The 144179-nt window shown below is 42.0% G+C and overlaps 3 protein-coding genes, 2 long non-coding RNA genes and 1 other non-coding gene across 15 annotated transcripts in view; 2 read left to right on the top strand and 4 right to left on the bottom strand.

The window, feature by feature from the left end:
- vezf1b (vascular endothelial zinc finger 1b) overlaps positions 1–2356 on the top strand; it is a 21561-nt gene extending 19205 nt beyond the window's left edge. The window contains exons 5-7 of one of the 3 annotated variants that reach the window (XM_037268783.1): positions 198–239; positions 845–910; positions 1102–2356. In XM_037268783.1, coding sequence (XP_037124678.1) covers positions 198–239; positions 845–910; positions 1102–1469 — 476 coding nt within the window. In that variant the 3' untranslated portion in view covers positions 1470–2356. The remainder of the gene's footprint in view (positions 1–197; positions 240–844; positions 911–1101) is intronic. The other 2 variants (XM_037268784.1, XM_037268785.1) reach the window with 2 other exon arrangements.
- Positions 2357–13134: 10778 nt separating this feature from the next.
- On the bottom strand, positions 13135–13253 carry LOC119133134. The gene has a single exon (XR_005100067.1). It is a non-coding gene; the product is annotated as a 5S ribosomal RNA (ribosomal RNA).
- Positions 13254–19951: 6698 nt separating this feature from the next.
- Positions 19952–72830, bottom strand: LOC119133101 (melatonin receptor type 1B-like). Its single transcript, XM_037268786.1, has 3 exons — positions 72283–72830; positions 24045–24163; positions 19952–22270 (listed from the first exon to the last, which is right to left on the bottom strand). Exons 1-3 carry the CDS (start codon positions 72476–72478, stop codon positions 21521–21523), a joined length of 1065 nt encoding a protein of 354 aa, XP_037124681.1. The 5' UTR covers positions 72479–72830; the 3' UTR covers positions 19952–21520.
- LOC119133102 lies at positions 24163–27715 on the top strand. The gene is made up of 3 exons (XR_005100050.1): positions 24163–24261; positions 27371–27418; positions 27494–27715. It is a non-coding gene; the product is annotated as an uncharacterized LOC119133102 (long non-coding RNA).
- Positions 72831–89999: 17169 nt separating the features above from the next.
- Positions 90000–105704, bottom strand: LOC119132928. Its single transcript, XR_005100010.1, has 3 exons — positions 105688–105704; positions 104914–104921; positions 90000–90096 (listed from the first exon to the last, which is right to left on the bottom strand). It is a non-coding gene; the product is annotated as an uncharacterized LOC119132928 (long non-coding RNA).
- A 7821-nt stretch (positions 105705–113525) lies between these two features.
- fat3a (FAT atypical cadherin 3a) overlaps positions 113526–144179 on the bottom strand; it is a 173107-nt gene continuing 142453 nt past the window's right edge. For 5 of the 8 annotated variants that reach the window (XM_037268356.1, XM_037268359.1, XM_037268357.1 and 2 more), the window contains 14 exons: positions 143507–143644; positions 139239–139382; positions 137003–137200; positions 134820–135621; positions 131166–131300; positions 130870–131024; positions 130451–130693; positions 127517–127763; positions 125186–125339; positions 121382–122094; positions 120785–120898; positions 119284–119343; positions 118238–118273; positions 113526–115977 (listed from right to left, as the gene is read on the bottom strand). In XM_037268356.1, coding sequence (XP_037124251.1) covers positions 115346–115977; positions 118238–118273; positions 119284–119343; positions 120785–120898; positions 121382–122094; positions 125186–125339; positions 127517–127763; positions 130451–130693; positions 130870–131024; positions 131166–131300; positions 134820–135621; positions 137003–137200; positions 139239–139382; positions 143507–143644 — 3771 coding nt within the window. In that variant the 3' untranslated portion in view covers positions 113526–115345. The remainder of the gene's footprint in view (positions 115978–118237; positions 118274–119283; positions 119344–120784; positions 120899–121381; positions 122095–125185; positions 125340–127516; positions 127764–130450; positions 130694–130869; positions 131025–131165; positions 131301–134819; positions 135622–137002; positions 137201–139238; positions 139383–143506; positions 143645–144179) is intronic. The other 3 variants (XM_037268362.1, XM_037268361.1, XM_037268358.1) reach the window with 2 other exon arrangements.

Below are 144179 nucleotides of genomic sequence, written 5' to 3' on the forward strand. Positions count from 1 at the left end.
TGGCTATTCATTTCCGACCCAAATTATCTTACAAACTGAATAAAAGGATATAAAAGATTGTTTTACAAAAGTAGGGAAAAAATCTGATTTTTAGGCAAATAAAAATATACCTCTAACCACGCCATCCAAAACCCCCAGATGATGGCAATGTTGCCCTGTGTCTTTGTAACCCCATATGTGTCTGTATTTTTGAATAGGCATAAGTGACTGGCAGTGGAACCACTCAGGGCCACGAAAAGGTAATCCAGTCCCGTAGTTGGTAGCAGAAACTCTTAGACATGCCATGATATAGTCACATGTGGCCAGTTTTTAGTCATGTTGCACCATTTCCCCATGAAGACATGTGTTTTCTCTGAGAGCTGGTAAATTTCAGGTTTCTCTGTTTTTGTAGTATGTACAGTATAATTGTGCCAGTGTTAGGTTAAAGTTCATGAAGCAGGATCAGTAGATTATTTGAATTAACAAAAAACTGGACCATTGCGCAGGCTAGATGCACACTACCTGGCTGTTATCCTGATTGATTAAATAGGTTCCTGCAAACCTTACATATAAAAATGAACTCATAGATGTTACACATAGATGTAACTGGGACACAAATGCCCCAATAGCTAACACTTTTTTTTTTAGACAGTTTGTTGCTACTTGAGCCAGACTTGCTGACATTGACAATGTCCTTGCCCTAAAGTAATCAGATTAACCGTCATGCACTGTCGTGTTCATCTAGTCTGCTGCACATAGATCTGAGGATGTTTTATATCATGTATTAATGTTCAAAATTACAGCTTTTTAAACAATCAGTTAGCCGTTTAGTCTATTGATCCTGCTTTTTGAATTTACCCCTTAGGTGATTTGACGGTAGGAGAGATTTTAAATAACTCCTTCCAAGTCCTAATTGACAACTTTCACAAAGGTAGGTTTCTCCACCAATATTACTACAGTTGACATAATGTTGAAATGATGTCTTTACATTTTCAGCGACCCAGGTAAAGAACGACGGTGCCGATTGGACTGTTGGTTTTACTGTACTTAAGTAGACACTCAAATTCCTACCAAGGTGACTGGGCTTGTTTCTTTTCTTTTTTTTTTTTATATTGACTGTAGATGCCAACAACGTGCACAACAATTCCGCCACGACAACGCCGGTCACCAACTCGGCAGCCATCACTTCGGCCATGAACCGTGGCGGCAATGCCAGCAACCCAGTCACCATTGCCGCTCAGATGAACATCACCACCAGCACGGTCAACATTACAAACCCCGTCAACCTGCAGCATCCCGTCACCATCACAGGCCCTGTGAACCTAGCCTCTGTCAACATCCCCACGACCGCCCACATGAATATTGCCCACCCCGTGGCCATCACCACCCCAATGCCCATGAATATCACCGGCCCACTTAACATTGCCATGAGGCCCATGGAGAGCATGCCTTTTCTATCCCAGGTTCTGCCATCCTCACCTCCTTGGTAGAGTTTGTTTTCTAGCCGCTGAGTAACTGTTGAGAATGTAACTGCCTAATAATAGATGAACCTGTCAAAATCTGACTATAATTGCGTTCTCAGTGGATGGGCAATATGCCTAACACTGAAGTTGGCATACCGTCCTCAATAATGCAATGACACCCTACAACCCGCATGGATTACGAATAGCAAAAATCAATGCTAATATCAATTCGTTAATTGTTTATTTGTTTGTATTTATGAGAGGGAAATGCTTGGGAAAAGTCTTCGTCATTATAGTAATTTGTAAACAATGATCTACATACTGTATCTGACAAATTAATTCATCACATTGATGCAAAATGATGTAAATGAAATATTACCTCCAAAGCTGTCCCTACAAATTTTTACAACAGAACAACTCCTTTCCTCATTCGGAAAATCCGAAAGGAGTTTAAGGACTTTCTCGGTGCATCCCCGTCTTGCAAAATAGAGAGGCGAGAGGACCTTTGTCTTTTAATGGGACAAACAGTAGAAGATCAACTGTTTGGGTGGTGTCTAATTTAAATGAAACCACTATATAGTTTTAATCCAAACATGAAAGCAATCGTTTATGCCAAAGATTTTCCAAGCAACATGTTTCCCTTTTGAATTCTATATTTGAAAAGATTGGGAAACCCAAATACATTTAATTAGCGTACTACCTGACTGAGGCCTCACATTAGAAGCTGCTACAGGCAGTTAACTTTAAGTTTGCACCATGTCGTATTTTAACCTATGCCGACATCATGGCATCTATCACAAAAATCTCATTTTGATGAAATTGGGATGTTGTATAAAACTTAAACGGATTATTTGATTTGAAAATAATTTCCTACCTATAGGCCATTGAATACACTACAAAGATATTTATTATCTAAAAAAAAAAAAATCTGCAATAATACACATTTTGCAACATGTTCCAAAAAAGCTGGGGCAGGCGTATGTTACTTCACCTTTTCCTTTCCTTTCCTTTCCTTTCACCTTTCCTTTCCGCACAAGGTAGTCTGTGGAATTGTTCCTAATCTTGCTTCATGTACAACTTCAATTGTTCAGTAGTATTTTCAATAAGACACAGGTCTGGACTGCTGCCAGGCAAGTATAGTGCTCATATTCATATTAAAAGGCCTCACTGTTGTAACATGTGCAGAATGTGCCTTTGAATTGACTTGCTGAAATACTCTGGGATGTTCCTTGAAAAACACGTTGCTTGGATGGCAGCATATGTTGCTCCAAAACCTGTATATACTGTTTTGGCATTAACAATGTCCTCACAGATGTGCAACTAACCCTAACCACACTCCCATACCAGCACTGATATTGGTTTTTGATTGTCACGCTGATAAGAGTCCAGTTTTTTTCTCTTTAGCCCGGAGTAAACGATGTCCATGACTGCCCAAAAACATTTTGAAATGTGGACTCATCAGACCATAGCACTCTTTTCCACTCTGCGTCACTCCATCTTAGTTAAGCTTGGGCCCATAGAAACTAGCAACTTTTCTGGGTTTTTATTGATAGACTTGGCTTTCGTTTACCTGGTAGACTTTTATTTCAACTCGTATTTGAACATAGATGTATACAGTCAAACCTCAGTTTTTGACCACAATCCGTTCCAGAAGGCGGTTCGAGAAGTGGATCGTTCGAATTCCGAATCTATTTTTCCCATTACAAATAATGGAAAAAAATGTAATCTGTTCCAAGACTAAAAAAGGCCTTTTTAAGCATTTTTTCATTTGCGCATTTTTGTCCGATCACGCAACTGCAGCGCACCGTCGAACACGCAACCGTAGCGCACCGCCGACAGCGCAACTGCACCGCTCTGGTCGCATTATTGTGACAGAGCCGTCGCTGAAATTTAGCAAATATCTTTCAAGTCCTGATGTACTTTCCAAAATTTTTGTGGACCTCAGTGCGCAGGGAGCTTAATTTGGTCCGATCGCGCAACTGCAGCGCGCCAGGCGCTCACTGTCACATTGCTTTAAGAGCGTCTTTGTGTTTTAGGATGGCTTTACTGCTCCCACTTGCTTTCTTTGGAGGCATGATTAGGTGTTAATACAATCCTCAAAGTAACGAAAATACAATAACAACGAACGGAGTCAGTCGGCATCCGGGTCGCGCGGTCGGGTTTTCTCGGGTCCTCTCGGGTCCTCTCGGCTCATCTTGCGAGGTTTGACCTCCGAATTTTTGTTTGACAACCGAAGCAAAAAAATCTCGAATTTTTCATTCGAATTCCAATTTGTTCGAGAACCGGGACGTTCGAAAACCGAGGTTTGACTGTATTTGAATTTAAACTGTACTCTGCGTCCCTCTCTCGATAAATTGTTTCGGACAAATCTCTTCTCAGAATTTTTGGTCTATGAGATGAAGATAGCAGGCAGACGGATTGCTTATATGTCACACGTGCTTCTCGACTCAAAATGTTTCTTTTTGCTCTTGTCCGTAACACCCCCACATCCTTTCACACAGACAAGTCTCAGGCTCTTCCATTGTAACAGTGGAAAAAGTTAACTAGCATTTTTGCCCGCTTTTTGAAGCCTTTAAAATGTCATAATTTCCTTTATTCTTAACGTTTTGTTTCCTACATATATATGGGGCACTTGAGCAATGCTAACATTGCAAGCAGCTAATGCTGGCAACAGGCGCCATACGCTACAGTGTCAGTGGATTCATTGTTGGTTTTTGCCCTGTACGATATGATGAGATTTCTTCAGATTCTCTGAATCTTTATAGACGTTGTGGATCCTAGATAATTAAATTCCTAAATTTCTTGCAATTGTACATTGAGAAACGTTTAGCAAAAAAAAAACAACAGTTAACGCGCTTACCTGTGAAATGTTCCAAACAGGGTTTTCTTTTCTTCGTTTTTAAGCATTGCTAACTTTACTACTTTTGTTTCCCCTGTCCCAGCCTTTTTGCTAACACGTTACAGACATCAAATCTAAAGTACTTGTAAATAATAATATTAAAAAACAAGACATTATCAGTTTGATCTTTAAATTTTTTGTCATTGTAGTGTATTCAGTAGAACATGGGTTGAAAGGGATTTCCAAATCATTGAGTCTGATTTTACATTTTACTCGACATCCCAGGTTCAGTGGAATTGAGATTTGCAGAAAATATCTTGACTCAAACTTTTATATTGTTACATTTTAATACAGGTTGTATTTTCAAACAGATATTCACTAGTATTTCGAATATTTAAGGTTTTTTCACCAATTATTACATTGTCAGCAGTTACACTCCAAACCATAATTTTATTTTTTGTTTGTTATACTTTAGTTATTATTTTTAACATAATAGATACTGTAAGTGGTTGTTAGCCGGCTCATCGCTGCTGCTTTGCTAACAAACACAAAAGATTTGTTATGCGCTGGGCATTTGATGTCAATAAATGTGACACCTTACTACAACAAATCATACGCCCAGGTGTATTGCCGGAGGGTGAAAAATGCTTCCTACTAAAATTGTTTAATGTTTTTAGTTTTAAAAGATTTTATAGGACTAATCAGTATTTAATAGTTTCTGTATTTTAAAGGTTAGAGTGGAGGGTGAGCGGTGTTGAGCAATATTTTGGATTGCGTTGTTTCTGAGACTGGCTAGAATAATTGTTTCAAATCAACTCCTCCCATATATTTAAATGGCTGGAAACTGGTCACTTGTCATCACTACTGGATACTCTTCACACTTTAGCGATCTCATCAATTTTGGATGGATGGATAGATACATGAGGACATGATAGTTAATGGTACTGAAAAACGTTTTTTGTTTGTTTTTCAACTGAAAGCAAGTCTCCTGAGGCGTTGCCCTTAAAATACAGTATTATCTAAGGTCAAATGGAAAAAATCTGTTTTTTTTGTTTTCTGTCTTTTTCTTTGAACTGTAGAGGTCAATAGATTTGCTTAGTTGCACATGGACAGTGCAAGCCCAAAGTTGTTTGGTATATTAGAATGTTTACTTGAGCAGGTATAGGATCCCAATTCTGTAAGTAAAACTCAGATATCTGACTGAGATTAGTCTTTTATAATATATTAATGACTGGTCTTTGTGTGTGTAAATATGAAACACTATTTTGTTGCCTTTTACCTGTGGAAGCGCCAGTTTGACTTTGCACCACCAGCTACAATGCAAGACTTGTCTAAGCATTGTTATGGCCGTCCAATAGCAGGAGTGCCAAAAACAGTACCAAATTCCTTTGTGATGAATTTAAAGTCATAGTGGCTTTTTTTTGGCAGAGGAACAATCCCATTGGACAAAAAAAGTTTGCATGTCACACATGATTGAGGTGGTGTTGATATCCTATTCTGACATAAAAAACACAAGTTGTGGCTGTCAAAAAACATACGCAACGTTTTGCCAGTACACTCTTCAAAGCCTTACTGACGAGGAAACACGGGAAAATAATCACCAGCATTCTTTTTAAAATATTTTTCAAGTAATTTTTTCATAGCAATATGTTCTTTGTAATCTCACTAGTCTAAACAGGATTTTGATTAATATTGTGTTGGTGGAATTAAATAATGTAAATTAATCCCAGCTGTCATTCTATTGCCCCATTGTCGTCGAATAAAATTGTCAACATTGCAAACGTCATGTGCCCAAACCCAAAACAGGTGGAGCGTAACGATTGCAATGCGAGGATACTTTGACATCAATTTCAGTCAACCGCAAATGGCGGTAGAAAGTTAAAATGACTGCACCCTGAAATGGATGAAAATGGGATAATTAAGATGCTTAATTCTTATTCCACCAATGCTGGATTAATCAAAATACTGTGTCTAGACTAGTGGCACATGAAATATTGTTGCATAGAAAATGTTTGACTGATTTTGAATCCTCGATTTTCCAATTTGTTTTTTTAATGCTGATTAACCATGTCTATGACAGAATTTCATCAATATTAATTGGTATTGAAGGGTGTTAGAGATAGCTGAGCTTAAAACTAATTCAACACAAGTTTTGAGCTCTTGCCCACAACCATTTCAGGAATTATTTTTTCTTGTGGGGAAAAAAACACCAGTCTAAGTTTGTTTCACTGAGGAAGCAAAGGTTCAGTGAAATTTCACTTTTTCAGTTTTCTTGTCAAAGGTTTTAGGTATGGTTTATTGAATCAAAGCAACATCTTTATAAGTGAAGTTCTCAACATTAACGCAACATGAAAGCATAAGCAGATTTATTTCTCATGTTTTTTAAGCAAAGCAATAGTAGCCTACCGCATTGGTTTGAAATTTTTAATTGTCATTCATCAATGGTACGCCCAGCCTGCATGGACTTATAAAACAACAAACAATCAAGTTAACATTTGCAATGACTCATGACTGTGCAAGACAAACTTTTTTATTTTTTTTTAACATTTGCTGGTTTGTGCTTTTTTGCAGTCTCATGTCACAAAATGTTAGTGTTGACACATTGATCTTTTTCAGTGATACCCAAACATGAATATGTTCCTTATTTGTTAACTATACAAGTTTTTTTATATATATATATATATATATATATATATATATCCATTTTGTTTTCCCATGCAAAAATAATTCTGTGGCTTTATGAAATGAATGTTCAATCCAGACAAATTTGACTGTGTGAAGCCTGTTTGAAGTTGAGGATTTTGTTCAGTGTAAACTCCGAAGCACTTGCAGCAAACCAGGATATGCACACTACAACAGAGTGGTACTTAAAGCGGCATTTTAGTTTGTGGTAATAAGATAAGAATTTCTGTTTGTTGTTCTCCACGCTTCGTTTTTGGTAATCCAGGTGTTCTCATTTCATTGTGTGCATGTCAACACTGTCCTCCAAGTGAAATGCTCTTATGTGGAATGGCATTGTGATCTTGGAAATGTGTAATTCATTTGATAGACTTTTTTTATTTACAATGTTGCATGTGGACTGAGCTTGTCCTTGATAGGTTTAAGTTGAACAACATTTTTTTTTAGAAGGATAGTGACATAGAAAAGCAAAACACTAAAAAAACTGGTTAAAATCAAGCATGTGCTGTCATATTACCTTTTCTAGTGGCCGCAAACAAATGTGCCTGAATTACTAAGCAAGATTTTTCCACATGCTGATGCTTCCTCCCTGTCTTGTTTGATGTAATATACTGTGAAGGAAGCCAGATATCAAACAACCAAACTATGGCATAAGCAATTTATTTGATGAAACATTATGGTGGTGTTTGTCCAGTTAAAGTTAAACCTTGAAATGAGATATGAGTCATGACTGTGCAAGAAACTGACTTTTTTTTTTTTTTAAATCAATAACTTTGGGTGGGAGGAGAATTTGGGGAAAAAAATATTTGGCCAAATCATCTGTTTTTGAGGAATGGGAGTGAGACGGGGTTAATATGGAAAATGTTGTGAAGGCAAATGAATGTATATCTTTGTACAAACCGTTTAGAACAGAGGACTTAGTTATAGTTATGACAGACATGCAAGGAAAAAACTTTTTATAAAACATTTTGTATTAGATTATTAACAGTGATAAGTTTTGTACATACGTATGAAGGCTAGGCTTTCTGGTTAGCAGAAAGGTAAAACATTCCTACATTTTTTTTAAATGTATGTTCATGGAAAATAATTATGTAAACATGCGCAAGGTTTTATGTACCTTTTATTTGGGTTTGTCTAAATAAAAGAAAACAGTAAAACATGATTGTCAACTGGCCATGTTCAACCTACGTATGTCTGACGCTTTTTGGGTGGCTAAGGTGGTTTGATGCCGAGAGCTAAGAAAACCCCACAATATCCATGGATGTAAACAGTGTGTTTACGAGCTAACCGTGTGTTTACGAGCAAGGTGGCGCACAGTTGGCCTGTTTGCTGTAAACCGCCGCTGTGAAGATGGTTATTGACAGATTGAGAGCGCGTGCCAAAAAACGAGCAAAAGTTCTTTTTCCATTCTTTAACTATTAAACTTGGAAATGTTGACGTGTGTCTGTGCTTTTTCTGACGTCAGTAACTACATATTGTTGGATACTTAGTATATAATTAAAACGGTTTTTTTTTCTTTCAAAAATTGAAGCTCTGTTCCGCTACACAGAGTGAAATAATAGTCAAGATGTGTTCCTTGATTTGTAGTGAATATTCTTGTCAATATAGTGCTGGTAAATTTGTCTAGAACAGGGGTGCCCAAACTTTTTCAGCTCGCGAGCTACTTTTGAAATGACCAAGTCACAAAGATCTACCCACTAAAAAAAATAATAATTATATATATACAGTGCCTTGCGAAAGTATTCGGCCCCCTTGAACCTTTCAACATTTCGCGACATTTCAGGCTTCAAACATAAAGATATAAAAGTTAAATTTTTCGTCAAGAATCAACAAGTGGGACACAATCGTGAAGTGGAACAAAATTTATTGGATAATTTAAACTTTTTTAACAAATAAAAAACTGAAAAGTGGGGCGTGCAATATTATTCGGCCCCCTTGCGCTAATACTTTGTAGCGCCACCTTTTGCTGCAATTACAGCTGCAAGTCGCTTGGGGTATGTCTCTATCAGTTTTGCACATCGAGAGACTGGAGTTCTTGCCCATTCTTCCTTGCAAAACAGCTCAAGCTCAGTGAGGTTGGATGGAGAGCGTTTGTGAACAGCAGTCTTCAGCTCTTTCCACAGATTCTCGATTGGATTCAGGTCTGGACTTTGACTTGGCCATTCTAACACCTGGATACGTCTATTTGTGAACCATTCCATTGTAGATTTGGCTTTATGTTTTGGATCATTGTCCTGTTGGAAGATAAATCTCCGTCCCAGTCTCAGGTCTTTTGCAGACTCCAACAGGTTTTCTTCCAGAATGGTCCTGTATTTGGCTCCATCCATCTTCCCATCAATTTTAGCCATCTTCCCTGTCCCTGCTGAAGAAAAGCAGGCCCAAACCATGATGCTGCCACCACCATGTTTGACAGTGGGGATGGTGTGTTCAGGGTGATGAGCTGTGTTGCTTTTACGCCAAACATATCATTTTGCATTGTGGCCAAAAAGTTCGATTTTGGTTTCATCTGACCAGAGCACCTTCTTCCACATGTTTGGTGTGTCTCCCAGGTGGCTTGTGGCAAACTTTAAACGAGACTTTTTATGGATATCTTTGAGAAATGGCTTTCTTCTTGCCACTCTTCCATAAAGGCCAGATTTGTGCAGTGCACGACTGATTGTTGTCCTATGGACAGACTCTCCCACCTCAGCTGTAGTTATCTGCAGTTCATCCAGAGTGATCATGGGCCTCTTGGCTGCATCTCTGATCAGTCTTCTCCTTGTTTGAGATGAAAGTTTGGAGGGACGGCCGGGTCTTGGTAGATTTGCAGTGGTCTGATACTCCTTCCATTTCAATATAATTGCTTGCACAGTGCTCCTTGAGATGTTTAAAGCTTGGGAAATCTTTTTGTATCCAAATCCGGCTTTAAACTTCTCCACAACAGTATCTCGGACCTGCCTGATGTGTTCCTTTGTCTTCATGGTTCTCTCTGCGCTTTAAACAGAACCCTGAGACTATCAAAGAGCAGGTGCATTTATACGAAGACTTGATTACACACAGGTGCATTCTATTTATCATCATCAGTCATTTAGGACAACATTGGATCATTCAAAGATCCTCACTGAACTTCTGGAGTGAGTTTGCTGCACTGAAAGTAAAGGGGCCGAATAATATTGCACGCCCCACTTTTCAGTTTTTTATTTGTTAAAAAAGTTTAAATTATCCAATAAATTTCGTTCCACTTCACGATTGTGTCCCACTTGTTGTTGATTCTTGACAAAAAATTTAAATTTTATATCTTTATGTTTGAAGCCTGAAATGTGGCGAAATGTTGAAAGGTTCAAGGGGGCCGAATACTTTCGCAAGGCACTGTATATATATATATATATATATATATATACGTCATCGTGAAAAAAAAGTCCTACTCCCATTCCCTATGAAAGTGATACTTCTTACTATGGCCAGCTGCCCCACTCATTTTTATACCCTTTCTTAAGTTTAAGAGAAAAAACAGGGTTCTGACAATTGGAGGGAACTCGCGAGCTAGCGTGTTTGTGTTGTGTTGTTAGCGCCGTTGTTTGTACACGCGTCAAGTGCGAAAAAAAACCAACAAAAAAAACATTTTAATATCACGCGATCGGCCAATAGTGGCTTGGCGATCGACCGGTCGATCGCGATCGACGTATTGAGCACCCCTGGTCTAGAATGTCTCCTATTTCTCCAAAATGACGTATAAAGTATCTGATGGAAATTTGAGTTGTAGTAGCTAAAGGCCTCCCTTTACCATCTAGAGCAAGTATGGGCAAACTACGGCCCGCGGGCCACGTCCGGCCCACGGGACCGTTTAATCCGGCCCGCCAACCCTGAATAAATTGTATTATTACATTTTTTTTGGGTCATTTTGCCTGCAATGACTGAGTTTCCCCAGTAGATGGGGAACCGCTCGCCTGCGCATTTACTACCGGAAGCCGTGTCAGAAAGCTCGGTGCACACTCACAAGTGCGTGTACGTACTCAGTAGTACGGACATGGCGCACTCGCGCTCTATTTGTATCAGTGCCGAATTTAGAGCGTGGGCTGTGACGACAGCATTCTTGTAATTCGCGCGCTGAGCTTTCAGATACAGTTTTACGCTAATGCCACCCACAAACCTTCCCCTGGAATCCTTCCATTAAAATGAGTCGCCCAAGGAAAAGCAAGGTGGACACTGAGTGCCGAGTGTTTAAAAAAAGAGTGGCCAATTTGGCTCGACGTACGCGATGTGACGTTCAGCCACATGAACATCAACATCAACCCGTCACAGATCTAGGTAAACAGACCAACACCTCGGATCTCTCCTAAGAATTGCCACAACAAATTTTACTCCAGACTATGACGCACAGGCAAAAAAGGGAGACCAACAACACTGTTCCCACTGAAAATGAAGGGGAGGCTCTCAAGTTTGTTGTAAAAAAATGCATTTGAATATGATTTGTACAAATAGCAGGGATTGACACTAGCGACCATTCTCATTTTCAAACAATGCAGGATGCTCAAGGACATTGATGCACCACCTGTTTGCGACTAATCTTAACCTGTAAAGTTCTTAAGGCTTACTTTAAGGAAGTGTTTCCCGTTTCCTCACCTCTGTTACCAGGTGTTTGTGAGTTAAAACTCTGCTCTGATTTTCAGATACCCCTCACCGTGTTGCCGTTTTGATTACTTTATTTGGATGTATGCTTTCACCGATTCTCCAAGATGATATATTTGGTCAGAATGTTTGCCGTTTGATGTGATCTCATAAGATAAACATCTTTCATTAATCTGACCTGCAGGCACTGAAGTGATGGAGACTGTTATTCATAATAACAGTGTCGTATTTTATGAGAATCACTGATAGCAGTTTTTTAGTGAATTTTCTTTTTTTATGCTGTTAATAAATGCATTTGTTTTCAAAAAACTTTCTTTGAATATCCATGCTTTACTACCTACTAAAGGCCAAAACCTTTTATGCAATGACCTTTACAGGTCGTTTATATTACTTCACACAAACACTACATCCATCTGTTCCTGGTTCGGCCCTCCGGTCCAAATTTAGAACCCAGTTCGGCCCGCAAGTCAAAAAGTTTGCCCAACCCTGATCTAGAGTGAGAACAAGAAGGGTGTTCTACTAGATTTTGTATCTTTTGTTTTTGCCAATATTCATCATTAAAATGGCTCCAAAAATCACATTATGAAACTTTGAGAGGGAGAGACATTAGATTTGATTGGTGGAAACTGGTCCTGTGAAAATTTCCCTGTGTTTTAAGACTATACTGTCAAAGTATAACTTGCTGCTGAAACGAATGAGCTTTTCTCGGATATTCACACTGGAACTTGTATGAGGGGTAAAAAAATCAAGCATTTTGAATGGTAGTCCGGTAACGTTTTAGCAGTCCACCAGGTGTCATCAGTGTTCTCGTGAAACGATCTGCTCTATGGTTGCATCGTGAGAGTTGGGTATAGTATATTGAGCACATAATTACTGTTTAAAAGTTAGAATGTTCTTTATTTCTGTAGTCTTAACTATAGTTATATGTATTCTCAGACATGACAAACGGAATCTCTCAAAAGGTCCTTAAAGTCAAGTCAAAAATGGACCGAACCTCTAAATTGGGTCAATTTGAAAATAATAATGATAAATCCCCCATCACTGTCAAAATCGGAATGCAGTAGTCATCACAAAGAATAATGGGCTCTGGTCTTTTAAAAAAAAAAATCAAAACTATTTACAAAAGCCTCATTTCAAGTAAGAAGTCCTTAATGTCCATCACTGACCAAACCCTAAGGAAGAAAATGCATGCAAGCGGGGCCGATTTTAGCATCCTCAGGAGATATCCAGCCATCCATTTTCTGTACCGCTTGTCCCCACGGGGGTCGCGGGAGCCTATCCCAGCAGTAGGCGGGGGACACCCTGAACCGGTTGTCAGCCAATTGCACGGCACACAGAGACGAACAACCATCCACACTCGCACCTACGTGAAATTTGGAGTGCTCAATCAGCCGATCATGCATGTTTTTATGATGTGGGAGGAAACCGGAGTGCCCGGAGAAAACCCACGCAGGCACGGGGAAAACATGCAAACTCCACACAGGGAGGGCCGGCAATGGGTTTGAGCCCGCACCCTCTGAACTGTGAGGCAGACGTGCTAACCAGTTTTTCCACTGTGCCGCTCAAAGCTTATAGCATCTGGTATTCCTAGGCGGTCTCCCATCCAAGTACTAACCAGGCCCGGCCCTGTTTAGCTTCAGAGATCTGACGAGATCAGGCGTTCTCAGGGTAGTATGGCCATAAGCCTAGGGAGATAATGCAAAAAAATGTCAAAACTATGACAGGCCATTATCATAAAAGGGTGACTATATGCTCCTAATAGTCTTACATTTCAGTTTTGAATTTATTGGGCTTCTGTTCCAAACTAGTCAATAATCTACTAATACATTATTCAAATTCAGTTTCTCAATGCAATGACTAAAACTAAACAATACAAATACAATATACGTAAATACATTTAAACGTTAATGCAATTCTTAATGTTTAAGTAATTTAAATTTCTAAATATGATTCATATCCAAAATCTTCAACACCTATTGTCTTTTTGTTTGGATGTCTGACAAATTCTTTCTACCGCTGCCAGTGACAAAAAGCCTCGATGAAACAGTTGTCTTACCCAGAATGAACTGCCATTGTCCAAATATTGTTGGATGCTGATATTGAAATATTCAGGGAGAGGTTAGTCAGGTTGATGAGTCACAAAGATCTACCCACAAAAAAAAAAATCATTTTATATATACCGTTTTTTTCCGTGTATAATACGCAAAATTTAACTAATTTATTGTCCTAAAATCTGGGGTGCGCATTATACATGGGTACAATTTTTTTTTAATTTTTTTTTTTTTAATTTAATTTTTTTTTTTTTTTTTTTTTAAGAAAATCATGGTACTGGTACGAGTATTGATTTATGTATTGTTCTCTTCTTGTCATGTTGTGAAAGAATGTGGGTTGAATAAATACCGAAAGAACAATAGTGTGTTTGTACTGTGCTCTGGTCATTTCGTCAAAGAAGGGATAATAGTCCTCTTCTCTTCTTGACTGACAATGAATGTGATAGTTTAATACAATCAGCAAATAACAAAATGCGTATTACAGGTAATATTTTATTTCACAACACTTTGCCTTGTTCCTTCCGTCTCTGCTGTTCACTTCAAACACGCTCCATACGAACGCAATGCTCTCGTATCAGACGCTTGCTCGATCACCTGCTCGTTTGCTGTCACAATGTACCCTACATAAATCCGAAACATTTGTTGCGGCTCCGAGTCACGACGAGGGGCAAGTTTTGGTTTCCAAGGGTGTTTTTATTCCTCTTCAACGTCTCTCCCATACAGAGCCGCCTTTTTCACATGTCCGCACGTCACTTTCCTCTCTTTTCATCTGATCGCGGTGGTGCCTTTACGGGCAGTCAGAGAAATCATCGCCAACAAAACAAATACATCCAGCCTAGTTAAGACCATACCAAAGACTATAAAAATGGGACCCATTGCCTCCCTGCGTGTGTGACGATCATTGGGACTTAAAAAAAATAAAAAATAAATAAAAAAAATAAAAAATAAAAAAATTGGGTGCGTATTATACATGGGTACAGGCTTTTTTCCAGCATCAACATGCCATTGTTAGGGTGCGTATTATACATGGGGGCGTATTATACACGGAAAAAAACGGTATATACATATATATATATATATATATATGTCATCATGAAAAAAAAGTCCTACTCCCATTCCCTATGAAAGTGATACTTCTTACTATGGCCAGCTGCCCCACTCATTTTTATACCCTTTCTTAAGTTTAAGAGAAAAAACAGGGTTCTGACAATTGGAGGGAACTCGCGAGCTAGCGTGTTTGTGTTGTGTTGTTAGCGCCGTTGTTTGTACACGCGTCAAGTGCGAAAGAAAAAAATATATATATCACGCGATCGACCAATAGTGGCTTGGCAATCGACCGGTCGATCGCGATCGACGTATTGCGCACCCCTGCCTTAAAGCCATGACCTGTCAAGTTATTGATAAAAGAATAACTTGATAAAAAATAATGTCTACAGCCTGCATGAATTTAGTTGTAATACCTTGACTGTTTGTATAGGAGTCTAAATGAGTAATTTCCGTCAGTGTTTTGATTCATATTGATAACTAGCGAACCTCAGCCAGGCTGTTTTTAACATGGCCATCAGTGCCTCTAGTTCCACAATCTCATTGCTTACTTGGTCATTGATTTCTCATTGATGGCCGTAGTTTCCATAGTTGTTGTATTTTATAATTTGTGAATGAAATATTTCACCCTTTTGAGTGGTCTGTTTCCGTTCCCATTTATTCTAGACCAGTGGTTCTTAACCCTAGGGGTTTGGTGAGTCGGTCTCAGGGGTTCGACAGAGCCTCCACTGAGGAGGTCCGAACAAACCTGATTTATCGTGTAAATTCTGATTTGCCAGTATGTAATTTGTTGTGAGTTCATGCATTGTGTTGGTTTTGTTATTTGAACAAGGTGATGTTCATGCACGGCTCATTTTGCGCACCAGTAAAAAATATCTGTCTTCGGTGAATGCGCATATGAAACTGGTGGGGTTCAGTACCTCCAACAAGGTTAAGGACCACTGTTCTTCATTTTACTGTGTGGTGAACGTGACCAGAGAGTAAAGTGCTATATAAACCTATTGCTCCATCCATACAATCTATTTTCTGCATCACTCATCCTCAGTCGGCGGGCCAGGGAGCCTATTTTCCATGCTTTTAAAACACTACAGTAATAAGAGAAAAATGAACACAGCCTCTTAAAGAGAATCACACATTTTAATTGACATAGTATAGTAATCTTTAACAATGGCAAAGTTCTGAGTGCTGCTCTCATATGTCACAGTAATAAATGCATTATATTTTGTACTTTTTTCACAAAAGAATCAAAACAATTTCTTAAATATCTTTTGTGGGCTGAAAAACATTCCAACAAACTTGCAGTTAGAAAGTCTGAGCTGCTATGATCTCAGCAGCCACTTATTTGCTTGTTGTAGTTGACAAGTTTTCAATTTCAAATGACTGCAATTTTGGGGATTGAAAAACTAATTTATTTTATTGGCAGCCTGAAATTATTGGCTGAACCCTCTCTACCTCAAATTAAGCGTGATACAATTACCTTGTAGAAATTCTTCTCGTCTTAATGTCCTCACAGTCAGTACAACACCATGAAGTTATTTTTCACAGTGATTGTTGCAAAATATTCTTTGATGAAAGAAAAAAAAAGTATTTTAATATAACACAATAATGCTTTGTTGTTGTTTTCACCCCCCCACAAATTAATACCAAGTCATAACCAAGAGAAGGACAGTGTTGTCATATCTGATGCAACTGCTACAACTTGGCTCATATTGTCTACTTTATGTAAAGACAAAAACTACTGTAGTAGCAGAAGAGTTAAAAAAATCAACAATTCTCTCTGATAAAGGTTTTATAAGACAATTGTCGGTTGTGAATCCATTTGGTTGACACAGTAAAATCGGCAAAGCCACCTGTTTTCATGAACAATTCATGAGGTAACCAATGAAATGTCAAGCACTGTAAGTCACAGACACATATTTGGATTCCTTGGAAAAAATAATTTTATAATTATTAATTTCATAATTACTTAAATAAAATGTAGGAATTGTATCAAAATGCTTAAGCTTTTTTTTCCCCATCACAAATGCTTACAGAGTACCTGTAGTAGCACTGAAGACAGAAAAAACTATTCAGGATTGTTTTCAGAATTGTAGTTTGTAATTCTTCTTTGAGGGCGGACAAGCAGGTCCGCCTCACAGTTCAGAGGTGTTGGCTTCAATTCTGGCTCCGGCCTTCCTCTGTGGAGTTTGCATGTTCTCACCGTGCCTGCGTGGGTTAGCCGTGAGTGCAACCTGGGCACTGTGAGCCGGATGTGCTAACCAGTCGACCACTGTGCTGCCCCATATTATACTATATGTCATGAATGGTGACATAGTATGTATTCTGTATGTATACTGAATGATTGGTTTAGAATTTTGCTCTCCGTTTCCTTGAAATCAGTGAACTAATTGAGAAGATGTTAAGCTAATGATGCATCCATCCAGCTGTTTAGGGTCACATATGGCAGTGGTCCCCAACCTTTTTTGCACCACGGACCGGTTACGTGTCAGAAATATTTTCGCGGACCGGCCTTTATATAAATAAATATATTTATATAATTATTATTTAAATATTTATATATATAAATAGGATGAAATAAAATGATACGACTGGCATAAAAACAAATATAAACCACATAAAAATAAAACGTTGAATTAGTGGGAGCACCGAGCTCTTTTCTCAGAAATGAGCCGTTCCCATCTAGGCGTAATCGGAGACAATGACACCCGAAGTGGTTAAGGTTTGTCTTTAAATGCAGGATGCTTGGTCTCCATGTGCCGAAGCAGGTTTGAAGGCTTCATTGCCTCGTTAGCTAGCCTTTCGCCACATATGCGGAGTGCACTTGGCGCGTCAGAGTCACCTGTGGCGATAAATCCATATTTTAAGTAGGACTCCAGAAATGTTCTTTTAAATGCAGCTTTCCTTTTCTGAGAAGTCGTAGCCTCTTCTTCTTCAGTGTCCTCATTGGACGTTTTTCCCTTTCCGAAGAAGCTTTCCAAACTTCTCTGTTTCTTGCTCATTTTTGCTTGCCTCGCGGGCTTGACTGTGGTGACATGTCACGTGACCGAGACGAGCGCCCTGTGTCAAGAGTCCTTATTTTTCAGATGCACCGACAGATGTAATTGGGAGAGATTCGCCAAATTTTTTATATTTTTCAAAATAAATTCTTACTCATTTTTGCTAGCTTTGCGGGCTCGACTGGGGAAACATGTCACGTGACCGGGACGAGCGTCTTAACATGAATGAATTGATCGTCAATGAAAAAAAAAAAAAAAATCTTTTTTTTTTTTCCTGTGCGGCTCCGCGGCCCGGTACCAAGTGACCCACGGACCGGTACCGGTCCGCGGCCCGGTGGTTGGGGACCACTGTCATATGGGGTCGACCCTGTCCCAACTGATTTTGCGACTGCTTGCCATTCAAACACTTGGAGACAATCAGTCACTCTCACATTCACAACTTTAGGCAATTGAGAGTCATGAATCAACCTCCTCATGTAAATGTAAACCTTGAGAGATATGCAAGTACAGGGAGAACATGGGAACTTTAAAGAGAAAAGTCACGAAAATACAATTATTAGTGTTAGAGTGGTGCTCACTCTAACTTATTTGCAAGAACCACACGGGAGACAGTATGCCCTTTTAGCACTTGCAAGTGGAGAAAATGTTCGTCACTGTGCATGCAGCGATGTTCGAACGAAGTCTGACTTAGGCCTCTTGCAAGGGCATACGTATTTATTGAGGGAAAACAGGGTAGGGGTGAGAGTTTATTAGTGTCAATTTTGTTGATGTTAGCATTCCAACAACATGCTACGTATGCACTTTTTAATGTCATAGTACATGTTCTGTGCCACCAACTGATTATAATAATTATTATAATAATATCTAATCAAATAAATTATCTGGGATGGAATATCATAGTACACGGTACATATTTATGTAAGTGGACTACTGATTTCTATGTATCATAGAAATTGGGGTGAAAACGATGACAATGAAAAGTAACAGCAGATTGAATTTCTTTTGGACTGTTGTATAGCATCTGTGACAACATTTTGGATGAACATGAAGACAATTTAAAAAAACAACTGAAAACACTGATAAGTGCAACTTTAAATCAATGCAATTACTACAGTCATTAAATATGTTTGGATTTATCAACATTAATAGCACAGTTGTCAATAAACCAAAAGCTGTGCTCATTTGACATACTATAGCAAAAAAAATCAAATGATTGTATGTAACAATCCACAAGGAAAACAGAAACGTCTTAAAAAACATGCACATGGTCATAGAAAGTCTGAAGTTCAGCATGAATCAGCTGAGCGTTTGTTTTTACTAAGATACAATCATTAAAAAAAAGCACTATTCACAAACATGAGTGGCCTTCCGTTTGCTTTTAATGCTCTTTTGGAATCAGATGAAGAATAAAATGCATAGAGAAAGTATTGATTCTCATCATTACTAAGATTACAATGTTACTAAGATTCCAAACTGTAAACTGCATAAGTACACTGTGATCCGGTTTCATGAAATAATTGTGCTTTTAGAGACCTTTAGGAATTGTTTTACATCCCTAAATGGTCTAATTACTTGTAAAAAAAAACATTGGAGGACTGTTCAAGCTATAGTCAGCTTCTGTATGGCCTATATTGGTGACGAGTATGTGGTTTATTTAAGTTGTGATGTTTTTTTTTTGCTGGTGAACATTTATTTATTTAATTTGTTTGTTTGTTTTTAGACTGAGTTCTGTTCTTCTTTGTGATTATTCTTGACAGCTACTGTTTCAAATACCTAAATGGCAACTAAACTCCATATCATTTCTTGTTTCCATGAGCCAGCACTTTCAAGGACAAGTCAAGTCAGCTAGCATTGCATTAGCAGTCAACAACTCAACAACTAATAGACCCACCCAAATGGACAAAAATCTACTGGCATGATTGTTTTTTTCTGGAAGCAGCTGTTATTGCTGCAAAAGGGATAAATAATGTCTTTAAGACAAGTATCTCATTTGGATAAATAACCCAGGTAAAACCAAGTGAGCCAAAAATTGGACGACAAAAGGTGTTGGGTACCTCAAAAGTCTTATTCGTAGTCACTGAGGGGCTTATCTTCTATTTATAAGTTATTACTTCAATATAATTGTGCTAGCAGTTTGACAGAGAAAATCTTTTTCAATCCAAACAAACTGAGGCTCGTCCAGTTATCTGAATGGATCGTGTGCCGTTTTGGAGGTACTACTGTTACAAAGTTCCTTTATGTTTTCATCAAAATTAATTTAGAGAAATGTGCACCTTTAAAGTGCTTGGGGGGGGTTGTCATGGCAACTTTGTCTATCCCAGTATGTGCCATAAAATAGATGAAAATAGAATCTCTAAATCAGGAAAATGCTGCATACTATATATAAAACATCAATGTTGAGTTGTGTTTTCCAGTAGTTCTTGTGTAGTACTTATATGACTTGCATCAAAACGTTTTTCAGATATGACCCAAAAATTCTGTTACATTCCTCACTAGTTCATGATTTACAACATGAAAACTATATTGACAGAGATTAATCATTGACGGATAAATGCTCTGCTTGTGCTGCCTACTGTAGTTCCATTCAGCCTTGATAAACATTGACATCAAAGTGAAAATCTTACAGCAGGCAGGATGTTCATCTATGATCCGTTAAAAGAAGTTATTTTTGGTCAAGTGAAAAAGAAGATGAGCAGGACAGGCACATTTTCTGATAATTAACAAGTTGAGGTATTGACTACCAGCTAAGCAAATTAAATTGTATTTCACATTTTAGTCATGGTAGTCATAAATGTGACACAAGGTAAAATGTGATCATATAATTTGATATACAATTATATACCATGAGAAACCGTTGGTGCTGCCAAACACCTTGCACAGTATGTTACTAATATGAATAAGAGGATAATTAAGCTGCTGTCTGTTATATTCTCACCAAATTTTGTAAATGTTTACAACTGCATTTTGGTGCCAAATACATATTTCCAAAACAACACGGGCACCTTGGGTCTGCACAGGAACATTTAAACATACACCACATTGAGAGCTCATCAATTTAGTTTTGGTGATTTCCACATATTGAAAATCATTTTGTCAAATCGTCAAAAATCATCAAATTTTGCTTCACAACTGATGAAAAAAGTGAAAAAAAAGTATAAAGCTTTCATTTTTTTCTACATAAATATTCTGTTTGTTTTCTATAGAGTTTATGCCACTCAGGGATGCTGGATATTTTTGTCATAGAAAATTCAGGAGAGCACATCAGCTGCAGAACAAATTTGAATTGATAGAAATGTTAGCGAAAGACGCAAAAGAATATTTTGACTTGCAGTAAATAAATATGTGATAGATTTGAGAAAAGCCAGCAACAACATTCATACTATGTTTTGTTTCATTTACTACACCCTGATGCTTAGCAATTTGCTAGCTTTGCCCACCTTGCATTGACAGCACACCTAAAAACAGGAACAGCGACAATTGTCACTGTGTGCTGAAATGACCCAGATGCAAGGAAAAGCAAAGTTGAAAGGAAATTTGTGAAAAGTGATGCTGCACAAATCCCTAATGACTGGCTCTAAGTCATCCCTTGAGTTCATTCAGAAGTTCCAAAATTGAATTGGTTGAATAGACTAATGATGCAATAAACATGTTTACACGCTGGCCCATTCAGGCCCCAAGCCTGCTGTAAAAAAAAACAAAAAAAACTAAATTGATGAGCTTTAAACATTAAGAATGGTGCTCAAAAATGTGAACATTATTTTGTATATTGGGCAGTTTTTGTCTTTTCATTTTACTGTAGCCCATTTGGCTATTGTGTTTCAAGTGCTTGTTGAGGCTTTGGCACGGTAGTGACAAACTGAGTCACAGAGTTTCTCCTTTTGCTTGGTCATTATTATTGAGTCCTGGTGATGGTTTGCTCCTCATGCCTTCAGTCCCTCCTCGTGATGTTTCCTGGAAGAAGAGCTGTGGCCACCACACAGACATGACAATTCGTTTGTACTCCCTGCGGAAGTTCTGGTTCAGCAGGCCATAGATGACGGCATTAAGGCAACTGTTGAAGTAAGCCATGAAATAGCTGACAACAAAGAGCCACTCCGGGACGTGAGGTGCGACTTCTTCTGGGTTAATGGCAACAGCAAGCCCAATGAAGTTGAGTGGTGCCCAACAAATTGCAAAAAGCACAAACACTACAAACATAGTGATGAAGTTCCTCAAGTCACTGGGCTTGATGCGAGGACGTACCTCAGATTTCACTTTGCGCCTTACCTGAATGACCAAGATCCATATCCTCATGTAGCAGAAAGTAACCACGGAAATGGGCACAAAGAAGTGGATTATCACCACTGTGATGGTATAGGAAGTGCTTACAGTCTGTGCAAATGTGCAGGAATAGACGCGGGGATCGTACTGCAGCGAGCCAAAAAATAGATTTGGCACAATGGCCATGATTGTTAAGAACCAGATGAGTGTGACCAGCACCAGTGTGTTGCGGTTGCTGTACAACTTGTCATAGCTGAAGTTGTGGCAGATGTAACAATAGCGGTTGATGGCAATGCCTGTGATGTTGAAGATGGAGCCAATGACGCTCAAACCCATCAGGAAGCCACTTATCTGAAAGAAGTGGACATTTAGACAGATAAATGACAGGAGCCACTTATCTGAAAGAGGTGGACATTTAGACAGATAAATGACAGGAGAAGAGTTTCTCTGTGGGATTTTGTTCCCATAAAAAGGTGTTTAAAATAGACAAGATGATTAATTCTGCATTTTACTTTATTCCAAATGTATTTGGTTAGTATAAAGGCCTCAAATCTGTGCTGGAATGGAAAATGCCTTTTGGAAAGTTTTACTCTGTTGGAACCAGAGAATCATTTGCAATGTAAGATATTAATGACCATAAACCACATTTTTTCCACACCATTTGAATATGACGGCGATTTTCTTAATGTAATTTACATCACGAGCCTTAATCCTTAATAGATTTACACATAATTGACATGCGGCTGTTCTGATTTTGGTGCATCAAATATGTATATTATCAAATGTTTCCATTACCTTCTGCATTGTGCTCAAGTACTAGTCACTGGTGTTTGATGAGCTTTTTTCTATGTGATTTTGGGATGTCCTATTGTGTGAGTGGGCATGACCGCACCTCGAGCCGACCTGCGCGAAATTGTGCGAGTACAGCGGAGGCGGGTATTAGTAAACTAGGCGACTTACTTCCGGGTTAGAAAAATAGTCACCAAAATAACTCACATTACATGAAAAATTGGATCACCAATTAACTGTGGAAAATAGTATAATACAGCTCCTTTAATTTAAATCAAAATAAGAAAAACAGCAACAGCATAATTACAGGAAAGGACAAGTTCACATCTGGAGTTGGATTTTATCTACAGCAGATTAAACAGTCTATAGACCCCTGTTCAAATCTCAGATTATTATAGTAATAATAATAATAATAATAAAATAAAAATGGACCGAAATGAATTATTTCATTTTTTCCACAAGCAAGGGTATTTAAAAATAAACACATGATGAAATGTGGCTGCTAAAATGTACCGTAATTTCTGAACTATATGACGCACCTGAATATAGGACGCACCAGCTAAAATTAGAGGAACATCCTTTTCATATATAAGCCACAGGTATTTTAAGTGAATTGTCCTCATTTCTATTACCTGTATTACCAAAACAAATACTCTTACAATATCATAAAAATCATGAAAAATCCATAGCTACGCCAAGCCACAGGGTTCAAAGCATGTGCAAAAAGTTGCGGCTTATAGGCCGGAAATTACGGTACACACCCTCATAGTATAGCTTGGGATTCGGTTGTGTTCAGAAGTAATTATTTTTATTAGTGAAAGTTATATTGATGGATTTAGCACAAACCTGCAACCATTTAAGTCCCTCTTATTATCTCATAATAAATTTCAGATGTTCTTGAAGGCTCTTCCTGGCAGTTCTTACAGTTCAAGGCATGGTCCATAGAGAGCTTCCACAACATCAGAGGGATCTCTTTGTTTCGACATGTCATTCAGGAGAATTTTTGCTCCAAATTTCAAAGGAAATCACAGGAAAAATAGTGGAGTCATCATTAAGTGGACAAAATACAGCAAAACAGTGAACTTTGGACATGCTTCCAAAATTGATGAAAAGACAAAAAAGAAGCTGCTCAGGAAGGCAGCCAAGAGGCTGACAGCAACTATAAAAGAGCTGCAGGAGTGTCTGAAAATTATTTGTTGTTTTGTGCATGTGGCAACAATCACCCTTCTTCATAAGTCTTACAAATTTTTTTTTTTAAATGTTTTTGTTGACATGCGCATAGTTGACTTTTTAAAAAGCTGCCACTGAAACCAAGATTTAGGTCTTAATTGCGTACCTTGCACTGGGTCTCTCCCAATGACCAGCCGTCATGGAAGATGGCATACAACACCAGAGGATAAGGATAGAATGCTACCATCAAGTCAGCGAAGGCAAGACTCACCACAAAGGCATTTCCTGTTCAAAGTAAGAGATAGCAAAATATTGGTGAGTCTTGAAACATGGACATCGGTGTGGTTCACCAACTGTATGTTTGGGCGAATGCTGGGACAGTGGTAAGTAATAACATCAGTAACAAAAACAAGAACAGAATATAGAACTTTGAATTTACTAGTCTAACATTAATTTTGGATTGCAGTGGCACACTTCATCCACAACATCATCCGAACCACTTACACTACAACTTATAAGTCGCTCCGGAGTACAAATCGTACCAGCCATAAAATGCATCAAAAGAAGAAATACTTATATAAGTCGCACTGGAATATTAGTCGCATTTTTCTGGGAATTTTATTTGATAAATTCCAACACCAAGAACAGACATGTCATCTTGAAAGGCAATTTAAAATAAAGATAGAAGGCAACAACAGGCTGAACGGTATGGTATGCTAACGTTACATAAACACATAAACAAGGAACTGAGAATGTGCCTGACTTAACAAATTAAGAGTTATTCAGATAACTATAGCATAAATAACATGCTAACAAGTTTACCAAACCGTCTGTGTCACTCCAAACCACTAAGTCCAATGAAATCTTCACTCTCTGTGTCACTTTTAAACAACTCCGCTAACTTCGGAGGGAGACGATGCGGCACTTCCTCTTCTACGTCCCTTACGCCAGACTCATCGTCAGCTGCAGTTCCAATTATTCCACAGGTCTAGAGCGCCCTCTTGCGGTTTCGTGTGAAAATAACATGTGAAATTATATAATGATGTGTTAATAACTTCACATATACAGGACTGTCTCAGAAAATTAGAATATTGTGATAAAGTTCTTTAGTTTCTGTAATGCAATTAAAAAAACAAAAATGTCACACATTCTGGATTCATTACAAATCAACTGAAATGTTGCAAGCCTTTTATTATTTTGATATTGCTGATTATGGCATACAGCTAAAGAAAACTCAAATATCCTATCTCAAAATATTAGAATATCATGAAAAAGTATACTAGGGCAGGCATGTCCAAAGTCCGGCCCGCGGGCCAAATACGGCCCCCAGTCAGATTTCATACGGCCCACAGCTTCGGTCTTATAATATATTATTTATGGCCCGCCTGCACTGTCAAACTGAATAAAAAAACATGAAACTTGAAACTGTAATTCCTCCTATTACCAAAGGGTGGCAGCACCACCACTCTCCGCTCATTTCTGCCATGGCGACTGCAAAAAATACAAGGAAAGATGACATTGATGGCCGTCGCTTTCAAGAGAAATGGGAATTACGATACTTCTTCACTGAAAATAAAGGCAATTGTGTTAATTTGCAATTTGTAAGAAAATTGTCTTGTTTAAGGATTTCAACCTAAAGAGACACTATCAGACTAAACATGCTAACACATACGACAAGCTAACAGGGAGTGACCGCGCTGATAAAATGAAGCAGATCCAAGCTGAAGTGACATCACAACAGCGATTCTTGACGCGGGGCTGCGAGTCAAAAGTAAATATTACTAAAGCAACCTATGAAGTGGCCATGTTAATACTGTTGATGTTATGAACCTGTAGACATGACACAAACTATTACTTTCTGAAAGATGTTGTAAATGACAAGATCAAAATTCACTTGTTTTAAGTTTTAATAATAACAGACAACTTTGCATTACTTATAACTCCCGTTTAAAATTTTCATGAGGCAAACATTTTTTTTAAATTCATGTAAATTTAAGGTATTTCATACAGTTTCTCCAATAATATCTGACTCTTCGGACGAAGGAAAGGCAGAATTTGTGTTTTTAGAGTTGTTCACATCTGCCTGGGTGGCTTATATTTGGTTATTTTGTCATTAAAAAAATAAAGACAATTGGGACAATGACATTTTTGTAGTTAAGAAATGTCCTGAAAAAACTATTGGCCCCCAGGCCCCTTCAAATCTGGCCCACCTTGCAAAACGTTTGGACACCCCTGTAGTAGGGTATTCAACTAATCACTTGAATTGTCTAATTAACTCAAAACACCTGCAAGGGTTTCCTGAGCCTTGAAAACCACTCAGCTTGGTTCAGTAAACTAAATCACAAGTATGGGGAAGACTGCTGATCTGACTGCTTTCATCAAGTCCAGAGTAAATGCAGCTGTGTACCAAGAGATTTTAGAGCACTTCCGTCTGCTGAAAAGCTCTATGGAGATGATTTCATTTTCCAGCATGATCTGGCACCTGCCCACAGTGGCAAAACCACCAGTAAATGGTGTACTGACCATGGCATTACTGTCCTCAATTGGCCTGCCAATTCCCCATATTCCCAATTCCTGAACCCCATAGAGAATTTGTGGGGTATTGTGAAGAAGCAGCTGAAAGACACCAGACCCAACAATGCAAATGAGCTAAAGGCCACTATTGAAGCATCCTGGGCATCCATAACACCTCAGCAATGCCACAGGCTGATTGCCTCCATGCTACGCCGCATTGGTTGCAGTAATCCGTGCAAAAGGATTCCCAACAAAGTACTGAGTGCATTAATGGACATTTTCAAATGTTTGATTTCGTTTTGCTGTTATAAATCTTTTTTTTTACTTGGTCTAAGGAAATATTATAATATTTTGAGATAGGATATTTGAGTTTTCTTAAGCTGTATGCCATAATCAGCAATATTAAAATAATAAAAGGCTTGCAATACTTCAGTTGATTTGTAATAAATCCAGAATGTATCACATTTTTGTTTTTTTAATTGCATTACAGAAAATAAAGAATCACAATATTCTAATTTTCTGACACAGTCCTGTAAGTCGCTCCTGAGTATCCCGAGTATAAGTCGCACCCCCGGCCAAACTATGAAATAAACTGCGCCTTATAGTCCGGAAAACACGGTACTTATATCGATTTGGAAATACCTAATTACAAGTAAGGTTTTTAGCAGACCCAAACTTTGTGGTTTAGGCTAAAGTTACAATTATCCTAAAACATTTAAACAATCATCCTTTGCATTTTACACGACTGCATAGAACTGTACAACTAAAGACTTGCCACCAAAGAATCACTGACGAACTTGTTTTAATTTGCTATTCAGGGTCACATTGAGAGACCACATCACTTCAACACATTCATGTATCCCAGCAGCTTGTGTCTATTTCAAATCACGCCTTCTTTGGCCTTTGTGGCATTGCCTCCAATTTCGCTTTTTTTACAGGTATATTTTTACGAGGGATACCTTGTTTTTTGATTTCCAGGACTGTACTCCTAAGGGAAAACTCTTCATCATCAGGAAAACCTTAAACGTAAGTCAACGCAGAAAAGTAAAACAAAGCCGAGGTAATCACTCATCTCTAATTTGTTTTCATTTAACTGCAAAGTTACCGACTCAGCAATCGAGTCGGAGATTGTTTAAAGGGGAGACAGAAGACAACTTGGAAAGTGACAGAAGGCAAAAATAGAAGAACACTCCCTATGGTGCATACTTATGCCAAGATCATTGCTATAACAATTGTAAAGGCCCATTCTCATGAAACAGTATCTACTCAATCTACCCTCCCTGCCTGCCTGCCTGCCTGCCTGCCTGCCTGCCTGCCTGCCTGCCTGCCTTGCCAACCAGCCAACCAACCTAACCACACCATCCATCCATCCATCCATCCATCCATCCATCCATCCATCCATCCATCCATCCATCCATCCATCCATCCATAACATCTGAAATGTGAGGTGATGTGCTAACCAGTTCTCCACCATGCATTCCTCTCTCTCTCTCTCTCTCTCTCTCTCTCTCTCTCTCTCTCTCTCTCTCTCTCTCTCTTTGATAGATTAAACTGGCCCTATGATTTTATTGGGTTCGGGTTAGGGATGATTTTAATAGTAGAGTTAGGGCAAGTCTAGACCTGTTTATACTGTATAAAAAAATAACTAAAATCCCTTGGAAAACTGATGTGGTCAAGAAATTGAAAAAAAAACATCAAGGTGGCAGAGAGCTGGAGAAAAGAGTAACCGCACAATCAACTATCAAGTATTACGTGTCGAATGTAAATCTTTAATGTACAGGACCGACAGAGATGCTATAAGTTAAAACTTTTCTAACCACAAAAATGACTGCAAAGTTTCATTTTCCTCAAATAATACCTATTTGACCACAATTTAAACAGAATCCTCTTAACTTCAACTGACTCTCTCTGTGAGGAATTTGCATTCTATTTACAATACAATAGTTTTTGTGTAGACTGGAGCGATACACCTCACATAGTGCAACCAACCAACACATACTGATGTTGTCTACTGAGGCAGTGCTACGCAACAAGTTTAGGCATTCTTCCCTGGCTGGTCTTATCGATGACACGGTGCTTGGTCCCAATAACAGTAGTTGTGTGCCAACAAATAGTCATCACATTCCTACGGTCGTCACCGTGTAGCCAGGACCAATGTTCCCTCTAAGCTGCACGCGTGCGCAATCGCGCACTGCCCGCACGTTCTCAGCGCACAAGAAATCTATCCAGCGCATAAACATCCCCCGCCCCCCATTAGCGTTGGACGTCCCATTAGCACCCCCCCCCCAAGCGATCGGATGTTGCTCACTGTAGTCCTCAGTTTGCTCAGGGAGCTTGTGTCTATGCCCAGATACATGAAAAATTAGAGGGAACATTGGTCAGGACCCAGGCAATTCAATCTTATTAATATCCATCCATCCATTTTCTATACCGTTTGTCGCGGGCGTGCTGGAGCATATCCCATCAGTCATCAGGCAGTAGGCGGGGGACACCCTGAACTGATTGCCAGCCAATCGCAGGGCACACAGAGACGAACAACCATCCGCACTCGCACTCACACCTCGGGGCAATTTGGAGTGCTCAATCGACCTACCAGGGGAGGAAACCGGAGTCCCTGGAGAAAACCCACGCGGGCACGGGGAGAACATGCAAACTCCACACAGGGAGTTCGGGAGGTGGAATCAAACTCGCACCCTCCTAACTGTGAGGCAGACGTCCTAACCAGTGTGTCACCAAGCTGCCCTCTCTTATTAATATTTTGTTTGGAAATCCGCCGACTGAAACTCGGTTTCATGAATATTAGATTACTTTCCACAAAAGCGCCACTAGTTAATGACCTCATTAGAGACCGTAATCATGATTAACACAATTGGCCTTTGTGAGAATGTACTTTTTTGTATAGCGCATTTCTACCTGAGGTCCACCCAAAGCGCTTCACACTATTTCCTCATTCATGATGACATACCATGAGAAGCAAGTTGCTCAAGAACATTTGGACACGGACCTAATGGCTGGGGATTGAACCCCTAACGTCTGGGCGGTAGACAACTACCGTATTTTCCGGACTATAAGGCGCACCGGACTATAAGGCGCACCTTCAATGAATGGCCCATTTTAAAACTTTGTCCTTATATAAGGCACACCGGACTATAAGGCGCACCATTAATGCATCATGTCAGATTTTTGATCCAAATCAAATCATTCTCCATTTTATCTTTTTTGTTTCAACTTCAGACGCAACAAATTACTTTATAATCACAAAATAATGATCCATAGTTTTTTTTTATTCATGATTCATAGTCTTCAGTGGGCCACTTATGATTGATTTCATGACACAATGCTTCGGGCCAGTTTAAATTGAGGAATTTGGTCCATATATAAGGCGCACCGGACTATAAGGCTTTTGAGAAAATTTTAAGTTTTTAGTTGCGCCTTATAGTCCGGAAAATACGGTACTCTACCACTGAGCCACATTGCCTTTCAGGAGAAATATTCAAGACACGACTAAAGATATTTTATACTTTTGCCTTAAACTATTGGCAGACTTGACTGCTGTTTGTACTCTCTTTCCTGCCCCCTCCTCCACAGCTTGGGGATGGGGCTCTATGATGACCAAACTGAAAGTTGCTGTCTGAATTCTACACCAACCAGTGGGACAAGATCTTAGGTAGACTGCCTCCTCGCAGGCACCACCATGATGATTGAAAGGGTCTTCCTGCAGCGCTTCAACTAATTAAATTTATTTCTACATGCCATCTTTTCATATTGATTCATATTAAATTGTGTGTTAAATGTTGCCCACTCAGCATCCATTGCAGCATGGTGGTTCCAGAACGGGGATACTCCTATCTGCGGTCGCTTCTCAAGGTTTCTCAGTTTTCCCCAGTTTAGTTTTTCATTGCCCTCCTGGGGGTTAAAATCAGGGGATCTCGTTAATATTCTGGTCACCAAGGGCGACGAGACTCAATACAGGTTGGAGGTTGACCTTCTGACCACGTGGTGCAAGGACAACAACCTCCTGCTGAACGTCAACAAGACCAAGGAGATTGTTGTTGACTTCCGGAAGGGTCACACCCAACACCTGCCACTGACCATCGACGGTGCTGTGGTGGAGAGAGTGAGCAGCACCAGGTTCCTGGGGGTGCACATCAGTGAGGATCTCTCCTGGTCCACCAACACCGCATCACTGGCGAAGAAGGCCCAGCGCCGCCTGTACTTCCTGCGTAAACTCAGGCGAGCGTGTGCTCCTCCGGCCGTCATGACTACATTTTACCGTGGCACCATTGAGAGCGTCCTCTCCAGCTGTATTGCTTTGGGGTGGTAGCTGCACAGACTACAACATGAAGGCCCTCCAGCGCATAGTGAACACGGCTGGTAAGATTATTGGTGCTTCACTCCCCTCCTTGAAGGACATTTACACCTCCCATCTCACCCGCAAGGCGACCACGATTGTGAGTGATGTGAGTCACCCCGCTCACTCTTTGTTCGATCTTCTGCCCTCTGGGAAGAGGTACAGGAGCCTGCGCTCCCGCACCACCAGACTCACCAACAGCTTCGTACTCCGGGCTGTTAGGATCCTGAACTCTCTCCCCCCTTCTGCGTAGCGTCCTGTACTTTTGCGCTATATTCTGCTGTCTGTTGTATGCACACTTGCTCCGTTTTGCTCCTCTTATTTACTTATTTATTTATTTATTGTGTTATTTGTTTATTTATTATTTATTTATCACTCTTATTATTCATTGTTTGTGCCTTCTTGTTTTTATTTTGTGTTGTTTGCTTGTATGTATGTCGTGTACTATGTCTTGTCACCGTGGGATAGTGGAAACGTAATTTCGATTTCTTTGTGTGTCTTGGCATGTGAAGAGGTTGACAATAAAGCAGATTTTGACTGAAAATTTTGAAAGAATATTTCATATTTTAAAACTATGCATAAAAAGAAACATTACGTTTAAAGAAAGAGAGAAATTATTTGGGGGATTTAGCTTGACTTGCACAGCTTGACAGAGTGATATGCAATCCTTTGATTTTTCTACTTGTATACCAAAAGGGTTGCTTTTTGTTGTTGTTGTTAACCCTTTCCACTGTGTGGCTGGCCTACATTGACTTAGATTAGAATAACATGAACATAGCAAAGAGTTTATTGAAGTCATTCATCAGGAAGCCCAGCAAACATGCCAGGGTCGGTACAAGGAGTCATACATCAGTGGAAACAAACTTGATTGTAGCACACTCATAAATATGATCGGCCAAAGCGGAGGGCTCCAAGAGCCCATGCTGAGGGTGAACCATTGACATCCTAAGCTTTACTATTGATGTTCTGCCGCTTAAGGCACATAAATGTCTGAACGACCTACCATGTCCGTCTCCAAGCTCCAAAGCCCCTCCTTTTGCACGACTATAAATCCCCTACTATACCACTGTCTTACTTTTTTCACACCGATTATATGGATTTCCATTCCCTCATCCATCATCTCATCTATCTTTTCCCATCCTTCACTCTCTCTATCAGGTGCTTTATTAGACTCCTTTCCGCCCCGTGCCTCCATTTAGACCCACGACCTAGGGACCATTTTGCTGAAATGGAAGTTGACGATATGAGCTTCTGTTCACCTCAGCTGGCAGGAAAGACTTTAGAATGATGAAGGTCAGTAGTGATTGATGATGGCATTCAAGTACAGTGAGGAAAATGGAAAGTGGGAGAAAGATGTGGATTGCAAGCACTGGCATTATTCCAATACATGCCTGTGGAATGTTGGTGCTACATTTACAGTAGGAAATTGTCATTTAACATGGAGTATAGCATGTTCCACACTAGCTAATGTCCATTCATATCTTAATTAAAATCCCACATCAAAAACTAACATAATGCTCAAAGTGAGCTTCTCACACCTCCAATCGAATTATTTGACATTCATACAGTGAGACAAACCACTCGAGTCTCTCAGTGACCATAAAGGTCATTTAGATTATTCACATTAGTAAAACACTTCTCCCATGACGCCACAGTTCACACGTCACAGGACACAAGACAAGTTAAAAATGTCTCCAACTTGTTTTTGCTTGGAAAATAACTAAATTAAAACAAAAAAGTCACAATTGTACTGTAATATTTTGTCAAACCATAAAATATATTAATTGAAGCAGTGGGGAAAATGCAATCTCAAATTAGAATAGTTTCATATTGTAGTATAACTGAATCAGGACAAAAATGGTAGAAAATGAAGGGACAGATGTAATTGTACAAAACAGTTTTTTTGAATGTGGGACCATGTGTTTGTTTCAATTAATATTGCTAGTATTAGAACACGTCAGTCATGGATATTAGGAAGGGTAACTTCTTTTATTGACATATCACACACATTCACTTAAAATCTTCAACACAAACACAATTCAACATGAACATCAGGCTTCTATTTTAATGTAATGTAAAAACAGTATGTTCTACTAGTTCATCCAACCAAAGGGAAGTGTAAAATTCCATTACAGGGATCAGGAATGACAAATACTCCAGTATTTTTCCACATACTACTGTTATTTGTCGAGGCTTGACATAATTTTTTTGGTAGCCACTCAGCATTTTCACTAGCTGCAGTTTTGGTGGTTAATCGCAGAAATGGGCAACTAACTTCTGCATTCAGGAAAACTGGTAAAAAGTATAGTTGCAAATCGTCATCTTTAAGGATTTCCACTTTACTATTTAATTGCTACAAAGTCAGTACATTACATCTTAAAACATTTACAGGTTGCAGTATTGTAAAGTAATCCCTCGCAACATCGCGGTTCGTTTATCGCGGTTTCACTACATCGCGGATTTTTTTTTTTGCAAATTAAAAAAAATTCAAAAGTCAAAATAAAACTTCTAAATTGAGGAATTATAGCACAAAACTTGCCCACACGCCAGCAGAAGGCAAGGAGTGTGTCACGTCTCGTCCCCGGTTGCTATATGTCTGTTACCATGGTTTCTACTGTCACGTCTCGTCCCCAGTTTTGCTATGTGTCTAGGTTGCCATGGTTTCTGTTCACGTCGCCCCTCCCCTCCTGTGTCACCTCAATCAATGTAACCACAGTCACCTGCCTCTTGTTACCTGTTTTGTATTTAAGTCCTGTCTGCCCCTCACTCCCTGTCGGATCATTGATGTCGTCACGTCTTTTGTTTCACGTCCCTGTCTGTCAGTCCTCTTGTTGTTTTGTTAAGTCATGTCAGCTTGGGAACGCCCACTTTCAAGATGGCTGCCGGTATAGTTTGCTCCTAGTCTTGCCTGCAATTTTAGAGTGATTTTAGTGTTTTTTTAGAGCTTTCTGGCCATTTGTCGAATGCAAGTGTACCAACATTGTACAGGTTAGTCAGAAAACCAATTTTGTTTTTTTTGTGGACTATTTTTATGTTTTTTGGAGCATGTGCTCTGGTATGCTAGCAGGCCTGCTAGCACTAGCCAGCTTTGCTAGCCTTGCTATCTGTTAGCCGTGCTAGCCACCATCAACCTACACAGCAGCCCAACTGCCACCAGACTGCTGCAGCCTGCCACCTGGCTTCAGCAGCCCACCTACCATCCGGCTACTGCAGCCTACAGCAGTTACCATCAGACTAAAGGGGCCCAGCTACCATTAGGCTACTGCAGCCAATAGCTAGCACCAGGCTACTGAAGCCTGCAGTAGCTACCACCAGACTACAGACTGCAGAGGCCCAGCTAACTACCACCAGGGTACGGTAGACTACAGTAGTTACCTCCGGACTACAGATGCCCAGCTACCACCAGGCCGCTGTAGCTTACAGTAGCTACCCCCAGGCTGCATACGCCACCAGGCTGCTGCAGCCTACAGTTGCCACCACTGGACTACAGAGGCACAGCTACCACCACGCTACTTCAGCCCAGCTGTGATTTTCGGCAAGCTAATCCAACTCAAGAGGCCCAATCTTAGGGCCTCCATCGAGGCCTCTTTCTAGAGGCCTTGTGTGCATGCTAACACTAGCATGTCTGTCAGGACATCACCCCCGGACCGCCTCACGCTGGCCGAGCTGTCCCATGGATTCCTCAACCTACAGAAGCAAGTTTCCCTCCTGACTTCCACCCTCCTCCAAGATCCAACCCAAGCTGACACCCTGCTCCTGGTGCGACAAGCCTGCTATGCTGCTGCAGTGGAGGAGCCACCGCAGAGCCCTTGCTCCACAGCCCGTCGCCACTCAGAGCTCTGGATAGAACCGCACATCAACCGCAAGAGGGGGGGATGGGACTCGCGCATCAGCACCTCACCCTCAGGTGACATCCCCACACACCCAAACCGTTTCAGGCTCCTGGCTGAGAAGGAGGCTCGTTTCCACTCACCCAGGGCCAAGAAGCCAAGAAGCTCCTTCTCCTCCACCCTCAAACCACCAATAGCCTTTCACTACACCCCCAACCCTAAGCGGTCCTCTCCCCCCACAAACTGGGAGAAGTTATTGGAACAGACTGGTCGCTGTGGGCTGTTTCAGGCACCTTCTCCCCCTTGCCATCCGCCTCAACCCCCCCCCCCCCCCCCCCCCCCCCCCCCACCCCCCCCCCCCCCCCCCCGCCCCCCTCCCCCCCCGGCCCTCCTCGCCCCCCTACCCCCACACCTCCCTCTTCGCCCCCCCCCCTTCCACGCCCCCTGCCACAGCCCCCCTGGGAAGTACCGAAAGTACTCTCCCCTTCCCCTCATCAACCTCCATCACCCTCGCCGACCCCGCCCCCCCTACTGTAGCCTTCCCAAAACCTGGCCCGCTGACGGCAGGACAACCAGCAGAGCATCCACCATCCACAACCCACCTCCTAGGCAGACACGGCGATGCCAAAACCCCCGCCCCACCCTTTTCTACCCACCACCATTCCAGCCACACTCCTGGCCATTTCAACGCAGGCCAGCTCTCCTCCCTACCCACCGTCCTCTCTGCCGCGTGCCCTAACAAGCCACTGGCCAGCTCACTGTAGACCAGCTCACTGTAGACCAGCTCTCCTCCCTACCCCTCCCTACCCACCATCTTCTCTGCCACACGCCTTAACACGCCACTGGCCAGCTCACTGTCGACCAGCTCTCCTCCCAACCCCCCGCTACCCACCACCTTTCCTCCCACCCCCTCCCCGTCACCCCCTTTTCAAGCCCTCACTTCCCCGACCCCTCCCACCACACCACGCTCAGAGCCACCAGCAATCTGACAGGACACGGACCGCAGCCCTGCCGGCACCAAACTGTCCACCCACCCATACGTCCCCTCTGTGCTGGCGGTTGAATCCTCAATGGTACGCCACGTTTCCCTCCCAAAGCTGAGACCCACTCATTCTCCGGAGCCAAGGTCCTCGACATCAACACCCGCATCCCCCAACTGACAGCTCACCGTCCACAGATCTCCACTGTCATCATACACATCGGGACCAATGACATCAAACTCCAGCAGTCAGAGACGCTCACACAACATTTTCGCACACTCATCTCCACCGTTTCTGCAACTGGTAAGGCCTTCATTATCTCCGGCCCCTTTCCATCTCCACGACTCACCGACACCCAGTTCAGTCGGATCCGTGATCTACACATCTGGCTCCAGGCCCATTGCACCGCCAACAAGATCCCCTATACCAGGGGTGGCCAACCAGTCAGAGACTAAGAGCCAAATTTTTTTACTGTGTCATCGCAAAGAGCCACATCATACACATGAGCACACATGAACCCCACACACACCCCCCCCTCTGCTCAGCCAAATTTATTGTGTGACATTATGTCACGCACCAACATGATAATGACAAATTGACTCCTACAGTACTAAAACCACAGACCAAAGACCACATTTTCAACAATGAACATTGTGTGCATTGTCTCACACAGACAAACTCTCAGTTCAACAAATTCCACAAACAAAAACATAAGTTTTTTCACTTACTATGTGTGGCGGGACAGACCATTCGTTTTGGTTTGTCGTTTTCAGGAGACAAGATTTCAATAACGTCACTGAGGCAATATTTTAACGAACTCCACTTCAATGTATGGCTTTTTAGCCCGTGCAATGTTCCAAGCCAGTTGAAACAATGCAAGTGTGACAGTCTCTGAGTGCTTCGTAATTTTTTTGAAAAACTGTACCTATTTTTCTGCCTGACTTTTCAAAGTCTCCAAACTTGTGCTTGCGAAATTCAGTCCCTTTTGCAAAGTCCTTATCGATATTGGCATGAAGTGAGCTGAAGTGGCGCTGACCATTTGAAGCTTTTAAATGCGCCAATGACGTCCGACATATCAGGCAGAATGGCTTGCCATAGCGTTCAACAAAAAACAACTTTAACTCTGTTAAAAACGTCCTGTGTTCATCGTCATATATTCGTTTAGCTGTGCATTTTTTCCTTGCCATTTTGGCAAGCGTCTTGTCAGCTTTTCTGGACCTAATGGGCCCCCGTAGTCAGTCGCCATTCATTAAAAAGTGTGATTTTCGCACTTGTATTATAAAAATTGTGTATTTTGGGCTAACTCAAATTCCGTAGTAGAAAAACCCTGGAAGTGGGATGGGCATTCTGTGTTGTTCTGGTACGCCCTGTGAACGCACTGTGAGTAAGGAATAAAGCAGTTATCATTCACGTCGTTGTCCGACCTATTCTTGCTATCTAAGAACCTGGAAAATAGTAAGGATATAACATATATCACGGGTCATTACGACGGGTTTGGGGGAGTTTTTACTGCTTCTTCCAACTCCTACCGCGCTGACTGTAACCTGACACTTTCTGGCTGCGTCTTGCCTCTTTTTTTTATTGTCGGACTCGGTGGACTCGGTCAAAATCAGCACCGAGTCCGAGTCCGGCAAAAATGACCGAGTCCGACCGAGTCCGAGTCCCCGAGTCCGAACCGAGTCCACAGCCCTGCTATCAGTGATTCTCATAAAATACGACACTGTTATTATGAATAACAGTCTCCATCACTTCAGTGCCTGCAGGTCAGATTAATGAAAGTGTTATCTTATGAGATCACATCAAACGGCAAACATTCTGACCAAATATATCATCTTGAAGAATCGGTGAAAGCATACATGCAAATAAAGTAATCAAAACGGCAACACGGTGAGGGGTATCTGAAAATCAGAGCAGAGTTTTAACTCACAAACACCTGGTAACAGAGGTGAGGAAATGGGAAACACTTCCTTAAAGTAAGCCTTAAGAACTTTACAGGTTAAGATTAGTCGCAAACAGGTGGTGCATCAATGTCCTTGAGCATCCTGCATTGCTTGAAAATGAGAATGGTCGCTAGTTTCAATCCCTGCTATGTGTACAAATCATATTCAAAATGCATTTTTTATAACAAACTTGAGAGACTCCCCTTCATTTTCAGTGGGAACAGTGTTGTTGGTCTCCCTTTTTTGCTAGTGCGTCATAGTCTGGAGTAAAATTTGTTGTGGCAATTCTTAGGAGAGATCCGAGGTGTTGGTCCGTTTACCTCGATCTGTGACGGGTTGATGTTGACGTTCATGTGGCTGAACGTCACGTCGCGTACGTCGAGCCAAATTGGCCACTCTTTTTTTAAATACTCGGCACTGTGTCCACCTTGCTTTTCCTTGGGCGACTCATTTTAATAGAAGGATTCCAGGGGAAGGTTTGTGGGTGGCTTTAGCGTAAAATTGTATCTGAAAGCTCAGCGCGCGAATTACAAGAATGCTGTCGTCACAGCCCACGCTCTAAATTCGGCACTGCCACAAATAGAGCGCGAGTGCGGCATGTCCGTACTACTGAGTACGTACACGCACTTGTGAGTGTGCACCGAGCTTTCTGACACGGCTTCCGGTAGTAAATGCGCAGGCGAGCGGTTCCCCATCTACTGGGGAAACGCAGTCATTGCAGGCAAAATGACAAAAAAAAAAAGTTTATTAATACAATTTGTTCAGGGTTGGCGGGCCGGATTAAACGGTCCCGTGGGCCGGATGTGGCCCGCGGGCCGTAGTTTGCCCATCCCTGGTCTAACCTATCATACTGTCTTCCCATTTGGTCTCTCACCACAAAAGAAACTCTGGATCCTATAGCCAGACTATACAATAGAGCAGGCACACTGGTGTGCCGTGAGAGATGTTCAGCTGTGCCATGGGAAATTGTCCAACATTAATTACGGAGCGCATTGTAAACAGTATCGCCAAACCACTGGTCAGTTAGCACAAGGCCTGGTCAGCCACTTGCTAATTGTGCATGCGGGGCAAATCGGAGAATCTTGAGATTTCATGTTGTGGCATCGGCACATACTCAGTTTATGTGTGTGCTGCTGTGTGCTTTTACTAACAGTGACACTATGACGGCTGTGGTGCGTTTTCGGTCCGATGGAAATCAGAGCAGGTAGTTCAATGGGAGAACCTGGATTGTTCATTTTTCACCAACATAAAATACACAGTCAAGTCGAGACACCTCGACTGTGATAGCCACTCAGCCGCTGTCAGAACAGCAGAGCGTCTTTAAAAGTGACTTTGTTCTTAATGTCGCAATATTTATAGAGCTAGTCAAAAACAGTAAACAAAGTCATATTGATTCTTTTGGATTTTGATCACAATCACTTTCAATAGTTTATTCCTTATGCTGTCTAAAACCTTTTTTCAAAAACTGTCACTTTTATTTACAAAAGAAATACAATTTAAAGAATATTTAGTATTTATTTTTATTCAATTAGTCGACTCTCCATACATACATAGGAATAGAACTTTACGTCTTTTGTTGTAATATAACTGATTTTAATATAGAAGCTGGTGTAACACTTAACAGATTTTTGTTGGTGGTGTGCCTCGAGATTTTTTCCAATGAAAAGGTGTGCCGTGAATGAAAAAAGGTTGGGAAACACTGCAATAGAGCATACAAAATACATGGCAGACTATCAATCTGGACCCATCACTGCACGTCACTTGCACGCTCCAATGCACTAACCTTCCAGAATTACACAATTCTCATGGCAATAAAACTCTTCTATCAACTACACACAAATTCTCTCCCACCTATAGTTAATTCACTCATCCCAGGCCGTAATGAAAGACAGGCCCGCATCACCCGCTCAGTTACACAGGACCTCATCCGAACCCCAGCATACCAAAACAATTTTGGTCTTAACTCATTTATCCGCACATCTATTTTGATTTGGAATAAGATACCCCTTCAAATCAGATCAGCCACCTCTATTATGCAATTTAAACGGCTATACACATATTTTTTAATAACAAACCAAACTTGCACCCATTAACAATAAGATATATATATATATATTGTATATATTGTATTGAAACGTATGTAATGTTATAGGAACCTGCTGTAAAACAGTTCTTGAACTGAGTCAGGCCAGTCCATGAAACTTTGATGTTACATGTCGACCTTTCCTTTAAATAAACTGAAACTGAATGTCAGTATGGCGAGTCTGTTAGTTTGTTTTCTTCAATAAACCCTGGTCCAAGCTGCACTTGGTCGCCCTGCTCCATCCGATCCTTGACAGAGTGGCCCACACAATTGCAGTGCGTACACTTGTACCTTTTTGTAAAAAGTTTTTTTATAATAAGAGTTCTAAAGACATTTACAGTGTTGTACCTTGTTATAGAAAAAATGTTATAATAATAAAAGTTCTAAAAACATATTTACAGTATGTACACTTGTACCTTGTTATAAAAAAATATAATAATACGTGTATATGTTCTAAAAACATATTTACAGTATGTGTTAAGAATTCTCGATGTTATTTATGTTATTCAGCCGTGCTTTGATTTGAGTTAGGGTGATTTATTTTGAAGGCCGTTTTACGTTCGTGTACATATGTCGGTTACAGTGGTACAGGAGTCATTGACGATGTAAGTGGGTCTCCTAACAAGAGAAATGAACGATCACGTGTCTAACCTTTAGGACAATGTAGTATTGCTGCAAATCTTCGTTTAAATTCCTTTAGAGGTCCGTTTTCGTGTGTTAGCACGATCGCGAATTAGCATCTTTCCGCTAACTTGTTAGCCTGCCCACTACTTCTTGTTAACATGTTACACGCACACACGTATAGTATTCCAGACGACCCCACTGGACTGTGATAAAGTCTGAACCGCGCTCGGCGGCGACTGGGGACAGAACCGCAATTGTCGGACACTCGGGGACAGAACCGCAATCGGCGGCAACTTGGGGGACAGAACCGTACTCGGACTGCAACTCGGGGGACAGAACCGCACTCGGGCGGCAACTCGGGGGACAGAACCGCACTCGGGCGGCAACTCGGGGGACAGAACCGCACTCGGGCGGCAACTCGGGGGACAGAACCGCACTCGGGCGGCAACTCGAGGGACAGAACCGCACTCGGGCGGCAACTCGGGGAACAGAACCGCACTTGGGCGGCAACTCGGGGAACAGAACCGCACTCGGGTGGCAACTCGGGGAACAGAACCGCACTCTGCGGCAAACGGAGAGTCTGAACCGCGTGCAGCGGCAACAGTCACAGCCACACACACGGCGGCAAACAGGAAGCCAGAGCTGCACGCAGCAGCAGGAGTCAGTGTTTCAGCAGTGGGAGCAGGGTCTGCGATGATCGCGGGTCCGGCGTTGTTGGCACGGTGCCCGGCAATGCCGTGGGTCCGGTGACGCTGGGGTGGAGCCCGTTGGCGGCCGCAAGTCTGATGGCGCCGGGAGGCACTCCGATGGCGGCCGCGGGTCCGGCGTCGCGGCAGCGAACTCCGATCGCGGCCGCTAAGCCGCTGGCGCCAAAAGCACTCCGATGGCGGCCGAGGATCCGGCGTCGCGGCAGCGAAGTCCGATGACGGTTGCGGAGCCGATGGCGCCGGGGGGAACTCCTATGGTGGCCGCGTGTCGGGCGTCGCTGGAGCAAAGTCCGATGGCGGCCGCGGAGCCCATGGCGCTGGAACCTGCTCGGACGACGGACGTCAATCGGGCGTCGCGGACGGGAGCTGATAGTGGAAGAGGGTCCAAGCGCTGGTCGCTGTAGTGGTCGGATCATTCTGTCACGAATCGGAGTGGAAATAGAGCAGGGCGACCTAGTGCAGCTTGGACCAGGGTTTATTGGCGGAACTCAAACTACAGACTCGGTAAACTGACATAACTCTCTAACAAAACCAACCACAGGAGTGACCGAAAAAGACGTGAAACAAAAAGACAGGGTGACATTACCATTGACAACAGGAACCAAAAAGACAGCATGACAGCAACAAACAATGATCCGACAGGGAGTGACACACAGACAGGACTTAAATACAAGACGGGTAACAAGAGGCAGGTGAGAATGATCACACTGATCATGGGCACACAGGAGGGGAGGGGCAAGCACACAGACACACTGACAGAAACTATGGACATGATCGGGAACGAGTCGTGACAGAGAGGGTGACTGTACTTCGCGGATTTCACTTATCGCGGGTGGTTTTTGGAACCAATTACCCGCGATAAATGAGGTATTACTGTATTTGCTTTTTTTTTCAATCAAATCTGTATCAGTCGCAGGTTCAACATGGTACACTGGAAAATGTTTGGTGACGTGCATGTGCAACCAGAGGTATCAAGTAACAAAGTAAAAATTTGAAAAGCAAATGTTTGACTTGACTTGTGCTCCATTTTTTTTTCTCCTGCTTTTACTTTTATACATGAAGTAGTTGTACTAAGTTCATTTTGTTTTCACTTGTCAATCACTTCACTGGTTCTTTTAGCTCAAACAAGATATTTTAAGTTGCATTACCTGACATGTTTCGGCTTGTACTTCCGCCTTCATCAGAGTGTCAAAAGAACCAGTGAAGTGATACATGAAGTAGTTTTACTATTCTCCTCCTCCTCACTCTACGGGCCAGTGATGCGGTGCTCTCAGTTTGGCCAGAGATGTTCATCAACATCACAGCGGATACTTTCTGTTGTGATGACAGCGAGGGAAGAAATACTCAACCTATCCACTACACCGATCTCCTGTCATTTCCTTTTATGGAGAGTCCATGCATGGACCAGGGACATCTGCCCTCATGTCCTTCCATTCCATGAACATTTGGCACGTTCCAAGGATTTCATACCTGGATTTTATTGTATTATATTATAATATATTATATCATATCATATATCATATTATATTATTATAATTTTTACAATTGAATAGACTATTTGGGGCATATGATGACTTAAGGAATGAAATGCTGAAATGTTTTGAGAGAATAACCATTAGACCAATAATCAACTAATAAATTCAGATCAGCAAGATTTATTTGGAAAATGGACTAAATGTGGTCCCCATTGTGGTAACTGTCGGCTATTCTTACGAAGACACTTGAGACATGTACAAGACATACAATTTGATGAAATCAATGATTGTGTATTAGTTTGGAGATTTCTCCAAGTTGTTTTGAAAATGTCCTTTTTGTTTCAAGGTATGAGCCAAACCAACAGAGACAAATTGTAAATGTCAACCAGTATAGTCAAAGCTTTGGGGGGTTTGAACGATAGCTCAAACTGAGGGCATTATCAGAAGATTATGAGGACAACGTGGCAACCAAGCTGTTTTTTCTCTGACTGTTGCCAATCAAACATGACTGAGACCAATTATACAGTATAAGGTTATTCTTGTTCTGTCTCACTCCATTTCTGGATTCCACTTTGAGCTAGATATTTGTAACGTTTTGTTTCTCCCAAGACGTTCTGGCGTTTTCCCGGTAATATTCTTTGCTTTACTCATTCCTCTTTTAGTCAGTCTTTCTTATCAAATCAAATCAATTTTTATTTGCCAAGTTTGATCATGCCAAACAAAGAATTTGACTCCGGCACGTCTCGTTCTCTGTACATTTAGGTAGCTAACAACATTCAGGACAACGTGCAAAAATTGACAATTATTCTCAAACATCCTCTGATCTTAAACTCCTAGGAGGGCAAGGAAAAACTCAAAACTCCTCCTAGGGGAAATGATAAACCTTGAAAAGAGACCACAGATGGGAGGATCTCTCTTCCAGGTTGACCAGGCTGCAATGGATACAGACCCTCCCTGTGTGGAGTTTGCATGTTCTCCCCGAACCCGCGTGGGTTTCCTCCGGGAGCCCCGGTTTCCTCCCACATCCCAAAAACATGCTCGATAGGCCGATTGGGCACTCGAAATTGCCCCTAGGTGTGAGTGCGAGTGTGGATGGTTGTTCGTCTCTGTGTGCCCTGCGATTGGCTGGCAACCGGTTCAGGGTGTACCCCGCCTACTGCCCGATGACCGCTGGGATAGGCTCCAGCAAGCCCGTGACCCCTGTGGGGACAAAGTGGTACAGAAAATGGATGGATGGATATGTATCTATATCCTTTGCTGTCTGTAGATATTGCAAACGAAAATCTATTGTATTATTATCTATTGCAGTAGTGGCCAACCCGCGGCTCGCGAGCCGCATGCGGCTCTTTGGCTGGTTTCATGCGGCTCTTCAGGAGATTTCACATGACAAGCGTCAAAATGCTTGGCTGGCGCTGCCATTTATTCCCCCTAGGTGGCGGTGGTGCGCTGACCAGTTGAATCGGTTTGAGTTGAAAAGAAGAAGAAGAATGACGTACTGATGACAAATGCGCGATGTGGCTCTTTGGGATGACAGTCAAAAATGTGGCTCTTCGCCTCTGACTGGTTGGCCACCCCTGATCTATTGCATTACAAGGATAGTTAAAGATTAAAATATTAAATTAAATACAAATTAACGATTTTATGAAAGTTAAATTATTTTTTTATTACATCTATTGAGTTTGTTTTATTATTTTTATTGTTGTATTAATGAGAAGGCAGATATTGGCGTTTTGACTGCAGTAAGTAGGCCAGGTTGTATCATTTCAGATTAGAGATATTTATAGATAATTCTCCATTTTATCTTTTTTATTTAAACTTCATACATAACAAAATACAGTTTTTTCCCGTGTATAATGCGCCCCCATGTATAATACGCACCCTAAAAATGGCATGTTGATGCTGGAAAAAAGCCTGTACCCATGTATAATACGCACCCAATTTTATTTATTTTTTTTAATTGTTTTTTTTTTTTTTAAGTCCCAATGATCGTCACACACGCAGGGAGGCAATGGGTCCCATTTTTATAGTCTTTGGTATGGTCTTAACTAGGCTGGATGTATTTTTTTTTGTTGGCGTTGATTTCTCCGACTGCCCATAAAGGCACCACCGCGATCAGATGAAAAGAGAGGAAAGTGACGTGCGGACATGTGAAAAAGGCGGCTCTGTATGGGAGAGACGTTGAAGAGGAATAAAAACACCCTTGGAAATCAAAACTTGCCCCTCGTCGTGACTCGGAGCCGCAACAAATGTTTCGGATTTGTGTAGGGTACATTGTGACAGCAAACGAGCAGGTGATCGAGCAAGCGTCTGATACGAGAGCATTGCGTTCGTATGGAGCGTGTTTGAAGTGAACAGCAGAGACGAAAGGAACAAGGCAAAGTGTTGTGAAATAAAATATTACCTGTAATACGCATTTTGTTATTTGCTGATTGTATTAAACTATCACATTCATTGTCAGTCAAGAAGAGAAGAGGACTATTATCCCTTCTTTGACGAAATGACCAGAGCACAGTACAAACACACTATTGTTCTTTCGGTATTTATTCAACCCACTTCTTTCACAACATGACAAGAAGAGAACAATACATAAATCAATACTCGTACCAGTACCATGATTTTCTTAAAAAAATAAAAATAAAAAAAAATAAAAAAGATTTTTTAAAAATTAAAAAAATATTTTACCCATGTATAATGCGCACCCCAGATTTTAGGACAATAAATTAGTTAAATTTTGCGTATTATACACGGAAAAAAACGGTACTTTATAATCACAAAATGATAATCTATAATAGTTTTGTTGTGTGTTTGCGCACTAGTGTTTGTCAAAGTCAAAGTCTGCTTTATTGTCAATTTCTTCACATGTCAAGACATACAAAGAGATCGAAATTGCGTTTCCTACTGTCCCACGGTGGAGACAAGACATATTACGCCCAATTGGTGCACAGACAAACAAAACATTCAAGTAAACAATACAAAAAGTAAAAATAAGAAGGGACATACAATGAATAAATAAGAGCAACTTGGTTGAAATGGTGCAATTGTGCATACAGCAGACAGTCAGTATAATAGCGCAAAAGTACACGTGGAGTAGTGCAAGTGGAGTAGTGCAAGGCAGCCATCGTGGCCCAAAAGGCCAGGACGTTATGGAGCCGAGGATGGAGGGGGGAGAGAGTTCAGGATCCTAACAGCCTGGAGTATGAAGCTGTTGGTGAGTCTGGTGGTGCGGGAGCGCAGGCTTCTGTACCTCTTCCCAGAGGGCAGTAGATCAGACAAAGTGTGAGCGGGGTGACTCACATCACTCAATCGTGGTCGCCTTGCGGGTGAGGTGGGAGGTGTAAATGTCCTTCAGGGAGGGGAGTGAAGCACCAATAATCCTTCCAGCCGTGTTCACTATGCGCTGCAGGGCCTTCCTGTTGTATTCAGTGCAGCTTCCACCCCAAACAGCGATACAGCTGGAGAGGATGCTCTCAATGGTGCCTCGGTAGAATGTGGTCATGATGGCTGGTGGAGCACTTTCTCGCCTGAGTTTCCGCAGGAAGTACAGGCGGCACTGAGCTTTCTTCGCCAGTGATGCAGTGTTGGTGGTCCAGGAGAGGTCTTCACTGATGTGCACCCCCAGGAATCTGGTGCTGCTCACTCTCTCCACCACAGCACCGTCGATGGTCAGTGGCAGGTGTTGGGTGTGACCCTTCCGGAAGTCAACAACAATCTCCTTGATCTTGCTGACGTTCAGCAGGAGTTTGTTGTCCCTGCACCACGTGGTCAGAAGGTCCCCACGACAGTGCTAGCTGACCACATATTATTGATTTTAAGACATGATGCTTTGGGCTGGTGTAAATTTAGACACGGGTCGTATTTGGCCCGCGGGTCGGAATTTGAGCATATTTGGCTTACTTTCACAACCAATATTTTTCTATCATGCACGGAGTGACTCTAACTCGCCAACTAACTTGAAGTTCACAAGAACTGCAGATGAGGTATTCGGTATTATGAAACAATGATACGTTGAATGAAACGATGTCATCTGGACAATCGGAGGCCTCATTTGTCACCGGTCACGTAATTGGAGTCACACCAGGAATGCGTCAGATCATTTCTTTGTCTTCACTGTTTGCTGTGCTGCGTTATGGTTTGCTAAGGGAGCAATGAGGGGTATTTTCGTTGATGGTTGTTGCTTGTTGCTTGTTGGGTCCAGCAGAAAGTTCCAGTGTTGTCTTGGTAATCCTCTTTACTGTACTCTCTCTTTTCGTTGTTTGTTTTTGTTTCAACTTTGTTTCTATTTTTCCCCACTTATAAGTCAGGCTTGTCAGGAACAGAGACAGGGCGACCAAATGCAGCACGAACCTTTATTGAACAGGGGAAGGGGAAGTGGAACGCTGGACTGCCGGTCTGGCTGGTGTGGCTGAGCAGAAGAGCGGAGCACGGAGTCGGAGGCAGACAGGTGGTCGAGGCAGGCGGTGATCAGGACGTGGTCAAGGACTGGTCAGTAGTCAGGACAGGGAGAGAGCAAGGCGAGTCGGGTCAGAACAAGAGCTAAGTTGGCAACAGGACTCGTTCGGGCAGGGCACAGTGGCTTCACGGGCAGGGTAAGGAGCAGAGCGCAGTGAGCGGTGGAGTCACGGGCAGGTTAAGCAGACGAACTGACAACCACTGGCTTGATTCACTGGGTTTAAATAGAGCGGGCCCAACGAGCCATGGCAGGTGCTGGTGATTAGCCTGATTGGGGGCTTGGCTGGAAGTCCGGTGACGCAGGCATGTGACAAGGCTTTGTTTATTAAATATTTTCTTTATAAATTGCTGATTTTCACTTTTCTGCAGTAGTGCATTTGTTTTTAATTCTTAGTTTAGTACTTTTCCTGACTAATTAGTGATGCCTTATGTTACTACCAGTCTTTCTTTTTGTTTGAATGTTATTTGGAGTAAGTGTTCCAATAATTCCTTCCTCACTCCCTTTGCTTTGGGGTCTGACCAGTTGCTAATTATCAAAATACTGTAGCTGTAAAAGGGAAAGGGTGACATTCAGTTTGTCCACAGACATTACTACAAGAGCAGAGGGGTCAGTGGTAATATTGCTGAGGCAGAGATAAATGAATGGAGAAACTGTAGAGCAGTACGATAAATGTGAGGGGAAATGGTGAGAACTAGAACATTGTGGGAAGGATCATGGAATGAATGTGGGGTGAAATCATAACTACAATACCATTGTGGACTAGATCATGCAATTACTCCATTCTCACCAACCCATTCAGCCACAGACCTTAATGTCTTCAAGTCATCAGTGAGTGTTCTATATTTAAAAAAATAAAATAAAACCACTAACCATTCAATGTTCAGAAGGTAATCCGAATACAAGTTGATCAAGAATGAAAGCAAGGGAAATAAGCAAAGACTGAAACACTACTGTGTATGTTCTGCTTCTACAAAGTACATCAGTCCAGATGAAATGTCAGTGTGGCAAAAAAAAAAAAAGCTAGGATCACTTTTGACACTTTTTTTTTCTATAGCCTTGTTGTTTGTAATGCTGGGCAAGAGAGGAGAACTACTCCATCAACGTCTTTAGCAGAGTCTACTCCATCAATGTCTTTAGTCTAGGTGAACTTCTATATATGCACACATTCGACTGGCAAGGTCTACATATAGAGAAAGAGACAGAGAGATCGAGATAGAGAGTGATACAGATAAAGAGATAAAGAGATAGAGAGATTGAGAGAGAGGAATGGGGGAGCACTGGTGAGCACATCATCTCACATTTCAGAGGTGGGATCAATTCCGGCTTCAGCCTTCCTGTGCGGACTTTGCATATTCTCCTCATGCCTGTGTGGGTTTCTCGCGGGGACTCCGGTTTTCACCCACATTACAAAGACATGCATGGTAGGTTAATTGGGCATTCTAAATTGTCCTTAGGTGTGATTGTGAGTGTGAATGTTTATGTGTGCCCTACAATTGGCTAGCCACCAGTTCAGGGTGAACTGCTTTAGGACAGCTGGGATAGGCTATGGCAGGGGTCACCAACATGGTGCCCGCGGGCAACAGGTCGCCCGTGAGGACCGCATGAGTCGCCCGCAGGACTGTTCTAAAATTAGCTCAAATAGCGGCTCTTGTCAGTGAGCTGCATCTATTTATTTTACAGTCAAACCTCGGTTTTCGAACGTCCTGGTTCTCGAACAAATCGGAATTCGAACAAAAAATTCAAGATTTTTTTGCTTCGGTTGTCGAACAAAATTCGGAGGTTGAACCTCGCAAGATGAACCGGGAGGACCCGAGAAAACCCGACCGTGCGGCCCGGATGCCGACTGACTCCGTTGTTATTGTATTTTTGTTACTTTGAGTATTGTATTAACCCCTAATCATGCCTCCAAAGAAAGCAAGTGGGAGCAGTAAAGCCATCCTAAAACACAAAGACGCTCTTAAAGCAATGCGACAGTGAGCGCCCGGCGCGCTGCGGTTGTGCGATCAGACCAAATTAAGCTCCCTGCGCACTGAGGTCCACTTAAATTTTGGAAAGTACATTAGGACTTTAAAAATATTTTCTAAATTTTAGCGACGGCTCTGTCACAATAATGCGACCAGCGCGGTGCAGTTGCGCGGTCGGCGACGCGCTACAGTTGCGCGTTCGGCGGTGCGCTGCAGTTGTGTGATCGGACAAATATGCGCAAATGAAAAAATGCTTAAAAAAGGCGGGGGGTTTTGTCTTGAAACGGATTAAAATGTTTTCCATTATTTGTAATGGGAAAAATAGATTCGGAATTCGACCGATTCGCTTCTCGAACCGCCTTCTGTAACGGATTGTGGTAAAAAAACAAGGTTTGACTGTATTTTTGCTATTCTTGTCAAAATCACACTTACGTACATGTGAACTGGAAATGACAATAATAACACATAGTGAAAGCCAAATTGAGCAAATTGGCTATTTCAGAAGTGTTTGTCAAACTTTTTTTTTCAAAGTCAAGTCAAGTCAGCTTTATTGTCAATCCCTTCATATGTCAAGACACACAAAGAAACCGAAATTCCGTTTCCTCCATCCCACGGTGACGAGACATACAAGTAGGCGACACAAAACAAAAACAAGAAGGCACAAACCATAAACAATAAATAATAAATAAAATAAAATGAGCGATGAATAAATAATAGACCAATAAATAAGAGGGGCAAAACCGAGCCAGTGTGCATACAGCAGACAGCAAGAACAGGACGCTACGCCGAAAGGGGGAGCGAGTTCAGGATCCTAACAGCCTGGAGTACGAAGCTGTTGGAGAGTCTGGTGGTGCGGGAGCGCAGGCTCCTGTACCGCCTCCCAGAGGGCAGAAGTTCAAACAAAGAGTGAGCGGGGTGACTCACATCACCCACAATCTTGGTCGCCTTGCGGGTGAGATGGGAGGTGTAAATGTCCTTCAAGGAGGGGAGAGAAGCACCAATAGTCTTACTAGCCGTTTCACTATGCGCTGCAGGGCCTTCAAGTCGTAGTCAGTGCAGCTGCCACCCCAGACAGCAATACAGCTGGAGAGGACGCTCTCAATGGTGCCGCGGTAAAAAGTAGTCATGACGGCCGGAGGAGCCCCCGCGCGCCTGAGTTTCCGAAGGAAGTACAGGCGGCGCTGGGCCTTCTTCGCCAGCGATGCGGTGTTGGTGGACCAGGAGAGATCCTCACTGATGTGCACCCCCAGGAACCTGGCGCTGCTCACTCTCTCCACCACAGCACCGTCGATGGTCAGCGGCAGGTGTTGGGCGTGACCCTTCCGGAAGTCAACAACAATCTCCTTGGTCTTGTCGACGTTCAGCAGGAGGTTGTTGTCCCTGCACCACGCGGTCAGAAGGTCAACCTCCAGCCTGTATTGAGTCTCGTCTCCCTTGGTGATGAGACCCACCAGAGTCGTGTCGTCAGCAAACTTCACTATGCGGTTGCCGCTGCAGGTGGCAGCGCAGTCATGCGTCAGGAGTAGCCCTTTGCCTTAATCAGTAACCAGGAAGTAGCTCTCGGTTTAAGAAAGGTTGGTGACCCCTGGGCTATGGCATGCCTCATTTGGAGAAGCGGTTTAGACACACGCACACGCACACACGCACACACACGCGCACGCACGCACACTCACGCACACACTCACGCGCACACGCACGCACACCCACCCACCTACACACGCACACCCACCTACACACGCAAACGCACGCGCACGCACACACACACACACACACACACACACACACACACACACACACACACACACACACACACACACACACACACACACACAGTCTTATGTGATATGACGGTTTTATACAATTGGACTGAGAGAAGACTGAATGCTCCCTGAATAACATCTTCTACCTTTCATAACTGTGCATGTGACCTGAAAGAAAACACAGTCGACTAGAGGGGTGGGGGTTGGGGTGGGGGCAATGCAAGCAGGAGTTATATTAATAATAGATGGTTGCTGACAGCCTCTCGGGTATTAATAGAAAGCTACTACAGTGTGGCAATTCATTCTCATGCTTAAATATAGCCTCACAAAGCAAGGGTAGAGCACAGGGGTATTTTTCTGCTAGGTGTCTTGTAAGTTATAAATCCTGGTCTGCAATAGTCCCACAAAAATATTGTAAGTTTGTTTCTTTTCTGTCCATTAAAAGTTTTACATTGCATGTGATAATTTTCTTTTTAAAACATGCGTGTGGATCTAAAGTATGATCTGAAAACATTGAGGCCAGATTTTCTGAAGGGGTAAATTCTTGGCTAAGTCATCTAAACAAACACTTAAATGAGAGATTTGTTGATTAAATATGTTAATTCAGGGTGCATCTTTTTCTTTATTTAGCAGCTGTGGTAGAGTTAAATTATGTGTATATCATGTTTAACTAAATACTGTGTTTCAGGTGGTACATGCAGCGTCAGTATACTCTTACAACCCTATTTTGTAAAAAGAGAGACTCGGATATTCAGCAAAGAGTCCAGGTCAATGAGAAAGCACAGTGAAGTGTGACCTTGGCAGTGAGTAGGAAGAAGGGACAAAGGAATTGAGTCCATAAAGATGATAAGAGACTGCAAGACAGGCAGGAGCAGGGATAACTCTATTAAGGGAGGATAGGGCAGAGGCAGAAGACGTTATTACAGAATCTCCAAAGAACTGAATATTGATCAATACATAAATCTTATTGAGAATCGAGCAGACGAAGTTTAATGAGAAAAAACATTCATAACGCACAAAGTTTACATCCAACAAAATAACTGCCAAAAACCTGAGCCATATCACTTCTTTCAGAAGTTTGCGGACGACACTGTAATTGTTGGCTCTATTCGAGATGCACGGGAGGAGGAGTACAGGAGCCTGGTCCGGCGCTTCGTCAGTTGGTGTGGCTCCAACCAGCTGCACCTAAACACAATCAAGTCCAAGCAAATGGTGGTGGACTTCAGGAGGCCCAGACCTTGTCCTGAGCCTCAATGGAGACTGTGTGGAGATAGTGCAGACTTGTAAATATCTTGGAGTGTTGCTGGAGGACAAAGACGACTGGTTTGCTCACGTCGATGCTTTGCACAAAAAAGGACAACTGTAATTCCTCAGGCGGTTGGCATCCTTCAATGTCTGCAATGTTATTCTGCAGATATTTTACCAGTCTGTTGTGGCGAGCGCCTTCTTCTTTGTGGTGGCGTACTGGGGGGGCAGCATCAAGAAGAGGGATGCCTCCCACCCACCTGGTGAGGAAGGAGGGTTCTGTTGTGGGCACAGAGCTGCCTGATCTGATGTCTGTGGCAGAACCGCGGGTGTTAGCCAGGTTGCTGTCCATCAAGGACAGCCCCGTCCACACAGTATGCAGCACCATCACTTGGTGGAGAAGTAGCTTCAGTGACAGGCTGTTGACACCATCTTGCTCCGTGGAAAGCCTGAGGGGTTCATTTCTTTCTGATGCCGTGAGACTTTTTAACTCGTCGCGGGGGTTAGGGGTGTGTTCACGCTCATGGTCTTGGGTTGGCAAATGAATAATGTTTGTTGTTGTTTGTTTATATAGTGACACTTTCATCGGCTGTTTATTATTTGTTTTGCATGATTTTCTATGTCAGTCTACTGAACGCAAATTAGCTAAACCTGGACATGTGAAAAAGTGTCATTATTTTTTTTCTCTAACAGATACACATTGTCTACCTACCTACCAACCTACCAACCTACCTATGTACCTACCTACCTACCTACCTACCTACCTACCTACCTACCTACCTACCTACCTAATTATCTAATCTACCAAAAATAGAAACAAAATGTGAAATTTTCAATTACGTAATCAGTGTTCTGCAGCCTGACAATGCAAACCTTTGAAATGGGTCTTAACGTGCACATTTTTTGTTCTTCCTAGCACTGCCATGAATGACTGAATGACTGAATGAATGAATGAATGAATGAATGAATGAATGAATGAATGAATGAATGAATAAATAAATACATGAACAAACAAACATGTTAGGCTGGATTTACAGCTGCAAAGAAATAACAATGAAAGGTGAAAAGACCTAATTTTGTATTATCTTTTTAATTCTGAGTAATTCTGAATAAAGATGAAGTCACGGCATAGCGCAGCAGCACCTCAACTCCAAGGTGACAGAAATGACCTATTCTTTTCTTTCACATTAATCGTAAAAATGTGTGGTTGAAACATCAGACCAAGCTTCACAAATAGGGTGATCCAACAACAATGATTCACCAACCAATGGGACAAAGATGAAGGAAGCAGACATGAGCAGCAAGAGACAGAGCGGAAGCAGTCTGACGTCACAGCAAAAAGAGGAACGTGTCAAGGCTCGAAATTGAGCTCATCTTAAGCATAGGATTGCTTGCTCATGTATAATTAAGAAATTCCTACATTAAAAATAAATAAATTAACACATTCTTCCATTGCCTAGTAATAAAAAGACATCTCGATACATACAGTAAATAAAGCATTTTTAAAGCAGCAGAAAACATGCATCTTGGCCATGGTTGATAGCCTAATTGTTCATCTGATTATACGAGCACATCTTCAAAGCAGGAGAACAAAGTGGGGCACAAAGACAGCGGCAGCAGGAAGAGCTAGCGAAGGAGGCAGATTCCCTCAGGAAAGAATGAAGCAATTGTGAATTTTTCCCATTTCTCAGATGTCTGTAACGGTATCTCAGTGTGGCTCGGGAATTCCCTTAGTGTGCTGCTCTGTAATTGGCTCCTTCATTAGTTTGGGGATTTGAGAATATTTTTGCTACTATGCTGGCATATCAATAAGGAATCCACTTTCTACCCATTGGCCAATTGAAGCATCATTAGGGATTCGGACGGTCATTGACTTTTTCTTTGGATTGTTTTATATTATGTGTTCTATGTGCCCTCTCTGCATCCATTACAGCCTGGTCATCCTGGAAGGGGGATCCTCCCATCTGTGGTCTCTTCTCAAGGTTTCTCTTCTCAAGTCAACTTGACTTGACTTGATTCATACTTTACAGTTTAACCTCAAAGTCATCAGACATTTATAGATCAACTTGCTTAAGCAATGTTTGGAGTAAGGGTACAAATTCTGTTTTGTTTTCCTCCAAATTCATAATAAACATAATCTTCCTGAGAAAATAGTGTATTATTCTGGAATGTAATGTGTAATCTTGTAACAGGATTATCAAATGAAGGACACTTTATATTTAATATGTCACTGACAATTTAGTTTTAAACCCTGCGTCAAAAAGGAGACTATAAACTAATTCTGTAAGATTTAGTTATAAAAAGTCATTCAGCCATTTTGTATGACGTACCTCCAGGGTTTATAGTCTGTTTACCAAACTTGTCAAATCAGACTGTGAGCTCAATTTATATGATGGCATCACTAATCTGACTGATCTAATCCAACTGATCTATGCATCAAACACTTTATATTTGCTTTATAAGACACTTGCAACTAAGTGTTATTAAGACATCTCTTAAAGTTCCCCTTCACATGCTTTTTACAATTCTTGAAGTGACTGTTCATACGCAGTTAATCAATGATACTCGGATTTAGCTACACAAACTACTGTTCAAATGGCTGGTCCCAGAACATTTGCATAGTGTACAATACTCATCTTCCTCTCTACACCCCCTTTGTCCCATCCGTAAAAAGATTCGAGAGCCACTGGATTGGATTGGCCCGGCTATGGAAAATAATTAGATGCAGAGAGCCAAAAAGAGAGAGAAACATGTCCAATATACGCAAGCTAAAACCTAAAATGCTTTTATTGGTATTAAGGAAAAATGTGTTTGTGTTCTACACATCTTGAAGTGCATTGAAAAAAGAAGCCCTTATTTTACTTTTTTTTTTTTTCTTCATTTTTACTCCGATTAGGATTTAGCTTAAAAAAAATTGCGACATCCTGTGGGGTGGTGAAAAAAAGTGGGAAGGTTAAGCAGTTTCCACAGCTCTGCTCTACCCACACCCACATCACCAATGAGACACAAAGAAAGTGATTTGATTATTTCCCACATAGTTGCCCAGGGTGAGAGGTGGTGGCCAGACCTGTGTGGAATTATTCATGTGTCACCAACTGAGTTGTGTTAAATTCTCCCCTCAGAGAGAAGAATAACATAACAGAATATATAGCTTCTCTGAATTTTTGGGTGGGCTCATGAATTTTTCAGCTCTTATTGGTTTGCTATAACATACAGTATAGGGCTCTATTTTTATAAACAGCGCACATGAACTCAGTGTAAAAACTTGCATGTAATTTTGTGCCGCGGCAAGTCTAGTTTTTATTTTAGCAATTTTAGAAACCCTTTTTCTTTACTTTTAAAACGTTTAAAATGTTTTTGAAATTTCCTGTCGTCAATGTGCATTCTTTAGGCAATCTTGGTAAGCTACTTTTGTTTTCTCCTCTGAATCTCATTTATTGGTGTTCTTTCCCTCTAACTTTCTCTTCAGACTTACTAATATGTATACCGTATTTTCCGCACTATTAGGCGCACTTAAAAACTTACATTTTACTCAAAAAACCACAGTGCGCCTTATAATGCAAGAGCGCCTTATATATGGATCAATTGATGAATTTGTTGATCCATACTGGTTGTACACAGTGCTCTGCCAAAATGTTTCAGTGCGTTTTAGTACGACTAGTAAATTACAAGGTCGCATCGCTTCCCAACATTACGGCAACTGTGGTCAGGGGGCGTCACCGAATAGCTGTTGTACCCGCGAGGCTATTTCATTTCAAAATAGGCTGCTCCGTTAATGTTTCGAGTAAATTTACGGATTGATATGGAAGGGAAACATAGGTAAGCAGTACCAATGTGTTAGATCAAACTTTAGTCAGTTCCGATCATTTTATAGGAGATCGTTTGAGAAACGCGATTGTTTACACTTTGCTGAGGCTCATGGGGGTCTGCGAGCTGAGGCTCATGGGAGTTTGCGGGTGGCTAATGCTATAATAATAGCTGCTATACGCACAAGGCTATTTCATGTCAAAATAGGCTGCTCTGTTAATGTTTCGAGTAAATTTACGGATCGATATGGAAGGGAAACATAGGTAAGCAGTACCAGTGTTAGATCGAACTTTAGTCAGTTCTGATCATTTTATAGGAGATTGTTTGAGAAACGCGATTGTTTACAGAGGGCTCATTGGTTATTGGCTAGTGGATGCATACCGCAACCCTAGTCAACCTCAGTTTGTTGCAGTATAGCTTCTATTTTATGCGCCTTTTAATCCGGTGCGCCCTATATATGAAATAATTTCTAAAATAAAAAATTCAATGAGGGTGCGCCTTATAATCCAGTGCGCCTTTTGGTGCGAAAAATACGGTACTTTAAGTGAACCTAGGGACAGTTCTTTTACATATCAAATTATGGCACCACTGCAGTTCCCTGATATCTGAATACATCCATGAGAACGGAGGAACTGCTGATTCTGACAGAAAGTAGTGTGATCGATCAACAACATTGTGGATTCCACAACCTACTTAAAGTTGAGAAATACCGGGCCTTATTTTTATGCCCAGTGCAAGTCTCAAAGTATTTTGACAATGATTTAGCAGGCTCAATGCACACTGCTGTCATATTTGAGTGAAATACGATGACATCAATCACACAAATCAGCAGAGCGCATTCATTACAGTTACAGAAAGAAAAAAAAAATCGGATTACATTTACATTTGATAAGAATGTGGATTATTTTGCAAAATTACAGAGATGGGACCAAGTCACACATGTGCAAGTCTCAAGTAAGTCTCAAGTCTTAACCTTCAAGTCTCAAGTAAGTCCCAAGTCATTTTATTCTTGGGCAAGTCAAGTCAAGTCCTTAAATAGGTCAAGTCTAAGTCAAGTCCTTAAATAGGTCAAGTCAAGTCCAAGTCAAGTTAACTGTAGTTTTTATTTATTAACTTGCTCCATATTAAGTCATATTTACTTAATTCAGTTTCATCATCATCATATTCATTGCATTAAAGCTATATACGTATACACACACCAATTTAGATAAATGAAAAGCACTTACTTGGCAGAATGGCTCTTCAGATGACGGACAAAGTTTGAAGTTGTCGTCTGGCTGTCCGAAATGTTTTTGTTGCATATCTCGCACTGTGCTGTCCGTCTTTTGCCGTCATAAAAGTAATTGCGATAGCCCATAGGTCGGCAACCCATGGCTCCGGAGCCACATGTGGCTCTTTCATCCTTCTGTTGTGGCTCCCTGTGACTTTGGAAAATAATGAGTATTTTATAAAAATTACATTTTATTTTAGTTTGTTCATTTTAAAATATAATTCTGAATTTGAAGATTATGGTAAACTTGTAACATTAAAATTAAACGTTTTTAATATTTTTACCGCCCAAAATATGCGTTACATCCGCCGATGTGCGACATTCGAATTCCTGGCGTCCCTCACGTCTGGCAGCCGGCGTTTTTCCAGCACACTACCAGCGTGATAACTATATATTAAGTGAAGTAGTCGTTTTTTTTAATTCAGGAGGACAAGTGGCTGCACACTCCAGTACACGCAATGGGACAGAAGCAGACTGCGCATTTTTTTGGTTTGCATTGTTCGTTCAGTGCTGGTGGATAATATTTGGATAAGTTTGGATTTTTATCTCATAAATAAGAGGACAGGTGACTGCAGGCTGTTTGCATTTTTTGTTCAGTGGGTTGGGTAAGTTTGGATTTTTATTTCTTAAATACGAGGACTCAAATAGACACCGGGTATTTTATTTGAAATTAAGCATCAACCAAGTGTAAAATGCTTTTTGTTACATGCAGAAATAAAATTCCGTGTTCTCTGCAGCAGTTCGTTGATTTCATTTTCATAAATGCAATAGTTTTTTGTACATAGCATAATATATACATGCATAATATATATAATGATGTCAAAATGGGTTGTGGCTCCGGGTGCTTTCTTTTCATTGGGGGGCGGTCCCAAATGGCTCTTTGAGTAAAAAAGGTTGCCGACCCCTGCTAGCCGAAGGTGTTGTCGTTTTCAGGAGACAAGATTTCAATAACGTCACTGAGGCAATATTTTAACGAACTCCACTTCATTGTATGGCTTTTTAGCCCGTGCAATGTTCCAAGCCAGTTGAAACAATGCAAGTGTGACAGTCTCTGAGTGCTTCGTAATTTTTTTGAAAAACTGTACCTATTTTTCTGCCTGACTTTTCAAAGTCTCCAAACTTGTGCTTGCGAAATTCAGTCCCTTTTGCAAAGTCCTTATCGATATTGGCATGAAGTGAGCTGAAGTGGCGCTGACCATTTGAAGCTTTTAAATGCGCCAATGACGTCCGACATATCAGGCAGAATGGCTTGCCATAGCGTTCAACAAAAAACAACTTTAACTCTGTTAAAAACATCCTGTGTTCATCGCCATATATTCGTTTAGCTGTGCATTTTTTCCTTGCCATTTTGGCAAGCGTCTTGTCAGCTTTTCTGGACCTAATGGGCCCCCGTAGTCAGTCGCCATTCATTAAAAAGCCAGCAAAACCAATCGCTCTGTTTGTCCCTCCTCCTTTGCGGGATTTCACCTCACGCGCATGCGCGTTTGACCAAAATACCATATTGAACTCAAGCGAAGCAAATACGCACGAAAAATAAACACAAATGTTGATATGAACGTAAAAGAGCCACATGAAACCAGCCAAAGAGCCGCAGGTTGGCCACCGCTGTTCTAAGGGATCCTTCCAACACATACGAATACTATCAAAATATTAATTGAAAATCAATCCACAAGACAATATAAAACATTTAACCACAAAAAAAACTCACACCCAATCACTCACACTTGATGCGCCCTAATCTCCTACCACCCACAATATTTCGCAATAGTCATTTGTAAAAATATAATAATACATACATATAGCAGCAGGGCCGGTTCTAGGAATGCACATAAGAGAAATGTGAAGGGGGCATGTTCTTTTTTTTTTACACATTTTTAACACTGTTAGTGTTTTCTTCTCGGCAGTTGTTAGCTGTGTGTCCAGATCTCAACCTGGAGAAGTGGATTGCTCTCTGTCAGGCCTCTACACTAAGACCTGTCCAGCTTGGGTGTCCCACCTGAAGATTAAAGCTTCTGCTGGTATAGCTCTTAGGGTCACTGAGGCACGCAAACCCCCTGACCACAATAAGGTGGCAATCTCTCAGGGGGGGGGGGGGGGGGGGGGGGAACATATAATATGAATGTTATATTAACTATTATTTGAGTTGTTGTTAATCAGTAGTTATATCACGGATCATTACGACGAGTTTGGTGGAGTTTTTACTGCTTCTTCCAACTCCTACCGCGCTGACTGTAACTTGACACTCGCTGGCTGCGTCTTGCCTCATTTGCATACTCACAGTGATTGGATGTTTACGGAGGGGCGCGGAGTCCTGACAGCAGGCTGTGTGAGGACACACACTGCACCGACATGAGAGAAGAGAGGGGGCTGATTAACGTGTGTTTCTATCAGCGGATTTTTCACTTCTAAAAGTTTGATTCGAGGGGGCAGGACATCTGTTTGAGGGGGCGTTGCCCCCTCTTGCCCCTGCGTAGAGCCGGCACTGTATAGCAGCATAAACATCTTATGGCACAAAAGGCACTGGAAATACATTATGATATACATCAGGGGTGCCCAATACGTCGATCGCGATCGACCGGTCGATCGCCAAGCCACTATTGGTCGATCGCGTGATATTAAAATGTTATTATTTTTTTTATTTTATTTATTTATTTAATTTTTTTTTTTTTTTTTTTTTCGCACTTGACGCGTGTACAAACAACGGCGCTAACAACACAACACAAACACGCTAGCTCGCGAGTTCCCTCCAATTGTCAGAACCCTGTTTTTTCTCTTAAACTTAAGAAAGGGTATAAAAATGAGTGGGGCAGCTGGCCATAGTAAGAAGTATCACTTTCATAGGGAATGGGAGTAGGACTTTTTTTTCACGATGACATATATATACGTATATATATATATATATAAAAAAATTTTAGTGGGTAGATCTTTGTGACTTGGTCATTTCAAAAGTAGCTCGCGAGCTGAAAAAGTTTGGGCACCCCTGATATACATAAACTATACAACTGAGAGAAAGTAGAAAATACGTCCAAATCAAATCTAATGAGTTCAGGAAAAAATAGTACAAGAACAAGATGTCTGACAAATTTAAACAGGTTATTGATCTAAGACCATAAGGATGGATCTTCAAACTTAAATGCACTCTGACCAGTTTCTTTTCAAATTTTTGGTGTGAGAAAAATGTGTGCCTCAGATGACACAATGAACTTAAAGAAATAAAGAATTGCCTTAAGTATGGCCAAAAAGGGAAATATGAATATTCCGTATTTTTCGGACTAAAAGTCGCTCCGGAGTACAAGTCGCATCAGCCATAAAATTCACAATAAAGGGGAAAAAACATATATAAGTCGCATCGGAGTTTAAGTCGCATTTTGGGGGAAATTTATTTGACAAAATCCAACACCAAGTACAGACATGAACCAGCAAAAACAGGCTAAACGATACGGTATGCTAACGTGACATAAACACAAACGAGGAGCTAAGAACGGGCCTGACGTAACATTAACAGTTATTCAAATAACTATAACATAAATAATACGTGTATCAAACCATCTGTGTCACTCCAAATCATTGAATCCATCGATCAAATTCTTCGTCCTTTCTGTAAACAACGCATGTGCGGCGCGCCGCTGACGTCGGACTCGTCGTCAGTTACAGTTCAAATTATTCCACAGGCCCATATAATGATATATAAACTATATATCAAATAACTATAATATAAACAACAATTTTATCAAACCATCTGTGTCACTCCAAATCAATGGATCTATTGATCAAATTCTTCGTCCTTTCTGTAAACAACGCCATGTGTGCAGTGCGCCGCTGACGTCGGACTCGTCGTCAGTTGCAGTTCAAATTATTCCACAGGCCCATATAATATATAAACTATACATCAAATAACAATAATATAAACAACAATTTTATCGAACCATCCGTGTCACTTCAAATCATTAAATCCATCGGAATCTTCGTCTTGTGTCGCTTGAAAAAAAAAGAAAACACAGCTGTTCACTGCGTTCATTTGATATATCAAATAAATGTAATATAAACAACAATTTTATCGAACCATCTGTGTCACTCCAAACCATTAAATCCAGCGGAATATTCATCCTACGTGTAAATAAAAAAAACAAAAAAAACAGCTGTTGACTCCGGACCTACGTGAGCCGCTGACGTCAGCCTTGTTGTCAGTTGCGGCTCCAATTATTCCACAGATCTACGTATATAACCATATTGTAGTGTTACCAAAGTACCAGGCAAGACATGGGTTTGGTAACCGGCTCTTTATTTCACAATACAAGAGCTCAACATGTGTGTGTGCTCCAAGCAAGCGCCCTGGATCGCTCTTACCGTCCACCCCCTACTGCCTTCACGGCCTTGCTAAACAATTGGAAACTAATGAAGTCTAACAACATACACGTTGCTACTCTAAATAAACTATATGTCAAATAACTATAACATAAATAACAATTTTATCGAACCATCTGTGTCACTCCAAATCATTAAATCTCCTGACTCCGGAAGTCAGTGAATGGAACTCATTGTCAGTGAGGCTCCAATTATTCAAGATTCAAGAATTTTTATTGGCCATGTTTGAGCATGCCAAACAAGGAAGTTGACTTCAGTACATCTCAGCCTCTGTTCAACATTTAGGTGACTAACAACACTCAGGACATGTGCAAAAATTGACAAATATTCTCAAACATCCCCTGATCTTAAACTCCCAGGAGTTTCCACAGCCATAGTGCGCCCTCATGCGGTTTAAAGTGAAACTAACATGTGAAGTGATCAACTATACTAATAAGTAAGTAATAAAGTAAAACTTTTTGAATTTCACATATAAGTCGCTCTTGAGTATAAGTCGCCCCCCCCACCCAAACTATGAAAAAAAACGCGACTTATAGTCTGAAAAATACGGTATATTATATCATATTATATTACATTTTTACAAAAACAAGTGTCTCAAATCCAGTGATTCCCAACAAGAATGTTGGGGCACACTGGTATACTGTGAGAGATCATGACAGGTGCTGCAAAATGATGATCGATTCTATGTCACTTAATTTGTGTAAAATGTATTTATTCATTACAAATATATATTTGTTCATCAGGCAGAACAATTAACGTCTTTTTTATAACTGTGCATTGGTCCTTTATTTTGTCACGGGGTTGGACGTGTCCTGGCGTCTTTCAATATTTAAACTCTGGCTCCTCAGTAACTTGTTGCTTCCATGCCTCTTCGTCAGGCGCTCAACCAATGCCACACCCTGGCCCTCGTCTTTTTTCTTACTTTGTTTCATTTCTCGTTTGTAGAGTGTTTTTGGCTCATACGTTTGTTTATAAGGACTTTTACTTTGCCACTTCCATATTGACTTTGCGTCACAGCTCCTTCACTGGAGAGTACAAGTGTTGCCATTAAATTATAGTCCGAAAAATATGGTATTTAAAAGTACATAACAATCAACGAAATTTCCTTCTGTCCTTGGGAACTAGTCAATTCAGGGATTTATACATTGCATATAGAGTGCTATATGGACACCTCAGAAAAAAATCTATAAATGCTGATTGTACAAAGTGTTAGAAGGACGAAGATTTGCTTCTGAAGTGTTGCTATATACATATGTGTCAGCATAATCAAGAATTGGCCGCAACAAATGTGTTAACATTCTACTTTGCACTTGCAAATTAAAACATTCATGAGAGCGATAGAATGAATTGTATGAAGTATGATTGAAAGGAACTGCAAGATGAAGTTAGGCTGACGTGAAGTGGGCACTTGGGGACTACCATTAACCCCTGATGGTAAGTCTATGAGTGACCCCTCCCCCCCACTACCGCATGCACGAACGCATGCACAGCAGTTGTGACGCCATACCTTTTAGATACTGTATATCAGGGGTCACCAACACGGTGCCCGCGGGCAACAGGTCGCCCGTGAGGACCGCATGAGTCGCCCGCAGGACTGTTCTAAAATTAGCTCAAATAGCAGCTCTACCTCAGTAGAAACATTTAAGACACGTTTAAAGACACATTTCTATGACATGGCCTTTAACTAACTTGGAGTGGCCGATTCGGCCGGAGTTTGTTTTGTTTTCTCTCCCCCCCCCCCTCCCCGGCCGGGGAGGTGGTTAGGTGGCACCCAAGCTGACAGCGGCTATCTGGATTCTTGTGGGCTAATTCAGGTTGGGGGAACTGCAGCTCAACCTCCACAGCCAGGATAGTAGAGGGCTCCTCCGGCGGCCCTTCGCTCTGACTTGGACATCCACTTTTGATTTTCATATTATGCATTATTTGTGCCCTCTCTGCATCCATTACAACCTGGTGATCCTGAAAGGGGGATCCTTCCATCTGTGGTCCCTTCTCAAGGTTTCTCATTTTCCCCGGGCAGGGGTTTTTGAGTTTTTCCTTGCCCTTTTGGGAGCTTAAGATCAGGGGATGCTTTGAGAATAATTGTCAATTTTTTTTGTCTATGTGAAGCCCTTTGAGACTGCTTGTGATTTAGGGCTATACAAATAAACTTGACTTGACTTGACTTGACTTGTCAGTGAGCCGCATCTATTTATTTTACAGTCGAACCTCGGTTTTCGAACGTCCTGGTTCTCGAACAAATCGGAATTCGAATAAAAAATTCGAGATTTTTTTACTTCGGTTGTCGAACAACATTCGGAGGTCGAACCTCGCGAGATGAGCCGGGAGGACCCAAGAAAACCCGACCGTGCGGCCCGGATGTCGACTGACTCCGTTATTGTATTTTCGTTACTTTGAGGATTGTATTAACCCCAAATCATGCCTCCAAAGAAAGCAAGTGGGAGCAGTAAAGCCATCCTAAAACACAAAGACGCTCTTAAAGCAATGCGACAGTGAGTGCCTGGCGCGCTGCGGTTGTGCGATCGGACCAAATTAAGCTCCCTGCGCACTGAGGTCCACTTACATTTTGGAAAGTACATTAGGACTTTAAAAATATTTTCTAAATTTTAGCGACGGCTCTGTCACAATAATGCGACCAGCGCGGTGCAGTTGCGCGGTCGGCGACGCGCTACTGTTGCGCGTTCGGCGGTGTGCTGCAGTTGCGCGATCGGACAAAATTAAGCTCCCTGCGCACTTAGGTCCACTTAAATTTTGGAAAGTACATCAGGACTTTAAAAATATTTTCTAAATTTCAGCGACGGCTCTGTCACAATAATGCGACCAGCGCGGTGCAGCTGCGCGGTGGGCGGCGCGCTACGGTTGTGCGTTCGGCGGTGCGCTGCGGTTGCGCGATCGGACAAATATGCGCAAATGAAAAAATGCTTAAAAAAGGCGTTGTTTTTTTTGTCTTGAAACTGATTAAAATGTTTTCCATTATTTGTAATGGGAAAAATAGATTCGGAATTCGACCAATTCGCTTCTCGAACCGCCTTCTGTGACAGATTGTGGTCAAAAAACAAGGTTTGACTGTATTTTTGCTATTCTTGTCAAAATCACACATGTGAACTAGAAATAATAACACATAGTGAAAGCCTAATTGAGCAAATTGGCTATTTCAGAAGTGTGTGTCAAACTGGTTGCCCTTTGCCTTAATCAGTACCCAGGAAGTAGCTCTCGGTTTAAGAAAGGTTGGTGACCCCTGCTGTATATTAAAGATGGTGATAATAATGCATTTGGTGAATTGATTTATAGCCAATGTTTGCTGGCTCAGCTGGGAACACAATACAAGGGCTGGACCAAGTGGCTGGGGAAAAGGAATTCTACAACGTAAAAAGTGGTGAGTCAAATTTACTTGAAAAAACAAATTGTAACGTTTTTACTCCCAGGAATTTTCAGTAAATTTTACAAAGAGAGCTTTTGAGTAAATGTTACTAGTTCATAAAAAAAAAGTCAGTGTTCGAATAGCCTGGTTGAAAAACAGCCATGCTACCATGCCTCTCCTGCTATATCCTCCTGAGACCTGAGGAAAAGATGCATATTTTTTTTTTTGCAATTTCCTGCCTCGTTGGAACTAAATTATTAACAATTTAGAATTTTATAAGAATATTTTTAAGTTGATCAACTGTATTGATTTGCAATGCTAAAGCAGGAAAATCTTCAACATATTTCTCTTTTCCTGACATTTGTGTTTTGTTGCTATTTTCTTAGCAAGAAAGCAATGTTCCTTTGATCCCACCCAAACACATGAAATATCATTGGAAAGGCCAGAATGTCTTCTCCTGAGCAGCAAAAATAGTAAAGAATAGCGTAACACAAATGAGTCAAAAGATACAGTATACTAAAATCAAATCTCCATTACCAGGGACACAAATAAATAGGCTGGGTCTTATTAAGTTAGCAGATCGCTGCTGTAAGGTTGAAAAAAAATGTTCTCATTTTACTTCGAATTTCTGAATGGAAATGCTTTTAATGGATGGTGCGTGTATAAAAAAAGCCACACATAATTTTTCTGGGGCAGAGATGGATTACATTTATTATATTCCCATTCAGATATTGGGGAAAACGGCTTTTATAGTGTAGTCCTTAATAATTATGTTTGTGATCCGCACTGTATTACATTATGAACCTATTTGTCTTGCTGTCCCTGTAGAAGTAAAGTGAAGAGCAAAAATGTGTATTGTACTGACGATTCTAACACAATGGGCTCTACAGCAAGTGTTTTCTCGCAGACGCACGTAGGTTGGCACAGTTAGATATGAGCACTGTGGACGTGAACACAGTCGACTTGATTCGCAGTCAAGGGGAGTAGCTCCTCTCATTCCCTTTAGAATCGGTGCATGAGAGGCACAGAGTCCTTGACATGGTGGAAGCTGAGACTGATTTGCTGGAATCCATGCAGGAGAACCAAGTGCACAAAATACGTTTATGAGAAACTGCAAGCAGACGGCCACGGGCGGATGATATAAGGCTGTCAGGGCAATCACATATCACCACATTGAATTGGGAACTTGGAGAATACCTTTTATCTCAGTTGTATCTGTCTGTCTGACTGCTCAGTAGCCACTACGAAGTGGCAGCAAAACTACTAATGAATGGCGACTTAGTAGCAGCTAAATGGCTGATGATACGTTGGCAAATTCCTCTCGCAATATAATGCTTTCCACATCATCACTTGGGTGACTCCTTATTCAAGTGATTGTTGTGCCTGTTTTTGATTACCTTGCACAACAGCTTCATTTACTCCATGTCACTTTGGAGAAACTGTCACACAAGCAATGGTGAGGAACGATCTTGTTGAAATACTATCATCTTGGGAAGATAGTATCATCAAGTCTTGGCTGACCATCAGCTGAGTGCTTTAGTTCTTGTTTCTTTTACTTTCTCTGTACGTCTTCAACTTGCAAACCGAAGTAGAGAAAGAATGAAGATCTGGCCTGTCTGATTCGCTGCTGTCATGCACATTTCATCACATCTGATCACTTGGTGATGCTCACAGCTGGTCACCAAAATAAAACAGTTCCCCATCATGTAATCACAGAGTACTATTTACTATATTGCCCTCTGGAAGATAATCAATAGAATTAGGGATATTTGGGGGCTGATGTACAGTGTATGCTGCGTTTTACGTCTGTCTCTCTCTGCATGAACACAGAGCCCAACGGGAATATTTATTTGTGAAGGAAGAGGGGTCTTATTAGATTTGATCAGTGCTTCAAAACGTTTCTTGAACCTCTCAAAAATATTACTTCAACACAGATCTTTTTCGACAATTATTCAATAACTTCACTAGATCCTGGCTCCCACACACAAACAACACAGCAGGTTCCTGGGAATTTACAAAATGCAAAAAATGAAAATATATTTTTGATAATATAGTTCCTGTTTTGATTTGAGTTTTACTATTAATGAAAACGAGATTTGCATTCACTAATTGGGAGTCTTTAGTACACCCGTTACGAACAATTCTGTGTCCAATCCTTTGATTTATGATTGTTTTGATGAATGCTTGACTTGAATTTACAGTTAAACCAGAGTTTCATTCCTGGTATTTAGAGTGAGAGGATTCCTAAGGTTCTTTGAACACAACACAGAAAAGTGAATTTTCATGCGGCATATCTAATTTGGCATTTCTAATTAGAGCAGGGGTGTCAAACTCGTTTTTTTTCGCGGGCCGCATTGTAGTCATAGCTTCTTTCGGAGGGCCATTATGACTGTCAACCCAAATAAATGTATGAGCACCTCATATTATATACAGTAAAAGCTACAAAACAAACTGACAAATAACCCGTTTTCAAATCAGACGAGTAAAAACTGGTCAAATATTTAACAAAAAAGACATTATTAAAAGTGAAGACAATTTGCAATTTTAGTAATGACACACGAATATGATGCACAATTTGTCTTCGCGGGCCACAGAAAATGATGTGGCGGGCCGTATCTGGCCCCCGGGCCTTGAGTTTGACACCTGTGAATTAGAGCATCAGAAGTGCTGGAATGACAATTTCCTTTCTGGCCTGAGGATGCTGATGTTGGTCTTTCAGCAAGTTTGGCTGTTTAACACAAATACTTGCAAGTGGTCGAACAGTCACCGTGTTCACTGAAAGTCACTACTGAAAATTAGGAACCATGACAGATTTATGATCCTGCTGCCTTCTAGAGCATTTGGAATAAATCAATGAAACTACAACCGATTCTGTCGCAGTGTACAGTGATCCCTCATTTATTGCTACTAATTGGTTTAGCATATGTGAAAATCCGCGATGTAGAGTCAATATGTTTACGATATCCGCCAAGCCTTTTATAATTTTATTTTTAAACACTTTATTGTATTTTTAAACACGTTATTGTATGTTAAACACTTTTTAAATATTATAAAGTTAAACTGACTTCTAGGAACATTCTTTAGGGCTTCAAAAAAAAAAAAGTCAGTCACAAAAAAAAAAAAAAAGTGTCACGGCTCTGCTCTGATCTCGCCGTGCTCCAGAGGCGTAGCCAGGAATTTTTCCAGTAGGGGCGCACGCCCACAGGAAAAAAAATCGAACATCACCCACGCCGTTCGCTGATCGCTAAAACGTCCGGGAGGCAAACGGTGAATGGATAACATCGCGCACATAGAATAGCGCAAGCACACTCGCGCAAGACCGAAAGAAAAAAACGGCATGAAAATGAAGAATCGAAAAAGCTCGATTTTTTTTTTCTTTTTTTTTTTTTTTTTTTTTTTTTTTTTTTTTCAACCGGGGCGCAGGGAGTCCTAACCGGGGCGCCGCCCCGGCTCGCCCCGGCTTGGCTACGCCTCTGCCGTGCTCGTAGGCTAATGCGCCCTCGCGCTGGTCCGCGTGGGCACGCAAATCCAATGCGAAGCTGCGTGCGCTGATAGCTACCACCTGTACCCTTGCTACCAGCTGATTAGGGCGTGTATTTAAAGCCCGTCAATCTGCGATGGTTTGTCTGCCTCGATACACGTATTCCTGTCACCCGATTCCCGTTTGTCTGATCTGCTGTGTAGAGCAGGGGTCTCAAACTCCAGTTCTCGGGGGCCGCATTCCTACATGTTTTCCAAGTTTCCCTCGTTAAACACACCTGATTCAATTATCAGGCTCCTGCAGAACGTGAGGATGAACTGATCATTTGAATCAGGTGTGTTTAACGAGGGAAACTTGGAAAACATGTAGGAATGCGGCCCCCGAGGACTGGAGTTTGAGACCCCTGGTGTAGAGCGATGCCTGTTTCCTGATTCGCTTTTTAGCGAAAGCCTGTTTTTATGATCTGCTGTGGACACTGTTTGGCTCAACTTTCTGGCTGTCCCCGAGCACGAGCTTGCTATGCCCGTCTGCTTCAATGACGCACGACGCGCGCTCGCTGACTGGCTCGTCAGCTTGCCTCGTCATCCTGCTCTGCCGGCATTCCAGCCCTTCTTGTCTCCTTTAAACTTTAAAGTTGTGTGAGCCCGTCTTGCATTCAGTTGTTCTGCCTCGTTCGTGACAAAACAAAGAGATGCTGCTGATTCTGATACTTAGCGGGAGGCTGAAATAAAGCGTGGCGAAAACTGCTCTTACAGCTCTAAGCCAATCAGCGGCAGGGATACCGATCAACATGTTCCCATTGGTCTCGTCTCCTCTACCGGCCAATAGTGTCATGGGGAGACAAAGGCCCGCGCTCCAAGTGACGCCGCAAAAAGCCGCGATGCACCGAATATATCGGCAATATTTGTGCACCGAGGCCGCAACAGGTGAAGCGCAAAGTGGCGAGGAATCACTGTAGTCTCATAACTTTCTTGTGTCTTTTTTCCCCCATTGGAACTATTAGTGGTATGAGAAAAAGTCATACAACTAACTAATGTCATATGTTTAAAGGTATTAGAGAGGATCTTTTTTAGAATTTATTTTGTAATATTTCTCAAATTTCTTCCCACGTACCACTGACGTACTGTTAAATAGGTCGTCTTAAATATTTATTAATATATATAGACCGCGCACTCTGTGGGATCAGAAAGACCTCAACCAATCATTATTGGCAGGAATAATGGCAACAATGGTCAGTTAACTTGTCAATCAATTTGTTTTCCGGGTTTTATTTCCTTATTGATATCCATGCTCGCTCACGTCCCTGCGCGAAGTACTGCGCATATGCATGTGACTTGTGATTAAAACTCTGCGAATTTTGGACACTGTGGCTTAGTTGTGTTCCCTGCTTGACTTCTAAGTGTTCTGAGTGAAAGTGGCTGATGAACGTCGTGATGATGAAGGTTCTCGCAAAAAAGCCTGTTTTTGACGTCTTGGAGAAATATGGCGCTCGTGCGTGTGAGTGTGGAGGCGTTTCCTAAAAACAACAGAGAAGGGTGGGGAGGAGGGGAGTGCATGCGCAGTCTTCAAAAACTGACTGGCTCTGGTTCGTCGATAGGCGTCGGAGGATCGTCCGCCTATCGGAAAGATCGTCTGTAATACCTTTAAGTCTTGATAATATATCTGCCTTCTCCATCTGTGGCACTACTGCTGTTGCTGTGTTTTTCAAGTTTACGGTCACATACGGCCACTAGATTATAAGAAAGGTAGAAAAAGAACAAACTTGAGTTTTATACCGTATTTCCGGACTATAAGTCACAGTTTTTTTTCATAGTTTGGCCGGGGGTGCGATTTATACTCTGGAGCGATTTATATGTGAAATTATTAACACATTATTACATCATTTCACATGAGTTTAAGATGAGGGGATGTTTGAGAATAATTTTTGCACATGTTGTCCTGAATGTTGTTAGCTACCTAAATGTTGTACAGTGGCCAAAATGTACCGGAGTAAAATTCATTGTTTGGCATGCTCAAACTTGGCAAATAAAAATTGATTTGATTTATTTTCACGCTGAATCGCAAGAGGGCACTCTAGGCCTGTGTTGATAATTGTGTTGAAGAGTCTGACGTAAGCGACGTAGAAGAATATATATATATATATATATACATATATATATATATGTATATATATATATATATGAATATATCCATCCATCCAATTTCTGAACCGCTTAGTCCCCACGGGGGTCGTGGGTGTGCTGGAGCCTATCCCAGCCATCAACGGGCAGTAGGCGGGGGACACTCTGAACCGGTTGCCAGCCAATCGCAGGGCACACAGAGACAAACAACCATTTGCACTTGCACTCACACCTAGGGACAATTTGGAGTGCTCAATCGGCCTACCAAGCATGTTTTTGGGACGTGGGAGGAAACCGGAGTGCCCGGACACGCGGGCTCGGGAGAACATGCAAACTCCACACAAGGAGGTGGAACCGAGCCGCCCATCTATCTATCTATCTATCTATCTATCTATCTATCTATCTATCTATCTATCTATCTATCTATCTATCTATCTATCTATCTATCTATCTATCTATCTATCTATCTATCTATCTATCTATCTATCTATCTATATATATATATATATATATACAGATATATATACAGATATATATACATACAGTGGAGCCTCGGTTTTCCAACGTCCCGGTTCTCGAAGAAATCGGTATTCGAACAAAAAATTCGAGATTACTTTGCTTCGGATGTCGGACGAAATTCGGTTGTCGAACCTCGCGAGATGAGCCGAGAGGACCTGCATGCCAGCTGACTCCGTTCGTTATTACATTCTCGTTACTTTGAGGATTGCATCAACTCTAATCATGCCTCTAAAGGAAACAAGTGGGAGCAGTAAAGCCATCCTAAAACACAAAGACACTCCTAAAGCAATGCGACAGTGAGCGCCCCGCGCGCTGCGGTTTCGCGATCGGACCAAATTAAGCTCCCTGCGCACTCAGGTCCACTTAAATTTTGGAAAGTACATCAGGACTTTAAAAATATTTTCAAAATTTTAGCGACCGCTCTGTCACAATAATGCAACCAGCGCGGTGCAGTTGCGCGGTTGGCGGCGCGCTATGGTTGCGCGTTCGGCGGTGCGCTGCCGTTGCGCGATCGGACAAAATTAAGCTCCCTTAGGTCCACTTAAATTTTCGAAAGTACATCAGGACTTTAAAAATATTTTCTAAATTTCAGCGACGGCTCTGTCACAATAATGCGACCAGCGCGGTGGGCGACGCGCTACGGTTGCGCCTTTGGCGGTGCGCTGCAGTTGCGCGGTCGGACAAAGATGCGCAAATGAAAAAATGCTTAAAAAAGGCGGGTTTTTTGCTTGGAACGGATTAATGTTTTTCCCATTATTTGTAATGGGAAAACATGATTCGTAATTCGAACGATTCACTTCCCGAACAGCCTTCTGGAACGGATTGTGGTCGAAAACCGAGGCTCTACTGTATATATATCCATCCATCCATCCAATTTCCGAACCGCTCAGTCCCCACGGGTGTGCTGGAGCCTATCCCAGCTGTCATCGAGCAGTAGGCGGGGGACACCCTGAACCGGTTGCCAGCCAATCGCAGGGCACGCAGAGACAAACAACCATTTGCACTCGCACCTTGGGACAATTTGGAGTGCCCAATCGGCCTACCAAGCATGTTTTTGGGACGTGGGAGGAAACCGAAGTGCCCGGAGAAAATCCACACGGGCTCGGGGAGAACATGCAAACTCCACACAGGGAGGGCCGGAGGTGGAATCGAACCCACACCCTCCTAACTGTGAGGCGGACGTGCTACCCAGTGCGCCGCCGAGCCGCCTACCGTCAATCTGCAAGCGTCAAGTTCCGGGCGCTGTGTGGAATGTGAATATCACAATGACAAGACAAATTGAGTAAGACTTTATTAGTCTGTAGTATGAATGAGGCAGACCGTTGAAAGCAAGCCATTCAGTTTGGCACCTGAATTAATTAAAATCCATTCGTTTCGACTGAGTCCTTTAAAGTGCGTCGAGTCATCCATTCAGTCAAGGTTGATTCACATAAAAACGTTACGCTTGTTTCTCAGCTGACAACCGCGAGGCTGTTTGTTTACATGAGTGCGCCCACGCACACATGCACGCACACACGCACACACACACATGTACACTAAATAGATTTTAGCTTCTTACCCACATTTCGGAGTTTACGGTTCTTCGCTACAGAGATTATAACCAGCAGGTTCCCCAACACATCCACCACAGTTGTGAAGATCAGCACGCTGGCCAGCGCCGTAACTGCCCATGCAGGACGCGCTCCTCCTTGGCTTGGCTCCGGCCCATGTGCAGTCTGATTATTAAACAACGATCCATCCTCCGGCATGTCCATAGCCACCACTCTCTCCCCTTTCTCTTCCTTCTCCTGCGTGCTAGATTATTTACATCCTTTTTCTTTGATCCCCGAACCTGTCGGCTGCGTGCCCCTCAGTGGCCGCAGGCATTCTTTACGCTCTTATTGCCTCCACGGTCCGGAGTCCCTCCGCCAGCCCGCAGCCAGTCCACGCGGAGCGGACTGCAGCCAGGCGAGATCCATTCACATTTCTGGGATCCGTGATGCTGAGAGCATAGAAGCAGTAGCATGGGTCTCCACACCTTCTCCTTTTATTCTCTCTGCTACTCTGCCTCTCCAAAGCTGCTGCTCCTCATTTCTCTTCATTTCTGCCTCCTCCAACACATCTCCTTTCCTTCCCCCTCCTCTAATCTCTGAGGAACTGGAGGCAACTTGCTACAGCGCCTTTGGTATTCTGTTGTTGTCTGTGCACACTGGCTGTTTTAGCAGCAGTTCATGCATTTGTTGAATGGAAAAGTCTTTGTTCTTGAAGGAATATTTTATTAATCACCAACAAATCATATGCCAAGATATGTCTGCTTTATTGAGATTTTAATGAGTCACAAACCGTACGTTTTTGCTTTTGGATGTCGGCGACTGCATCTATATTGGGTTTATCTTCTCTTTGGATTCGATTTATGTAATGCACAACAAGGCATTTGATACAGTTCTGGGAGTCTTTTACAAGACTCAATCAAGTTTTACATGAGTCAAAGTATGTTGTGCAAGTTTCGATGATAAAAAACTAAGTCATTAAGTTATTAACTATAATCATAGCAAAGTAATCAAATAATAAGAGCAATAACACATACTTTATCATGTGATATGTGACTTAATATAACAAACACAAATCTAATGAAGTTTGCACATTTTGTGAAGCCAAAACATGGCAACGTCCTTTTGGCCGATATTCAATTAAATACGCAACAGATAAATACACAAGATATGTGATGTTTAAATGACTAAACTTTATCCTTTTGTTTTTGCGTATCACCCTCTTTTAGAGCTGCAACACTTTCCAAAAAAGCTGGGAAATGGGTATGTTTCCCATTGTGATATATCACGCTTATTAGGAACTGTGAGCACTAATTGTTGAAGCGTTGTCGGTAAAATTCCCATTCATGCTTGATGTCCAACTTCAGTTGCTCAAACAGTCTTCTATTTTGTGCTTCAAAATGAACGCGCCACCCCATTTTCAATGAAAGACAAGTCTGGGGTACTGGCAGGCCTGTCGAGTACTCACACTCTTTTACTATGTAGCCAAGCTGTTGTAACATGGGAACGTGAATCTGTATGTGCCTTTTAGTGTTATTGCTGCCTTCACAGATGTGCAAGTTTACTACCATGGCATTGGATCTAACACACAAATCATACCATCACAGATTTTGGCTTTGAAATTTGTGCTGATAACAACCAAATAATCTTTTAACTCTTTGTCCCAGTGACATGACTTATTACCCTTATGACATTATTTCCCAAAACATATATTATATATATGTTATATGTATTTTATTATTCAATCCAACATTTCATCATATGTATTTGAAAAAAATGTACCGTATTTTCCGCCCTAAAAGGCGCACCTAAAAACCTAAAATTTTCTCAAAAGCCGACAGTGCGCCTTATAGGCCAGTGCGCCTTATATATGGATCAATTGATGAATTTGTTGATCCATACTGGTTGTACACAGTGCTCTGCCAAAATGTTTCAGTACGTTTTAGTACGACTAGTAAATTACAAGGTCGCATCGCTTCCCAACATTACGGCAACTGTAGTCAGGGGGCGTCACCGAATAGCTGTTGTACCCGCGAGGCTATTTCATTTAAAAATAGGCTGCTCTGTTAATGTTTCGAGTAAATCTACGGATCGATATGGAAGGGAAACATAGGTAAGTAGTACCAATGCGTTAGATCGAACTTTAGTCAGTTCCGATCATTTTATAGGAGATCGTTTGAGAAACGCGATTGTTTACACTTTGCTGAGGCTCATGGGAGATTGCGAGCTGAGGCTCGTGAGACTTTGCGGATGGCTAATGCTATTGCGATAGCTGCTATACGTACCAGGCTATTTCATGTCAAAATAGGCTGCTCTGTTAATGTTTCGAGTAAATCTACGGATCGATATGGAAGGGAAACATAGGTAAGTAGTACCAATGCGTTAGATCGAACTTTAGTCAGTTCTGATCATTTTATAGGAGATCGTTTGAGAAATGCGATTGTTTACACTTTGCTGAGGCTCATGGGAGATTGCGAGCTGAGGCTCGTGAGACTTTGCGGATGGCTAATGCTATTGCGATAGCTGCTATACGTACCAGGCTATTTCATGTCAAAATAGGCTGCTCTGTTAATGTTTCGAGTAAATCTACGGATCGATATGGAAGGGAAACATAGGTGAGTAGTACCAATGCGTTAGATCGAACTTTAGTCAGTTCCGATCATTTTATAGGAGATCGTTTGAGAAACGCGATTGTTTACACTTTGCTGAGGCTCATGGGAGATTGCGAGCTGAGGCTCGTGAGACTTTGCGGATGGCTAATGCTATTGCGATAGCTGCTATACGTACCAGGCTATTTCATGTCAAAATAGGCTGCTCTGTTAATGTTTCGAGTAAATCTACGGATCGATATGGAAGGGAAACATAGGTAAGTAGTACCAATGCGTTAGATCGAACTTTAGTCAGTTCTGATCATTTTATAGGAGATCGTTTGAGAAACGCGATTGTTTACAGAGGGCTCGTTGGTTATTGGCTAGTGGATGCATACCGCAACCCTAGTCAACCTCAGTTTGATGCAGTATAGCTTCTATTTTATGCGCCTTATAATCCGGTGCGCCTTATATATGGACAAAGTTTTAAAATGGGCCGTTCATTGAAGGTGCGCCTTATAACCCGGTGCGCCTTTTAGGGCGGAAAATACGGTAGTCTGGTCTGACCACAGCTCGTTTTTCCACTTTGCATCATTCCCTCTCAGATGAACTCGAGCCAGGCGGCTGTGTTGTTGATATTATTCGCTGCTTACATGCAGAGATTTTCTAGATTTTTTTTATCCTTTGATTATATTATCAACGATAGATGGTGAGATTCCTAAATTCCTTGCAATTATAATTGTTTTTTATAGGTTGAAATGTTTTTGGAAATCATTGTTTTCTCATTTTATTCATATTTTACACAACATGCCAACTTCATTGGAATTGGGCTTTTCACAATATTTACACATATCTGAAGGAAAAGCATTACAAAGCTAAAAGATAATATGTTACGAATACTCTCTTGGGGTGGAGTTTAATTGGAAAGGAGGAGAAAGGTGATTAGATTCTTGGTAGGTTTGATTGCAACATAGTGTAACAACTTCAATGCCACATCACGATTGCTTTTCTGTCCACGAATTCACTTTGTGCGTGCAGACGTTTGATTGATCAGTTAGTCATGCAAAACACTAGAGAGCAGGTGACTTTGACGAAAGTATTTTGTGTTCGTTACTGTCCGCATTCAGTGACTCATCGTGAATACAATTAGAGTCACAGAAATTGTGCAGTCAGTGAATAACTTTGCATTGGTGGTTTGCAAATGTAATCTTATGTAGATAAATGCAGCTGGTTCCAGGTGGGCTGCATTATCATTTCATTTCATATTTCTCTCCCACAGACTCATTAATTGTGACTGATGCAGCTTCAGATTTCAGACATCCTTCTTCATTTCTTCAGGTGATCATTGACATGTGCAGGAGAACCTCACAGTATTTCCCTGTCGTTGTACGGTTCAGAAACCAACCAGAATGTACGGGAAAGAAAATGCCTCCAACATTTGGAAGGCAAGCGTCAAGGGAGAATTCAACAAGTCTTAGAATACCTCAGAGTAACTCACCAGAGTTGAAATGATCCATTATAAAAGGATTAACTTGTATTTCAGTGACATGCAATGCCATTGAGACGAGGGAAAAGAGAGAGCCTCAAGTGAAGTTGGAGTGGCTGAAAAGATGGTGAACTGTATACGGTTAATGAAATGCAGTTTAATTCAAACACCAAGATAGTTATGGAAAAGGTGCAGGTGTGGACTTTGCACGTATAGAATATGCGTCTGCATATCTGTAGGGTACAGTTGCACATAAGTTGACTCAGACCCTTACAAATGCTGTGCTAAAAACAACCCAATTTGGGTTAAAAACTGGATCGTCAAATTGCGGCAACTTCCTGGGTTATTGAGCCAAAAACAACCCAAAACAAAGCAACCCAACATAATTGGTTATTTTTTCTGCAAAACATCTAAGGTTGGGTCAAATTCACCCAACTTCCTGGGTCCGTCCGATTTCTAACCCAGCAGTTTTAACGGTGTACCCTGTCAGAATTTGTAATATGTGTTCCATTCTTTCAAGAAAGCAAAACACATTTATTTTTTCAACTAGATTCAAAGTAAACTGCATAACAATACAGAAAAGCACAATTATTATAAGACTGCAAAAAAGATAATAACAAGATGGTACCTGTTTCATCATCGGTCGGATCTCCTCAAAATTGTAAGGGAGCAGACAGTACAGCCAAGTGCGTAGCGACAGAGACTTTATTGTGGGGGAAAGATGGGAATAGCTGGCGCTGGAGCGGCGATCTGGCTGGGGTGGACAGGCAATTCTGCGGGATTTCCAAATGGTTAAGCGAGTCAGGTTTACAGGGACTGATGAGCGAAGCAGCATCACGGGACAGGCTGACACGCGGGTCTGCGCTGGCGTGGCTGATATAGCGCTGTCAATGAGCCCGCGGCAGGTGGCGGCGATTCCGCTGACAGGAGGGCGTGGTCGTGTCGCAGGTGGCGCCAGCACGTGACAGAACCCCCCCCACAAGGAACGGCTCCCGACGTCCCCAGGAACCAAAACAAAAAAAAAGCAGGCAACCCCCCGGACGACCAGGCGGGGGGGTCACTACTCCGTCGAAGGATCGACGGACGCGGGAGCAGAAGACCCCGGTGCCGGCGGACAAGGCCGCCCCGGACCCTCACCCCTGGACCCGGTTGGTCCGGATGACAGCGGTGGAACTCCGCGATGAGCGAACGGTCGAGTATCCAGCGGCTCGGCACCCAGGAGCGGTGCGCGTCATCATAACCCTCCCAATCCACGAGGTACTGGAGGCCACGACCGCGCCGCCGCGATCGGAGCAAGGAGTGGACGGCGTAAGCCGGACCCCCATCGACGAGCTGGGCAAATCCCGCGTCGAGAGCCACACACGCTGCCCCACTCTGTACTCCAGAGCCAGCGTCCGGCGCTTGTTCGCCTGGCGGGCGTAGCCTGAAACTGAGCGGAGAAGAGTGATCCGGGCCCTCGCCTAGGCTCGATGACAACGGCGGACACAAACCAGGGCCGACGGGCACGCCGCACCACGCTCCTGGTGGGCGAACAAGGGTGACTGGTACCAGAAAACGCAGTGGAAAGGCGAAAGCCCCGTGGCCGAGCTGGGGAGGGAATTGTGAGCATATTCTACCCAGGGAAGCTGTTGGACCCACCCGCGCTGGTCCCCTTCCGAGGGGGGGAGGCCCGTGACAAAGTCAACCGACAGGTGAGACAAGGGACGCCAGGGAACCGGCAAGGGTTGTAGCAGCCCGGTCGGAGGACGAGTAGACGTCTTACAGCGGTTACAAATTGAGCAGGCTCTGACATAATTGCTGGTGTCCACTTGCCAGGTGGGCCACCAGAAACGCTGTGCCACCACGTACCTCGTGCGGGCAGCTCTGGGATGACAGGCCAGGCGTGAGTCGTGCGCCCATTGCAGGGCGGACGACCGCAGGCCTTCAGGGACGAACAGGCGACCCTCCGGGCAGTTGCTGGGGCCGAGTTGATCGCGCGAGGCGGCTTCCACTTGGCGCTCAATCTCCCATGAAAGAGCCGCCACCCGAACCGAGCTCGGGAGGATAGTGGGAGGCGGGCCCTGTCCCTCCTCCCCACCAGGAAACAAACGTGACAGGGCGTCCGCCTTCGCGTTACGGGAACCCGGTCTGTAGGAAAGAGAAAACTCAAACCGGTCAAAGAACAGAGCCCACCGTGCTTGTCTCACATTCAGTCTCTTGCCGATCTCAGATACTCCAAGTTGCGGTGGTCGGTCCAGACAATGAACAGAGTGGTGGCGCCCTCCAGCCAATGCCGCCACTCCTCCAAGGCCAACTTGACGGCGAGGAGCTCCCGATTTCAGATGTCATAGTTCCGTTCTGAGGCTGACAAGCGGCGAGAAAAGAAGGCGCACGGGTGGAGACGATTGTCTTGGCGGCTACGCTGGGAAAGCACCGCCCCGACAACCACGTTCGAGGCGTCCACCTTGACCACGAGGCTCGGGAACCCGGAGGATGGGAGCGGATGTGAATCTCCTCTTAAGCTCCCGAAATGCCTGTTCTGCCCGTTCCGTCCATTTGTACGGGGAGGCGGGGCTGGTAAGGGCGGTGAGGGGCGCGGCCACCGTGCTGTATCCACGGATAAAGCGGCGATAAAAGTTTGCGAATCCTAAGAACTGTTGCAGCCGCTTGCGTGTTTCGGGAACAGGCCATGACGTGACCGCTTGCACCTTCCCGGGGTCCATTTCGATGGATCCCTCTCGCGGAATTTGACAGAGGGGGCGTCGAACTCGCACTTCTCTGCCTTCACGTAGAGCGAATTCTCCAGGAGGCGGCGCAGCACCGCCCGAACATGCCTAATATGCTCAGGGAGCGAGCGGGAGAAGATGAGGATGTCGTCCAAATAAACGAACACGAATTTGTCCAGCATGTCTCGTAAAACGTCATTTATTAAGGACTGAAAAACCGCTGGGGCGTTGATGAGCCCAAATGGAACCACCAAGTACTCGTAGTGTCCGCTCGGGGTGTTGAAAGCCGTCTTCCACTCGTCTCCCTCCCGGATGCGGATCAGGTAGTAGGCGTTGCGAAGATCCAGCTTTGTGAAGATGGTGGCACCCTGAAGGCTCTCGAAGGCGGAAGAAAGAAGAGGCAGAGGGTATCGGTTCTTTATAGTGATCTCGTTTATTCCCCGGTAGTCGACGCACGGGCGGAGCGTGCCCTCCTTCTTCTTCACGAAGAAGAAACCCGCTCCAGCAGGCGAAGAGGATGGCCGTATGATACCGGCCGCCAGGGACTCCCGGATGTACTCCTCCATAGTCCTGCGCTCAGGAGCGGACAGGGAGTAGACGCGTCCCTTGGGAGGGGAGGTGCCGGGCAACAGATCGATGGCGCAATCGTAGGACCGGTGTGGGGGAAGAGAAGTGGCCCTGGCTTTACTAAAAACCTACTTGAGTTTGTAATACAACGCTGGGACATTGGAGATGTCGGGACTGTACCTGGGCGGGTGGCTGCCTTCAGGCACACACGATGACAGCGTTCACTCCACTGCCGAACAACCCCCACCTCCCAGTCCAGCACCGGGTTGTGCTGCCGCAACCAAGGGTGCCCCAGTATGAGCCGCTGTCCTGGGAGGGAAAGAAGAAAAAACTGGATGGTTTCATGGTGATTGCCGGAGAGCAGTAATTTAACTGGTTCCGTCACGAAAGCCACCTCGCCGATCAGACGGCCATCAATGGCACATGCGGGAATGGAGGGGCTCAGAGGCAGGAAGTCGATTCCCCACTGACGAGCCAGGCCAATGTCCATGATGTTCACCTCCGCCCCGGAATCCACCAAGGCTGCCACGTTCTGGTCGCCCGCTGCAAGCTGGACACGTGCCTGCAGCGTGAGCGTGCTGGGACTGGGAGAGCCGGTGCTGGTCGAGCTCACGCGGATCCCCCGACGCCGCGGGAGCTCTGGCCTTTGAACGGGCACCCCGTCGCCCGATGACCCCCCGCCCCACAGTACAAACACAAGCCTAGTGAGAGGCGTCGACGGTGCTCCTCTGAGGGGACCCGAGCCCCTCCCAGGTCCATGGGCCCGGCTGGTGGTGTGGTTGGCGGGTCTTGAGCAGACGGAGGAGGGTGACCACGCGGGTTCCGCAGGGACCTCCGCTCCCGATCGCGCCACCGAGTCCGGATCCGTCGGTCTACTCTGGCCGCTAAGTCCATCACGCCCTCCAGGGTTCGCGGGCGGTCGTAGGACACTAATTCGTCCTTCATATACTCAGCGAGACCGTTGAGGAAGGTGCTAACGAGCGGCGGCGTGTTCCATCCGCTGCTGCCGGCCAACGTCTGGAACTTAAGCGCGTACTCCGCGACCGATCAGCTACCTTGACGCAGCGTCGCCAGTTCCTCTGCGGCATTTTCGGTGGCGGAGCCCAGGTCGATTAGGCGGAGCAATAACTCCACGAAGGCGTCGAACGAATCGCAAGCCGGGGCCATTCTCTCGTATTCGGCCAGACCCCACAGCCACGCCTCGCCCGTGAGGTGGGTTAGGACGAACCCAACCTTGGCAGGTTCCGTCGCAAACGTGATGGGCTGGAGGCCGAACATTATACGGCAGTTAGTCACGAATGCCCTTACGTGCTTGGGATCTCCGTTAAACTTCTCAATATTGCCGAGGCGGGGCTCCGGGACGTCCACGAGCCTCCTGGCCTCGGCAGACGGGCGGTGCGGGGGTGCCGTGACAGCCGGGGACGCAGCTACCGACAGTCTCTGGAGTGCTTGGGCCATCTCCTGCTGCTGTAGCTGTTGTTGTTGACCCACCTCGATCAGCCTCCGGATGTCGGCGGACAGGCTGCTAATGGCGGTCTCGGCTCGCTCCAGTCGGCTCAATGCCGTCTCGTCGTTCGCTGGCTGCATAGCAATGGTCAGCCTGTACTGTAAGGGAGCAGACAGTACAGCCAAGTGCATAGCGACCGAGACTTTATTGTGGGGGAAAGATGGGAATAGCTGGCGCTGGAGCGGCGATCTGGCTGGGGTGGACAGGCAATTCTGCGGGATTTCCAAATGGTTAAGCGAGTCAGGTTTACAGGGACTGATGAGCGAAGCAGCATCACGGGACAGGCTGACATGCGGGTCTGCGTTGGCGTGGCTGATATAGCGCTGTCAATGAGCCCGCGGCAGGTGGCACGTGACAAAAATTATGTAAAACGTCTGAGCACAACTGTATATCTACAAGGTGTCATCACCATATGCAGAGTTGTTTATAAATGTGAAACAGCAAAGAAAATAATACATGGTTGGCGTAGCTTTGATAACATACGTCACCTTTCCCGAGCAGCACTTGTGGTAAATGTCATCAATGAAGGTTAAGTGGGAGCTGGTTATCGGTCTGGCAGGATTCTTTTTACCTGCTAGAGGGCTTCATTGTGAGAGGCAGAACATTTCATCTGCTTTACTGAGTTGCATATTTTTTTAAGTTTATTAGCATATTCTTGATGACACGGCAGTTAGAAGTCCCCCAAGATTTGCAGGTGGGCTTTGTTAAACCTCCACAGAAGTCAGGTTGCCTAAAGTCTTAAAAGATTAAAAAAAAGAATAATAACACACATGGACCTTTTAAAACTTTCTAAACGTCAAAGGCTGCCATACTCATATGCATATTATGGACTGTTGGTGATGGCAAACTAATGTGTTTTTAATGTGCATTCTGAACTGTTGATTTGCACAAAACAAACAAACAAACAGCATGGGCGTGTATACACTAGGCACCAGATCAACTCGTACCCTCGCTGGGGAAATTGGTTTTAAATTCAAATAATATACTTTGCGAAGGTCAGAGTGCAAGGCTCGTAGTAGAGCGGTAAAGCCATTGGCTTGTCAGTGTTTTCTTATTACTTTGCTATTAATTTGTTCAATCCCATTTTCTATGTTGTATTTTTTTATTTCATTTTTTTACTGTTTGCAATTTCTTGTAAACGAGACGTTTTGTTCCACGTGTTCATTGAGGAACTGAAGAGTTTTGCAGTTCGACAATTTCCATGTTGCTTGTGATGAATCTGTACTTTATTTTGCAATGATGGCCACTCAAGATCACTGCCCTTCAAACTGTGCCACAAATTACAGCCTCCAAAAATGTCCATTATACTAAATCAACACATCTCACAGTTTCAATAAATGCATGATACAGCTCAAGGAAAAATGTGGAAGGGTGCCAGTTTAATTCATTTGCAGTGAAATTTGCAAGAGCTTAGCTTTACTGTGTAAGCATACTGTAGCTGCACTTGTAAGTGGCCAGGGCGTTTGTAGGAGCTCTGATTCTTTCTCTTCTTTTTGAGATTGCTCTAAAATGTGAACAAAAAAGTATAAGCTGGTTAGAAAACACAAATTTTAACTGTTAAAGAAGAAATGTTGAATATTTTCTGATGGCAACCTAAACAAAGGCTTTGCTGAAGCTACGTTTGATAGCACTCGAGCCATGCGTATGTCTTGGCAGTAAGCCATATAACTTTTCCATAAATAGGAAGTCTTACATATGATTGAGGCACTACTGTCACGTCTCATCACCGGGTATTATGTCTAGGTTACCATGGTTTCCGTTCGCGTCGCCCCTCCCCTCCTGGGTTGCCTCACAATCAATGTAATCACAGTCACCTGCCCCTTGTTACCTGTAGTGTACTTAAGTCCTGTCTGCCCTGCACTCCCTGTCGGATCATTGATGTCCTTTGTCTCTCGTCTCGTCTGTCGTCTGTCGTCCTTGTCTTCTTGTTCAGTTATACTCGTCCCTATTTGAGCTTCTTGTAGTCAGTCTTTTGAGTTCTCCAATAAACCCTGGTCCAAGCTGCATTTGGTCGCCCTGCTCCGTTCCGATCCATGACAACTACATGCATGTACACAGCACTCTGCTATAAAGGGGGTGGGGTGGGCAGTGCATTAGCGGCAGGTCTACAAGGAAGGTGCATTTTGCTTAGAAGGTCGATGGTAAATCTTTTTCTATTCATTTCCTCTCAGCAGTCAGAAAGCTTCCTATTCAGTGTATTATTTCTTTTGATTTCTTTACACTGTGTCTGGTTGGATATTCATTTTGAGAATGTTTGATTTGACCTCAGTGTGTCTCTATAAAGACTTTAGACTGAAGTGAAAGCTATCATCCATCCATCCATCCATCAATTTTGTCCTGCTTATCTGGTCGGGGGCAGCAGCTTTTGCAGGTCAACCCTGACTTTCCTTTTTCCAACCACTTCATCAAACTGTTCTGAGGGACCTGAGCAACTAGCACATTTTTTTGTGCTTTTTGTTTTGTTTTGGCAGGTACATCATCACACTTCTTCAGTTTTCTTTGTATGCACTGAAGAAACATAAAACTTGTCGAAATTGGAAACAAAAGAATAAAGGTTGCTTGCTTATTCTTACCCGCCACAATTCCAATCAAGGATTTTGTTTCATGACACATAACTATATAGTTTCAATTGTATTTTGTCCACAAAACCAAAAATGACAGTTCGTTTACCTATAACAAACTTTTTTTATTATGTTCATCAATTTTTGAACCAATTTGTTTTGAGCAGTTTCAGCCATAATATTCCTTGACAGCCTACGGAGCATGTTTTATCAATAAACCCGATGTTTCCCTTTTAAAGACTTTCAATTTCACAGACATCAGTCTGTAAACCTTTCCAGAGTTTAACACCTGCAGCCACGATGGCACCCCACACAAGACAAATTGGTCTGCCCTTTACAGTGGTGTGAACAGATAATCTGCCTGTATTGAAATCTTTTTTTTTTTCATGTTTTATTTGACCATTTTGGGTAGGGGAGGTGTACATTTTCCCAAGAACACTGGCAAGTGACATGGTCGCCAATGACTGCAACAGAAAAGTAGGGGATGCTTGCTGGTTTCAACTAATGCACAGACGCACTTGAAAAACATCCTGGGATTTGTAGTAATAACAGTATATACACTATATAACAGTGGGCCAGCTGTTATATAGTGCATATAAATGCACAAAAGTCAAGTGATTGAAACCCTATGCTGTTACTCTATTTATACAGTGTTCTTGGAATGGCTTTTATTTCGTTTACCTTCTTTATTTAACTGACTTGCAAGTGTAATCAACCATTCCCTCCAGCGACTGACACCTCACTGGCAGAGAAGAAGTGATTTATTGTTATTGAGTGAGTTTCTGTAATGCATCTGCAGTTGAAATGAAACTAAACTCAGTTAGATTCTGGCAGGGTTGCAAGGCAAGAGTGTTCTTGAATTATATTTAATTTCAAGAATTAAAAAAAAATTACAAAAACATTAGACACTTTGAAATTGTAAAAAAGTAAATAACTATAGTCCAAAAAACAGATGGCAGGTTCTCTTAAAGTGTGAGCCAAAAGTGTGTCGAAAAATAAACTAGTTCAAAAGCAGGTCAAAATAATATACATATGCCTTAAACCACGTTTAGGTTCCACGTTAACAGTTCTGGAGAAGCCTGTCAAAAGCCTTGGCCCCAGGTACAGCGCAGAGCTCAAGGACTCAAAGCAGTCGGCGCAACTCAGTCAGGATACCATCAACGACCTCAAGCAGATCAACAGCACAGCTCTGCCTGGAAAACTGAGACAGTGGCGCTTTAAGTTTCGGCTGCTGCCCTGTGGCCAATTTCTATCTACAAGGTCTATCCCATGCCAACTGGCTGAGAGACTGGTCAGTCCGCAATATAAAAATATTTTTAAATACTTGTCAGGTGATGTGGTATACTGTACCTAGTTGTGCAATTCCTACACTCATACACATACCGTGTTTCTCGGACTAAAAGTCGCTCCGGAATATACGTCGCATTAGCCATAAAATGCACAATAAAGTGCAAAAAAACATATATAAGTCGCTCTGGAGTATAAGTCGCACTTTGGGGGGAATTTATTCGTCATAATCCAACACCAAGAACAGACATGAACGAGCAACAACAGGCTAAACGATAGGTATGCTAACGTGACATAAACACAAACGAAGAGCTGAGAACGGCCCTGACGTAACATTCAGAGTTATTCAAATAGCTATTACATAAATAACACGTTTATCAAACTATCTGTGTCACTCCAATTCATTAAATCCATCGATCGTCCTTTATGGAAATGATGCCGCGTATGCGCCACGCCGCTGACGTCTAAATATTCTAAATATTCCACAGACCCATATAACGATATATAAAGTATATATCAAATAACTACCATATAAACAACAATATTATCAAACCATCTGTGTCACTCCAAATCATTAAATCCTTCGATCAAATTCCTCGTCCTTTGTCAACAACGCCGCGCGTGCGCGGCTGACGTCAGGCTCGTCGTTAATCCGCAGATCTAGTATATAACAATATTGTAGGTTAACAAAGTACCAGGAAAGACGTGGGTTTGGTAAACGGCTCTTTATTTAACAAAACAAGAGTTCAACGAGCCAACAACTACTGAACTGTAACGATAAAAACATATACAAGTTGCGACGAAATAAAATATATCAAATAAGCACCGGCGTGGACTTCCAGGCGTGTGGCGGCGTGGACTTCCATCCCCGGAGGTGGCACTTCCAGCCACGGAGGTGGAAGAGAGCTCCATAGAATAGGACCGGGCGTGCGTAAAAGCCATGTCCGAGCCCCATCCACCGTCCCCGGACAGCCACCCGGCCGAGCGCCGGCCCCCGACTTCCATCCACGGAGGTGAAAGAGAGCTCCGTAGAGTAGGACCGGGCGTGCGTAAAAGCTATGTCCGAGCCCCATCCACCGTCCGCGGACAGCCACCCGGCCGAGCGCCGGCCCCCGACTTCCATCCACGGAGGTGAAAGAGAGATCCGTAGAGTAGGACCGGGCGTGTGTAAAAGCCATCATAGTTTTTCAAACCTTTGTCACTCCAAATCATTAAATCGTTCAAACTCTTCGTCCTTCGTGTCACTTACAAACAAAGCCGCTCATGATGCCGGTAGTACGTGGGGCCCTTCGTCATCCCGTGATCGAATCTTTGTCCTTTATGTAAACAACCACCGCGCCGCTGACGTCACTTGAAATTCAAATTACAGTAATCCCTTGCTACATCGCGATTCGTTTATCGCGGTTTCACTTTTTTTTTTTTCTTTTAATTTTGAAAATTTGTGAGAAAAATTCACATAAGTCGCTCCTCAGTATAAGGAGGGTTTTTTCACCCAAACTATGAAAAAACGCGACTTATAGTCCGAAAAATACGGTACATATGTGCTTTTACATTTCTCAATAAGACTTTTTAACACGTCTCATACAGTTTCATAATCTAAACATAAAGAAGTAAAACGTTTTACTAAGTTGGCTTCTCGTCATTTATTTTTAGGAGCACTCAAGAGGAATGCAGTCGCAAAGGACATCGAGAAAAACGCAGAGGTGGCTCTGTCCATGTGGTTCACGGCACACATGGCAACATGCAGGACAACTAGCTCTCTCATCTTATCTCACCTCTCATCTACCACTGCCTTGGAGTAACAGACACACACACTTTTCATTCACACACTTTTCACTGATGTGTGATGATGACACCAATAATTTGGTCATCTCATTGCAGTTTCATTCAGATCCAGCACTTTAATTTGATTTCTTTATATTCTTTGTGTTACACTGACAACATAAAATACACAACACTTGTACAATTTATTTTACAGTTTCAACCTCAAGGCCAAAGCAGTTTGTTTAATAAACTGTCAAAAGGTAAACCATCAAGGGTTTTTTTCAACCTCAGGGCCAAAGCAGTTTGTTTAATAAACTGTCAAAAGGTAAACCATCATTTTTTCCCCCCACCCTAGTTAAATTAAGATTTGCATACCGTTTAGGCAGATGGCTGAGCTTCTGTGAAAGGGGTCACAAATTGCATCTTGACACTCCCTTCAGCCAATCAGGATAGTTGCCAATTTACCACATCTGGTGGCACAAACAAAGCACCATAACGCTTCTTCACAATTGATTTGCTACTTTTTACTTTTTGTTCCTGCTTGTATTTTGAATATGTTTTGCATTTCATTTTATGAAACCATGACAGTGATAGGTGTCACAAACACATTTCCTGCCACAAAGGAGCAGATCGAGAGACGCTACATTTTTTTAAATTATTATTTATTTATTCAAACAACATTCACATTTACACACCAATATCTGCAGATATGTAGTGCAAATAAAATGCCGTGGCTGGTCCAAAGGCTTAAGGCTGAAAGCTTTATAAATGCCCTAACCTTGCTCACAATCTTAATTTCCCCCAAAATAAAAAAAATATTTTCTGTTGATCCTCACGCACACACGCACACGCACACGGGCACACACGCACATTTTGCGACAAAACCTAGCATCAAATGACCAATACTCATCAAGAACCACAAAACTTTACATTTCATAGGAGAAGAAAAAAGAGGGAAACAAGAAAACACCAACAACCATATAGAAGTAATAAAATCCCTAAGAACTTGATAAAATGTGTCTTGATCAAAAAATGATTTCAGCAAATAAAGATCATTCTTTCACTCTGTATTTTCCTAGTACATTAAATGACAAATTTCTTTTCAAATGTACAACTGTCTTCCTTTCTTTAAGTTTGTCAGATAGACCATTCTACGCCCCAAATCCATATGCCCATACTTTGAAGTGAAGTGTGAAAAATAAAGTATTTGGGGCTTTGCTTCCAGTATTGTTGCATAGTTTTCCTGGGAAAGTCAAAATTATTATTACTAGCAGTTATCACAACGGGAAGATTACTTTGTAAAACATCATTATGGTCCTGTTAAAATATAATGATTGATTTTGAGTGGTGCCCGCATTTGTAACTCCTTATGAGATTTAGTAACTAATATTTTTCTCTTCTCTTCTTGGTGGTTTCACCGCTTGCAAGGATAGTAGGAAGGCCAGAGTTGAATTTCTACAAGCCCTCTGGTGGCTGAAACGTCCAATTCGGGATGCACAAGACCTGTTGCACTTGAGGCAGATGAACGCTTGAATAAGCTGGGCTTGTGCTGCTGTCTGCTCTTTCTGTCTTTGACGCTTATAACGTGAGGCCTCGCTTCTTTCTGCCTCGAACTTCAGGCTGGTGGATTTGATGCTAGAACGCCAACTGAGTCTTTCTGTAGCTAGATGCTGCCATGACTGAATGCCTGCAAGGGAGAGCTGTTTCTTCAGCTGGTCCTCGTAGTGCTTTGTGGGGGTCCTTGGTTTCGTATCCATTCCTTGAGCTGATCAAAGAGGATTGATTTCGGCAAGCGTGCACTATCCATCCTGGCTAGGTGATCTGCCCAACGAAGTTGTTGTTTGAGGATAATAGACTCCATGCTCATCCTCATTTGAGACAAAGTCCTGCCACTTGATGCCGAGAATGTTTCAGAGACAATGCTGATGAAAGCGTTCCAGTATCTGCGGGCGGTACAGAACCCAGGTTTCAGCTCCATACAGGAGGGTAGGGACCACAATGGCTCTGTAGACCTGCACTTTTGTGGAAAATCGCAGTGCATGATTCTGCCAGACTTTTTTGGAGAAGCGACCAAAAGAACTGCTGGACTTGGCAAGGCGACTGTCTAGGTCAGGGGTGGGCAAACCTTTTGACTTGCGGGCCGAATTGGGTTCTAAATTTTGACCGGGGGGCCGAACCAGGAGCAGATGGATGTAGTGTTTGTGTGAAGTAATATAAATGACATGTAAAGGTCATTGCATAAAAGGTTTTTACTTTTAGTAGATACTAAAGCATGGATATTAAAAAAAAACTTTTTGAAAACAAATGCATTTATTAACAGGATTAAAAAAATATTTCACCAAAAAACTACTATCAGTGATTCTTATTAAATACGACACTGTTATGATGAATAACAGTCTCCATCACTTCAGCGCCTGCAGATCAGATTTATGAAATATGTTTATCTAATGAGGCGAAATCACATCCAACGGCAAACATTCTGACCAAATTCATCATCTTGAAGAATCAGTGAAAGAATACATCTAAATAAAGTAATAAAGAAATCAATAGTATTGTTGGTTTCCCTTTTTTGCTAGTGCATCATAGTCTGGAGTAAAATTTGTTGTGGTAATTCTTAGGATAGAGCCGAGGTGTCGGTCCGTTAACCTAGATCTGTGACGGGCTTTGTTGACGTTCATGTGGCTGAACGTCTTTTCACACACGTAGGTCGAGCCAAATTGTCCACTCTTTTTTAACATTCGGCACTCAGTGTCCACCTTTCTTTTCCTCGGGCCACTCATTTTAATGGAAGGATTCCAGGGGAGGCGGCTCGGTGGCGCACTGGCTAGCACGTCCGCCTCACAGTACGGAAGGGTGCGGGTTCGATTCCACCTCCGGCCCTCCCTGTGTGGAGTTTGCATGTTCTCCCCGTGTCCGCGTGGGTTTTCTCCGGGCCCTCCGGTTTCCTCCCACATCCCCAAAAACATGCTTGGTAGGCTGATTGAGCGCTCCAAATTGCCCCTAGGTGTGAGTGCGTGTGCGGATGGTTGTTCGTCTCTGTGTGCCCTGCGATTGGCTGGCAACCGGTTCAGGGTGTCCCCCGCCTACTGCCCGATGACAGCTGGGATAGGCTCCAGCAAGCCCGCGACCCCCGTGGGGATACAGCGGTACAGAAAATGCATGGATGGATTCCAGGGGAAGGTTTGTGGGTGGCATTAGCGTAAAACTGTATCTGAAAACTCAGCGCACGAATTACGAGAATAATGACGTCACAGCCTACACTCGAAATTCGGCACTGATAGATGAAATTACTACGTACTACTGAGTACGCACACGCACTTGTGAGTGTGCACCGAGCTTTCTGACACGGCTCCCGCGAGTAAATGCGCGGACATTATACTCTTTCATCACAGCAACATCTTCATTACAAATCAAACAGACACACTTTCTGTTGATTTCTTTGAAGAAATACTCATTTTCCCAACGTGTTTGAAATATTCTACACTCACTTGCTATTTTGCGTTTCTTCGGTGCAGCCATTTCTGGGGACTCGCGGTAAAAGTTTTTCTTCGCTTAATTTCATTTGTGTGGCGGGCTCCATCTAGTGTTGAAAGTGAGAAGTGCAACAGAGTTGAGCTCAAGCTTCTTGTGCGGGCCATATTCAATTATGTTTTCAGAATTTGCTGCGGGCCAATAAAAACTGGACCGCGGGCCACAGTTGGCCCGCGGGCCGTAGTTTGGACATCCCTGGTCTAGGTCCTTGGCGACAGATGCGTCTTTGGAGATGACACTACTGACATACGTGAAGTGCTCTACTGCATTCAGGCTGGTACCCTCGATGCTGATTTGGTGTTGGGAATATGCTCTATTGGGGGCCGGTTGATATAGCACTTTTGTCTTTTTCAGGCTGCTGGTGAGGCTGAAGGCTTTTGCTGCTTCAGCAATACAGTTGACAATGTGCTGCAAGGCTTGCTCCGTATGGGCGCAGTCATCTGCGAAGAGCGGGTCCATGAGCATCTCTTCTGTGATTTTGGTGTGGGACAGAAGGCGCAGCAAGTTAAACAGACTTCCATCGGTTCTGAAGCAGATATAGATGCCGTCTGTCGTGAGTCTTTCAAGTCTTCTTTGGTCTCACGAAGCATCATGCTGAAGAAGATGGAGAACAGAGTTGGCGTGAGGATACAATCTTGTTTGACGCCGTTTGAGATGGGGAAGCTGCCGGACAGAGTCCCGTTGTGCTTCACTTGTCCCATCTGGCCTTCATGCAGTTGGCGTAGGATGATGAGGAACTTTGGGGGGCAGCAAAGGCGTGCCAGAATCTTCCACAAACCCTCACGACCACTGTAGCTTCTTAAACTGTGGGCCCTTCTTCTTTGGAGGGGGCTTGAAAGTGAAAACAATCTTGGAACGGATCAAGCGATGATACGTGTAGCAATCCGCGCTCGGCATCACCCTGTTGTGTAGTTCGTCTGTACTATCACGCTGTCGCATCAGGACGTAGTCCAGAAGATGTCAGTCTTTGGAGCGTGAGTGCCTCCAGGTAGCTTTGAATCTCTCTTTCTGTTGGAACAGGCTGTTAGTGATCATCAAGTCATGTGCAGAGCAGAACTCCAGCAGCAGCCATTTCCGTTACAGTTGCCTATGCCATGTTTCCCTAGGATGTCCTTCCATACATCAGAGTCGTGGCCCACCCTGGCGTTTAAGTCTCCCATGATGAGAAGCTTGTCCTGGCACACTGTAAAAGGTTGTGCAGATTGCTATAGAAAAGCCTCCTTAACTCCATTGTCGGCCTGCATGATTGGGGCATACATGCTAACAATAGTGGCAAAATCCTTATAGTTGATGGGGAGCCTGAGTGACATGAGTTGGTCAGAATGTCCAACTGGCAAACTGTGTAACCGATGTGCGATGGCGCTCTTAATCATAAACCGGACCGCTGAGAGTTGACAATCTTCTTTCGACTTTCCTGACCAGAACAGTGTGTATCTTGTGCCTTCCTCGGTGAGTGACCCTTGGTCTGCAAAGTGCACTTTGCTGAGTACAGCAATGTCTATGTCAAGCCTTGCTAGTTCTTTGACGACTGCTGAGCGTCTTCAAGGACGATCGTTATTGTCTGAGTCCGTCATTGTGCATGCATTCCAGCATGCGATTATCAGGTTATTTGTTTTTCTTTTCGCACCGCGTGTTGTGATGCCCGTTGGCAGTGGTGAGCCAGCCGGGTTGAGTGAAAGAAGCCATGTTTAAACCATCTTTTTTAGGTCAGTCTCAATGTGGAGTAAACAGGGCTATCCCTAAACAGGGCGTGCTTGGTCACCCAGGGCCCTGCCGAATGATACTGTTGTCTTGGGTCAGAAACCAAACGACCATAGCTTCTGAGCCGCCTGCATGCGGGATTGAAACTGCAGCTCCCAATGCCATCATGCACCTGCTGTGTAGCCTCTTTCCCATCGCTGCAGGACTTTACTTCCCGCCTACGCTCGTTGCTTAAAGTGGGGATCAGCTCGCGCACACCAATTCCACTCTTTGGGCCAGGTGACACTCCACAGTGGCATAGACAGGCTGAGATGGCTGTGGCGACCATCAGGTTGTAGGTTTTACATCAGAGTGACCTTCTCCTAGCCTCAGGCTAAAAAACCTTCCTCAGAGGCACGGGGGGGGCACTAACCCAAGGCGGCGCGGTGCGATACCAAGGGGGGCGCGTGTTACACCAGGGAACATGCTTTTCTTTTGGCTGTACTAGATTAAAAGGTAATTAGACATCCACTGCAGTAGGCGGGAGTGGCAGAATCACCGGAAGAGTGTGCGCAAGGAGTATTCGCTCTATACAGTGTAGAGCGCACGGAACATACGCACACACAGCACAGAGCAGGCGATAAAAAGTGCATGGAAAAATATTTAACAGGGTTGAAAAGAACGGCGGAGAGAGACGGCGATAAAAGAATTGAGAGTCACACCAAAGCTAAGACAAGGAAATATGACGAAGCGTACATAGCGCTCGGCTTCAGTGCGACTACGATGGGAGACGAGGAAAGACCGGTGTGTTTACTTTGCCTTACAATGTTGGCAGCGGACAGTATGAAGCCAAATAAATTAAGGTGGCACTTATAAAGTCATTGCACCCCAATCACGCTGACAAGATGCTTGAGGTTTTTCAGCAAAAACGGGCTGAATATTGCCAACAATCATCCCACTTTGTGCTACTTCAGTCAATCAGCAAGCACAGTAAGCATCATATAGAGCAGCGTACCAAATTGCTCAGTGCAAGAAAAAAACACACCATTGCAGAAGAGCTGATACTACCTGCAGCCGTGGATATGGTCTCCGTCATGCTGCCTCATTTTGAGCACAAATTGTTTTATTCATTTTTGTTTTGTAGGTTAAAATGTTTTATATATTGTGCTCCTGAGTTAATGTTGCTGATTACTTTGAATTGAATATTATTTATTGCTATTATTTAATTTAATATTATGTATGTTTATTATTATGTTATTGTATTTTTTCCAGCATAAAATGGCAGTTGGTCAAGAATGTTTATAGTTTAAATAATTATAATTTATTTTTAATTTCAGGCAAAGTGAAGCACATTGAATCTGTTCTGTTACAGATTAAAAAACAATGTTATTAATAGTTATTCTTTATTGTAAGTTGAGCTTTCTTTTTTATTTATATTTTGTTTTCTTTAATGTTAATAACATGGGGGGGGCGCGAAATGTTTTCTTCTCCCTTGGGGGGGCATCACAGAAAATTGTTGAGAAGCACTGCCTTAGGTGGACTGCCTTAACAGGGCTAATGAGTCCCATCTACCCACTGCTATAACCCAGTCAGCTGAGTGGCTTGTGATGGCAGGAGCGCCTTGATCTCGAATAGGTCATGGACCTACTACTGCCAAACTGCAAACTAATAACAAATAATATTACATAACATTAAAAAAAAAAATGTAACTTGCTCTATAATTTTATTACTGCTTAAATCTAATGCATTACTGTATTGTTACTTTTGTAACAAGTTAACCCCTTGATTTGACATCTAATTGTTTGATTGATTACAATCTAGTATATACATGTGCTCCTGAAAAAATTTCTACACTTCATTCACATCTTGACTTATTTATTGTGACTAAAATAAAAAAACTGTCACTATCTAAAATACTACTGAACTTGAACAAACAGCGCGTGTAAGCTGTGCACCCGTGTATGTGTTTGTGTGTGTTGAAGAATATGTGAAAAAAACAAAGATTTTAAAACAATAAAATATCTGCAATAATTCAACCAATCATATTGAGTATGACTATTCACACACACATATGAAACAAGACACATTCAGAGACCACTGTAAAAACTTCAAACACAAGTGAAAAAAATGAAGCTTTTTGTTGTGTTGTCTTAGTTTTTTTAGGCAAATTTTTAAATGCTGAATTGATTGCAATTGTAAAAATTAATTTTCATTTTATTCATTTAAAGATATTGTTGGCAGTATACACCAAATCCCAAAAGGATTAGGTATCACCGTTAGGTATTAGAGGTCAGACATTACTTAAGCCTTGAAGTCCCCTCTTGGAAAAGTCCATATTAAAAAAGAAAATCAATATTTGAAGTAATATAATGTGTAAGACATTAAAAGGAAACTTGTTATTTTTTATTTTGAATGATAGTGCACTCTTGGTCAGGTGTGCGTGCGCGTGCGTGTAGAAATGGTGAAAAAGACAATAACGAGTTTGGTAAATTACTTTGGCTGAGTTTAAGTGCATAGTACGTGATTTACCGAAGCACTCGGTGCAAACCCAATAAGCTTGAAGGTTAAATGTCTTTTCACGGATGAACTAATGAACAAGAGGGAGTCATCAACAACGAAAAAGTCCTATAAACTAACATCACCTATGCAGAAAAGTTAATGCAAGAAATTGACATTTTTGGAAACCATAAGTAATCTATGCAACAGATGTAAGATGGTGTTGGATGAATAATAAAACCATGAATGTGACAAATTTTGGTATTCTGGAGATGGATTCTGGTCGTGTGCGTTGGTATTTTTTAATGTTGCCTTTTGCCTGTAGCAGTAAGGAAACACACTCAACTTTCCCTCCAACAATGTTATTTATTTATGTATTTGTCTCGCCAGCTTGAGCTATTTTCTGTCCAAGAAAGCAACAACTTTGCTTTTACTCGCTCCGAGCCTACTTCTGACATCCACTGCTTTAAATGTTTTGACTGACATCGCATTGCAGTGCGTGCCCATATCCACTACAAAAGTTACTTTTCTTGTTTATTCTCAGGCTTCCTCACTTTCTATTTGTGCAGACTCCATCACATTCATGTTTTTCATGAACAAGAGGGAGTCATCAACAACGAAAAAGTCCTATAAACTAACATCACCTATGCATATATAGCTGAGCTAAAGAATGACATGCATGTATGATACCATCCATCCATCCATTTTCTGAACCGCTTAGTCCCCACGGGGGTCGCGGGAGCGCTGGAGCCTATCCCAGCCGTCATCGGGCAGTAGGCGGGGGACACCCTGAACCGGTTGCCAGCCAATCGCAGGGCACACAGAGACAAACAACCATTTGCACTCGCACTCACACCTAGGGACAATTTGGAGTCTTCAATCGGCCTACCAAGCATGTTTTTGGGATGTGGGAGGAAACCGGAGTGCCCGGAGAAAACCCACGCGGGCCCGGGGAGAACATGCAAACTCCACACAGGGAGGGCCGGAGGCGGAATCGAACCCGCACCCTCCTAACTGTGAGGCGGACGTGCTACCCAGTGCCCCACCGAGCCGCCTGTATGATACCTCAATGGTAAATTACTTTGTTCCCAATAGCACACAGAGTAGACAGTATATGTGTGTGAATCAGGGGTCTTTCTCAAATCGTCTTACTCAAATAAGAAAAGTTAATGCAAGAAATACATTAATATATGTAAAAAGCCATTTTCCAAAATGTTATTAACAAGAATTATAGATTTTATTTAGATTTTATTTATTTCTGATAAGATTTTATGTATTTTATTTGAAGGGAGATCCCAAAATGCACATTATAGCATTAAACGATGATAAACAAAAAATAAAAGTAGATGGCAGTAAAATAGACAAGAACAATCAACAGATAAAATCCGATAATTAATGCCGCACCCCCAAAAGCACGAAATAAAGCTGAACAAAACTTGCCATGCCATTGTATTCGGTTAGAGACTATTTCCTGCCATGTAATTTTTTTGTTTTTGTTTGTAAAGCTGTAAAATCGTCTTCAGCACGTCCTCTTGCTCAAAAGGAGAATGAACTCTATTTTCACAGCAGGCAACTTTTCTATTTCACGTTTAAAAACGCAGTTATTTTTATGTTGTGATGCTATTGACATTTTTGGAAACCATAAGTAATCTATGCAACAGATGTAAGATGGTGTTGGATGAATAATAAAACCATGAATGTGACAAATTTTGGTATTCTGGAGATGGATTCCGGTCGTGTGCGTTGGTATTTTTTAATGTTGCCTTTTTCCTGTAGCAGTAAGGAAACACACTCAACTTTCCCTCCAACAATGTTATATGACATCGCATTGCAGTGCGTGCCCATATCCACTACAAAAGTTACTTTTCTTGTTTATTCTCAGGCTTCCTCACTTTCTATTTGTGCAGACTCCATCACATTCATGTTTTTCATGGTCCTGTGCTAATAGACATGTCATCTTCATTTTGCGCAACAACAATAACTTTATTTCTCTGTTGGTGCTACTGAGTTTGAGAATGCTCACCTTGGCAAGGTGATTTTGTTTGTTCATGTCTAACACAGTTGGCCTATTGCAGGAATTTTTTTTATTGTTCATTGTTTAAATCTGGATTGCTTTAATTTCGTGTTTTTTTTCTGAGATTTAGTCTGTTCATTTCAACTTTTATTAGTGACTTTATATGGCTGGTTGCTATCTTGTATAGCAGATATCAATGGCTTGTACAAGGATTAGATGGGTCTCTCTATACAGTCTGCCTCTCACTTCGCCTCTCATGTGTTACCTATGAATCAATAAACTCTGACTTCTTTGTCTCATGAAGCAAATGTCATGTTTAAGATAAGCTTTGTTTTCTGCTAACAGTTCTACAACTTCTCCTTTAGCACAGTTGTTTTGGCCTTCACGCTGTCCTCAAAGTTGTCACGGGCCTGCGTCACTTGCCATCCAGTCACTCCTTTCCTCAACATCATCACTCTCAGCCACACCCCCAATCACCAGCTCCTACCACTGCTCGTTAGGGCAGCCCTACATAAACCCAGTGAACCCAGCCAGTCACTGTCGGTTCGTCCACCTACCCTGCCCGTGACGCCGCCACTGTGCTCACTGTGCTCTGACATAATGATTCCCGTTGCTGACATTGCCCGTGTACCGACCCGACTCGACTTGCTCGCTGCCCGTCCTGACCACTTGCCCATCCTTGACCACGCTCTGATCGCCGTCTGCCTCGACCACCTCCTTGCCCCCGACCACGACTACGGGCTGCACTCTTCCGCCCGGTGCACTTGCGCTGCTGCTCTCTCCGCCAGGTTAGTTCCTGCCGTCAGTCAGGTTCTCGTTCCGAGGCCAGCACTCTGCTACGACTCTGTCCCGGGCATCCGCCAGTTCCTGTTTCGCTGCCCAATTACACCAGCCAAGCCGGCAGTCGGGCCTTCCACTTCTCTTTATTCAATAAAGATCAGTGCTGCATTTTGTCGCCCTGCCTCGTTCCTGACAAAAGTTTAAACCAGTTTAAAATAATTCAATCACTTCCTTAAAATATTGCACACTGCACATTCTTGGATTTCTCTGAAATGGAAGTGCAGAAGAGCTCAAACCTCTGTATCTTGCTCCTCCAACTCTCGACAAGATGCCTTGCCAACTCAGGTTCAGAGGTTGAAACTGCGTCATAACTTTTCTTTCACCTTCACTTCTCACGCTATGGTGTATTCATGAGACATGACAATCAAGTCATTTATGGGCATATTTTAAGATGGTTCAATGAAATATATAGCCATGCCCATCAGACAGCCAAGTCACAACCACAACACACTTTACGAATGTCAAATTCTGAGTCTTCACGACAAGCGCCTCCAAGGCCCACAAGTTCATTACATTAAAAAACTCAAATGATACATTTTATGGGCAAAATGTGGTATATACAGTGGAAATAAAATTCTACACGCCTGTTTGCTGCCAGGCTTTTATGACCAAAAAAAATGGAGACCAAGCTTAATCATTTCAAAACATTTCCCATGATCAATGTGATCTATAACCTGTATAATTTAATTGAGAATGATAAATATTTTAGAAAGTATTAGAACAAAAAAAAAGACATACGTACATATTCTACCATCAGTGTGACCTATAACCTGTATAATTTAATTGAGAATGAACATTTTCAACAACAACAAAAACAAGACACTGTTACTGTCAAGCAGAGAGCTTCTATGTCCAAAATTTGGGTTTAGACTAGGACCAGTTGTTTTGCACAAAGAAAATCCACTATATTGTACAAAACATCTAAAGAAATTGCTGTGTTTTTGCAAAAGAACCAAAAGTTGGATCAAATTGACCCAACTTCCTGGGTGTTCCAATCCTCAGATTTTCAGTTGTAAAATTTCATCTTGGTCTCATCTGGCACACCCCTGTGTGTACACTTTTTTATATTCACTTTATAGGCCATATTTGGGAACAGCGTGAACTGCAAAACAATGTATCTACAATTTCACAAACGCATCTTTTGCTTTGTACAGACTACAACGTTTTGAAGGTTTATTTCGATTTGCTCAGTATATGAAAGACAAGACAGCTTGTAAAAACATTGTGATATAATTACTATGCATTCAATCATACCGGGCGTGTCATAAACATATTGCATACAGCAGCAGAAAGAATGTGGCTGATGTCAGTAACTTCACTCATTACAAAGACTGATAGCAGAAGCACACACAGCTTTAATGGAAAAAAAACTGAAACATCTCTTGATGGAGAGACAGAGAGAAGTTCGATCGCACCCTCAAGCGGGCAAAATATGATTAGTGAGCTGCAAAAAAATACAATCAGCAAGAGTCTTGAGGATTCGCCTCTCAGACCTGAGAGACACGTTTTTCTCTGATCACACAAAACTAATCTAATGTCATTCACAGACATGAAAAAAACTAAAACAATTCACAAAGCTATGTATTTTTTTTAAAGATATAATGGATCTCCTGTACTTTATAAAACACATCCGCTTAATACTAAACCACAGTCACATAGACAAAGACATTAATACAATTTTAGCCTTATTTAAGTGATTTGTGGTTAAACAAAGATTAGTGATAGGAACATGCACATACACGGCACTACCACAACAGAATGATAATAATGACATCTGCATCAATCAATCAATCAATCAATCAATCAATCAATCAATCAATCAATCAATCAACCAATCAATCAATCAATCAATCAATCACTTTTGTATAATGCCAGTGGGAAGGCCCTACTGAGTAAGAGGCACATGGAAGCCAGCCTAGGGTTTTGGCCAAAGGAACCCGAAGGACTCATAGAACCTTGGGGTCAAAACTCTAGTCTAGAAAGTTGTGCATTAACATTTTAGGAGGAAACTACTATTCATTACGTGTGCAATACGAAAACCTGGTTTATCATGTTATGGGAATGTATTTCAGCAGCAGTAATACGGGATAGGTGACATTGTTGAGATCCTTGTTGAGTTTCATTTTGTTTTGGATTGACTGCACAAGGCTGGATTCATTTCGTTTTGGACTTTGTGTGTATTGGGCAAACTAAGAGCTGGCTCACCGGCACCAAGTATCTCTAACACAGGACATCATCGTCTCAATGTGTGACAGGCACATTTTTTTTATAGCGCTGTACAATTAATTGTGGCCAATTAAAGAATGTGCACAGTTTGCTTGAAAAAAAAAAACGATAATAAAAACAAAATAAAAGTCCCAAAAAGTTAAAGTCCCAATGATCATCATCACACACACATCTGGGTGTGGTTAAATTTGTCCTCTGCAATTCCAACCCTGATGCTGAGTGCCAAGCAGGGAGGGAATGGGTCCCATTTTTATAGTCTTTGGTATGACCCGGCTGGGGTTTGAACCCACAACCTTCCAGTCTCAGGGCGGACACTCTACCACTAGGCCACTGAGCTGCTTTGGTTTTACTAAATAATACTACATATGAGCCCCAAAACATAGAACAAAAAGTATCAAACATATATGACTAGGCTATGACTAGACATGACAAAAAGAAGAAAATGAACCAAAAGCACTAAAGAAAGCAGGGAAGTTAGTACAGATGAACTAGACAACGAGGAACACCTGGACAAGATATGAAGGGTAGGCTAGAGCTGATTGGGTAACACAAAGGAACGGGCAAACAAGCACCGGTGCACACAATAACTTGATGAGACAGACATTGTGGACACAAGAAAAAACAAAGTCCAAATCAAAAACCATTTTGATGAGATCACAAGCAAAAAGAAGAAAAGAAATACAGTACTCGGAATTTTTAGTCAAAAATTGTCTCATTAGGTATATAGTGACCACTGTGTTGAAATTTCCAACACATACGGTTTCTTGATGACCGAAGTTAATTATAACTTGCCCATCTTCCATATTACCAGACTAGACTAAGATCATGCATAGTGAAACCAAAGTGAGTCACGGTTGCATGTGAATCTCCTGTTGCATTGTGGTCCAGTACACAATATTAAATATTTTTAAACCCTCCCCAATACTTTTACGCTACATAAACATTTCCCATTCCCTTAATAACCATTCCCACACTGTTCTGTGCATTACCTTTACAGTAAATAAAAGAACAAACACGTGATAGTGTCATGTCCTGAGTCCTTAAGAATTCTGCACCGGTTGATGCTTCTTCCCTTGCACGTGACCGTATGCCGCCTCCTGCTTTTTTTTTTTTTTACTTTTTTCCTGTCACGCACACGCACGCACACCAGCATATGCGGGAACCGAACTCATGGCACCTGCACGCAAGACAGGCGAGTGCACCACTATACTATATGCGACCCCTGCTGCCTCCTGCCCTTGAACTCAGCACGTCGGCAGTGATGCACATTGCTCAGAGGCACGCCCCGCGCTATCAGCGCTCACGCCTCTGTCCCGACTCCTGGACGGCAGTGCTTTTTTCCTACGTGCGTGGAAGCCAGCTGCACACCCAGCGCTTGTCCTCAGTGTGGAGCACATTGCTCACAGGCATGCCCAGCGCGCGCTATCAGCACTCATGGCCGCTGTCCCGACCCCTGGACGGCAGCCCTTTATTTCCAGCCAGCTGCGCACCCCGCATGTGTCCTCAGTGACACACATTGCTCACAGGCTCGCCCCACGCTATCAGCGCTCATTGCCGCTGTCCCGACTCTTTCTGCACGACGGTGCATTTTCATTTTGTGTGCGGCTGTGTCACGTCTCCACTCTCGCCCTGCTGGCGGCTGACGTCCCCTCCGCAGTAGACCTCAGGGGCGCGCGTCGCCAGTACAGAACTGTGCGTGCTAATTGGCGCTGATCGCCACCACACCACCTGTTCCGTGTTACCCGCTGATTAGGGCATTTATATAGTGCCGTTCGTCGCCGGTCAGTCCTCGCCATTTCGTCCTCGCCGTTTGGTCCTCGCCGTTTCGTCTGTTTTAACAGACACACGCCTGCCACCTGATTCCCGTTTGCCTGGTCCTCTGTGTAGCAGTACGCCTGGCTGGTTGTCCTACCTGATTCCCGTTTGTCTGATCCGCTGTGTAACGTGATGCCACCACGACGCGACCGGCTCTTCAGTTGCCTATTGCACCCGCTCTGCTGCAGTTCTACTTCCCGTTTCCCCTTTTCCTCTTTTCGCATTCCCTAAATAAACAGTTCGTGTTGTTCTTCCTCATTCGTGACAGACTGCCTGTTGCGCTTGTCCGCAGTGACACACATTGCTCAGAGGCACGCCCGCGCTATCAGCGTGTATTTGAATGCCGTTCTCCCGTCACTTTTAAACCTGTGAAGTAGCGCAACCGCGAAAGATGAAGCGCGAAGTGGTGAGGGATCACTGTATCGATTACATCGATTGATAACTTATAAAAATTATGTCGTGTCGCTATATGGCCAGCATCGATGTAAATCCAGTTCTCATCGATGAAGCTGGATCGAGGGGCAGACACATAGATACATTGATTAAATTGATGTACACCCCTAGACATGACCCATCCAAACAACAATTATTGTATATGTATTTCAAATGGAGCCAATAACGTTTTGTTTTACAAAATACAAATGTATTGCCTCTCAATCATAGACATCACAGTTATAATTCATCATCATTTGATCAGCTCTGGATAACAGACACACTCAAGGTTAGATGTACGTAATTTAGGTGAAAACAAGGGAGCAACTCTATGAATATATATTACCTTACGCTCTCATGATAATGTTATTGCTATTGAATTATTCAGTCCTTGATCTCCATAAATCATTCTAACCACATTAGCAATAGAGCATGTTCTACTCACGTCAGGGTGGAATGAAATGTGCATGTGATTAACCTTGGCCACAGCCTTTTTATTGTCTCTGTATCTATGTTAATTGTGTGTGTGCAAGGGGAATAAGATACTGTAATGCAAATGCTGACAGGAGCATTAACCTGTGAATGTCGACAGTGTGTTTCCTACCTTAAACGATGGGCCTGGCCACATAGTCATGAATATCAGTGCTTAGATGACACCCTGTATAGATTACCGATGAGAGCAATTGACCTTTGTAGAGAACCTGTGAAGCAATGGCAAAAGGCTGTTATGCTACTAAGTGCGCCTCATTTTGTTAAGTGTTTCTATGGAAAATGTAGAGTGCTATGGGCACTTTACTGTCAGGATGAGGAAAGAGGAACCAGAAAATACTGACACAAAACTTCTACATGGGCATTTGTATTACCTGTAGATTCCTCTTGTAGCTATAATCAGTCCCAGAGATGAAAAAGAAAACAAAGGGTGATTTTACAGTTTCTCCTTTAGAAACTGCAATATCATGTCTGGTGGCTTCAGTCTGCTTCATTTATTATGAAGGCTGTAAGATATAGTCTGATGTGATCAGATATGCTGTGACCTCAACAGGATCATTTCCTCTAGAACAGGGATGGGCAAACTACGGCCCGCGGGCCACATCCGGCCCACGGGACCGTTTAATCCGGCCCGCCAACCCTGAATTAATTGTATTATTAAACTTTTTTTGGGGTCATTTTGCCTGCAATGACTGCGTTTCCCCAGTAGATGGGGAACCGCTTGCCTGCGCATTTACTACCGGAAGCCGTGTCAGAAAGCTCGGTGCACACTCACAAGTGTGTGTACGTACTCAGTAGTACGGACATGGCGCACTCGCGCTCTATTTGTATCAGTCCCGAATTTAGAGCGTGGGCTGTGACGACAGCATTCTTGTAATTCGCGCGCTGAGCTTTCAGATACAGTTTTACGCTAAAGCCACCCACAAACCTTCCCCTGGAATCCTTCTATTAAAATGAGTCGCCCAAGGAAAAGCAAGGTGGACACAGTGCCGAGTGTTTAAAAAAGAGTGGCCAATTTGGCTCGACGTACGCGACGTGACGTTCAGCCACATGAACGTCAACATCAACCCGTCACAGATCGAGGTAAACGGACCAACACCTCGGATCTCTCCTAAGAATTGCCACAACAAATTTTACTCCAGACTATGACGCACTAGCAAAAAAGGGAGACCAACAACACTGTTCCCACTGAAAATGAAGGGGAGGCTCTCAAGTTTGTTGTAAAAAAATGCATTTTGAATATGATTTGTACACATAGCAGGGATTGAAACTAGCGACCATTCTCATTTTCAAACAATGCAGGATGCTCAAGGACATTGATGCACTACCTGTTTGCGACTAATCTTAACCTGTAAAGTTCTTAAGGCTTACTTTAAGGAAGTGTTTCCCGTTTCCTCACCTCTGTTATCAGGTGTTTGTGAGTTAAAACTCTGCTCTGATTTTCAGATACCCCTCCCCGTGTTGCTGTTAATAAATGCATTTGTTTTCAAAAAACTTGTTTGGAATATCCATGCTTTACTACCTACTAAAGGCCAAAATCTTTTATGCAATGACCTTTACAGGTCGCTTATATTACTTCACACAAACATTACGTCCATCTGCTCCTGGTTCGGCCCTCCGGTCCAAATTTAGAACCCAGTTCGGCCCGCGAGTCAAAAAGTTTGCCCACCCCTGCTCTAGAAACAACAATACGTCATGTTTGCCATTTACACAGTGAGCCCCAATTTCAAAATCACACACAAGTATGACAACGTCAGCACCAACATATGCTATATGCATAACATATTGTTAGAAAGTGGAAGTGGACTTTTTTCTTTTGGGAAGCCTTTGTACTACTCAATAACAGCCCACATTGCCTCTCCCTCGAGACAATAAATGTCCCGAGGAGGAGGCATCCTTTTTATGTTTTCTTTTGTGCATGGGCATTTGGACATTGCAAAATTATACTTGAGTGAAAGTAAACAGAAGTAAAGTGACTTGAGAGTAAAGAAAGTACTGAGTAATCAGTTACGTGCCTATTTTAATGTCCGTTTGTAAAACATGCATTATTGTAAAAATCCCGACATTTCAAAAGAAATTGTAATATATGTAAAATAAAAATGACACAGTGACCTCCAAGGAAACTTGTGATCTCAGTGTCCTTTGAGGCAATCAATGTGTTTGATGCATTTACAATTTTCCATGATGTGTAGTAGAATGTTGTCTGCTGGGAAAACAGACGAGAAATGTTCCTGCACAGAAGAGGCAGAGACTGGCACTGGTTTTGGATTTTCAGGATTTTATTTGTGTATGTTTTGTCATGTACTCTCCTTGGTGTGTTTGATTGATTGAACGAGGAACAGGTATCGCTCAGTATCGGCCTGATTGCCAACACGCGATTGGTTAAGGAGTGGGTCCCTGGCCTACTTAAACAGCTCACCGCCAACACTTTGCTTCCTCTCCAGCGTTTCCTCTACCAGAAAATTTGGTCCTCTGCTTGATTTGTTTATATCGACCATTCTTCTGAGCAAATACCGCACCGGATTATAAGCCGCACCAGCTAAAATTCGGGGATATTTTTGTTTTTTTCTTACCGTTTTTTTCCGTGTATAATGCGCCCCCATGTATAATACGCACCCTAAAAATGGCATGTTGATGCTGGAAAAAAGCCTGTACCCATGTATAATACGCACCCAATTTTCTTTTTTTTTTTTTTTTTTTTTTTAAGTCCCAATGATCGTCACACACGCAGGGAGGCAATGGGTCCCATTTTTATAGTCTTTGGTATGCTCTTAACTAGGCTGGATGTATTTTTTTTTGTTGCCGTTGATTTCTCCGACTGCCCATAAAGGCACCACCGCGATCAGATGAAAAGAGAGGAAAGTGACGTGCGGACATGTGAAAAAGGCGGCTCTGTATGGGAGAGATGTTGAAGAGGAATAAAAACACCCTTGGAAACCAAAACTTGCCCCTCGTCGTGACTCGGAGCCGCAACAAATGTTTCGGATTTGTGTAGGGTACATTGTGACAGCAAACGAGCAGGTGATCGAGCAAGCGTCTGATACGAGAGCATTGCGTTCGTATGGAGCGTGTTTGAAGTGAACAGCAGAGACGAAAGGAACAAGGCAAAGTGTTGTGAAATAAAATATTACCTGTAATACGCATTTTGTTATTTGCTGATTGTATTAAACTATCACATTCATTGTCAGTCAAGAAGAGAAGAGGACTATTATCCCTTCTTTGACGAAATGACCAGAGCACAGTACAAACACACTATTGTCGGTCAGTCCTGTTGTTGGTTTTGTTGTACCATGATTTTCTTAAAAAAAAAAAAAAAAAAACTTTTTTTTAAAAAAAATAATTAAAAAAAATTTGTACCCATGTATAATGCGCACCCCAGATTTTAGGACAATAAATTAGTTAAATTTTGCGCATTATACACGAAAAAAACGGTATATAAGCCGCACCGGACTATAAGCCGCACGTGCACACGCGTTTTTTACAAAGAAAGACAGTACACAAAAGCCTTTTTAAAGTTTTAATAACATACTTTAACATGTCTTTCTAAACATTGCCTGTGACGCAGCAGTAGTACCGCAGCAACACGGAAGTGTGCACGCGAGTTATTAACAAAGAAAGACTGGACACAGAAAGCTTTTTTAAAGTTTTAATAACATACCTTAACATTTCTTTCCAAACACTGCCTGTGACGCGGCAGTAATACCGCAGCAACACGGAAGTAACACAAGACTAATAGGGCTGGATTAAAAAAAACATACCATACCGGTAAAAGTCACTGAGACGCGGCGGTAACACAGCAGCAACACGGTAGTACAGCACCAACAGGGCTCGTTAAAAAACGTACCAGTAAAAGTAAAAAAAAGAGCCATCTTCATCTTCCTCCTGTGCACTGAAACCATCGAAGTCTTCCTCCTCAGTGTCCGATTGGAATAGCGTTAGATATCCTTCGCCTCACACTTTCTCAGTCTCTCTTTCGTCGTCGCTTTTATGCATTTCTTTGAGTGTGATGAGGGTCTGTTCATGCTAATTTTATTCATGCACGAAGCGCTAAATTACATTAAACTAGCGAGCGACACGTATAGCTCCAGAGTAGACGGGACCACGAAATAAAGAAAAGGGTGATGCAACACAATGTCATCAACATCGACTGCCTTTAGCTTAAAAGCGGCATCATATGCATTTCTTTTGTCCCCCATAATGACGGTTTGTGTATAAAAGCTTCCTTTCAGTAATGTCCGTCTTGACAAACTAGCACGTCTTCTTCGGCGCATTATCTCTTCTTCGTCTGTCTCGCTCTTGCTTCCTGCTAGAGCGCCCCCTGGAGGCCGTAAAAATCCATAAATACGCCGCGCCGCCATTTAAGCTCTATTTCCGCATTTCTTCGTGTGTTTTCCATGATGAGGGTGTGTGCGTGATGCGCGAAATGTTCAAAACACAAACTAGCACGTCTTCTTCGGCGCATTCTCTTCTTCGTCTGTCTCGCTCTTGCTTCCTGCTAGAGCGCCCCCTGGAGGCCGTAAAATCCATAAATACGCCGCGCCGCCATTTAAGCCTCGGGGTTCAAAGTAACCTTCCGAATTAAATGCATTAAAAGTTCACGTTCATTACAACTTGTTTTTGGTGAGCAAAATGTCAGAAGAATTGAATTTAAATGCTAATTGATTGGGTTTTAATACAATGCAGATGGTCCAAACATCGCCACTGCTTTGTGTAATCTCCGAGTCACATGGCAGAGTAAGAGAAAGGGTTTAGAACCCTTTGACGCAGGTCACCTAGCGTGCATTCCTACTAAAGCTCATAATAGTCACAAGCAACACAACCAGAATAAGCAGCAGCCATAGTAGTGTTTCAAAATAGTATTTTTGTTGTTGTTTTTTTTCTTCAAGATACCGCAGTGTATAAAAGTGATCAAGTCATCACAAAAATCACAAAAAAAATCCTTATATAAGCCGCACCTGACTATAAGCCGCAGGGTTCAAAATTTTGGAAAAAAGTCGCGGCTTATAGTCCGGAATTTACGGTATATATAGGAGCTATTCAGGAGCTTCACCGAAGAGTCACCTGAGGAGCAATCGTTGGTGTCGAGAGAGAAGAGCAGTGGGCAGAGTACGCACCCCTGCGGGGCGCCAGTGCTGATGGTCCGGGTGTCGGATGTGATGCTCCCCAGCCTCACATGCTGTCTCCTGTTGGTCAGGAAGCTGGTGATCCACTGACAGGTGGAGGCAGGCACCGCGAGCTGGACGAGCTTCTGGTGTAGGATGTCGGGAGCGATGGTGTTGAACGCCGAGCTGAAGTCCACAAACAGGATCCTGGCGTACGTTCCTGGGGTGTCTAGGTGATGCAGGATGTAGTGCAGTCCCATGTTGACCGCATCATCCACCGACCTGTTTGCCCAGTAGGCAAACTGCAGGGGGTCGAGCAGGGGGCCCGTCTCATATATCTTATTTAGGGCGCAATCAAAATGTGAAACATCTTCATGGAGATGCTTTGTAGACAGTGAGTTTATCATCATAGACTTCAGCGCTGTTGACCACAAAATGTTTGAGGAGTTCAGCTGCATATGGGAGAAGCAGGTTTCTTCTGTCATGATCTTCTGTGACAAGAATTGTAATTTCCACTGTCAGGCAGAGAAAATGGTGGTACAAATCTGTGTCTATAATTCTATAGAGCACTACAGGTCCAGTGTAGAGAAAAAACGGTTGAAACTGTGTGACATTAAGAGATAAAGGCTTCCTTGCTACATCACTCACTATTGCATTTCTCAATCCAACAATTCTGTTTGAGAGTTCAGCTCTCTGTTGTGAAGGGAGTCTGCGAGGGTTGGGGCCCTGACATAAGTTATGCACCTCACACCTCCAAGGCATGTAATTTAAAGACAAAAGTGATGAGACCTGCTCTGATCAATTCTGATGTGTAGCTAAATTACTAATGACTACTGTTAGAGTAAATTCAGACCAAATTGGACGAGCTAAACACAACCCAATTATCAACGGTTGTTTTTGGATGACAAAATTTGGGTCACATTGGTCGGGCTATAACATAACCCAATTTTCTTCAACTACTTTTGGACTAAATTTGGACATATTTGGACAACCTAAACAAAGCACAAATTTCAATGTCTATTTCCAGACCCAGCTTTCTACAACTACTGTACTTTTGGACTAAATTTGGACATATTTGGACAACCCAAACAAAACACACATTTCAAAGTCTATTTCCAGATTAAATCAAGTGAGACGGACGGACCAGTTTTGAATTGCTCTAAAAACCTTATTATGTCTGTACTGTTGTCATTCAAATTGGTTTCAAGTGGATGTTGATGTGAGGATTTCTTTTGTATAGTTGTCATGACTATAAAGATTAATTAAAGTCCCAATGATTGTCACACACACATCTGGGTGTGGTGAAATTTGTCCTCTGCATTTAACCCATCCCCATGTGATTTTAATCCATCCCCTGGGGGAGAGGGGAGCAGTGAGCAGCAGCGGTGCCACGCTCGGGAATCATTTGGTGATCTAACCCCCCAATTCCAACCCTTAATGCTGAGTGCCAAGCAGGGAGGCAATGGGTCCCATTTTTATAGTCTTTGGTATGACCCGGCCGGGGTTTGAACTCACAACCTTCCAGTCTCAGGGCGGACATTCTACCACTAGGCCACTGAGCTGTATGTTGAATGTGTTTTTATGTTTTATGTTGGACAATGTTGAAAAATGAGATGGCTGCTCATCCCAGGAATACAATTTGATTAAAATGCAGAACATGGTATTGGTAACAGAATCACAGTCACTTTATCAAGTAGTTTTATCAGACATTTCTAACTATGACCCAGTGAGCAACATTTTAATGAAGCACAACTGATTAACGAGCTGAAACATTTCTGCACAGATGTCAAAAGAAAAAAGACTTTTACATTCTTTGTTCTTTTGTTTCCATGGAGGCAGTGCAGTAAAGCTGGGACTAAAAGCAAGATGAAGAGAAATATGATCCTTTCACTTGTTCAAGCTTCACTTGAACAGCAGCATTCTGGACAATCTTGAGCAGGGTTGTCAATCCTATTTTTGTCGCGGGCAGCATCATAGTCATAGTTTCCTTTGGAGGGCCATTGAAATCCAAATATGTGTGGATGTCTCATATTATAGTATGTATATAGTGTAGACTGCACAACAAACTAGTGAAACTAGATGAATATTGAATTGAAATGGAAAAATTACAGAGCTGGTTTGATACAAATAAACTAACACTAAATTTAAGTAAAACAAAGTATATTATATTTGGAAACCGTCCGACCAACACAGACAAAATTCTTACAATAAATAATATAGAAATAGAAAGAGTAAATGAAGTAAAATTTCTTGGAGTGCTTATAGATAATAAATTAAGTTGGAAACCACATATAATGTATATCAAATCAAAAATTTCAAAATCACTAGCAGTATTATATAAAGTAAAAGACCTTATAAATCAGTCATCATTATATTCCTTGTACTGCTCCTTCATACTCCCATACATTATGTACTGTGTGGAGGTGTGGGGCAATACATACAAAACAAACACAGATCCAATCTTCATTCTTCAAAAAAAAGCAATACGACTTGTAAATAATGCTGATTATAGAGAACCATCTAACCCTCTCTTTATTAAATTGAACTCACTGAAATACAACGACCTAGTCGACTTTAAAACCATCCAACTCATGTACAAAATAAAAAATAATCAATTACCAAACAGTATCCAGAGGTTGTTCGAGTGGAGGGAAAGTACCCATTATTTAAGAGGAACACGTATGTTTAAAAGAGATTTGGTGAGAACAAACTTAAAGTTACATTGTATAACAGTTAGAGGTGTGGAATTATGGAACACCAGCAGTGACGAATTAAAGAACTGTAGTACCTTACCTAAGTTTAAAAAAATGTATAAGGACAAAATATTGACGGGATACCGTAACATGCTGTGAAGTTGTTTAAGTTGCTTTTGTATTTTAATGAGAAAATATATAGTATATATATATATATGTGTATATATATATATATATATAAATATATATATGTATAAAATGTATATATGGTTTTTTTTTCTTTAATATATTGACTATGGACAAATTCTTGACAGAATTAAATAGAAACATGTAGTTACATGGGGTAGAGTCAGATAAGCTTAGGCTTCCTTCTACTCCCTTTTTGAACAAATATGATTTTACGATAAAGGAAAATTATAATGCAATATCTTTTTTCTTTTATATTCTATTGTACTATGGAGTTATCATTTTTCTGTATTTTTATTTTTTTTCTTGTATTTCTTTAATGTTCGAAATAAACGTTTTAAAAAAAAAATAAAATAAATAAATAACTAGTATTCAAAACAGAGACTAATAAAAACTGTTTAAATATTTCAAAAAATATGAATGGTAATAAAAACTGTTAGCAATATCGCTATTTTCTAAAAGCGAAAACAATTTGTAATTTTAGCATTGACATGAATTTGATGCACAATTTGTCTTTGCGGGCCACATAAAATGATGTGGCGGGCCGTATCTGGGCCCCGGGCCTTGAGTTTGACACCTGTGATCTAGAGAGTTCAGTGAGACGTGTTGCAGCAGTCTGACAAGACAATTAGTTTACAGGACACTGAAGCTTGAACAAGACACAGACGATATATTTCAGATTTCTGCAGAGGTATGTGGATGTTTTGCAGTACCCGGGAGTTAAAAGTCCTGATTATTGTAACCCCAATGCCCCTAAATGTTTAGAGGAAATTATTATACATACACAATAACGTCAACTCATTTGAGTTGTATTGAAAAGGCAAGTACCGTATTTTCCGCCCTATAAGGCGCACCTAAAAACCTAAATTTTTATCAAAAGTCGACAGTGCGCCTTATAGTCCGGTGCGCCTTATATATGGATCAATTGATGAATTTGTTGATCCATACTGGTTGTACACAGTGCTCTGCCAAAATGTTTCAGTACGTTTTAGTACGACTAGTAAATTACAAGTTCGCATCGCTTCCCAACATTACGGCAACTGTAGTCAGGGGGCGTCACCGAATAGCTGTTGTACCCGCGAGGCTATTTCATGTCAAAATAGGCTGCTCCGTTAATGTTTCGAGTAAATTTACGGATTGATATGGAAGGGAAACATAGGTAAGCAGTACCAATGCGTTAGATCGAACTTTAGTCAGTTCCGATCATTTTATAGGAGATCGTTTGAGAAACGCGATTGTTTACACTTTGCTGAGGCTCATGGGAGATTGCGAGCTGAGGTTCGTGGGACTTTGCGGATGGCTAATGCTATAACGATAGCTGCTATACGTACCAGGCTATTTCATGTCAAAATAGGCTGCTCTGTTAATGTTTCGAGTAAATCTACGGATCAATATGGAAGGGAAACATAGGTAAGTAGTACCAATGCGTTAGATCGAACTTTAGTCAGTTCCGATCATTTTATAGGAGATCGTTTGAGAAACGCGATTGTTTACACTTTGCTGAGGCTCATGGGAGATTGCGAGCTGAGGCTCGTGGGACTTTGCGGATGGCTAATGCTATAACGATAGCTGCTATACGTACCAGGCTATTTCATGTGAAAATAGGCTGCTCTGTTAATGTTTCGAGTAAATCTACGGATCGATATGGAAGGGAAACATAGGTAAGTAGAACCAATGCGTGAGATCGAACTTTAGTCAGTTCCGATCATTTTATAGGAGATCGTTTGAGAAACGCGATTGTTTACACTTTGCTGAGGCTCATGGGAGATTGCGAGCTGAGGCTCGTGGGACTTTGCGGATGGCTAATGCTATAACGATAGCTGCTATACGTACCAGGCTATTTCATGTGAAAATAGGCTGCTCTGTTAATGTTTCGAGTAAATCTACGGATCGATATGGAAGGGAAACATAGGTAAGTAGTACCAATGCGTTAGATCGAACTTTAGTCAGTTCCGATCATTTTATAGGAGATCGTTTGAGAAACGCGATTGTTTACACTTTGCTGAGGCTCATGGGAGATTGCGAGCTGAGGCTCGTGGGACTTTGCGGATGGCTAATGCTATAACGATAGCTGCTATACGTACCAGGCTATTTCACGTGAAAATAGGCTGCTCTGTTAATGTTTCGAGTAAATCTACGGATCGATATGGAAGGGAAACATAGGTAAGTAGTACCAATGCGTTAGATCGAACTTTAGTCAGTTCCGATCATTTTATAGGAGATCGTTTGAGAAACGCGATTGTTTACACTTTGCTGAGGCTCATGGGAGATTGCGAGCTGAGGCTCGTGGGACTTTGCGGATGGCTAATGCTATAACGATAGCTGCTATACGTACCAGGCTATTTCACGTGAAAATAGGCTGCTCTGTTAATGTTTCGAGTAAATCTTCGGATCGATATGGAAGGGAAACATAGGTGAGTAGTACCAATGCGTTAGATCGAACTTTAGTCAGTTCCGATCATTTTATAGGAGATCGTTTGAGAAACGCGATTGTTTACAGAGGGCTCGTTGGTTATTGGCTAGTGGATGCATACCGCAACCCTCGTCAACCTCAGTTTGATGCAGTATAGCTTCTATTTTATGCGCCTTATAATCCGGTGCGCCTTATATATGGACAAAGTTTTAAAATGGGCCGTTCATTGAAGGTGCGCCTTATAATCCGGTGCGCCTTTTAGGGCGGAAAATACGGTAATTAAGAAACCCTTCATATTAAAGATTTTCATTGATATATGAAGTCGGGTATGATCTACATTGCAATGTCATTTTATGGGCCAGTTTCGTCTGAGGTGTCTCAACAAACTTGTTTTTCCTATCGGAATTCAATGAGGTGAACTCTAAGTATCATACAATGTGATGGTCAAAACTTTGTCGAATGCATTTGCAAGTTCTAAAGCAAAGGAGTAATGCTTCAAATATCATGAACTGAGAATGGAGCCAACAGAAGCAAATTTTGCAGTCTGAAACTGGATCCCAAACAATCCAAAGACCCCAAACCTTTGTAGAAACCGCCCCAAAACTGTTATGAATTAATATTCTCAGAATTAAAAGCAGATAATATCATGAGCAAGAACCTTTTTATTTTTTTTGCACTGAATACAAAATAAGGAATACAGTAATCATTTTGTACAGTTTCTGTAGATAACGTACAGTATTTTGACAGTGAAAAACTAATTACAAATTAAATTCAGTCAAAATCAGATTTCAAATCACTGAAATGGATAAGTTTTTTATCTGTTACATTGTGTGGATTGAACACTATTCATCTGTATTCATTGATGTGGAATGAATTCAATCCAAGTCTGATTGTGAAGAAATCAAAACAACGATATTTAATTGAATGCCTCTTTCTCCACATTCTCATAAAAAAAAAGTTACAATCCATACCTATAAAATCTGCATTATAACAACAGCTATGTACACTGTACAACAATTTGTTCACAAGCATAAATCTGTTACAAAAAAAAGCCTTAAGCTTAATTAGATCAGTCAATACCTGGATGGTGAAGATGCCAAGTGGCCGACAACTGAAATGCTCAAAGGAAGTCTCTAACTCGCTTAACTGAACTCTGTGGCAGCAATGATTCAAAACAGAATGTAGAAAGAGCCTGACAACAGTTTTCATTCACATTTTTAGTTTAGCAGTTGCACTGCCATTTTTTGCATGTTTAATTTAAGAATAAGAATGATATCAATACTGTGACTAAGGCGTAGGATTCACGAATGTGGCACAACATCTCATAAATATCTCAACAAAACAGCATCACATCACTTACGTATCATAAAGCAAACAATTTCATGAAACACAATTACTGAAGCTAAGTTTCCCTGTGGTTGCTAACATACATGGATCTTAAATTCACATTCTCACTCACGTTGCATATTAATTAATCTCTTTTAGTACCTTTTCATCAGTCTAAACAGTTTTTTTTTAATACTAGATGCTGTGCTTTTCCAGCAGTGCGTGAATAATTGCATTAGTAAATATTAAATGTCAATCTGACTTGCATTCACTGAATAGAATAAACGAACCTATTGTAAGTTTGCTCAAATATTATTGCCAAAAACTGTTGTTGTTGTAGAATTCTTCCTATTTATGCTATTTATGATTAGCTAAAAACAAAACAAAAGAATGCAAGCATTTCTATTGGTTTATTATCCTCCTTTGTCCGTCAGCAGTATTACATGACCATTACTCAGACCATTTGCACAGATTTAATATTGTGGGTTGCTTTTGGAGGCAGCGCGGTGGTCGGCTGGTTAGCACATCGGCCTCACAGTGATGGATGGATTGTATTGTTGGAACACATCCCTACAAAAGAATTACTTACTGTTGAAAAAGAAGATAACTAAACAACACCAAAAGTACTGTGTGGTCTTTATACGTAAAGCTACACTCAAATGTTACTGTTCATAAATGATGACACTGTGCTTCAGAAGAGAATCTCGATGTGTGAGTCCCGAATAACAGAACTTAACTGAAAGTATGTACGTATATTAGCAACAACAGCAGCCCTTAGCTTTCATACAATACTAGTCATGGTTTCGGGGGCACATTCCACATGAAATAAAATACATGTCTCTTAGAAAAAGCATTTTTTCCCTCACACCTGATTACAAGTCAGGTTATTTTATCATACAAAGTCTGTACAAGCACTTTAAATTGTGCAATAAAGAAAATCAGGAAGGCAGTATTAGGGGAGGATGTCTGTGTTTCTAGAAAGAAGTACTCCTTTGGCATCTGTTAGTCAGCAGGAAATCAAACAATCATTTCACTTACATTATTGTCCTTTCTGTTTTCTACATTTCCTCATAATATTTCTAAACATGAATCACTTGTGAATTAATCTTTCTCAACATTCTCTATCCAATTATTCTGACATTACATATGACTTCCTGTGGAATTACAAAGGGCACTTCTGTAAATCAAAAAAAGGAATGACTTTTTTAACGTGTGATTCAATGCAGAAATACTATGGATGATGCTTTAACAATGTTATCATCGTTTTCATATTTTCATTGTTGTATTAATCGATCAATGGAAGTTCTTCAAAAGCATTTTCCTACCATACGGCGATGTTTCTGCACCACTGTGTTTTCTTGATGAGACGTCACTATACAATCAATCACACCTCTGTTTGTTGCTGCGACTCAGTGGTGATGGTGACCCCTCGACGCAGTTCGTCCATACTATCAAAATTGCTGCCATGTTCTGAGTCATCCAGCCCACATGGGGCCGACACGTCCGACGCTGATGATGCTCCAATTGACAGCCGCATATTTAGAGAGACAGAATCACCGTTGTCACCAGTTTTTGAGGCAACCCCGCTCACCGAAGTACTGACGTCCCCGTGTGCTGCCTCCCCCGTTGGAATCTGATGGGGGGGCAAGTATTGACTGGGGTGGAAATGAGGCCTGCCATGCTGATGTCCAGTGTCACCAGATCTCAAGGTGCTCTCCTTGGAAACTGGCAAGTTAGCAGGTAGGGCAGTATGGGGCTCTGCATAATCCTCTCCGACGGGCAACGGAGGAGGCAATTGGTCTCGGCTAAAGAATTCTTCTTCATGGGGAGGTGGGTAGTCGCTGTCAACGTCGAAACCCCCAAGGTAGTAGTCAGACTCTAATTCACGAGTGCTTCCTCCGAGTCGTGAAGCGGTGCCCACTGCAATGCCCCCGGGAGAAGCCTCGTAGCCTGGCACCTCTTCGATGTCTGACAGTTTGGTGCTTGGCATCCAGTCTGATGTGTCCCAGTGATATGCTGGAGAGTAGAAAAGGACACGGTTAGTGACAAGCTAGAATCTGAAGGTGAAGGATCATGGAATTAGTCAGCACTGCCAACACCCTCTTGTCCACAGTACAAAGCTCTGCAGTACACATGCCATTGATATGCATTCATTGTGTCACGCACAAGCAGTTGCGACAACAATACACAAAGGTGGTGAAGGTCAATTACATGACAAGCACTTAATAGAACACTGCTGTGGCATGCACACAATAAACCGTTGAGGGGCAAGATCACAGCATGCACAGGTTCATGGGAATTGCAGCACAAAAGCCATGTTAAAAACATCCACATGAAACATTTTGACATGTTAGAATAGCATGTAAAAAAATGGTAAAATATCCCCTTGAATGACGAGGCAGTCGTATAATCACACATTTGTTGACGCAAGGATGCCCTGTAAAATTATTGGCGTGCCTTAGGGAGTAGTTTGGAGGCTGAAGTAAAAATTCCAAAATACTGTGAATTATTATATTTATAAATCCACCTGAACTTATTCATAAGCTTAAAATTTTGAGTAAACTAAATATTTGCCATTTTAAATGACCATTCTTAATGACACAAAGATATTTAGAAAAAACAAAACATGTCCATTACTTTACCTTTTGAAAAAAAAAGGTGCAATTTGGTTTAACGATCGTACATCCATAATCTTATGTTCTAAATTCCTAGTTGATTTGAATATTCTACAAATAAACAAATTACTAGGATCCTAGAATGTAGCTTTCCTCAAAAACTGTCTGATAACGTCTGGGATATAGAATATTCGAAATGTAAAAAAAAATGAAGGTGACAAATTATTGTCATTAGCGCCTCGCCTATTTATTTATTATTTGTCATCAGCCTTGTCTTATTACCCCCAGATGCCCAGATACGCAAATGATGGTGCTCTTTTCAATGTCTTGATTGACAACCTCACACACAGACTCTTAAGTGAAGTCTGGCCTAAATGATACCTCTGGTTTTGAATACTAATGCTGACTCTTGAAAGAATCATTTTATACGGTGGCTTAATTTAAACATGCAGCACATTATGGTCCTCCTTGTCGCTTTTCCGGTAACACATTTTATTGGCAGCTCATCTGAAAGAATGATCAGTGTTATTTAAATTAGCAGAGTTCTGGAGTCCCGGTCTTGGAGTTCAAGAGAAAAGTTCTCAACAATTATGATGAAATGTTGGATTGAATAATATAATGTTATTATTGGACTGATGCAGTTGAACAATTGAGCAAATTGAATGAAAAAAAAATGGCAAACAAAAACAATAACATGCATCAAATCAGAATGCAAATTGCATCATGATTGAGAATGTGAACTTTTATGTCATTAAACACAATTACAATCACTGGTATGGAGGAACAACTCCAAACAACATGATAGTACTGTGGCTGTAGTACGGGTAAGTAAGGGGACAAGCAAGACGGGCGAAAGATAGAAAGAAGGATGACAAATGAGTGATTGTCCTCTGCTGCCAAGCCAACAAGCTGAGGGAAGCGGGGATAGAGCTCAGAAGAGTCATATGAATTTATCAATGACAAAAAGACCATCTGGGTATTTATAGATAAAAAGATACAAGGAGTAGACTCATGTTAAAAAGTCACTGCCTGGCTATGTGACGTGCAGGCGGTTAGCCAGTCAAATCTCCATATCATCTCATTTTGCTGTGAGCTCTTCAGCTTTGAGGGATAACGGTAGTTGGTTGGTTTCAAAACTGAGGATTAGAACTTTTGGGTGTTGAGGCACTTAATTGGTTCCACAACACAAAGGAGTGTGAAGCTGGAGGGCCTGGTCACATCAAAGTCACAGAATTGCATCCTCACTCCTTCTGTCTGTTTGGACGGTCGGACAATGATTAATGAAGCAATTGCCGAGTACAGTATTTGTACGTTAGTCAAATGGGAATGTTAGCCTGATGCTAGTCCTAGAGAAAAGGTCAGATGCTTGCAACAAACTTTATGGAAAGTAGGTCATCTTATCTTGCCCGAAACAAAATGTTGTCACGGTTGGATTGATAGCGTGCCCTTTTTAAAATATGAATCTGTTTCGTCAGTAGTCATCATTTGGCTAAGACATATCTACAGCTGAAGATGAAGTCTACTCCTTGCTGAGAGACAGAGTGAGGGTGAGAGACACAGGAGAGGAATACATCGGTAGATAAATAGAGAGAGCGAGAGAGAGAGAGAAAGAGAGACGCAGAAAGAGAGAGACAGAGAGATACAGTAGATAGATTTTTCACCTCTGTCGAAGGTTTGACTTTGGTCCATGACTGACACTGTCAGATGGAAGAATAACATATGAGAGATTTGAAACATTTGTATGTTTAAGTGACGAGATTTTTGCATGATACATTAAAGTCCGAGGCCACCATTAGCATTGCTTGATATGTTATGTTAACATACTAGGAAGGATCTCAGTTTGTTGTTTATGTCATGTAACATTAGCAAACCGTACAATTATTAAGCCTGCTGTTGCTTCTATTCTATTTTTATATTAAATTGTCTTTCAAGATGACATGTCTGTTCTTGGTGTTGGATTTTATCAAATAAATTTCCCCCAAAATGCGATTTATACTCCAGTGCGACTTGTATGTCTTTTACTTCTTTGTTACGCATTTTATGGCTGGTGAGACTTATAGTCCGAAAAATACGGTAATAAATTATAAATCTAGTGACTCATTTCAATGACCTATTACAAATTAACATAATATCAACCATATTTTCACACATGTCCATCATCTGAACTCACACACTGTCATAACCAGCTGAAGGGCCCCAATACTTTTAGATCCTATTAACACAAGAAAAATCACAGATTATGAGGCTCTAACTAGACTCTAAAGGCAACGTTCTTGGGCAGCGCACCTCATTCAGGAAGAATAAATCATATTTATGAATAAAAATCTGTAATACAATTTAAATCAAATTAATACATTTTGTCAGCATTTGGGAGCATGAAAGTACGCTTACTTGCAAATCTTACAGTCTCAAAGACGTTTGACGATTAAATGATTGTTTTTGCTGGACTTGAGTTGACAAAAATAAATCATAGTTCTGCTACTTCCCTAAGGCATACGTGTTGTGGAGAGGGGCGTGGTGGTGGGGTCAGAGCCACTATCTTTAATTTTAAAGGGACTTGTAATAGGCGTTCAAGCGATGAATGCTGTGCCGTATTTGTCCGTTCAAATTGTGCTTTCCTCAAACTCCAGTGTAAAGACAACACAAATTGGAGAAAGAAAGAGTCGAATAGTCAGAGGTGAGATGCAAAGTGGATGAGACATGGTACCTTCACTTTCGATTGTGTCGACAGCGTCATTGACCAGTCGAATGACGGTCACTATGGAGGCTTTTGGAAGGAAAAAGGAAGACAGTAATTCATGGTGATGGTTTAGGACATCCACTCAAAATCCTATCAGTTGCCATCCCTGTCTGAATAGAAGACTACCTTTTCAGCCTTTGACCTGAAGACTTCTCTCACATTTTTGCTTTTACTAATAAAAATTGAACAACCCTCCTAAACAAACATGCACAATGACTAAACACTTCAAATGAGAAATAAAGCCTCAGGGATCAAAGATAAAAAGAAAATGTAATGAGGAGTCTGGTGCAAAACAACACACCTGCAAAATTATATTGGCTTGAAATGTCAGAAATAATTGGTCAAAATGAATGCTTTTTAATTAATGGGCTATGAAGTTGACATTTCTGAATCACAACTATTCAGAGAATTGTGGCTCTCGATGAAGTGATGTCATGAAATCAAGGCAATACAATCAAACCAAGACACAAAGCCATCTGCAAAGCTCCAGATACAGGCTTCACTTCATACAATACACTGTGAAAGATTAAAAACCCTCATCTGCAGGAAGTACGGCTGGTTGTCGGAACAACTATAATGTGCTTCAGAAATGACTCAAAACGTTTGTTCAACCCCGTTGCAGGATGGTTCACTATATTCTTGTACTTGGTGTCACAAAATCAGTGTGAGAAGCAAAGAAAAAACATCCTGTAGATATTCTACAGTTGTAGAGGTTGCTTCATATTATATTAGCAGTAAGGACATTGTGGACATGTCATTTGACAGTTCGACAGGAATAACGACATTTTTTTACCATTATGGCTTGAGGCACCTCTAAGCATCAGTACACTTAATAAAGAAGGATCATCATTGTACAGTAAAATGAACCTAATGCTGCTCCTACTATTGCTTTTTAATCAATTTAGATGAATAGAAAATGAACAATTGCTAACTTCAACTGCTAATTTCGTCAATCAAAACAATACCACATTGTTTACAGGGTCAGAACCGTACGCTTGGTTTCTGCTGTAGAGGAATGATTTTGTTTATGACAAAGGCTGCACAAACCCATGCACTGAAAACTCATTCTGTGGCTGTGCACTTCATGAAGCAGGTTTTTTATGTGAGCTGCAGCTCCGCAAAAATAATGTATGAGACACAGTTGGCTGTGGAAATAACATAAGGGAAGCCAGCTTCTGGTTGGAGTAAATGTTTCCATTCCTCCTTCTCTTCTCATTGATGATTCACCCGTCTTGTACTGTCCCCATCCATTCTTTCATCCTTATTTTCCTCAAGGACATACTAGGGACATGAGGTCTTTGAATAGTGTTCTATTGTAAGCCAAACATTTCACCAATGTATGAAACCCATGGGGAAAGCATTTGTATTTGCATTTCAATGTAAAGACACAGTCCAGGTCTTAACAAGCAAAAGTATTTTAGAAGACCAACATTAACAGAGCTTGAAAAGGAGAGAGGGCGTATCTTACCATTGTCATCACAGGAGTCGGACTGAAACGAGCTCAGCGACTGGACCTCTGAATTACTGCCCTTGTTGCTCCCCGAGAGACAAGTTATTTCCTCGGCCATGTCAACCATCTTACCTGTAAAGAGAGGATACTTGCTCAATTAGAATACTCGGTATTTAATCATGTTCACATTTTGACATCACAACACCGTTTCGACACCGATTTGAGCAAAAGCACTTTGTCTTTTGAAGGCTTCAAGTGAGATAATGTCAGAGGGAAGTGGCCACTGAGCTTAGAATGTCATAGCAGAAAGAGAAAGACTGGAAGAATCAAAGAAAGGCATATTTTAGAACTGGGTGTCCTATTTTGTTAAGGAGTTGTGATTTTTTCCCCGCTCAGCTTCTTGTTAGAGAACAGCAAGTGCATAAAGAACTGAAACATTGAACAGCTGGATATGCATATTCAAGAGTTAAGAGAAAGTCAAATTAGGTACACGAGTAACTCTTATAAAGCATGTTCGTTCATTCTGAAATTTCACCAAACTTCGGTGTACATCATCTGTAGTCGGATTTGGATTTCAGATCACGTACACTCACAAACACCATCACCGTCACTCACCGTCATCACTGTCCCACGGGTTCTTTTGTATGGAATCACAGTCTGATCGACAAGGGGAAACTGGGGGTAGGTTTGGGGCCACGCTGCACACCACAACCCCCCTCCTGGTGGACCCGGACAAAATCCGTGGCGACTCTGGGTGAAAGGTGCTCATCTCTGTATGCTCCACTGTGCGCCCATCCACCATCTTTTCCAATGTTGCCCTTGGATCAGCCTGAAAACAAGGAGTGTATGCCATGGGCCTGACCGGGACCTGTGGAGGTCCCATCATCCCACCCGCTCCCACCGCGGTGGGCCCCAGTCCGGTCTCTGAATACAGATTGATGGGGTCTCCTGCTGTGCAATGCAGGGTCTTAAACTGAACACCATTGGCTTTGTTGAGAAGGGCTGCTGTGGCGGGGTCCTGGATCAGCGACAAGTTGTTTCGCGAGTAGCTCTTTTGGAAGACCTTCTTGCGGAAAGCGATGAAGAGGATGATGAGGGTGGTGATGACAAACAGCACCACGGCGATGCCAATCAACTCCTCCTTTCCGACTACTGCGTGCCCAGCTTGCATGTCCGGGACGACAACGGGCCGCAGGCTGCAACGCTGTCCCACAAAGCCCGCAGTGCAGTTACAGTAGAAGGAACCGTGCGTGTTGACACAGATCCCACCATTCTCACACTCGCCCTCGGGATTGCTGTGGTCACATTCGTTCACATCCTTCTCACAGCTGCAGGATGGAGGGTTGGAGGAAAGAGGGGAAGAAACTGGTATGAGTAGAATGTATGAATAACAAGGGCTGCACAAATGAGTTTATAAAATAATAAACTGTTTTTGAATCCTCATTTCTCATTGTCAAAGTATATTTATGGACCCGAGTGGAAGTTTGTGAAGATGCACAATCAGAGGCGTAGCCAAGCCGGGGCGAGCCGGGGCGGCGCCCCGGTTAGGACTCCCTGCGCCCCGGTTGAAAAAAAATCGAGCTTTTTCGATTCTTCATTTTCATGCCGTTTTTTTCTTTCGGTCTTGCGCGAATGTGCTTGCGCTATTCTATGTGCGCGATGTTATCCATTCACCGTTTGCCTCCCGGACCCGGATGTTGTTTTAGCGATCAATGAACGGCGTGGGTGATGTTCGATTTTTTTTCCTGTGGGCGTGCGCCCCTACTGGAAAAATCCCTGGCTACGCCTCTGTGCACAATCATCTCAAAGTTCCCACTTCTCAGTGGCCAAATTGACATCTGTAAGGGGAGATATTCTTGCAATTTCTTCTAAACGTATGATCACCCTGCACTGACTCCAGCGAGTTCCTTATACTTCCGCCATGTAGAACGCGTGCTGAATTTAAAGGAAACGGGGCACGGGGCATCAATTAGCCAGGGTTCAAGTTGGCTGTGTTTAGTCTCACAACGGCGCAAACGCCCATTTCTATGACTCAACCCATGCACACAGTTAGATTGCACTTTGGTTAGACTTGTGCTGGCCCCGAAAATCGGTCCCTTTATGCTTAAGTGAATTTAACAGTGCAATAACCACTAAAATTAACGGAACTGTTGACAAACATGATAATTAAAAAATATATAAATAAGGTTATTTTGTGAGCTTTTTTGTTAACTATAATAACCTTGGGTGTTACCAAGCAAATTGATTTTTTGGGGGGCCATCTTCAGTGAAGGCCAATATGAAATGGAGATTAAATTATATACATTGGCAGTATTTAGTGAAAGAAATGTGCTGCTGAAAAACAATTCCATCATGACTTTTACTACATGTTTTTCTCAAAGCAAACAAAAACTACGATTTTAAATAAGTGGAGGATCATCTCTGTTTCCATTTAATTTGCTTAGCTCCTATTCTTCCTGTGGGAAGTCAGAGACTATACGGAAATCAGACAGCGAGATTTGGGGGCTATTAAAATGGTGGACATAGAGGTATTTCTTCATTTAATGTTAAATGAGGTCAACATAGTTAAAAAGTGAATTACAGTACACTCAATGGTGGAGACACTCAAGACCAAGTTTTACTAAATCAGAGTAATCAAACAGACCAGGTTATACAACCAATAATAAACTAGATTAAAAGTCTGTTGGCAGCTTGTATTCCTCCAAACTAACTGACAAAAATATTATGAAATAATAGATGGAAAACGGTGTGATCAATAAATAGCTTGAGAAGCCGTCCCTGTCAAACACTGATCCATGATATACATTGTAATATTGCCCCCAAGTGGCCACAGAAAGAAAACATTTACTTTTTTTTTTTTTGTTAAATATGTGGAAATTAGTTTCTATATCCAAAATAAAATTGTGAGACATATGGGTTAAAATTTTAAAGTGCTTATCCATCCATCCATCCATTATCTGTACCGCTTGTCCCCACGGGGGTCACGGGGGTGATGGAGCCTATCCCAGCAGTCATCGGGCAGTAAGCGGGGGACACCCTGAACCGGTTGCCATCCAATCGCAGGGCACACAAAGACAAAAAACCACCCGCACTCGCACTCACACCTAGGGGCAATTTGGAGTACTCAATCGGCCTACCAAGCATGTTTTTGGGATGTGGGAGGGAAGTGGAGTGCCCGGAGAAAACCCACGTGGGCCCGGGGAGAACATGCAAACTCCACACAGGGAAGGCCGGAAGTGGAATAAAGGACTTATTATTATTATCATTATTATTATCATTATTATCTGCACACAAAACTATACAACTTCAATTGCAAATCATAATGCTGATATTCGATTGTGATTAGCCCATTTGTACCTCATGTGAATCAATTATTTCTGTGTTTACTTTGTATTTTGTGGAGGCAAAATCTTGACACATTTTCGAATATCCTCAGGCATGTGATGGCTGTGGCCATGTTTTAGTCCTATGCAACATGCATGCCTAATTAATTACTTTTTTTTTTTAAATGTGACTGAATAAATATAAGAGCCTTTCTCCTTACCCCTAAATTGAGAAAAAAAAAGCCACCATGTGCAGAAATACTCTAGATCACTACAGCTGTGTTTTTCTCTATCCCTGTGTCGGTCTCATCAATTTCACCCCAATGAATGCAGGCAGATGACCCAGCACACATACTGCAGGTGTTGGTTCTGTTTGAAGATCCCCCTCCCTAAATAAAGCAGGTTCAGTTGATTCTCATTAAAATATATAAGTGAGGATTTCAATTGCAGGGTTTTAGAACTGAAGTAAGTTTGCGGAATAATGAAATAAAGATTAAAACTATCTTTAAAAACAATCTTGGATTACAACCACAGACAAGGCAATAGGCAATTATCATCATCCTTTGACGAACCTAAAAAATATACACCAAGGATTCAAGGACAGCAGGATTTAGATAGCCTCATCTACAAACACTTGTAATTGATTCACAGTGCTGTTGCCTTGTAGTAAATATTAAAGATATTTAAGATCTACCTAGTAATTCTCATTTATATTTATCATCTTCTGTTATAGTCGATGGTTTAATCATCCATCCATCCATCCATCCATCCATCCATCCATCCATCCATCCATCCATCCATCCATCCATCCATCCATCCATCCATCCATCCATCCATCCATTTTCTGAACCGCTTAGTCCCCACGGGGATCGCGGGTGTGCTGGAGCCTATCCCAGCCGTCAACGGGCAGTAGGCGGGGGACACCCTGAACCGGTTGCCAGCCAATCGCAGGGCACACAGAGACAAACAACCATTTGCACTCGCACTCACATGTTTGTCTAAATTTATAATCAAATGAGTGGAGTTACACAATTAATCGTTACAGCCCTCAAACAAATTCTTAAAGGATTCAGAGCTTGATTGGCATGATACTCACGTCAGACCCATAAAGCCTCTTCTACAACTGCAGAGGAACGCATTGCCGATAGCCTTACACATCCCACCGTTCTTACATGGATTGGGTACACATGCCGTTATCTCGATTTCACAGCGCCCGCCAGTGTACAAGGGGTTACAGCTGCACGAGAATCCTGGCAGACACAAAAAAGAAACAAACAATTAAGAATTCAGCCATTTCGCAGACAGCATAGGTTGCACAATGTCATTGAACTTGTCTCAGGAGCGACAATGCTGTAATTTTAACAAATGACAAGAGGAACAATAATCTATTCATCGTCAATCAACAGCTCAAACCGCTTTGTGTGTGGTGGATAATTCCGCGGTCTCCTTCGATTTTCACAGTGGGGCCAAAAAAGGGTTCAAAATATCGCTAGAGCCTAGCGTTTCCAATTTACTTGTTCTCATTACTTACAAAAGTTGTCCATTTAGAAATAGAAGGCACTTTAATGTTTAAAGTTTTCAATATCTGTTCTTTTAATGATTTTAGGTAATTATACTTTTGTTTTCTGGAGGTGGACTTCAGGGTAAATGTAAGTCAAAAGAACCCTTACCAATTTCATTTGACTATATAACGATGTATGAACAATTCAGCTTCCATAAAGCCCCATGCTGGGCACAAACACGTCGGTGAAAGCAAATAGACGTGATAAGGCACTTGAGCTACAGAGAGCCTGCACATTTCTTGCTCTTAAATCAGCCACGGAGAGGCTAATCCTTGTGATATGTTGAAGTTGTCATAAGTAGTTATGTTATGTAGTTAAGTAGCCCATGTTAATTTTGGTGCCAATTGATAGCTGTTTCTGGACATTCTTATGTGATAGTCTGTACAATGATTTCCAAAGGGGAGATTGTAATCGCTTCCTTCCGTGACATAGTCGGGCTGATCAAGCAGACTCAGCCCAAAGAGTGGGCGTCAGTATGTGCTCTTCTGTTCCAAAATACTGTTAAATCATTTCTGAGTTTTTTCCAGGAGGGAATTGTAGTACTGACATAATTTTTTAATACAGTCCTATCACATAAGTTTCAATGTTGTTCTCGCTTTACTGTCCTTTTAATACTTTTAGATATTGTGCTTTTGGTTTGAAGCCCATTGCATTGCTCAGTTTATGAAATGTGCTTCCTTGTCTTTAAATCAATTAAGGTGAGGCAAAAACTTTATTTAGCACAATCCTGTTGCTTCTACCTTCTCCTCAAGCCAAAACCACATAATTAGCGACTAAACTGTACAACCCTAAGTAAACTAATGAAAAGATCCTTTTTTCGTGGTTTGAATGTAGCAATAAATCTAGAGAAATGCACAGTGATGCCTTGAGATACGATTTTCACAACTCAAAACACTGAAATCATCTTTCCCCCCATTGAAATGGATGAAACGACTTTAATTCATTTCATACTCCCCATGGACAACCACACATTTTCAATGAGAAAAATAGGATTCGAATGTACTCCAAACTCTATAAAAATATACAGTGAGTACACAAGAATTCAACTGTTTCACTTTCTCCTGGAATATTCATTCTGATGTTTTGCCACCAGGGGACAGTATAAGACAGACAGAGGATATCTTGTTGTGAAGAATCAGCTCCTCTGTCAGATTCTCAGTACTGTAGTATTTGTTTGTTGCGAAGGATAATGACTATACAGTTTGAGCATTATGATATTGGCTACATGTGTTGCGACACCCTTAGTGTTCGGATATCCGTTGCTTACAACAACACCGCCACTCAGAGCGCTGTGGTTATCCCTATTGTATGCTTTCGGAGGCTATGATATTTTCTTTGTTTTATGTTAAGTGTGAAGTAACCTTCAACTGGTATAGGCAATGAACAGCCAGAAGCAATGTTCTACAAGAATATCTATTATTAATATTATAATTATAATAATTATATCTATTAATATCCACCAAACTGTGTGTCAAATTGAAATGATCTATAAGCCAGTTATTGTTATGGGTAATTTTTTGAGATGAGTTTGACAGAGTTCTGCGATATTACAAGATGTAGTGTCTTGAGATCTAAAACGTCTACTGTATTGTATATGTTATTCAATGGACTTACAATTGTTTTGCCTCATCATGGCTAAAAAGCTGTATTCAGTATAGGTATTAAATTGGTCTGACATGGCGTGTATTGTATACTGTACTGTATATGGGAGAGGGGGGCTTGCTTTAAGCAAAGTAATATCATGATGGAGTGATGAGTTTCAATCAGATATACTGATGCAAATAAAAGCAAATACTTGATTGATCATGACAAGTTTGTGCAACTTGTGCTTTTGGGTTGGAGTGTCTGCAGTAGCTGTCACTCACCACCAGAAGGCAGGCTGATACAGCTTCCCCCATTGTGACATGGCTGCTGCAGACAGGCATCAGGGAAGAGGACGCAGCCCAACTTGAGCTCTGTAAGTCCCACCACCTCAGCATAGTGTGACCGCTTATTCTGCAGTGGCAGCTCATTGTTGTTCAGCATGACCGAGTCCAGGCAGCCTTGGAAGCCCTCAAGCACTTCCGGGTCCTTTTGGGAGTCAACGAGGCTGCGTGAAGTGGGATGCTGCACCTGAAGCCATGGTGGGCAAGTGTTAGGATAATAACTTAAGACAACGATACCCAGTGGGTATCCAAGCATTCTACAGCAGGGGTCACCAACACGGTGCCCGCGGGAACCAGGTCGCCCGTGAGGACCGCATGAGTCGCCCGCAGGACTGTTCTAAAATTAGCTCAAATAGCGGCACTTGTCAGTGAACTGCATCTATTTATTTTAGTCAAACCTCGGTTTTCGAACGTCCTGGTTCTCGAACAAATCGGAATTCGAACAAAAAATTCGAGATTTTTTTGCTTCGGTTGTCGAACAAAATTCGGAGGTCGAACCTCGCGAGATGAGCCGGGAGAACCCGAGAAAACCCGACCGCGCGGCCCGGATGCCGACTGACTCCGTTGTTATTGTATTTTTGTTACTTTGAGGATTGTATTAACCCCTAATCATCCCTCCAAAGAAAGCAAGTGGGAGCAGTAAAGCCATCCTAAAACACAAAGACGCTCTTAAAGCAATGCGACAGTGAGCGCCCGGCGCGCGGCGGTTGCGCGATCGGACTAAATTAAGCTGAGGTCCACTTAAATTTTGGAAAGTACATCAGGACATTAAAAATATTTTCTAAATTTTACCAACGGCTCTGTCACAATAATGCGACCAGCGCGGTGCAGTTGCGCGGTCGGCGAGGCGCTACGGTTGCGCGTTCGGCAGTGCGCTGCAGTTGCGTGATCGGACAAAATTAAGCTCCCTGCGCACTTAGGTCCACTTAAATTTTGGAAAGTACATAAGGACTTTAAAAATATTTTGTAAATTTCAGCGACGGCTCTGTCACAATAATGCGACCAGCGCGGTGCAGTTGCGCGGTGGGCGACGCGCTACGGTTGCGCGTTCGGCGGTACGCTGCAGTTGCGCGATATATGCGCAAATGAAAAAATGCTTAAAAAAGGCGGTTTTTTTTGTCTTGAAACGGATTAAGATGTTTTCCATTATTTGTAATGGGAAAAATAGATTCGGAAATCGACCGATTCGCTTCTTGAACCGCCTTCTGGAACGGATTGTGGTCAAACACCAAGGTTTGACTGTATTTTTGCTATTCTTGTTAAAATCACACTTACACGTGAACTGGAAATGACAATAATAACACATAGTGAAAGCCAAATTGAGCAAATTGGCTATTTCAGAAGTGTGTGTCAAACTGGTAGCCCTTTGCCTTAATCAGTACCCAGGAAGTAGCTCTCGGTTTAAGAAAGGTTGGTGACCCCTGTTCTACAGTCTTGAGACAGCTGACTGAATTTCCTCTTTTTCTGCAATACATGACATTAGAGGAATTAAACACGGTGCATTTGCAAATGTAGTGCTGGTAACGGAGGCAAATTTAAAATTTGGAAATGCCATAAGTTTGAATGAGGGTCTTTTGATCTTTGTACATGTTACAATTAGAACATTTTGTGTTAAAATTCATGGAATTGTACACATGTAAACTGCATACACCTAAATCTCGATTTTACACGGACTTTGGGGTCCAGAATTTGAGAATCGTGTTTACCCCAAATAGCGCGTTGTATAGGAATTCATGTTTTTTTTAGAAAGGCATGTTTTTAGTCAGCCGAAGGGGTCCTTTGTTACGTCAATTTAGGTCACTCATGTTGTAAGGCAGTCGAAGGGGTCCGTTTGCCGTCCGTCACCCAGATTGAAGTCTGTTGACATTTTATTAAAAGAGAAGCAATACGCAGATGACAATATTAGGCGGGTTGAGTAAGTCATTTGATGCTATGTGAATTGGATGGAAGAGAGAATAAAGCAGATACATGTCCGGCTACGCTCTTTGACTTGTGAGTGACTGTGTGGGTGAGGTGTTGCCACCAGCATCCCCCTTTCCTAAACAAAAACGATCCTAGCTATCCTTAACACTGTAACACTCATTATCTAACGCCTTTAAATAGGTCACGGAAATTCATCGAATCAGTAGTGCTAAGGTTAAAGCGCTGGTCATTTAGCTTCATACGGTCCTTGCATCATCCATTTAAAATACTACTTGAAAATGTATTTACAAAAAAAAAAATTGGGGGTCCATTACCAAACCGCATTAGACAGAAAGTCGCGTCGGATCGAAGCGAGTAAAATCGAGATTTAGGTGTACTGTTGACAAATTGAGAGCATGTAAAACATAATGGGACATTTACATCAACACAGTCTGTGTGGTGTGTTTTTTTTTTTTAATTAATCAAGAAGTCTAAGTTTGAGTTAGTGGCATTATGGGAACGTTTCAGAAATGGTTTAATAGTTTTGGAATATGATAAAATCAGAGTACTTAGTTAAAGAAAGAGCATCAGAACTGTGAGGCTGGCAAGCTACCCATTCGAGTACTGTTGTCCCTTTATCTGCACCACATCACCAAATTGTTGCGTTCTTCCAAAACCACCCTTTTGTTTAACTTTGCCAAAACAAGTGCTGTAAAAATGTCTATGGAAAAAATAAGTGTAGGCATTTATTATTTGAATTACTAAAGAAACTTGGTCAAATTAAGTCTTGAATTGGTTCATAGAAAATGGGACAATTTTCCACAGTCACAGATTCTGCATTACATAAACATGGTATGAGGTTCTGCCTTACTTAATCAAAGATGGTGACTGCAGTTGTCAAAGTACTAAAGTGGATGCTGAGTAAGTTTACAACAGTAATACTAATTAGGAAACAGAAAAGAATGCACTGACCAGTGCTCCAAAGTAGATGGTTCTGTCTGGAGCAAACGATTGCACATAGGCTTGCCCATGGCGCCTTTCAACATAGCTGTCATCCAGAGAGAGACTGCTGAAGTTGCGGTTGAGCTCCATTGCCACTGTGTGCCAGCTGCCATCATTGATCCGCCGGCCAGAGATTCCCAACATGTCGGGACTGTCACTACCTGCAGTGTCAGGTGTGCAGCTGAGCTGGAACCACAGCTTTCCCTCGTCCAGCTGCTCACACACAGATGAGAACATATTGTATGTGACAGTAACTATGGCTTGCCCTGTGGATGAATGCACCCTGAATAATCGTGGAGTCTGCAAGAGTTATTATGCTTGGACAAAAATTTGCTTTGAGGATATATCTTTTTTTTAATGGGCCAGGGAACTAGATGGAGACAGCATACCTTAAGCATGGTGCAAGGCTCACTATGAGTGTACATGATGATTCCTCTAGTCTGCAATGTTCTGATTCTCAGACTGAGTTTCAGCTCTGTTTGGAGTCGCTCTGAAAGCTGGTATTTGATGTAGCTGTTACCTGAGAAACTTAAAGATGAATGGCCTAGAGACACACACACGTACACAGACACGCACACACGCACACGCACACACACACAGACATGCATGCATGGACATACCACAATGTGCATTATTACATTATGTAACAAAAGAGAACAACATATAAAAGTAATATTTCTGACACCTGCACACTCTCCAAGTTTGCCCGGTGGACATTGACATGCATACCGCCCTCTGGTCACATCCACCGAAACGCATTGCATGTCTGCTGGGCACTGCTGGTCTTCACATTGTTCTGACAAAGCAGCACAATTGGCGTCTAGCAACATAAACAGAAAAAAAGCACTTTAACAAAAAAAACCTTAGTCAACATTCAATTTATTCATCTATTGTGTAGTTTATGCTTAATGTCACATTTCTGAAGATGACCCAGAGAATGCATTCAGAGCAAAAGAACATTTTCAGCATGAAAAGAAGTAATTTTGTGTCCATGTGACAATATACCCAACATCACCCCATGTTAGTATGTACGAGCTACATATTGGACTTTGTGCATATTGTTACATAGCCCAAGGTGAACATTATCCAGTTACCCCCAAAACGGATTATACTTTGCGGTTAATTATCAAGAATTATCTTCCTAAAACATACTATTGTCTTGTAAAAATGGTTTACATATATTTGGCTTAAATGTGTGTAAATACATGTTCTCGTACTAGAGTTGAATGATTTTGAAAACTTATTTCATTGCCATTTTCCCCTTCATTAGGTACACGCCTAATATGTATATTATATATATATATATATATATATATATATATATATATATATATAGCATAAGTTTACTAAAAAGGGCTGTCTAAAGATATCAGAGACAAGATTGTCGAGCTGCATAAGGCTGGATTGGGTGGGCTTCAAGACCATGGCCAAGAAGCTGAGTGAGAAGGTGACAACTGTCTGTGCCATTGTTCGAAAATGGAAGAAACACAAAATGACTATCAATCGACCTCATTCTGGCGCTTCATGCAAGATCTTACCTCGTGGGGTATTACTGATGATGAGGAAGGTAAGAAATCAGCAAAGTACTACCGTATTTCCCGCACTATTAGGCGCACTTTAAAACTTAAAATTTACTCAAAAACCCACAGTGCGCCTTATAATGCAGAGCGCCTTATATATGGATCAATTGATGAATTTGTTGATCCATACTGGTTGTACACAGCGCTCTGCCAAAATGTTTCAGTACGTTTTAGTACGATTAGTAAATTACAAGGTCGCATCGCTTCCCAGCATTACGGCAACCGTGGTCAGGGGGCGTCACTGAATAGCTGTTGTACCCGCGAGGCTATTTCATTTCAAAATAGGCTGTTTTCGAGTACGTTTACGGATCAATATCCAACAGAATCATAAATAATCAGCACCAATGTGTTAAATCAGTCTTTAGTCGGTTCCGATCACTTTTATGGGAGAGAGTTTGAGAAACGTGATTGTTTACGGGGGCTGCCACGACACTTTGCTGAGGCTCAAGGGAGTCTGCGAGCTGAGGCTCATGGGAGTTTGCGGGTGGGTAATGCTATAATGATAGCTGCTATATGCACGAGGCTATTTCATTTCAAAATAGGCTGCTCCGTTAATGTTTCGAGTAAATTTACGGATCGATATGGAAGGGAAACATAAGTAAGCAGTTTCAATGTGTTAGATCGAACTTTAGTCAGTTCCGATCATTTAATAGGAGATAGTTTGAGAAACGCGATTGTTTACAGAGGGCTCATTGGTTATTGGCTAGTGGATGCATACCGCAACCCTAGTCAACCTCAGTTTGTTGCAGTATAGCTTCTATTTTATGCGCCTTTTAATCCGGTGCGCCCTATATATGAAATAATTTCTAAAATAAAAAATTCAATGAGGGTGCACTTTATAATCCAGTGCGCCTTATGGTGCGAAAAATACGGTACACAGGAGGAGCTTGCTAATGATCTCTACTCAGCTGGCACTATAGTCACTAAGAAAACAATTAGTAACACACTAAACGCAATGGCTTAAAATCCTGCAGTGCCCGCAAGGTCCCCCTGCTCAAGAAGGCACATGTATAGGCTCATCTGAAATTTGCAAATGAACATCTGAATGATTCAGAGACATCTTGGGAGAAGGTTTTGTGGTCACATGAAACAAAATTGAGCTCTTTGGCATCAAATGAACTTGCCGTGTTTGGAGGAAGAAAAGTATTGACCACGACCCCAAGAACACAGTCCATACTGTCAAGCATGCAAGTGATAACATTATGCTTTGGGGGTGTTTCCCTGCTAAGGGGACAGAACGGCATCACCGCATTAATGGGTAGATGGATGAGTAACGACCTTCTTCCCTCCACCAGGGCACTGAAAATGGGTTGTGGATGGGTCTTCCAGCTAGACAATAACCCAAAACATACGGCCAAGGCAACAAAGGAGTGGCTCAAAAAGAAGCATATTAAGGTCATGGAGTGGCCAAGTCAGTCTCCAGACCTTAATCACAAAGAAAATCTGTGGAGGGAGCAGAAACTTCCAGTTGCAAAGCGACAGCCTCAAAACATTAAGGAATTGGAGGTGATTTGCCTAGATAAATGGACCAAGATTACTCCTGTTCTGTGCACAAACCTTGTAAATAATTACAAGAAATGTCTGACCTTTGTGCTTGCCAAAAAGGTTTTTGCCACCAAATACTAAGCGATGTTTTGCCAGGGAATCAAATACTTGTTTCCCTCAATGAAATGCAAATCTATTTAAAGTAATCCCTCGTTTATCGCGGATAATTGGTTTCAAGACCACCCGCACTATGTGAAAATCCGGGAAGTAGCGTCACCCTTTTTTTAACATACATATATTGTTTGTGTATCAATAAGTGTACCGTATTTTCCGCCCTAAAAGGCGCACCGGATTATAAGGCGCACCTTCAATGAACGGCCCATTTTAAAACTTTGTCCATATATAAGGCGCACCGGATTATAAGGCGCATAAAATAGAAGCTATACTGCAACAAACTGAGGTTGACTAGGGTTGCGGTATGCATCCACTAGCCAATAACCAACGAGCCCTCTGTAAACAATCGCGTTTCTCAAACGATCTCCTATAAAATGATCGGAACTGACTAAAGTTCGATCTAACGCATTGGTACTGCTTACCTATGTTTCCCTTCCATATCAATCCGTAAATTTACTCGAAACATTAACGGAGCAGCCTATTTTTAAATGAAATAGCCTCGCGGGTACAACAGCTATTCGGTGACGCCCCCTGACCACAGTTGCCGTAATGTTGGGAAGCGATGCGACCTTGTAATTTACTAGTCGTACTAAAACGTACTGAAACATTTTGGCAGAGCACTGTGTACAACCAGTATGGATCAACAAATTCATCACTTGATCCATATATAAGGCGCACTGGACTATAAGGCGCACTGTCGGCTTTTGAGAAAATTTTAGGTTTTTAGGTGCGCCTTATAGTCCGGAAAATACGGTATATTAAACCATATAAGTGCATATGTTATTATTAGAACATTAAATAATAGTTTCAAACATGTAAATAAATATTAATACATAGTATAAATGACAAAAAAAATGATGTATAAATAATTTAAATATAAAAACACCCACACACACACACATCACAACGTCACCAGACATGCTCTGAGAGAATCGTTCATGGGTTTAGAAGACAATTTTGGTTCGTAAGAAGAAGCAAAAAATTCTTGAGGCTCCGGTTCGTATCTCGAAATGTTCGTAAGTATAGACGTTCGTAATATAATTTGACGATTGCATTCTAATACGAATTTTACGGGACATTGACAACATCTCATTGCTTACCAGCGCATGTGCAGCGTGACGTCCGATGGAATCGCGGTGAGACAAAGCTGACTCGTGGAGTGCTGTACGTTGCCAGATTGTGTGAATCCAAGATTATGTTTTGTTCACACTGGGCCCCACGACAATCCAGACCTGAGCAGTTTTTATCCAAGATGGCCGAGACTTTAAGGACCTCCTCTAGCCGCCGCCGGGAAGCACTAAGCTTCTGAGTGAGGTAAGCTGCCTTGTAGTATCCGCCCTCAGCTGTTTCCACAGCGACAAGCATGTCCAGCTGTTTAGTCCCACCAACTGGCTGCAAACTGAGCAGCTGCAGAGCATCCCGTTGCTGAGAGGTGGCCGCTTGCTGCAACACCTTTAGCACGCTTTTCAGGTGTGAGGCAACAAAGTCTTGTGGAGCTACACTCTCAAAGCGAACCGTCACAGCCTCACGCAACATCTCAGGGGTTGCCTGCGCAACATGCACGCTGACAGGCACAGGGACAGCAAACCGGCCATCACTAACACTGGCATTCAGAGAATATCTGCCAGCATCCAAACCACCCAGGGCAATGATCTTTCCATCACGAGGGCTAATCTTGAAGAGACTGCGATGGGCTGGTGGGGCGTGGCCAAATGTCAATGCATCGTAGGGGTCCGCATCTGTGGCATGCAACTTTCCAATGACACCACCGGGAAACTCATCTTCCATGGTGACAATATGGATCTCTAGTGGCAGCGCTACAGGCCTGTGTAGGCTCTCCTCAATCACCCTTACTGTCAGCATGGAGGATGAGGACAAGCGAGGCTGTCCAGAGTCGGTCACCTTGTAGAAAGAAAAGGGGAGAAGATTAATTTTGATTCACTGAATACAGGGATTGACGTGCTTTATCTCGTCAGGAGGCATTTCTGCAAGTCATGATAGGTAGGACATGTATTACTATTTACCGTAAATTCCGGACTATAAGCCGCACCTGAACATAAGACGCACCAGCTAAAATTAGGGGAAAATCCCGTTTTGGTCATATATGAGCTGCACTGGACTATAAACTGCAGGTTCTTTAAATTAATTGTTTTCAATTCTATTAGTTGTATTACCAAAACAAATCCTTTTATAATAGCATAAAAAATCATGAAAAATCCATAGATACGCCAAGCTGGACTACAAGCCACAGGGTTCAAAACTTGTGCAAAAAGTTGTGGTTTATAGCTCGGAAATTACAGTATATTATTTATCACAACCAATCATGGCTCAGTTTCTATAAATTGGTGAGCCGTGTCTGGTTGTCACCTGAGACCTGGCAACTGTGATGTCATTTTCAGTCAACAGCAAGTGGCAAGATGGCTTCTTCTTGAAATGGATGAAAACAGGTGGATTTTGCCTGTTTAATTCATATTCCACAAATGAAACATCAACCAGAAGGATGTTTTTCAACTACATGGTCTGCACAGAACCTATTATTACAAAGAAGATTTTGGACTTGACTTCCACTTTAAGGCACTGAAAAAGGATAAAGCTTGTTTGTATGTAGAATGCATTGAATTATAAAACAAATAAACTAAATCTATTGGACTGCCAGAATGTCTTTGAATACTTTGAATACTTTTTTACTACACAAGTAATATTACAATATTTCAGTCTATATCTGAAGATTAAATAATTTCAGGGTGTGGCTGTTTTATTTCATTGTGTTTTTGTTTTTCAGCGTGTTTATTCCTTTGTCTGTCTGCCTGCCCTGGAGTTTTAGTTCCTCCCTTGTGTATATCTTTACCGGAGTCGATGAAGTGATTAGACTTGCTTCATCTCAACACCTGCAGATAATTTGGTGCTATCTCCCCTCCTCTGCACTGCAATCCAAAAATACATTGGCTTCCTTGTTCATGGGTGCTAATTTGTTGCCGGAGGTGTTTCAAAAGTACTCTGTAAGTTTAGAAATTTTGCTTACCACTGCTTTTCTCTTGCCAAAACATCAACACTAACCGGTCTCCATCTGTTTCAAGTTGTTCAAGTGTTTTTGACATACTGCACCACATTCAGCCAGACTCACACCAGCCACAGTTAAAGAACAATTGCGTTTGGTCATTGAGGTATTTGTAATGACACCAAAAACCTGCTCATGATAACAAGAATACAAGTCCCCAGTCTTTTCAGGTTAGGATGGTGTTGCCCTAATTATTTAGGGTAATCTTAAAGCAAGTGACTGTACCTGTATATGGACAACATATTTGGTTGCCAGGTCCCTTCTGAACACCTGATTGGCCACAAGTGTTCCGTCTTGCTCCAGCTCAAATTCTCCTCCCTCATTTCCGGATAAAATGTGGAAGTCAAATGGTGGGCCGTTGTGGGATGAGTCCAGGTCGATAACGGACAGCTGGATGATGCTGGTGCCAATTGCCTTGTTTTCCTAGGGGAGTAAACAATCTGTCAATGGGACTACTCAGATTGGGAGTGAATCATTTCCAACATTTTGTTTCTGAATGTTAGAATGTTGCTAAATTTAATTTCATTCATTTCTAGTGCTATAGCATAACAATCACTACAGCTGCATTTCAAGAAATTCCAATATATAGGGAAACTTAATTTATTAAAGTCTTCCACTACAAAAGTGAAAAACATTATAGAGGTTCACAAAGTAAAATATTTTAAGATTTTATTTCTCATAATTTTGATGATCGTATTATAGATTATATTTTCCCATCACACATTCCCATAAAGTCATTTATTACATAAAAACAATAATATTTTTTCATAAGGGAATATTGCCCTTTTGAAAACTAGGTTCATAATAGAGTGAATAGTTCGTTGGAGCTGCTTCTGCATAAATTACTGCATGAACGTGGTGTGGAATGGAGGCAATCAGCCTGAGGTATTGCGGAGGTGTTATCCAAGCCCAGGCTGCTTTGATGACAGCTTTACTGTATTATTGAGTTGGATGTCTCTCATCATTATCGCGGCAATACTGTTCAGGTCAGTGTCTGCTAGTTAATGAAAATGATAATATCCCAGTCTAACCAGTTTTTGGTAGTTTTGACAGTGTAGGCAGGTTGACGGAATCCCAAATTTCCTCTAATGTTCCAATGGGTTTTGCATGATAGTCTTCTGAAGGCTGAGGTTATCAGCTTTATTAATGTGCCTAGCTGGACCCTGAACTGTATGAAGAGACAGCTTCTTCAGCTGTAACCTGTAGTGGTTTGCCTTACTTGTGGAGGCAGTCAATTAACAGTCTAGTTCTCAACAGTTTCCCCATGACTGTAGGGGTATTTAAAGGCTCAGGAAGCTTTTGCTGGTGTTTTAATTATCAGCTTATTGGAGAAAGACTCTAGCACATAATATTAAACTTTGTGAATTATTCTAATTTTATAAGGTACTGAATGTGAGCGTTATTATCTTTGAAATATTTATGTTTGATAAATGTGCCGGTAAATATGAGATTTCCCTTTCTTATTGAACTACTCAATTAATTCGTTTTTTCACCGTGCTCTTATTTATTGAGATCAACTTGGTTATCCTTCTGCCTGGCCTGTTAATTTGTGTCCACTGTGGAGACCATTTAATTTTGGTATATATCTTTTGACTCATTTACACTGGTCTTTCCAATGATATCTCATGAAAGGACATTTGCTTTCTTGCTGGAAAAAAATAAAGACAGCAGCAAAACACAAATGTTAGAAAAATAGCTATTTAGTAGACATGCTTAGACATTCTTATAAAATTATGAATTTTGAGATGTAGATTTAGCTCTGTTGAGGCAAGATTTTACAAAAACAAAACAAATAAACAAACAAAATAGGATATCAATGGACTTTTCATGAGGAGAGGTTTTAGACTACACAGTATCAACTAGTTGAATTGAGAGCGAGAGAGCGAGAGAGAGCGAGAGAGAGAGAGAGAGACTCAGGTAGAGATAAAATCACAGTGCACGTAACATTACTACAATATACCAATGGTAGTATCCAGCCGTTCATTTTCTACACGACTTTCAGCAGTCACATCAGGAGTCTCGTGCTTACCCAATCTTGTGTAGGGCAAATGGGAGACAATTCTCTGATTGTCCGATCAGCAATTATTCACAGATGATGTGAGCAGCACATTGAGGTGTCTTTGTCTTTATTTCAGAAATAAAACTAAGACGTTAGTGTGAGGGCGCCTCAAAGTTTGTGTTTCATATATGTGTCACAAGACGTACTAACCATTTAATTTATGGGCCGTTCGGAGCCGAAAACATGGGAGGAAATATTACCTGACAGGCATATATTTTTGGGCATAAATAATAACTCCCTTTTCCCGGGTGAGCTATCATCATGCATCAGCAACCTTATTACTGCTTACTGGCAGGCAGCACCACTGGGTTCTTTGCCAAGACGCTTTCAGCGCAATAATAGAAATGAAAAAAACATTACCACCAAATCCTAGTCTAAACATTTTGTCAGGATGGCATTTACCTGGATCACAGTGGTGAGGTTGGCAGGTGAAAAGGTAGGCGGATTGTCATTGATGTCAGAGACATCAATCTTGACCATAGCAGTGGAGGACAGAGGTGGCATTCCACTATCCAGAGCTCTGATGGTTAATGAGTAGCCAGGAACCTAAGTGGCACAAATACATTAAAGAATTGTATTGATCATAGTTTACTGTCAGCAGGGCCTGGGACCTGGGAGATTGTTTCAGGCCAGGAGTCAGTTATGTAACCAGGCCAACCTGGCCTTGCTCACACGTGCATGTTCACAAGCAAAACGCATTTGTGCGCACACACATGCACACAATCATTCTTTGGGTTTTGTTGTGGGTGGTACCGGAAATACAAATCAAAATCTCTAGAATGAGGGCGAGCAAAATAATCAAAAGGTCTCTCTGAGTCTGACTGTGTCCTGAGTTGGCCTTTCCCTTGCACTGCTCCCTGGACTTGTCTTGCCAGTATACCGTATTTTTTGCACCAAAAGGCGCACTGGATTACAAGGTGCACCCTCATTGATTTTTTTATTTTAGAAATTATTTCATATATAGGGCGCACCAGAGTAAAAGGCGCATAAAATAGAAGCTATACTGCAACAAACTGAGGTTGACTAGGGTTGCGGTATGCATCCACTTGCCAATAACCAATGAGCCCTCTGTAAACAATCGCGTTTCTCAAACTATCTCCTATAAAATGATCGGAACTGACTAAAGTTCGATCTAACACATTGGTACAGGTTACCTATGTTTCCCTTCTATATCGATCTGTAAATTTACTCGAAACATTAGCAGAGCAGCCTATTTTGACATGAAATTTTATTCAGACTAGATTTATACTTTGTAGAAGTGTAACCAACATGAAAATCCAAGCTGTCTGTGGGTGGAAAAAGAAGACATTTTGAAGCTGAGAAAATGAAATCAGAGCCATAAGGAAAAGAAAAAAAAAACACTGGCCATAGCGAGTAAAAGCATTTTGTAATGAAAACGTACAATGAGTAGCTGCAAAACTCTCATTAGCAAGGATATAATGGTCAGGCTAGATTATGACAAAATTCTCAGACAAGGTAATGCTTAAGCTTAAAAAAAAAACTCGGATCTCAGTCATGATCCCAACTGTGGAGGTATTCCCATGGCTTGGATTTGTGTGGCTTTTTCTCGTATGTGCTCATTAAACTGGATTGGTGATGTATCGCATGATGACAGCAGCAATTTAGAGGTCTACAAAACTATTTGGTCTTGAAGAACGACAATAAAAAAGACTTTATGCAGTTATTACAGCAAAACGATTAGCAAATAATAAAGAGGACACATTATGGAAAGTTTATTACTTCCCACCGTATTAAATTATTTGTTTGTGACCTATTTGCAAAAGTGTGTCTGTGAAAAAAACATTCCTTATTTTACCTAGTAACAATTGTCACAATTCACCTACTCTACATAAACAGCCCTCCCAAGAGTTTTTCCTCCCTTGAGTTGGAAGCTAGCTCTGTTTTTCATGGGCGGAGGGGGGGGGGGGTATTTGGTGTAGTGACCACACATGCCCGCATGGGTGCCTGACATTAATTAACAAGTGGAACGTCGACTTCTAGATGAAGTACTGCCTCCATAAGAGAAAATACTCCAAATCTATGGGTGCCTGTTTTTTGTTCTTGCCAAAATCTGGTCTAGCAGACCTCACTGCATTGCGACTCTCTACCTCTGCACCCCTCCATCATGGAAAATAAAAGGTGTTCTTGGCATTGGCCCAGCAGTACAGGGGTGTGAGGTGAACACCAGTTCTTTTCCAGAATGTCAGAAACCTTTTATCACAACACCAGGGAATAATGTGTATACGTTTAGTTTTTCTCTCTATTCTATGCACATATTCTCAACAAGAAATGGAGTGTTGCAAACACTATCAACAGTTATTTATTTATTTATTTATTTTTACAAATGATGCTTTTTTCAGTTATGTATCAGATCCAGATGTAAATACAGGGGCCGGCAAAATGATCTGACACATTTGTAGGTTTAATAAAATGCAAATATATTAAAGAAACAAACTATTTTTTTTATTTTCGAAAAGTACATATAATGCCATTTTGTTTGGTTTTGTTTCATTTCGTTTTTGTTTTGTTTTCAAATAATGTTATTTTGGTCTTACAGCTGCCACATTTTCTGGAGTTCTGGCGGTGCGAGGTCGGCCGGTTAATTTTCGTTTCAATGCTGATCCACTGGCTCTGAAGTTAGTAACCCATAACAAGATCGTGTTTCGAGCAGGTACGGGATCGTGTCTACCAAGTCTGAAGCGCAAACGGAACGCTCGTTGTGTTGCAGTTACAGATTCGTTCTTGATAAATGTTTCCACAATGAAAGCGCGATGCTCACCGGTCCAATTCATGTTACCAACTGAAACGAAACAAAATAACATTATTCGAAAACGAAACGAAAATGAAATGTAACGAAACAAAACAAAACAAAACAAAATGGCATTATATGTACTTTTCAAAAAAAAAAAAAGGTTTATTTAATTTATTTGCATTTTATCAAACCTACAAATGTGTCAGATCATTTTGCCGGACCCTGTACATCAGGGGTCTCAAACTCCAGTCCTCGGGGGCCGCATTCCTACATGTTTTCCAAGTTTCCCTCGTTAAACACACCTGATTCAATTATCAGGCTCCTGCAGAACGTGAGGATGAACTGATCATTTGAATCAGGTGTGTTTAACGAGGGAAACTTGGAAAACATGTAGGAATGCGGCCCCCGAGGACTGGAGTTTGAGACCCCTGCTGTACATGAAAATACAATCTGAAACATGGATGTTTATTTTCCTCATTGCAAATAGTTGAAAAAAAAAGACAATTGGGCTCACTGTTTCAATACGTTTGGATGAAAGGATATAGCATATTGCATTTCCAGAATAGTAAAGATAGTTGTTGTCATAAAATATAATGGACTATAATTACACAATATATCTTAATTCCAAACAGCTGTGACTTGTTTATTGCCTTGTTTTAATAGTGAAGGATTGTTTCATACACACACGCGCGCACACACACACACCACACCACACACACTGATGTGCTGCACAATGCTCTACAGACAGTAATGGGGGTGTTTTTTTGGTTTATTATTTTTACTAGACTGAGAAATAAAAATAGCGCTAATGAAGTACAATGAAGAGAAATGCCAATGCAGCAGCAAAACAATATGAGGAATATGATAGCGACCCACATTTAAACAAATTATTTAACATCCTTGGCCTGCTTCGGAGAAGCAGAAACAAGGAGTATGAGGGAGTGGTAGAGGGGAAGCAAGTGCTATAAGAAATTGGAGGTGAAACAGGTAAACACAAACATCTATTCATTAACACTGACAACCATGGGAGAAAACAATCACTCCATTCTTTTGTGCTCTCTCAGACACGTGCAAACACAAACCAATGCTCATTGTGTGATAACCTCTAAAACGCTTTCATCAGCCTAAAGCTTTGATCCCACCCACCCAACTTCAAACTCCACTCATGTGGCTCATGGACCACACTCATGAATACTTTATCATTAGAATCTGAACATTACCGAATTACTCAAGCACTTCAGATGAATAGGAGATGACCAAGTCACTATTCATGCTAGAATTTATTGAACACATGTGTGAGACTTTCAGATAATTGTTGGCCTGGCTTTCCTGGTTGGGTGTGAATAATTGCCATTTGCTTTGAGATTCATCCACTCCAGAGTTTTTATTGGCTGTCTTCAGGAGCATTTGGCCAGCAATTAGATCAGATTAGATGAGATTTTCTCTGTGTTTAACTGATCATTTTTAGCTATTATAAGTGTGTGTTTGGGGCGGATCGGTGGCACACTGGTTAGGACGTCCACCTCACAGTCAGGAGGGTGCCGGTTCAATACCACCTCCGACCCTCTGTGTGTGGAGTTTGCATGTTCTCCCCGTGCCCGCATGGGTTTTCTCTGGGCACTCCGGTTTCCTCCCACATTCCAAAAACATGCTTGGTAGGTCAATTGAGCACTCCAAATTGTCCCTAGGAGCGAGTGTGAGTGCAAGTGCGGATGGTTGTTCGTTTCTGTGTGCCCTTACCCTGCGATCGGCTGACAACCAGTTCAGCCTGTCCTCCGCCTACTGCCCGATGCCTGCGACCCCCATGGGGACAAGCGGTATAGAAAATGGATGGATGGATGGATGGATGGAAGTGTGTGTGCGCGCGCGCGTGTGTGCGCGCGTGCGTGTGTGCGCGCGTGCGTGTGTGTGCCCTTACCGTCTCACGGTCCAGATGCTTGTTGACCTTGACGATCCCGCTGAGTGGGTCAATGAAGAACTGGTTGTCTCGGTCCCCACTTACAATGGAGTAGAGGATGGCCCCATTCAGCTGACTGTCCATATCCTCTGCTACCGTCTGCAGAGCACGCATGAACACACACAAGCACATGCGCACACACGCGCACACACGCACACACACACACACACACACGCACACACACATATACACACATTTAGCAGCACTTCTACAATTTTTGACCATTATTTAATTATACAGGAAGATTTTTACAATGCTTATGAAGAATAGTTGTGTGAGGCTAATTAAAAAGGTGGGCATTGTCCTCCGTCCCTAAGTTTCCATCCCTATTTCAGCCTCACCCAGTCGGGCGGTCTGAGTCAGCCAATATTAATTGGGCTAACAATGTTAACCTATGTTAGCGGTTCCACATTTAGGGATAATTAACAAATCATTTTAAATTTGCACCCAGCACGAGCCACCTATTGTGCCAAAGAGGCCTTACCTAATTCATGCATAATAAAAAAGAGAGAGAGTGAGAAATCCTGGTCGATACAATGTATCATCATTTACAAACTAACAATGATGAATATGTAACATTATTGGCTAAGTAACTACACCTCATATATGATATTTCTTGAGAGAAAGTTTTTTT

Source organism: Syngnathus acus, chromosome 13, assembly GCF_901709675.1.
Source record: "Syngnathus acus chromosome 13, fSynAcu1.2, whole genome shotgun sequence".
Taxonomy (NCBI): Eukaryota; Metazoa; Chordata; class Actinopteri; order Syngnathiformes; family Syngnathidae; genus Syngnathus; species Syngnathus acus.

Bases quoted from the DNA above. Each gene is read 5' to 3' on its own strand.
- LOC119133101 (XM_037268786.1), bottom strand. From the start codon at position 72,478: ATGGACATGCCGGAGGATGGATCGTTGTTTAATAATCAGACTGCACAT. The intron at 24,164-72,282 runs GTAAGAAGCTAA...TACTTTGAACAG, and splicing joins CCGTAAACTCCGAAATGTGG to GAAATGCCTTTGTGGTGAGT. The intron at 22,271-24,044 runs GTACGCAATTAA...CACTTCTTTCAG, and splicing joins TGGGAGAGACCCAGTGCAAG to ATAAGTGGCTTCCTGATGGG.